Source organism: Drosophila willistoni (genome assembly GCF_018902025.1).
Source record: "Drosophila willistoni isolate 14030-0811.24 chromosome XR unlocalized genomic scaffold, UCI_dwil_1.1 Seg106, whole genome shotgun sequence".
Taxonomy (NCBI): domain Eukaryota; kingdom Metazoa; phylum Arthropoda; class Insecta; order Diptera; family Drosophilidae; genus Drosophila; species Drosophila willistoni.
Genome location: NW_025814055.1, coordinates 2,572,729 through 2,716,907, shown reverse-complemented (window position 1 = coordinate 2,716,907; position 144,179 = coordinate 2,572,729). Strand labels below are relative to the sequence as shown.

The 144,179-nt window shown below is 36.8% G+C and overlaps 4 protein-coding genes and 2 long non-coding RNA genes across 8 annotated transcripts; 4 read left to right on the top strand and 2 right to left on the bottom strand.

The window, feature by feature from the left end:
* The first annotated feature begins 41,451 nt into the window (after positions 1-41,451).
* LOC6651961 (ecdysone 20-monooxygenase) lies at positions 41,452-53,975 on the top strand. The gene is made up of 7 exons (XM_002074380.3): positions 41,452-42,009; positions 51,598-51,880; positions 51,942-52,536; positions 52,725-52,902; positions 52,997-53,236; positions 53,302-53,517; positions 53,578-53,975. Exons 2-7 carry the CDS (start codon positions 51,604-51,606, stop codon positions 53,680-53,682), a joined length of 1,611 nt encoding a protein of 536 aa, XP_002074416.2. The 5' UTR covers positions 41,452-42,009; positions 51,598-51,603; the 3' UTR covers positions 53,683-53,975.
* Positions 53,976-65,586: 11,611 nt separating this feature from the next.
* On the top strand, positions 65,587-72,771 carry LOC6651960. Of its 2 annotated transcripts, none has more exons than XM_015176594.3 (4): positions 65,587-65,794; positions 71,770-71,876; positions 71,936-72,096; positions 72,157-72,771. In XM_015176594.3, exons 2-4 carry the CDS (start codon positions 71,787-71,789, stop codon positions 72,392-72,394), a joined length of 489 nt encoding a protein of 162 aa, XP_015032080.1. In that variant the 5' UTR covers positions 65,587-65,794; positions 71,770-71,786; the 3' UTR covers positions 72,395-72,771. The 2 variants fall into 2 exon arrangements, with proteins under 2 accessions (XP_015032080.1, XP_002074415.1); XM_002074379.4 differs by lacking the exon at positions 65,587-65,794 and adding an exon at positions 71,575-71,636.
* Positions 72,772-75,869: 3,098 nt separating this feature from the next.
* On the bottom strand, positions 75,870-79,468 carry LOC6651959 (ATP-dependent DNA helicase Q5). 2 transcript variants are annotated; one of them, XM_047011771.1, is made up of 5 exons: positions 79,274-79,468; positions 77,765-79,072; positions 77,264-77,706; positions 76,208-77,204; positions 75,870-76,145 (listed from the first exon to the last, which is right to left on the bottom strand). In XM_047011771.1, exons 1-5 carry the CDS (start codon positions 79,374-79,376, stop codon positions 76,036-76,038), a joined length of 2,961 nt encoding a protein of 986 aa, XP_046867727.1. In that variant the 5' UTR covers positions 79,377-79,468; the 3' UTR covers positions 75,870-76,035. The 2 variants fall into 2 exon arrangements, with proteins under 2 accessions (XP_046867727.1, XP_002074414.1); XM_002074378.4 differs by having other exon boundaries at positions 77,765-79,063.
* A 764-nt stretch (positions 79,469-80,232) lies between these two features.
* Positions 80,233-80,694, top strand: LOC124460605. Its single transcript, XR_006954509.1, has 2 exons — positions 80,233-80,503; positions 80,576-80,694. It is a non-coding gene; the product is annotated as an uncharacterized LOC124460605 (long non-coding RNA).
* A 5,889-nt stretch (positions 80,695-86,583) lies between these two features.
* LOC6651957 (glypican-6) lies at positions 86,584-143,856 on the top strand. Its single transcript, XM_002074377.4, has 8 exons — positions 86,584-87,482; positions 138,275-138,439; positions 138,746-138,980; positions 140,635-140,791; positions 140,854-141,120; positions 142,373-142,965; positions 143,041-143,210; positions 143,276-143,856. The coding sequence occupies exons 1-8, from the start codon at positions 87,095-87,097 to the stop codon at positions 143,692-143,694; spliced, it is 2,394 nt and encodes a 797-aa protein (XP_002074413.3). The 5' UTR covers positions 86,584-87,094; the 3' UTR covers positions 143,695-143,856.
* Positions 137,202-138,171, bottom strand: LOC111519571. Its single transcript, XR_002724401.2, has 2 exons — positions 138,056-138,171; positions 137,202-137,990 (listed from the first exon to the last, which is right to left on the bottom strand). It is a non-coding gene; the product is annotated as an uncharacterized LOC111519571 (long non-coding RNA).
* Positions 143,857-144,179: the final 323 nt, after the last annotated feature.

Below are 144,179 nucleotides of genomic sequence, written 5' to 3'. Positions count from 1 at the left end.
GAATGGGTTATGGTTCATAGTTCTCGCTCAACCTAGTTAACATCTAACAGCCCCGAGGTGTTAGTGGACATAGTTCTTTTTACAAGAACTTCATTTCAGAAGTAGAGGCACTAAGGTTGGGGATAAGCCGGACCCTCCGAAAGCGTTATGCTTCGTTGCGCTCATTAGTTGTTGAATTGACAAAATGATTGAACCACCAGTGTGATCAGGTTCGAGGGTGCGCATTCTTGCTATGCTCGGGTCTAGCTCGTCGGATTGGTCGGGGTTCTTTCTCCCCTTTTTACACTCACTATCATTAATAAATTTAATGCGCGTTATGAAAACTAAACTAACTACTAAAAGTTAAAGGTGATGTTACTATTATTACTATTGCTAAGGTGCCAATTCACCACAACCTAAAGAAAGAAGACAAACATGAATGTAAATAAAGAATGTGAGAGAACATAGTTGTGATGAGTCTCTCTTCTTTACCCACCCGACCATGACAACTGTTCTAATTCAAAGGTTGTCCCAAAACAATGTAGTTTTATTTCTTACATGACATCTTATGAAAGTTCAGCAAGGATACTTGACAGACCATATTAAAGTTACTCAATTCATTATTTCTGTTTCAAACATAATTTTGGGTTTCTCTACTTATTTCCCAACAAGTTTGGCAAAATTTCATATTTTTGACTTCATTCTTTCAAATCCAAAAGTGACTTAAATTACTAATATCTTAAATATATAAAAGAAGGAAACGGTTGTGCTAGACCAAACCATATGTGGATATTTCAAATATAATATATATATATAAAAATTTTATAGGATTAACACTTTACTCACGACTTTGGCTTACTTCACAGTTTTTTTGTTGTAATCGTTGGGCCCAAGATGACGTTGAATTTGCTGTGGTGTGGTTTTTAAAGAAGTTTTAGATTAATTATATAAATGACAAAGAAATATACTCCATAGGTTACCTTACGCATATCGCTTCATTAGAACAAAAAATTAAAGTAGGATTCTTAACTAGAGATTACTTAAATACTATAAAAAAAAAAGTTTTAAAGCTCGTAATGAGCGAAATGAACTAAATTTAAATTGTTCGGTATATATAAGGAACCGTTAGGTCATGATTGATTCCAATCGAATGACAAAGTGTGAATCTTTATAGATTATGAGAGAGGCTGACTTAATTTAACACTCTCTTTAAACACATTGGGGTTTATTTTTCCAGACGATTTTCATATTTTCGTTTGGCCTACGAGCGACATGTGTGAGGTAGGGTATTTACGTGACTATATGAAAACGACTAATTTTCAGCAGTCTAGGCAGCTCCCTCTCAAGACGGTGTATGTGGATTTTAGGTTTTTGGCCTAATTCATGGCCTTCCTTCAGCGCGTTACGTCACTGTATGTGAACCATGGGGCGTTCGTCGCCTCGAATTTGGAAACTTCAGCCACGAAATCCCGAGGCCTAGGCTTTCTCTTAGCGCTAGTACGGATATTCGGTACCTTGTTACGGCTGGGACTGTGAAAACATGAATTTAGTTTACCGGGTCAGGGAATCATAACCTCACTTAAATATAAAAAAAAATATCACCTTTTAACTCTTTCACTTTTAATAAACTAACCGAACGGTTAGGTTTGGCACTGACTGGTCTTCAACTTTTGCACCGATATTGGCTAATTAGCCTGGTAATTAATTTTTTTATTTTTTTGTTTGTCCACCACCACGTGGTATTACGACTTGAAATTTCTTTAAGTAAAAATCACTATATAATTTATGCAACTTATCGCTTAGGCAGAACAGAATAGAATAAATTTTGAGCTTAAGCACGCGTCTTATGCAAAAGAATTTGCGAACAGAGCTTTCTAACGGGTCTTTTCCCAAATGTTGCGACGTGGCGTCATTTCATTTGGCGATGAGTGTAACTGTACTCAAAGCTAAAACTCAACCCTGCAATTAAGTTGACCATGATCGTATCAGTGTAACCGTTCTGTTATTTGCTCTTCCCTACACTACCGACATTAAATTTGTTATGTAAGCTAGCCTAATAGACGCGCAGACATTGACTATTTAAAAATTTTGCCACGCCCATTTGACCATCGCAATCCAATTTGGCAGACTAATTATTCTTATATATTTCTACCAAACTACCAAATTTTATTGAAATCGGACTAGAAACATGCAAAATATGCGTATGAACGTATTTTGCTACGCGATCCATAAGGACAGAATTGGCCGTTGGCTAGTGGCGCGCTAGAGTGCTCGTGTGTTTGTAGAGTGAGCGAGAGAGCATATGATATGAGATATGTTAAAACAATTTAATAAACATACATTTGGTTTTCGAAATTTTAAATATTTGTTTCACCTGGTGTATGGTATACCCAAGTCGGCGAGTCGACTTACTTACTTCATTAACATTATACACTATACTTTTCAATGCCGAGTATGCAGGCAGAATCAGCGTACCTGAATTCGTTAAGAACACCTCTTAAGTTAACGTCACCAAAAATGATGTATGTCAACCTGTGTAAGCATTGTATGGACAGGCGGAGAGACGAACATGACTAGATCGACTTTCCTGACGATGCTGATCAAAAATATATACGATACTTCCTTTTGCCACGCCCCTTTAAGCCCCCGCAATTTAAAAAAAACGTTTTTCTCAAAAACTATTCCAGCTAGAGACACCATATTTAGTATGTATATTTGCTTAGTAAAAAAAGCGCACATTTTGTATGTGTAAAGATTTTGTCACGCCCCTTTCCGCTCTCGTAATTTCAAAAAACTCGATTATCTCCCGTAATTTGTCACTTAAATTTGATACTAATATCAAGCAAAACACCAAATTTGATCAAAATCGGACTAGTTATGCATATAAACGTTTTTCCATAAGGCCGGAGTTGGCCGTTGGCTGCTGGCGGCGCTAGTGTGCTCATATGCTTGGGTGAGCGAGATAGTGAGATATGCTTGTAAAAAGCATGTGCATTTTTTTTTAAATACGTAAATTTCATGGAAATCATTGACAATTCATTTTTGGAACTATTTTCGGACTTACTGGTACCGATTGGAAATTATCTGAAACGATTAAATTTCACAGTCGTTTTTAGATGTAATTAACCCACTAATAAGAAATTTCATGATAACAGCTCAGAAAATAACAAAGTTATTGAGAAAAGTCACTGTTAGTGACCTTGCATGGGGGGTATATGATACATAATCCTACATGCAAAATTTCAATTCTGTAGCTCTTACGGTCTAGCAGGAGCTCGCGTTGATACAGACGGACTATAAGGTGACTGACTATGTCATATGAACTCGTCTCGTCATGCTGATCAAGAATATATACATATACCATATATATTATATGGTCGGAGATGCTTCCTTCTATGCGTTGCTCACTTCTGATCCAAATTAAAATACCCTTTTTGCAAGGGTATAATAACCCTGTTGTAGAAGCGATATCAACGATGGGACATCGATTACATTTAAAAGAGGCAACTCTGATACCCCTTCCTATCTGAAAAGCTCGCTGCGGACTGAGGTGTATTTTAAACACGGATAATAACGGATAATTGAGATTTTATATTAAAACCACGAAGATAATAAACTATTTTACCTCTTCCAGTTTTTTTTTTATTTGCTTATTGTTTTTTTGAACATGTTTTTTCCAATTTAATCTTCTGTCTATCGTGACGCCCAAATATGTGGCATTGCTGGCAGTTAACACAGACAAGCAGCGTCTTGACATGACATTCGCCACATGAAGACTCGACTGTCCTCCGGTCAGTCTTCATGGGACGCTTCTCCCGAGCGTGGACTCGGTCAGGTATCTGGGCCTCACTCTGGACAGGCGACTGAATTGGAAGGCGCACCTTAAAGCCAAGCGTACTCAAATCAACCTTAAGCTGGCTAGGATGCAGTGGCTCATCGGCAGCAAGTCACAGCTCAGCATTCGCAACAAGGTGCTGCTGTACAAGGCCATCATCAAGCCGGTGTAGACTTATGGCATTCAGCTCTGGGGCACGGCTTCAGACTCGAACGTAAACATCATAAAGCGCTCCCAGAGAAAGCTGCTCCGAAGAATACTTAAAGCGCCTGCTTTTATTCGCAACTCAGTCGTTCACACAGATCTGAACGTTCCATCAGTTAGCAGCGAAATAAAGAGATACGGCACTCGGCACTGCTCTAAGTTGGAGATGCATGGCAATATTCTGGCCCTCGCTCTGCTAGATAACGGCACTCGAATAAGGCGTCTCAAAAGATGTCACCCCCTGGACCTTCCCTTCAGGCAAGACCAGGACTGGTGAGCACTGGATATGAATTTAAAATTTTGAAACTTTTCCCATAACAAAATAATACCTTCTATCATTGTATTTTTCTAGCTCTTTCCCTTCCATATACATATGTTTCCATTTACACCCCACGTTATTGTTAACCTCTTATACAATTTGCTTATTGGCTTACTAGGACAAATAAATGTAGAACAAAAAAAAAAAAATTGCTGGCAGTCGGAACTGTTTCATCGTTGAATATTAGTGCAGGGCAGGTTAATCTTCTGAGGGCAAATGGTTTGAATTGACTCGGTGGTATTTATAGAGATGCACCATCGTTTGGTCATGCATGGAAGTCGTGTAGATATGTTTGAAGGGCTTCCATCGCATCTTGTCTTTCGTATGCACTAGAGAGAATAGCCGTCGTGCGTAGGAGTTGGCATATCGCATGTGAACAATGTGTATAAAACGGGGCGGAGTACGCTACCTTGTGGAACTCCTGCGCAGATAGGTTTTAAGGATGTGAATGCGTCTCTAATAACCACATTAAATATCCTTTCTCGAAGATATGATGCAAAAAGATCATAAAAGGGTGGTGGTAAAATAAAATGCGAAATCAACAGCAATGGGGTTTCTCGTGGTGTCCCGTGCAAAGAATGTTTGACCTCCAGAACCCAATACGTAAAATTTAGTATTAATTGTAGCATCAAAAAACTACTTACCACGGGCGTTGTTTTGTGAATCACCCCATAAGAGTGTCTGTCATTCGAATCACCTCCAATTAAGGTTTTAGGTGATCCGTCATTAAGTATCTCCTCAAGATCCTGTTGGGAAATGTTTGTTTTTGGGGGAAGATAGATGGCGCCAATTTAAATTGAGCCTATATTGGAGTTTACAACAATGCTTGCAAGATGCACTTCAGGACAAGAAGATGGCGGCAAGGGTGTATATCGGATGTCTGATATAACCCCTCCGTGAGCATTGTAATGCTCGTAGCCAAACATTTTTAACTGAGCGCAATCAAAAGTCTCTGATTTTAGCATTATATGTATATCTCGTAGTTTAAGGAAAACAGTTAATTCTGGTAATTCAGTTAATTCTTCCAAAGGCCATTTGCGTTCCAAATACATATTCTAAAAGATATTACATTTTATAAAATTTTGAAATGGTATTCACCAGGACTGTAATCTTGTGGGATTGCTCTTTTACCAGAGCACTTTTGCTGGTTTTCGATCTGTTTTTTCTGATTGTGTAGCATAGTTTCCCACCAGTTGCTCGGACTGCTGTCCTAGGTGGTATGCCTCTTGTTGCCTGGGCATACTTGGTCTGTTGAAGGGGCTTCGGTTTGATATGTGTAGATGCTTTTTTGAAATCCTGCCAATTGGGTTATGAATATTGTCGTTCCTGTTGCAGCTTTCTGACTGAGGAGATTCCAGTGCACACAATCGATGGTGGTTCATTGTTCTTTTCAGGCGTAGATTGAGTCTTGTTCTGGGATATGCGCTTTTGCCAGTCCACTGGAGCAGTCCCATTTTCTTTAACGTATCGTTGAATGGTGTCAGTGTTAACACTGTCTATGTCGGAATCAGCAATGTCATTGTCATCTTGTAGTTCGGCAAGCCTATTTCTTAAGCCAAAAGAGCAATGATGAAGCTCTTTTGGCTTGTCGAAGGTCGGGGCTTGGTCACTTGGAAAGACGGTACAAATATGGTGTCCTTTGCCATGTTGTTCAAATCTACATCATTCATATTAATACGTCACGGCTTTATCTGGGCTGGGTATAAGTAACAACAGGTTCCGTTGTCAGTAGAAATTGTTTCAGAACTCGCTTAGCGCAGTAGTTAGGCACAATGGAGCACGAGAGTGAAGCTTGATGTTGTATTGAATTTCTTATTCGGTTTTGATAAAGTACAATTTTTGAAGTGAAAACTTCTTTAGAATCGTTGGGAGTGATTTCAGACTCGATGAAACGAAAAAGCGACCATAAACAGAGACACATATAGATCTTATAGTATTTAGCCTGCGAGAGAATGAGATGCAAATATATAAAAAGCATTATGAATAAAAAGCATTACGAAAAACTTCGACCAAGCTGGGAGTCGAACCCCGGCCGCCCGATCGCCAAGCGAGCACACTAACAACAGAGCCACGTCGACACTTTGTAAATTGCCGTCGAGTTCTGTAGTTAGTGTGCTCGCTGCGAGAGAATGAGATGCAAATATTTTTATTCATAATGCTTTTTATATATTTTTTTGTGATACATTTTTATTTACTTTTTATACCCTTGCAGAGGGTATTGTAAAATTGGTCAGATGTTCGTAACGCACAGAAGGAGGCGTTTACGACCCCATAAAGTATATAAATTCTTGATCAGCATGAGAAGCTGAGTTGATATAGCCATGTCCGCAAAATGTTTTCTTCTAGACCTATATGATATAGTGGTCCGATCCTAAGGATTTTCATACTTTATCTTACCCGGGTAATAAAAAACCCCAAAAAAAGATTTCATCCCGATAGCTCTTAAGACGGCTGAGTAAAACGCATACGCACAGACGGACGGACAGATGGACATGGCTATATCAACTCAGCTTCTCAGGTCGTAAACTCCTCCTTCTGTGCGTTACGAACATCTGACCAATTTTACAATACCCTCTGCAAGGGTATAAAAAGTAAATAAAAATGTATCATAAAATATATAATGAATGAATGCACGGCAACTAGAATCACTGTCTGTTCAGCTCTCTAAAGTGGGAGAAATATGTGCATGCGAAACCAGATTGAGCAATGGAAAAACAGTTTTAATTGTGGCAATTTATATTTCACCGAATCAATCAATAAATAGCATCACGGAATTCATTCATGAAAATTAAATAAAGTATACACCAGGAGTATCGCGGATACTTAGAAAAGATTACGATAAAGTTCCAATGATTTTAAGTGGCGATTTTAATGTAAATTTTGCATTGGACACAGCGGTTCCTTTAATTGACTTTCTCAATACAACATTCAGTTTAAAAATGTGTAACAATCGCACTGAATCATCAACACGATCAAAAACAATAATTGACGCGGTATTTCAAAGATATGTTGACAACATCGAAACCAAAGCATTTGTATCATATTTTAGCTATCATAAGCCAACTCGTATCATTTGTTGAAATTGAAAACATTGAGGATGAATATTTGTCTAGATTTCGACCTTATTGAAGTTAATCAAAAATTTGTTTGAGCAGGCTTCAAGTCAATCTTACTGATTTATTGTAAGACTTTAAATCATAGGCAGCACAAAAGGTGAGCAGGTTGTCTGTATAGCTATTTCAAGAACCACCAAGTTCTATCATCAGCAGACTTCGCTAAAGAATCCACAATTGTAATGGCCATACCATATCTTCAACACTAAAACTAGTTGGGAATTACATTGCCAACTAAATGAAGCGAAAAAAGAGAACGGCAAAGCTTGCAACTGCAGATTCCACCTTTTTTGTGTGCATACCCATGGGCGCCAGCTGAATTAGTGTAAAGGGCTTCGCCTTAACCAACTAATCGTCGCGCCCAAATATTTTGTAATAGTATATTGTACTATATGCAAAAAAGAGGGTTTTTACAGCAAGTGTAAAACGGCGGGCCTTCCGTTTTTGGTATTTGTCTAGATTTCGACCTTATTGAAGTTAATCAAAAATTTGTTTGAGCAGGCTTCAGGTCAATCTTACTGATTTATTGTAAGACTTTAAATCATAGGCAGCACAAAAGGTGAGCAGGTTGTCTGTATAGCTATTTCAAGAACCACCAAGTTCTATCATCAGCAGACTTCGCTAAAGAATCCACAATTGTAATGGCCATACCATATCTTCAACACTAAAACTAGTTGGGAATTACATTGCCAACTAAATGAAGCGAAAAAAGAGAACGGCAAAGCTTGCAACTGCAGATTCCACCTTTTTTGTGTGCATACCCATGGGCGCCAGCTGAATTAGTGTAAAGGGCTTCGCCTTAACCAACTAATCGTCGCGCCCAAATATTTTGTAATAGTATATTGTACTATATGCAAAAAAGAGGGTTTTTACAGCAAGTGTAAAACGGCGCACATAGGTAGATTTTGCAAAAGTAGGCGGCCAAAAGTCAAAAAAAAAAAATCATTTTAAGAACAAACTATTGATGCACATTGTTAGGAGATACTTCCGAGAAACTAACCTCATCATTCCCACCTTTCAAAATAGCGCCCGCGCCGAATTACAGGTAGTCAAACTTCGATTATCATTCACAGTGTTCATATTTAATTCTCGCCTTTTTCAGTGATACATTTTTTCAAAGTCAATATTTATTTTTGCAAAGTTACTATCAAAGTAATTGTGATGGATATCAATAGTCCAGATATGTATCTTTATGTGTTATGTAGTACTCACCAATTTTAACAATGTTTTGCATACACTAGCATTGTTATAAAAGACCACATCTTTTGAGACAGATTTTTCTAAAAATAAAAATTTCAAAGGGGCTTATAACTACTTTCCCTGTCCGTCCCTGTAATATTTCTTCATTTAATAATTTTTGCATAGTTTCAATAATTATAAATAGTTATAGTTGGCCACCTATAGCCACCTATTCACGAAATATACTTATTCAAAGTTTTTGCGCGCCGATAAAAAAAAAAAATTCGAGACCCTGTGTACAGTGGTTGTGGCCGTAGCCTAAAAATCAAAATATCAATCAATCACAATATTTTGCCGAAATGTACACAAATTGTATAACAACCTTGATGGCAAACCGTATTTTTCTGGAAATCTAACGGGACTTGCGTAAAATTCCATTGAAAACATGAACACGTGTTTTTAAGGGAAACCATAAATATGCTCATTCCTGCTGAGCCAAATGATAGTGCTGAGCATCACGATTTGGACTCAGAAGCAGAATAAACATATTCGTTTTTTTTAAAAATAATAATATAATCTAATAGATAAAGCCAACTTTTGTAATGTTTCATTTAAAGTTAACCCATATTCAATAGAAAACCTTGCTATTTTAGTATTAGGTTAAAAAAAATTAATGTATTTTAATAGAAAATTAATGTATTTTAATAGGAAGTTAATGTATTTTAATAGGAAACAATAATATTTAATTATTTTTTCCATTTAAAGTGTATTTTATTGAACAAATGTTTTTGGCCGCCTAATTTTGCAAAATCTACCTATGTGCGGCGGGCCTTCCGTTTTTGGTATTTGTCTAGATTTCGACCTTATTGAAGTTAATCAAAAATTTGTTTGAGCAGGCTTCAGGTCAATCTTACTGATTTATTGTAAGACTTTAAATCATAGGCAGCACAAAAGGTGAGCAGGTTGTCTGTATAGCTATTTCAAGAACCACCAAGTTCTATCATCAGCAGACTTCGCTAAAGAATCCACAATTGTAATGGCCATACCATATCTTCAACACTAAAACTAGTTGGGAATTACATTGCCAACTAAATGAAGCGAAAAAAGAGAACGGCAAAGCTTGCAACTGCAGATTCCACCTTTTTTGTGTGCATACCCATGGGCGCCAGCTGAATTAGTGTAAAGGGCTTCGCCTTAACCAACTAATCGTCGCGCCCAAATATTTTGTAATAGTATATTGTACTATATGCAAAAAAGAGGGTTTTTACAGCAAGTGTAAAACGGCGCACATAGGTAGATTTTGCAAAAGTAGGCGGCCAAAAGTCAAAAAAAAAAAATCATTTTAAGAACAAACTATTGATGCACATTGTTAGGAGATACTTCCGAGAAACTAACCTCATCATTCCCACCTTTCAAAATAGCGCCCGCGCCGAATTACAGGTAGTCAAACTTCGATTATCATTCACAGTGTTCATATTTAATTCTCGCCTTTTTCAGTGATACATTTTTTCAAAGTCAATATTTATTTTTGCAAAGTTACTATCAAAGTAATTGTGATGGATATCAATAGTCCAGATATGTATCTTTATGTGTTATGTAGTACTCACCAATTTTAACAATGTTTTGCATACACTAGCATTGTTATAAAAGACCACATCTTTTGAGACAGATTTTTCTAAAAATAAAAATTTCAAAGGGGCTTATAACTACTTTCCCTGTCCGTCCCTGTAATATTTCTTCATTTAATAATTTTTGCATAGTTTCAATAATTATAAATAGTTATAGTTGGCCACCTATAGCCACCTATTCACGAAATATACTTATTCAAAGTTTTTGCGCGCCGATAAAAAAAAAAAATTCGAGACCCTGTGTACAGTGGTTGTGGCCGTAGCCTAAAAATCAAAATATCAATCAATCACAATATTTTGCCGAAATGTACACAAATTGTATAACAACCTTGATGGCAAACCGTATTTTTCTGGAAATCTAACGGGACTTGCGTAAAATTCCATTGAAAACATGAACACGTGTTTTTAAGGGAAACCATAAATATGCTCATTCCTGCTGAGCCAAATGATAGTGCTGAGCATCACGATTTGGACTCAGAAGCAGAATAAACATATTCGTTTTTTTTAAAAATAATAATATAATCTAATAGATAAAGCCAACTTTTGTAATGTTTCATTTAAAGTTAACCCATATTCAATAGAAAACCTTGCTATTTTAGTATTAGGTTAAAAAAAATTAATGTATTTTAATAGAAAATTAATGTATTTTAATAGGAAGTTAATGTATTTTAATAGGAAACAATAATATTTAATTATTTTTTCCATTTAAAGTGTATTTTATTGAACAAATGTTTTTGGCCGCCTAATTTTGCAAAATCTACCTATGTGCGGCGGGCCTTCCGTTTTTGGTATTTGTCTAGATTTCGACCTTATTGAAGTTAATCAAAAATTTGTTTGAGCAGGCTTCAGGTCAATCTTACTGATTTATTGTAAGACTTTAAATCATAGGCAGCACAAAAGGTGAGCAGGTTGTCTGTATAGCTATTTCAAGAACCACCAAGTTCTATCATCAGCAGACTTCGCTAAAGAATCCACAATTGTAATGGCCATACCATATCTTCAACACTAAAACTAGTTGGGAATTACATTGCCAACTAAATGAAGCGAAAAAAGAGAACGGCAAAGCTTGCAACTGCAGATTCCACCTTTTTTGTGTGCATACCCATGGGCGCCAGCTGAATTAGTGTAAAGGGCTTCGCCTTAACCAACTAATCGTCGCGCCCAAATATTTTGTAATAGTATATTGTACTATATGCAAAAAAGAGGGTTTTTACAGCAAGTGTAAAACGGCGGGCCTTCCGTTTTTGGTATTTGTCTAGATTTCGACCTTATTGAAGTTAATCAAAAATTTGTTTGAGCAGGCTTCAGGTCAATCTTACTGATTTATTGTAAGACTTTAAATCATAGGCAGCACAAAAGGTGAGCAGGTTGTCTGTATAGCTATTTCAAGAACCACCAAGTTCTATCATCAGCAGACTTCGCTAAAGAATCCACAATTGTAATGGCCATACCATATCTTCAACACTAAAACTAGTTGGGAATTACATTGCCAACTAAATGAAGCGAAAAAGAGAACGGCAAAGCTTGCAACTGCAGATTCCACCTTTTTTGTGTGCATACCCATGGGCGCCAGCTGAATTAGTGTAAAGGGCTTCGCCTTAACCAACTAATCGTCGCGCCCAAATATTTTGTAATAGTATATTGTACTATATGCAAAAAAGAGGGTTTTTACAGCAAGTGTAAAACGGCGGGCCTTCCGTTTTTGGTATTTGTCTAGATTTCGACCTTATTGAAGTTAATCAAAAATTTGTTTGAGCAGGCTTCAGGTCAATCTTACTGATTTATTGTAAGACTTTAAATCATAGGCAGCACAAAAGGTGAGCAGGTTGTCTGTATAGCTATTTCAAGAACCACCAAGTTCTATCATCAGCAGACTTCGCTAAAGAATCCACAATTGTAATGGCCATACCATATCTTCAACACTAAAACTAGTTGGGAATTACATTGCCAACTAAATGAAGCGAAAAAAGAGAACGGCAAAGCTTGCAACTGCAGATTCCACCTTTTTTGTGTGCATACCCATGGGCGCCAGCTGAATTAGTGTAAAGGGCTTCGCCTTAACCAACTAATCGTCGCGCCCAAATATTTTGTAATAGTATATTGTACTATATGCAAAAAAGAGGGTTTTTACAGCAAGTGTAAAACGGCGGGCCTTCCGTTTTTGGTATTTGTCTAGATTTCGACCTTATTGAAGTTAATCAAAAATTTGTTTGAGCAGGCTTCAGGTCAATCTTACTGATTTATTGTAAGACTTTAAATCATAGGCAGCACAAAAGGTGAGCAGGTTGTCTGTATAGCTATTTCAAGAACCACCAAGTTCTATCATCAGCAGACTTCGCTAAAGAATCCACAATTGTAATGGCCATACCATATCTTCAACACTAAAACTAGTTGGGAATTACATTGCCAACTAAATGAAGCGAAAAAAGAGAACGGCAAAGCTTGCAACTGCAGATTCCACCTTTTTTGTGTGCATACCCATGGGCGCCAGCTGAATTAGTGTAAAGGGCTTCGCCTTAACCAACTAATCGTCGCGCCCAAATATTTTGTAATAGTATATTGTACTATATGCAAAAAAGAGGGTTTTTACAGCAAGTGTAAAACGGCGGGCCTTCCGTTTTTGGTATTTGTCTAGATTTCGACCTTATTGAAGTTAATCAAAAATTTGTTTGAGCAGGCTTCAGGTCAATCTTACTGATTTATTGTAAGACTTTAAATCATAGGCAGCACAAAAGGTGAGCAGGTTGTCTGTATAGCTATTTCAAGAACCACCAAGTTCTATCATCAGCAGACTTCGCTAAAGAATCCACAATTGTAATGGCCATACCATATCTTCAACACTAAAACTAGTTGGGAATTACATTGCCAACTAAATGAAGCGAAAAAAGAGAACGGCAAAGCTTGCAACTGCAGATTCCACCTTTTTTGTGTGCATACCCATGGGCGCCAGCTGAATTAGTGTAAAGGGCTTCGCCTTAACCAACTAATCGTCGCGCCCAAATATTTTGTAATAGTATATTGTACTATATGCAAAAAAGAGGGTTTTTACAGCAAGTGTAAAACGGCGGGCCTTCCGTTTTTGGTATTTGTCTAGATTTCGACCTTATTGAAGTTAATCAAAAATTTGTTTGAGCAGGCTTCAGGTCAATCTTACTGATTTATTGTAAGACTTTAAATCATAGGCAGCACAAAAGGTGAGCAGGTTGTCTGTATAGCTATTTCAAGAACCACCAAGTTCTATCATCAGCAGACTTCGCTAAAGAATCCACAATTGTAATGGCCATACGCCCATGGGTATGCACACAAAAAAGGTGGAATCTGCAGTTGCAAGCTTTGCCGTTCTCTTTTTTCGCTTCATTTAGTTGGCAATGTAATTCCCAACTAGTTTTAGTGTTGAAGATATGGTATGGCCATTACAATTGTGGATTCTTTAGCGAAGTCTGCTGATGATAGAACTTGGTGGTTCTTGAAATAGCTATACAGACAACCTGCTCACCTTTTGTGCTGCCTATGATTTAAAGTCTTACAATAAATCAGTAAGATTGACCTGAAGCCTGCTCAAACAAATTTTTGATTGAGGATGAATAATAATAAAATGAAGAAAATAAAACATGACCTTTATAGCAATATTATAATGAACCTATAATTATCCCGCTCCTAATGCTGCTTTCGTCTCATTCTCTCTCAGTTTGTTTTACGGAAGGTTTCACTTCTATCGTGTCTAGCCGTTAGACGCCCTCTTTTTTTTTTTTTTTGATATAGAATTCAAAGTGAACTCCACGAGAGACTATGAAATATCCACCTCTAACAGTATGGTATCACAGATATTCGACAGTTTAAAAAACTCTCTGCTTTTCCTCCAACAATTTGATAATATTCCGCTTGTATCAAAATGTGAATCGAATAAAGTACCTACTGTTGAATTAGACTTTGATAACTTTTGAAACGAAACGCATTTAAGCAATCGCTTAACATGTTTATTCTTATTATACCATGCACACATAGGGTGAGAAGCTTCTTCGACCCCATAAAGTATACATGTTGTGGGAACCAGCACCAAGATGCTAAGCGGCAATCGACGCCTACAACTCTAACTCTCTCTCTCTCTATCTATGATCCATTATTACCTCTCTCTCTTGGTTCTAATTAGTATTTATGTATTTAGTATATTTGTGACAATCAAATGGGCCGCATCGAAGCGGGAGAATATACCTGTGTTTATGAATTTGGAAGTAACGTGTTTTATTGGAAAGTACCGGGTTATTACATTGGCGACGAGGTAAAAAAAAAAAACAATTAATTAAAAACAATATAGCGAACTAGCAAATAAAATAGTTAAATAGTGAAATGGGAAAAAAAGGAAAAGAGAAACATTAGCAATATATAAATGCAGCGTGGCTGTACCAGTGCAAGTCCAATGCCTTGCTACGATCCGTTAGTTTTTTTTTATTTCTTTTCGTTTTGCGTTCTCTGTGCTTACGAGTTCAAAGAGAAAAACAGAAGGAGAAATTGTTTTTTTTAAGAGAAACCCTAAAACGGTGTAATCATAGTAGGCATAAAGCACATACATACGTACGCGTATGCATGGACAAAAAAAAAAGTCAAATGCATTTTTCACTCATAATAAAAAAAAAAGAGATGAAAGCGAAAAGAAATCTGACAAATGTCAGAGGCGAAATGCCGATTAATTATTAAGCAAATGTTTAATAAAGAAGTATCTGACAAAGGTCAGAGGTGGAAACCGATAAGATATTAAACAAATGTTTAATAAGAAGAACTATCTGACAAAGGTCAGGGGCGAAAAGCCGATAAGGTGTTAAACAGATGTTTAATAACAAAAACTATCTGGCAAAGGCTGGCAAGAGGCTAAAAGCCGATAAGAGATTAAACAAATGTAAAAAAAAAAAAAAGTCAAGATATTATCTGACAGTGGTCAGTGGCAGTCTGCCGATGAAAAATTAATAGAACAAATGTTTTGGGAATATTCGATAAAACGCAACTTGCTCGATAGATGCATTTAATGAATGGGTGATTTTTGTTTTCAGACAAAACATCTATACTTATTCGCAATGACCGAAAGCGTCATAAAACCTTTTCTGTGTGAAAGTTTGGGGAACGCAATGCTCCAAAATGAATGGGAAAAGTGGATGCGCGCTTTTAAGATTTATCTGGAAGTGGAAGAAGTCAAATCTGTAATTCAGAAAAGAACAAAATTGTTACATTTGGGTGGTATCCAATTGCAGACGGTTGCATACGCATTGCCGGGTGCCATAGTAGAATTTAACGAGGCCGATCAAAATGATGTTTTTTCTGTGCTAGTCGATAAACTGACAGCTTACTTCTCACCCAAGCAAAACTCGACTTTTGAAAGACACCTTTTTAGGAAAATCTCTCCTGAAGAAGGTGAAACATTTGAGAAGTTTTTTTTGCGTTTGCGCCAACAAATCCAAAAGTGTAATTTCGGGTCTACGAAAGCCGAAATAGAAGAAATTTGTTTAAAAGATAAAATCATTGACATCTGGGCTAGTACGGAACTAAAAAAGAAATTATTGGAAAAAGAACAAACTTTAAGCGAAATCATCGAAGCCTGCGAAGTGGACGAGGAAATAAATAAGCAGTCGCAGCTTATGCACTCGAAGTCATTGCCAGAAATCATAAATAAAATCACTAATATAAAATCAAGGAAAATTAATCAGAGTGATTGTGGAAGGTGCGGACGGTCAGGACACAAGGAAGATAGTCAGATGTGCCCAGCACGCCAGATTAAATGCAACCGATGCTCTCGTGTGGGTCACTTTGCCCGCAGATGCAGAACAAACCTTAAACGCCCATACCCACAGTCAAATGACAAGGAAGCGATGGGAAATTCCAAACGCAAATGTGTGCACCGAATTGAAGAAGATAATCCAGTGGAAAATAAGACAATCCAACGGAATTGTTTTAAGATAGACAGTGACGAGGAGTATGAAGAGATGATACAATGCCGAATTGGAGGTGCAGATGTTTCCCTAGTAATTGATTCTGGATCCCGGTTTAACCTTATCTCGCAAGACGATTGGTTAACTCTTCAATTAAAGAAAGCAACAGTTTTTAACGTCCGCGGAAATTCACAAAGTCAATTTAGGGGATACGCCTCAGATAAAATCCTTAAAGTTATTTGTATTTTTCAGGCACCGATATCAATCAAGCAGAACCCCGAGCTGATTGCATCCTTCTTTGTAATTGAAAAAGGACGGCAGTCACTGCTGGGACGGGAAACAGCAACGAAGTTAAATGTTCTGCGAGTTGGACTACCGGTTAACAACATTGAGATTGTGCCACCATTTCCCAAGTGGAAAGGTATTAGTGTGAAACTAACAATAGACCCCTACGTTGATCCTGTGAAACAACCAATGAGGCGTATTCCTGTTGCGCTCGAAGAGAAAGTCAATGCTAAGTTGGAGGAAGCCTACAATCTGGACATTATTGAACCGGTCAGGGGTCACAGCCCGTGGATCTCTCCAGTGGTGATCGCGTTCAAAGAAAGTGGTGATATTCGAATATGTTTGAATATGAGGCAAGCCAACCGTGCGATTCTTCGTGAGAACTACCCTTTGCCGACATTTGAATCTTTTATGACTAAATTAAGAAATGCCAGAATCTTTTCACGACTTGACCTAAAGGACGCGTACCATCAATTGGAGTTAGATGAAACAAGTAGGCAGATAACAACTTTTATTACACCGAAGGGGTTATTTAGGTATAAGCGACTAATGTTTGGTATAAATGCGGCGCCGGAAATCTTCCAACGACGGATGGAAGAACTCTTAGCACCGTGCAACAACGTGATGAATTATATCGACGATGTAATAATTTTTGGAAGTAGCAAAGAAGAGCACGATAAGGCACTGGAAAAGGTTCGAAGCGTTTTCAATAATAATAATGTTCTTCTAAACAATGAGAAATGCATTTGGGAGACAAATAGAATTAAATTTTTGGGACACATTTTAACAGACAAAGAAATTGAAGTAGATCCTGATAAATTGAATCTATTAGATTATTTCGGCCACCCAAAAACAAGGAAGAAACTCGTAGTTTCCTAGGACTAGTTACCTATGTGGGCAAGTTCATTGCAGACCTAGCGGACCAAACAGAGCCTTTACGTGAGCTTTTAAAGAAAGATCGGAAGTTTATTTGGGAACCAGCTGAAGAAAATGGGTTTCAAAAGCTAAAGTTAGCTTTAACTAAAATCCCAAGTCTCTCATATTTTAACCCTAAAAATAGAACGCGACTAATCGCTGATGCTAGTCCGGTTGCTCTAGGTGCAGTACTGTTGCAATTTAACGATGAGGGCGAGCCCAATATAATTGCATTTGCTAGTAGGAGCTTAACGAATATAGAAAAGCGATACTCCCAAACGGAAAAGGAGAGTTTAGCTTTGGTCTGGGCGGTAGAGAAATACTATTTTTATCTGATAGGTCTAGAGTTCGAATTAGTGACTGACCACAAACCACTAGAAACCATTTTCAAGCCAACATCAAAGCCTCCAGCGCGTATCGAAAGATGGCTTCTGCGTCTTCAAGCGTATAAGTTTAAAGTCATTTACAAATCAGGAAAGGAAAACATAGTAATAGCCAACCAGTTCTTACGACATCAAGGGTGAGCATAGCATATTGCGAATTATTGAAATCGCTACACCAATATCAATATCGATATCTGAAATAGCTGAAAACAGCACACAGGATGAGGAAATATTAGACGCAATGGTGTGCCTTGAGCAAGGTTCTTGGGATTCGGCAATGTCAAATAAATTATACCCATTTCGACATGAACTGTCAACTATTGGAACAATCATGCTAAGAGGAGTTCGGATTGTTATTCCGGCAACATTGAGACAGAAAGTGTTGGTGCTGGCACATGAGGGACATCCTGGCGAATCAGCCATGAAGCGAAGATTGAGGTCCAAAGTCTGATGGCTCCAAATTAACAGAAATACCGAGAAATTTGTAAAGAATTGTTTTGATTGTATTTTAGTATCCCAAGCGACAAATCCACCGCCTATGAAGAGAACAGAATTTCCGAATGGGCCATGGATTTCGGTCGCTACAGATCTTTTAGGGCCACTACCAAACAATGAATATATTTTAGTCTTAATAGACTATTACTCTAGATACATGGAGTTTAAATTCCTTCGCTCCATTAGATCGGAATCACTAATTGGGGCGTGTGGGGAAATTTTCAGTAGGCTTGGTTACCCGAAAGAGTTACGAACCGATAATGGCCGACAATATGTAAGCCTTGAATTCAGAAACTATTGTAAATCATGCGGCATCGAGCAAATAACAACACCCCCTTATTGGCCACAGGCTAACGGCGAGGTCGAGAATATGAACAAGGCATTAGTCAAGCGGTTGAAGATAGCTCATCAAAACAAGAAAAATCTTAAGGATGAAATTCAAGCTTTCACACTGATGTATAATGTAACCCCTCATGGGACCACAGGCTCCGCTCCTACAGAGCTGATGTTCAATCGAGTCATTAGGGATAAAATCCCGGGAATACAAGATTTAGTGGGAGTGTTTACAGACTCAGCGGAAAGGGATAATGACTGCATCAATAAACAAAAGGGAAAGGAAACTGCAGATAAAAGGAGAGGAGCAAAGGAAGTAAATATCAATGTAGGAGATAAGGTGGTTCTTAAGAATGTAGTGTTTCCCCACAAACTAACACCAAATGTTGACACTACTGAATACGAAGTCTTGAATAAAGAAGGGAATATAGTACAAGTATGTGAGGGAGGCAAAACGCTCATAAGAAATGCAAATCACCTTAAAAGGGTCCCTGGTGAAACGGAATCGTCCGATGCTACCAACACAAAATCGTTTCCAATACCTGCCACAAACCAAACTCCACAGCCAGACGCACAACTCGAGGAGCAAGCACCAGAAGAGGATTACGAAAACTTCACCGAGGGATTAAAGCTTAAGCTCGTGAGAAAAGGAGGGATGTGGAAACCAGCACCAAGATGCTAAGCGGCAATCGACGCCTACAACTCTAACTCTCTCTCTCTCTATCTATGATCCATTATTACCTCTCTCTCTTGGATCTAATTAGTATATATGTATTTAGTATATTTGTGACAATCAAAGCGGCCGCATCGAAGCGGGAGAATATACCTGTGTTTATGAATTTGGAAGTAACGTGTTTTATTGCAAAGTACCGGGTTATTACACATGTATATTCTTGATCACGATCAACAGCCCAGTCGATCAAACCATGTCCGTCTGTATGAACACCTAGATCTCGGAGACTGTAAGAGCTAGAGCCACCAAATTCGGTATGTAGACTCGTATAGTATGTATGTAAATGTATAGATAATTGGAACTTCGGCCACGCTCCCTTACGCCCCCAACATTTTCATAAAACTGTTTTTCTTAAAAACTACAATCGATACAGACGTTAACTTTGGATATATATTCGCTTAGTTAGCGCGCAGAAACAAATTGTTCAAACTTATGGCCACGACCCCTTCGGCACTGGAATTTATATAAAACAGATTTCCTTAAAAACTATAACAGCTAGAGACATTAAATTTAGTATGTATGTAAAGTTTATTATAATGATTATGTTGATTAACAATAGTTTATTATTATTAAAGTATAGGATATAGTTATAAACTATCAACCTAACTATATTTTACAAGCACTGGCAACTAAGGCCCTCGGCTTAGACGAAAACTACATCCATACACTAGCCTGGGATTCGAACCCGGATCCTCGTTGTTCAGTTTACTAAATGACTGGGCCACTTAGACAACTCATCTACCGAGGACTGCTGATTAACAATAGTATTATGAATGATTCTGAGTGGTTAGGTTACAGTACATTGGTTATACAAAAGACAACTGAGAACAATTTGATTGAGCTTCGCGACGACTTTCGACTGACAACTGACGACTACGACTTTCAACTCTCAACTGCAACTGACTACTGACGATTCTCGCTCCAATTCGCTCTCTCAATTACCAGGGACGGGCATAACCATTCTGATCTGTACAACACCTCTTCACATTCGGCCCTCCTGATCATCATCATCTGTTCCAGATAATTCCGGATCGTCATTGTCAACAACATACCTCCACAGCTTCATATTGTCGGAACTTGTGCTCGTCTGATTTGGTCCTTTCACTTGGGCAGCTTTGCGTACATCATAGCGACCGTTCCTCTTTATTTTAGTTACCTCACAAGGGCCAAGAAAACAACTGGCCAGACCGGCCTGCGACACCCAACAAGTACCCATGATCCTGCTTGCGTCCTGTGTCAAAGTTGCGTTTGTAAGTCATCGGTACTTCTAGGATATTCTTCTTGGCTTCGTCACGTAAACTCTCACGCTCATTTTCGTTCCAAACATCAGCTCGAATGGTGAATCTTTTGTAGATGGGTGGACCTGTGAGTTAAGAGCCTTTTAAACCTGTGGGACATATTTGTGCCATTTACTTGACTCTTCAGCAGACAGCTTCGATATGACGGCCAGTATGGATCGATTCACGCGTTCTATTTGCCCGTTGCCTCGAGCAACTTCAATGGTTGTAAGGATGTGTTCGTCTTTATTCTCGGCGACAAATTCTGCAAATGCGTTCGACAAAAAGACAGAACCTCGGTCACTTATAATACGTTTCGGGAAACCAAATATGTGAGACCATTCTGTCAGCTTTTGTATGACTTCATCGTGGCCTGTTGACTTCATGGTAAAGAGTCACACAAATTTCCCAAATACGTCTACCATGGCAAGGATATATTTGTACGACTTAGACGTGGCATCCATCGGCCCCAAATGATCGATATGCAGAGTACGCAACGGGGTGTCACCTTTGTCAATCAAATGCATCTGACCTTCTTGCTTGCCAAGTTTTTTGCTGTGAATTAAACAACGGATACAATTATGAAAAAAAAATGAAGTAAGTAAGTCGTCTCGCCGACTTTGGTATACCATACACCAGTAAAGCAAATATTTCAACTTTATTAAATTAATGCATTTTCACATGCATTTTACAAGCATATCTTAGTATCTCGCTCACTCAATCATACGAGCACCCTAGCGCCCCCACCAGCCAACGGCCAACTCCGGCCTTATGGAAAAACGTTTATATGCATAACTCGACTGTTTTTTGTCCGATTGATAAAATTTGGTATTTTGCTAGATATTAGTATCAAATTTAAGTGTGCCAAATTTGATTGCATAAGGTAAAAAAATACGGGAGATAATCAAGTTTTTCAAATTACGGGGGCGGAAAAGGGCGTGGCAAAATTTTTACGCATACAAAATGTGCGTGTTTACTAAACAAATATACATACCAAATATGGTGTCTCTAGCTGTAATAGTTTTTGAGATAAACGCTTTTTTTAAATTGCGTGGGCGGAAAGGGGCGTGGCAAAAATTTGAAATAAACTTGATCACTCTACATACTACACGAGTCTACATACCAAGTTTGGTGGCTCTAGCTTTTACAGTCTCCGAGATCTAGGTGTTCATACGGACAGACGGACAGACGGACGGACAGACGGACAAGGCTTGATCGACTCGGCTGTTGATCCTGATCAAGAATATATATACTTTATGGGGTCGGAGAAGCTTCCTTCTGCCTGTTACATACATTTTGGCAACTTTAATATACCATTTCACCCTATGGGTGTATGGTATAATAAAATTAGACACCTTACGCTCTAAATGAGGGATCCAATACTGCTGACAAATCGCACGCTTTGTGTTTCGGGTAGCAAAATGGCCAATTTCGTGGGCTTCACGAATTATTTCACTCTCCATCTGTTTTGGCACCGCGATTAAAACATTTCCATCTATTGCTTTGTACAGTAACCCGCCTTTGATCTTGTAATTTTCGCCTTTTTGATGTGTACCGATACCTCCGTTGATATATTATAAATTGATTGTGGATAGCGGCTCAGATGATCCACGTGCTGCATACTTTTTCCTGGTTTGTGAATAATATCACAGGTGAAATCTTGCAAATACAGTACATACTATGTCACCTCTCTTGGCACGACTTCCTTCTTTGTCGTCTGCTTGAACGCTAAACAGTCCGTCACTAATTTAAAGTGAAACCCAATCAGGTAGTGCCGGAACTTTCGTAGAGCCAGATACATAGCCTTGTCTTCTATTATGTATCTGTGACGTTGAGCTTCGGATTCGGTCCTTTTTTTTACTTTAAAAATACACCGGGTAGAGTTTATCGCTAAAACTTTGGAGTACCATCGCTCCAAAACCATACTTTGATGCGTCTGTGTGCAACTCGGTGGGAGCATCTCTCGAGTATAGATGCAACAGCGGTTCGCTCGTTAGCAACTCCTTTAACTTCCGCAAAGATCGTTCAGCTGCACCTATATAAAATTTTACATCCTTTCGAAGTAAATTTTTTAATGGTCTTGCGATTTGAGACAAATGCTGTTAGGTACTTACTTACTCCACCGGCACGTTGAAAAAAACCATTTTTGAAATCCAAAACTGAAAAGAATGTGGCCGTTTGAAGCTTTTCCAGAATTTCTTCTATCAATGGGACCGAAGAGCGGTCAGACAGGGTCATACTATTGAGTTGTCGATAATCAATGCAAATCCTTGGTGTACCATCTTTCTTTTGAACAACAACTACCCGGTTAGCCACACTCGAAGTTGATTTTCGTACTATTCCCTGACCCAAGTCAGCCATTGATTTTTGATTTGAGTTGATTTTTGACTGCTTCTCGCAGGCAGACAATCTTGATGGCGACTGGTGAAACGACTTCATTGTTGTTGCATTCGGAATAATTTGAAGTTTGACTGGGCATTCCTTCTGGTTTTGTTTCGGCTGCTCTTGTATGCTTTCTGTTAATTCGCGAACTACTTTTTGATAGATTGTTGGTGCTTCATCAGGGCCACCAAGAGGGAGGGGGTGACGGGTGGGTTCCCCCGGGCCCGCAGTTTTTAGAAGGGCCCGCGATACATCACAGTCGAAAATAGCGAATTTATTTGAAGAGGATTAGGTAGCCCGAGCATGGTTACCCCCGGGCCCTAATTTCTCTCTGCGGCCCTGTGCTTCATATACACTGTCAACCTCAAAGACTTTGTATGAGCCAGCAATGCACTCCTCTTTGAGTCTCCACCGGTATCGCCCTTTGAAAAAGTGTATTCCCCATCGGCGTATGTGATGGTGAACTTTTCAACGAAGTCGAATCCAATTAAGGCATTGCACTCAACTGCCTCATCAGGCACTATGATAAATTTCTGAGTTGTATGCAGATCGTCAACAACAACATCGGCCACAAAGGCTCCTGTCGGTTTTGTTTATTTTTTGTCTAGACCAGTCAACGTTGATTCGTTCCTATGCACTTTGATGTTTGGCAACTGTTTCGCAATGCTTTCCGAGAAGATTGACACATCCGATCCCGTGTCTACAAGCAAGACAATCAAAACACCATTTACGGACATCTTTTTAACTCGTCGACGATTAACTATATTGCGGACTTTAAAATCTCCACTTAAAACATTTCGTTTCGCCCAAGCAATCTTTTATTTTGTGTTCAGCTAATCCGCATTTAAAACAAAACTGCCTTTTGGGAAGCTGCGTCTTTGCTACATCTGTTGTGGTTTTTAAAATACTCCTTGGATCGTTCTTGGCCAGTTTATCCACGATTTCATAGGCTTCCCTTAGCTTCTTAAAGGTTTTACATGCATATAGACCAACTTTGAATTCGTTCTTAAGAAACAGATTGTCGACGATGTATCGCAAAACAGCTGACTCTTCTACATCCCCATCAGAGGCGATCTTTCTCATACTAAGAATATACTCATGAATCGACGCCTATTTACGCTTTTTACGTTCTCTCAACAGTTGGTGGACTTCAGCGCTATTTAATTCACACTCAAATTCTTCGATTAGACAGCTTTTCAAATTGGCATAATTGTTAACACTTACTGATTCGAAAAACAGTTTGGCAGCACCTTTCATCTTGCCTCCCGCCTGTGCGTACATTTGCTTTTTGTTAAGCTCAAATGCATCTGCATTGTACTCTAAAACTTCGATGCCATATGGACTTGACTTTCTCGCTACTCATCGACTTGTATTTTAAGCGTCAGTAATTGCATCATCTGTTGCAATTGACTTTGCTTTTCCACGACGTTAGCCATCGCTTGTTCCGTTTCCACTGTTTCAATTTTGTTTATTAGTAGAAGCCTAATCCAACTCGGAATTGGACGAGCCACCAAATTTAGTATGTATGCTGGATTAGTATGCGCGCAGAATATAAATATTTAAATTTGTTTGCCACGCCCACTTCCACCTCCATAATTTAGCAAAAACCGATTGCCTCTTAAAATTTTTTGACTATCATAATCAAATTCGGCAGACTATTTAAATATTTCTACCAAACTTCCCAATTTTATTAAAATCCGACTAGAAATATGCTAAATATACCTATGAACGAATTTAACTAGGCGGTCCATAAAGGCAGAATTGTCCGTTGCCTAGTGGCGGCGCTAGAGTGATCGGATGTTTGAAAAGAGAGCGAGATGACATATGTACATACATTTGCTATGAGGCTTTTCTAAATTTGAAAATTTTTTTACTTGGTATGCATGGTATACACAAGTCGCCTAGACGACTTACTTACTTCATGCTCAATTTATTGTTTTACGAAAACGCCATTGAAAAAATTAAACAGCGTTCGTTTTTGCTCAAAGCGATCCTACCAACCTGCTGGAACTAGTACGTTACTATAGAAAAAATGAAGCATGTTGACAACTCTGTACTGATATTGGCCCGCCAAAAAAAGAAGAAGCATAAACAGCTGAGAAAAGTTAAATATTATGCCCCCCTAATTACACAGTCCGACATTTTTTTCCAAAATGACCTTATTTGCAATATTTTATGGTACAATATAGTAAAATTATTATACTGAAAACATTATTATTTTAGGTATGATTTAAAAGCAATTTACAACATGTCAAAGATGTGTTTCTTTGTTATAGTGGATAATATCATTCCATTCGAATTTTAACCAAAAAGTATGCTTTAGAGATTCAAAGAATTTGCTTTTTTTTTTTAATTTTAAAGAGTTATTGGAATCTTATGCATCTTACAAATTGTTTATTAGTAATGTTTACAAAAAAGAACTATTTACCTTGAACAGGATATTCTAAAATTATTTTGAACTTTATATAGTACACTTTTGAATGCCTATTTTTCAACCTCAGATCACCTGATTTCACAAAATCTTCATGTGATGTCAGGTTCGTAAGACCAACAAAAAATTTTAGTTTTTTTTTTGTTTTGCAATGCGACCATTAATTTCTCGTAATTTGTAGAAAAGTGTAAAATTTGACCAAGTTGCAAACTTTTAGGCGCATTATTAATTATTCGATAAGTCGATTTTATTTTCTATTACACAGGCCGATATGATTTTTGGTGACGTTAACCTGAGAGGTGTTTTTCACTAATTCGGGTACGCTGATTCTGACTGCACCCAAATGTATACTATATAAAGTTAAAAATGGTTTTTCTACATTTTTAACGAATTGTAGAATTTCTTGTTTAAGAAAAATAGCTGTTGTTTGCCAACATTACTTATAAACAATTTGTTAGATGCATAAAATTACAATAATTTTTTTAAAATTAACAAGTTGCAAATTCTTTGAATCCCTATACAATACTTTTTGGTTCGAATTTTACTCATTTTGGAACCATATCCAAAATGCATGATAACAAAGAAACGAATACCTAATATATTAATAGGTTAAAATAATAACGTTTTGAGTATAATAACTTGTTTATATTATACTAGAAAATATTGAAAATTAGGCCATTTTGAATAATTCCAACGCATTTTTTTCGAAATCCTGATGTGATGGGCAAAAACTAAGTACAGGGCCGTGATCAGCAACCCCAAATTACTATAAAAGACCTATTGAACTTGGAACACTTTTTCATGACCTCGAAAATGTCGGCCTGTGTTATTATTACTGTGCATTAAATGAATAAAAGACGAACTAAAACTAATCCACTTTACCCAAAACTTTTTAGTATAATCTAAAAAATTTTAAATTTTGGCAAAAACCGGAAAATTACAAGCCAAAACTCTAGCATTTTAGCACAATTCTAATCGAACGTTCCTCTATATTACCAAGATGTGTGAAAAGGGGGACGAACGGGGATGAGTTTTTGATTTGTGGCTAAAGACAACACTCCAAGTACAAACTGGACCAATAAGTTGCTTTCAGCATGGAACAGCACATTAGGTATATTCCACGATACACGGAAAACGCATGTTAATTTTCTAAAAAAAATACATATAAATTGGACATTACTCAACACTAAATAACTGGAAGTCCACATAATATAACATTATACATTTGATAGTGCATACCTTGAAGATTACTTTCCATAATTTAGATAAATTTTCTAAACCAATTTGAAGAATGTGGCACAACATAAAGCAACTAAATATTTTGGCCCCAATTTCTATTGCAAAATCATCAGATCGCTAACTCACTTTTAAAAACTTTCTTAAAGCTTTGTTGGCGCTTTTCAAATTTTTTATTACAATTTTTATAATGTATGATGAGTTTATTTTATGATTAAAATAAAAAACCAACGATTTATTAACATCAAAAAATCGACTTTATGCCAAAATTTTTGGCATCTGGACCATAGTGCAGCGTATTAGCTAAAAACATCTCTCAAGTTAACGTCACCAAAACTCATGTCGGCCTGTGTTATTCAACTATATAATTATTAAGTAATATAAGTATTATATTACAATTACAATTGTATTCATCAGTATTTTGTGCGTAGTGTGTCCACTTTCTCTATTAAAAATTGTGACTTTATGCCGCAAAACTCGAACTTGGGACCAGAAAACTTATGTATGCAAAAAATTTCTCAACGCAACGTTTTAGATTAAAAAAAAATAAATATTAAGTTAAAGCAATGTACATTGTACAAAGTACAATGTAACATTATCAGCGACTCAAAAAAAAAATAACCTTGTACATAAAAAGCATGTATGGGTTAATAATAAAATTTTAAAAATTAAATTGCATCAATTAAAAGTCTAATTGTAAGTATGAGAAAGGGAAAGCAGCTTGGTAGGCACTCAAATTAAAATATATGATAAAAATGCTATTAAAAATGGCGACTTTATTATACCATTTTACTCCAATGCACATTGGGCCAGATTCACTTTTTTTTGGCATAAACTACATTTCAAATGCTAGAAAGCTAAAATTTGGCACGCACATAAGTCAGATCAAAATAGAATTTTTTTTTTTTTTTTTGAATATACCACGTTTTTACCGTTATCCGCCCAAAATTGTAAAAATTACCCCATTTGCATACTTTTAGGCTTTATTTTTAAAAAATTTTAAGCCTTTTTTAGTAAACAGCATGTATAAAATAATTAAAGGATGTCTACACAATTTATTTTTTTTCAAGCAACTCTTCAAATCTTCAGACGTAAAGCTGAAAATGCCCCAATAACCAATAACTGCGCATTTTAGAATGGAAAATTTTTTATTATATTTAAGTATAAACACACAAAATAGTATAATATACCATTAAGTTAGATGAAAAACATGAACATTAATCTGAGCATTCGACCTGCATATCCAGGGAAACGTCACTGTTTTCGTGATCCGTATCCAAGTCGCTATCGTCGCTGCTTGAGAAATTTTCACATTGCGATGTGTTACGTATAAGTATAAGACCAAGTATGAAAATGCATACTTTTAGGCTGTACGATAATTTAAACCATTTTCGACGTCCGCTTAGCAAGGCAAACGATTTTCGTTGAATGTCAACCATTTAAATGACTTATACATAGTTAGATTTCCGAAATAACCTTAGTTTTATAAGTCCAGTGTGTAGTGTATTTATTCGATTATATGCGAAAATACCTCAGTATTTATATGGACATCGGAATTACAGCTTGTAAAATGATCGGAATAGTTTCTTCCTAAACTTTCGCAACCAAATCAATTTTATTTCATATGAAATTTGCATTTTTGTATACAAATATGTTTGTATCTGACATGGTAAGTCTTGTGTCACTCTTTCCCTACCTATAGCCGTCAAAAAGGAAAATCTAAACTCTGTAGCTCTTATGGTCTAGGAGGAATTTGCATCGGACGGTCTGACAGACGGACATGGCTATTTGAACTGGTCTCTTAGTGCTGATCAAGTATATATATACTTAATATGGTCGGAGATGCTGTCTTCTGTCCGATGCACACTTCTGACCAAAATTAATATACCCTTTTTGCAAGGGTATAAAAATTGCACTCTCTTGTTGAAGCAAATCGGCAAAATAGCAAAAATGCTAAAAAACTATAGTCAGTAACAAACTTGGAAACTGCATTTCCGCATTGTATGTACAAACAGTCGTATGTACATTTGTATATTCAACTTACATTGAGCTAAACATTTAAGCTCCCGCCGTACCAGTACCCGCTCTCATTGCCCCACCGATCGCACACTGTACGTGAGTGATGTTTTGTTCTACCTCATTCCAGACTAGAAGAGACCTAGGCTTTGACTTTGGCTTTGATTTATGCCTGTCTGGCATATTCACTCACTAGTTGACACATTTTTCCCTTTCTTCGCACTTTCCCAGACTTTTTCCTAGGTCGACAAAAAAGAGCTTGCGACGTAGTATTATCCACTCGTACATGGATTTCATATTGCATAGGTCAAATAATGTGATACACACATACATACATATATATGAATAAATATTCTCATAACTCAACTATGGCGCTACTCACATAACTGTTTGTCTGATTGTTTTGAATTTCATTTATGTTACTTGCTATTTGCCAGTTTTACAATTTCGCTTTGCCTTTTTTGTTGTCTTTTGACGAAATTTTGTGTATTCTAAATTTCAATAATTCCATTTATGTGTGTAGATAGTGCTATTAATTCATATGGAAATATAAATGGCTCTTAAGTTGCGCAATAAGCTCTTAGGTTGTTCAATGGTGTCCCACAGTGCATATGCTTAATTACAACTTTAAGAAATTAACGGTATGGTAACTTGTTGATGCATGAACTCGATTGCAATACAAATTGAAAGATTTTTGCATATGCTGATCAATGTAAAGCACATATTTGGCTGTCCTCAAAATTATAATATCGTTGTCGTTGCTTCTTCGCTATACCGAGTATCGAGTGAAAAGTCTGGCTTAAGGGGTTACGCCACCCCTGAAAAAAATAAAAAACCATTTTTTTTTTTTGGCTCAAAAAATCCTCTATAGTTTTAAGAATCTTTTACACTTTACATCATATCGGTATTCGAATTAGTTCCGAAGTTACAGCGTTTAGAAGTGAGCGCGGCCGAGTCGGCCCCGACGCGGTAAATTTTTTTCTTTTGCGTTTTTCTCGAAACTACTTTTTTGAACCGGGGTGTCAAATATCTCCGAATCTACTAAACCGATTTGGCTTAAATTTTTACCACATATTCTTTACAGTGTTGGGTATCCGCCCACGTAGGATTTTTTTGATTTAAGGTCCTGTTTGGAAGTTATGAATTTTTGTAGCCAAAAATGTTCTCCGAAAAAGAGCGTTTTTTGTTCAAACAACCGCCATTTTGCCAAAAAAAATTAAAAAAAAAAAATCCTACGTGGGCGGATAGCCATAGCCTTCCTGAATAGCAAGATTTTTTTTTGGATTTTTCGGGTGATGTTTAGCCGAGAAATTTGACACCCCACCTGCAAGGATTTAGAAATCATGGTGGCACTTGCCGGCCCATATCTCCGCCATTTTGTTTAAAAATTTTTTTTTTTTTTTTTTTAATATTCTTTAAAGTACCCTCAATCTGTGTATAATAAAAGTTTTTTCCTAAATTGTATACTGGCCGCACAGCAATAATTCATTTTTTCACCTGTTTTTTGGACCTCAGGGGTGGCGTAACCCCTTAAATTTATAAAACCAAACAACCATTTAAATGCCTATGCTTATAGTCAGCAAAAAAAGTTTAAGTAAACTGCTTAAATTAATTTTATTTCTATTAGTACCCGTTCCATAATGGGAAAATTATTAAATTATGATTATTTTACATTAGGACATTTATTTATTAACGAATGGAGTGAAAAAGAACCGAGTTCCTTTTTTTATTTTCTTTCTACGCACCAAAAACCAAACCAAATGACGAAAAGCACGCCAAAAAAGTTTAAGTATGTTTCGTCTGTCCCGTTTACCGTTGGGTGTTTCTCGGAAATTGCAACGGTAAACTGCTTTTTTCCTTTACTTTACTTCAAATTCTTGAGTTATTATGCAATGGAATTTCATTTGTGTCAGTTTTGTGTGCGTAAATGGGTCATAATGGGTCGTGGCAAGCAAATACCTTTAGAAACGCGACAAATGATAATAAAACTGTACTTAGAGGGTAAAGGTGTATCCGAAATTGGCAGAGTGATTGGCCGACCACCCACTAGTGTTCAATCAATTCTAAAATCTTATGGGCAAACAGCTAGCCTTGAGGTTCAGCCCAGATCAGGCCGACCTTCAAAATTAAGTGCCAGAGATAAGCGACAAATTCTGAGTACTATAAAGAGTGATCCAAAAAAGTCGGCACCAAAAATACAGGAGGACCTATTTCTCACCTCTGGAGTTAGCGTTCATCCGCAAACTGTGCGAAATGTGCTCCACAAGGAAGGGTACAACGCACGAACTCCTCGTAGGAAGCCGTTAATTTCTGAGGTCAATAAGAAAAAACGACTAGAATTCGCTGAAAAGTATGTAAATGAGCCGGATTCTTTTTGGGACTCTGTTATTTGGAGTGATGAGTCCAAATTTGGACATTTTTGGGTCGGATGGAGCTCAAAAAGTGTGGCGAAAGCCAAATACTGCTTTACAGCTGAAAAATTTGACTCCAACTGTGAAGCATGGCGGCGGAAATGTCATGGTTTGGGGATGTGTCGCCACGAGTGGTGCTGGAAAATTAGTATTTATAGATACTAAAATGGACAAACATCATTATCTAGGAATTTTGAAGGCCAATCTCAAGGAGAGCGCGACTCAGCTCCATTTAAGTGAGGGTGCATATTATTTTCAGCAAGATAATGACCCCAAACATACGTCGTATCTTGTAAAGGAATGGTTGCTTTACAATACCAAGCAATTGCACACTCCCCCACAATCACCAGACCTCAATCCTATTGAGCATATCTGGAATTTGTTGGATAAGAGGATACGAAAGCACCAAATATCCTCCAAAGCTACCCTTTCGTCGGTTTTGCGTTCCGAGTGGGAGAAAATTGTCGAAAATGACACCAAACCGTTAGTACGGAGTATGCATCGACGTCTGCTAGCAGTAATTGCTGCAAAAGGAGGCCCAACTAAGTATTAAGATATATTAAGCTACGTTTTTTTAAGTTTACTTAAACTTTTTTGGTTCGATTTTTTTGTTTATTTTTATGAATTTGCTTTTTTTTTTTGTTCTGTATGTTAAAATGGATTAACCTCAAGACTTTTATGTTGCCAAATATTGAATAAATTATATCTTAGCACATTCATTTTCATTTCATTTCAATTACTTTTGTTTTAGCCCTATTTCATCAAAATTTGTCAAAAAATCTTCTTTTACTTAAACTTTTTTTGCTGACTGTATGCTTCGTAGCAAGCATTTGCTATCTCTTACTAGCTTACCCGAGCACTTTGGCGCCGCCACCACAACGGCCTACTTTGCCCTAATGAAAATTCATTAGTTATCACTTCAACTTCGCTATTATTACTTCGATTTTTGATACATTTCGGTATGTTGCTAGACATTTTCAACATATGTATATTAGTATGCCAAATTTAATTACATTGGTAAATAAATCGCGGGAGACAATCGGTTTCTATAAAGCTACACGAGTCTACATTCAAAATTTCGTAGCTCCAGCTTTAATAGACTCCGAGATCTGGGTGTTTATTTAGACAGATAAACGGACGAACGAACAGTCGGATATATCTAGATCGACTCGGCTATGTGTACCAAATGTCGGCGGGGAGAAAATCGCCACATATTCCGAGACAATAACGTCGGCAGAAAAAAATTCTGCCAGCGTATTTCATGCTCCGAACGATCTAATGTCGTCATCAGAACCCGATGGGCTGCCGAAAAGCAACAAAATTTGTTATTTCACATAAAAAAAAAAAAAAAACAGAGGGGCGGGGCTAACGCCGACCGCGTAAAAGTTTGTATACCCTTGCAAGTTTTTTGTTACTTTTTATACCCTTGCAGAGGGTATTATAAAATTGGTCAGATGTTTGTAACGCACAGAAGGAGACGTTTCCGACCCCATAAAGTATATATATTCTTGATCAGCATGAGAAGCTAAGTCGATATAGCCATGTCCGTCTGTCCGTCTGACCGTCTGTCCGTCGGTGCGTACGCGTTTTACTCAGCCATCTTAAGAGCTATCGGGATGAAATTTTTTTTGGGAGCTTTTTTTTACCCGGGTGAGATAAAGTATGAAAATCTTTGGGATCGGACCACTATATCATATAGCTCTAGAAGAAACATTTTTGCAAAAATTGGAGTATCCCCATGAAATTTACCAATATGATAGTAATAGATATAAAATCTCAGATCCCAAAATTTGAATCTGATCCGATAAATAGAACACAAGTTACAGTCAATATAAATCGGTTCAAACGCTGCCGGCAGCGCTGCTTGCTGCCTACTACTGCCATCATCAAATCAACAGAGCACACGCATACACACACAGACGCAACGCTACATGAACTGTATGTGTATGCGTGCCGTGCTTTGCTTAGAAAATGATGGAAGAAGAAAAACTTGTGGTAAAAAGAGAAATAATATTTTGTTTGTGTATTGATGAATTGAGTTGCAGGGAAAGAAATTTCAAAAAGGAAAAATATTATTGCCAAGTATACTGCAAGGGTATATAAACTTCGGCATAGCCGAAGTTAGCTTCTTTGATATTTATATATGTAGGTTGCCGAACCTATAGCCGCAAAAGTCTAATGTTTGCGAAACGACGGCCTACCATCTTAGCTTAGCAAATAACGATATTAGGGATCAAAGTCACTGTTTTGCACCGATCGTTCCTATATGATATAGGAACCCGATTTTGATCGAATTCGGTGTAATAAACTCACCAATATTAAATTTCCCGTCAATAGCTCATCAAATGACAAAGTTATGAGAAAAGTCACTGTTCGTGACTTTTGCCATTTGTATGATATAGTGTTAATGAATTCTCGAAAAAAGAAAATGAAATTTTTTAGTTATTCCGATAACAAATAATACAATTAATTAAGAGTGGATGTTCTATTAATATATACATACAGATAACTAAAAATGAGAAACTCTTCCGAATTGGATTAAAATGTGAGAGTACACGACCGCATAGGTGAACTGTTTATAATTTGTTATTTCTTTTGTATTATTTTTTGAAACCCATAAACCATTTCCGTTACTCATTATATAATAATTGATACTGCAATAAAAATAAGCATATACGGAGGCGTACCATACAGAGTTTGCGTTTTTGCGAATACAATCTAAAGAGACCCACCTTATCAAATCAACAATAAGCGAACAAGCTGAGCATCAAAAACAAACATTTGGGTTGCGAATGCAAGAAAAGCGGCAGAATTGTGACTGAATTTAGATAAAGTCTGTGCGGCAAACCCTTCACCAGAAAATCACTCTTTTAAAACTACCACAGCAACTCAAATGCAACAACTCCATTTATAAATTGTACCATACACTTGTATAATAAAAAGCCTTTTCTTCATCTCCATGTTGAGTCAAGTTCAAGGACAAGCAACAATATACGAGCAGCCAGCTACGAGCAGAATGCAATGAATGGGAAACAACAGTTTGAGGGTGTGAAAGATGTGAGACAGAGGCTGAATCTGGAATTTAATTTCCATTTCAATATGGATATGTCATTTTCTGAATATGACACTTGTGAACCGATCCGAGCCGAGCTGGTTTGCCTGATTGATTTTAATTTTGCTTATCATAGACCGCGCCCTTTGTAGATCATTGGGTCACGTTCAGTGGAGCGTCAAGTAGACCCTCGATATCATTTCACTGCTTACGACAGACACAAAAAAGGCAAGGAAAAAAGAAAGGAAAATGGAAAAGAAAAAAAATGAAGTAAGTAAGTCGTCTCGCCGACTTAGGTATACCATACACCAGTAAAGCAAACCTTTCAACTTTATTAAACAAATGCATTTTCACATGCTTCTTACAAGCATATCTTAGTATCTCGCTCACTCAATCATACGAGCACCCTAGCGCCCCCACCAGCCAACGGCCAACTCCGGCCTTATGGAAAAACGTTTATATGCATAACTCGACTGTCTTTTCCGATTTTGATCAAATTTGGTATTTTGCTAGATATTAGTATTAAATTTAAGTGTGCCAAATTTGATTCAATAAGGTAAAAAAATACGGGAGATAATCAATTTTTTCAAATTACGGGGGCGGAAAAGGTCGTGGCAAAATTTTTATACATACAAAATGTGTGCATTTACTAAGCGAATATACATACCAAATATGGTGTCTCTAGCTGTAATAGTTTTTGAGATAAACGCTTTTTTTAAATTGCGGGGGCGGAAAGGGGCGTGGCAAAAATTTGAAATAAACTTGATCACTCTACATACTACACGAGTCTACATACCAAATTTGGTGACTCTAGCTCTTACAGTCTCCGAGATCTAGGTGTTCATACGGACAGACGGACGGACGGACAGACGGACATGGCTAGATCGACTCGGTTGTTGATCCTGATGAAGAATATATATACTTTGTGGGGTCGGAGATGCTTCCTTCTGCCTGTTACATACATTTTGGCGACTTTAATATACCATTTCACCCTATGGGTGTATGGTATAAAAACAGAAAAATAATAAAAAACCAGAGCGCCGGTGCTAACTTTGACCGCGTCAAAGTTTGTATACCCTTGAAGGTTTTTGTGTAAAAGGTCTAGTGTTTGCCAAAGAACGGCTTAGAAAATAACGAAGATATTAATCAAAGTCACTGTTCACCACCGATTGTTCATATGGGAGCTATATGATATAGTCGCCCAATTTTGATCAAATTTGGCACAGTCGGTTGTTAGTGTAATAAATTCATAAATATTTAATTTTACGACAATAGCTCAGAAAACAACGAAGTTATTGAGAATAGTCACTGTTCGTGGCTGAATCTGAGATATACAAACTGTGCAGTATATACAAGCCTACATGGAGAAGATCGCGTCGATCCACACGGACGGATATGGCTATTTGAACTAGTCTCGTCGTGCTGATTAAGAATATATATACTTTATATGGTCGGAGATGCTTCCTTCTATGCGTTGCACACGTCTGACCAAAATTAATATTCCGTTTTTGCAAGGGTATAAAAGGAAGAAAATAATCAGAGGTCTGGGCTATATTCTATCTTGTCGAAGCCTGTATATCCTTACAAGTTAGACTTGTTTAAACTAAAAAGTCGATTTTTTAAAAAAGAATGGTCCAGATACTTAATCTAAAGTAAGCTCACATATTATGCAATTATTACATGATAAATTCATTCCTCTTTGACCTAAATTAAATTCTGGCCGATGATACATACTCCCGCTCTTGATGAATTGACTAACAAATGTTAAATGTTGTCAAGATCGATTGGAGGATAACAAAGTTATTGTCATGCCTATATGAGCTACACAGTTTATTTATGCTGATCCAGAACAAATTTACTTTGCATTGATGCTTTCTACTATGCGTTGCACACTGGTGATCAAAATAAATATTCTCTTTCTGCAAGGGTATACAAAGAATGAGAAATAAATGACACTACAAACTGCAAGCTCTGACAAAAGAGAATCAAGCCGATCTTTTTCTGCTCAGTAGTCGTCCAGCGTGGCAAAATGAATTTGCTGTTTGTTGGTAATCAACAAGTGGGATACTCACACTAAGATACTCAATGCAACACTCATGAATATGAATTGCATTGTACACTCAGACAGCATGGAGCTAGAGTTGGCTGCTGCTGCATCTGATTGTGATTATCCAGTTACACCCTTACACAGTTGTAAGCAAAATAGGGCTCTCTACTCTCGTTCTCTCTCGGCAGATGCCACTGAAAAATTTAAATCTATTGGCAATCGTCCATCAATTTAATCAAATATTAACGTGCTAGCTCAAGACTTTCACTAAATTATTGAAATTATTATAATTGTATAGAGCATCTGAAGATCCGGATTGACCTAATCTACATCCTACATCTCTCTTGGCTCTCTTTTACTTTGTTGTTATCAATTTGTTGTTGAGCTGTCTCCTGTTATGTCGTTATTGTATTTAAGCGCAGCTTGTTAATGCTCATTAACAAGGGAAACGCTCAACACACACGAACGCATTTTGAAGCTCAAAAGGCTCCACGAGGCGTACTGCAGCACGCAGAGCTCCCCCTGTCCAGTGGAAGGCGGCTTTTAGTCTTATAAAAAGAGGCAAGGCAGAAACTTACGACAGCGGATCTTTGCCTAAAGAAGAAAATCGGTCGCGATTGATTTTTATAAACAGACAGACTCTTACGCATGTGCTGACATATGCACGAGTACGGAATCGGAGGAAACCCTTCCATGGATTTTAACCGAAATGAAAAAAGTGAAAAAGTTCTTAAAATGAAAATGAAGAAAACTTGTCGTAAAAATGAAAAATCAAAGAACCAAATCTCCATCCGATGACGCCGCTGCTGCTGCTTCATCTGTAACAAAATAAACCAACGGACCGGACTATCTTCGGCCGTGCCGAAGTTTTTATACCCTTGCTTGTTTTTTGTTGCTTTTCCTTCTTTAGCTACGAAAAGCGAAAAAGCGTTTGATCTAAAGAGTCGAAGTTTCAGCAGCTTTATCCGATTTTCTTTCAATTTTGTACAGTAATGGATTTTTATGAGCCTTTGTTAATTACTCAATGTTGATTACTCCGTTTGGTTACAATTAAATGAGATATAAAGTTTTACCGAATTATCGACCGATTTCTACTGAATGATAAAGTCATTTGATCTTATGTAAATTTTCAAGTCATTGCATCATTTTATTATTCCAATTTTCAAGACATTAGCTTGCAACATATCGAAAAAACTCTCTTTGACCGATCGTTTCTTTTGGAGTTATGTCATATAGTGGTAAAATTAAAAAAAAAAACCAGAGGGCCGGGCTAACTTCGACCACGTCAAAGTTTGTATACCCTTGCAACTTTTTTGGAAACTTTTTCCTTACTTATAGCTATCAAAGTGGAAACACGTTTTATCTAAAAAGGATAATGTTTGCGAAAGAACGGCCAACAATCTTTGCATAGGAAATAACAAAGATATTGATCAAAGTCACTATTCTCCACCGATCGTTCCTATGGGAGCTATATGATATAGTAACCCGATATTTATCAAATTCGGCACAGTCATTAACAGATATACTAAACTAACAAATATTTAATTTGAAAGCAATCGCGTCAAAAGTAACGAAATTATTGAAGAAAGTCACTGTTTTCGACCGATCGTTCCAATGGGAGCTATATGATATAGTAACCCGATCTTGATCAAATTTTGTACAGTCGTTTATATGTATAAAAAACTCACCAATATTAAATTTCACGACAATAGCTCAGAAAATAACTAAGTTATTGAGAAAAGTCACTGTTCGTGACTTTGCGGTTTGTATGGGAGCTATATGATATAGTGGTCCGATCCGGCTGAATCCGAGATATACAACGCCTGCAGTATATACAAGCCTACATGCAAAAGCTCTGTAGCTCCAACGGTCTAGGAGGAGTTTGCGTTGATCCAGACGGACGGACAGACGGACGGACGGACATGGCTATATGAACTCGTCTCGTCATGCTGATCAAGAATATATATACTTTATATGGTCGGAGATGCTTCCTTCTATGCGTTGCACACTTCTGACCAAAATTAATATACCCTTTTTGCAAGGGTATAATGAAGTAAGTAAGTCGTCTCGCCGACTTAGGTATACCATACACCAGTAAAGCAAGTATTTCAACTTTATTAAACAAATGCATTTTCACATGCTTCTTACAAGCATATCTTAGTATATCGCTCACTCAATCATACGAGCACCCTAGCGCCCCCACCAGCCAACGGCCAACTCCGGCCTTATGGAAAAACGTTTATATGCATAACTCGACTGTTTTTTGTCCGATTTTGATCAAATTTGGTATTTTGCTAGATATTAGTATTAAATTTAAGTGTTCCAAATTTGATTGCATAAGGTAAAAAAAATACGGGAGATAATCAAAAGATTTTCAAATTACGGTGGCGGAGAAGGGCGTGGCAAAATTTTTATACATACAAAATGTGTGCATTTACTAAGCGAATATACATACCAAATATGGTTTCTCTAGCTGGAACAGTTTTTGAGATAAACGCTTTTTTTAAATTGCGGAGGCGGAAAGGGGCGTGGCAAAAATTTGAAATAAACTTGATCACTCTACATACTACACGAGTCTACATACCAAATTTGGTGGCTCTAGCTCTTACAGTCTCCGAGATCTAGGTGTTCATACGGACAGACGGACAAACGGACGGACGGACAGACGGACATGGCTAGATCGACTCGGTTGTTGATCCTGATCAAGAATATATATACTTTGTGGGGTCGGAGATGCTTCCTTCTGCCTGTTACATACATTTTGGCGACTTTAATATACCATTTCACCCTATGGGTGTATGGTATAAAAACTGTAACTTTAAAGGGGTTTGAGCAATCGCTTTTTTTAATTTGCGGGGGCGGAAAGGGGCGTGGCAAAAATTTGAAATAAACTTGATCACTCTACATACTACACGAGTCTACATACCAAATTTGGTGGCTCTAGCTCTTACAGTCTCCGAGATCTAGGTGTTCATACGGACAGACGGACAGACGGACATGGCTAGATCGACTCGGTTGTTGATCCTGATCAAGAATATATATACTTTGTGGGGTCGGAGATGCTTCCTTCTGCCTGTTACATACAGTTTGGCGACTTTAATATACCATTTCACCCTATGGGTGTATGGTATAAAAACTGTAACTTTAAAGGAGTTTGAGTAATGTTCTAATGTCTATTCATGCTGGCCAAGAATATAGACATACCCACATTAAATGGTCGGACATGCTTTCTTCTATGCGTTCTTATTTGTGACTGAAATTGACATACCCTTTTTGCAAGGGTATAAAAACCTGTTCGCTGAAAGGGACTTAATGATGTTGTTGTTGTTGTTGTCTGAAGCTAATTGAAAAGAAGTATTAACATCGTTGGCTTTTGTTTTTATGCCTTTTGATTGAGTCTGACTGGCCGACCGACCAAAGAAGTTTAAGTCGATGACTAGAAGGAGTGTGGTCGGGATGGCGGTGGGCCCTGAGGAAGACTGAAACCTGTGCTGCTACTGTTGCTGAAGGGGAGCGGGGAGCGGGAATAGCAGGCAGGCATGCAGTCTGGTATGGCATAATTGTGGGATCGAAAAGAAGAGGAAGAAGCAAAAGAACACACAAAGTTAATAAATAATGCAGAGCCTAGGCCGAGTCAGCCGTTTGCTTAGAAATTCTATTCAATTTTGCCTCGCAAGAGCATGTGAAGCTATTTAGAAGTCGATCAGTAGACGTAGATAGACAGATCGAGATATCTACATCCTACAAACTCATACATACACACATATGTACATACGAAGGATGCGATTTTAAAATGACAGCTGGGCACAGAAGGCGATACCCAAGGTAGGAAAAAACTTCCTCTTTCAGTTGTAGCAGATAAAAAACGTTATTAGGACAGGTAGATTAGGGGTTGAATCTAGAAATGGGATAGATTAAAAAGATGATTTCTCCTTTTACACTTATTGTAAAATCAAGATTTGTAGGAAATGATTTTTAATTGCCCAATATTAGTTTTCACAGAGATTGATCAGGCTTAACTGATTCGTTTGTGTGGTGGATGACAAATTTGGTAAGCAAACTAAAAAGCTTTAATTTATTTTGACATTATTTATCAATGATGTGCATTTTAGTGCCCTTACAGAAAGGGATTTTAATACTTGGATCCAAATTGTCTAACAAATCCCGTAATGTTTTGTGCAATGAATACAGATACAGATCCGTATAAATTAAGCTATTCAAATTGAATAATTCCAATCTATTTAGTTTACATATTCCAGGACAGACAGCTGATAAGAGAATTTATTGCTTAAGAAGATACTAGCTGAGCATTCATATGTTAGTGATTCAACTTTCAATGAGTGGCATCTATTCTGAACTAAAACGTGTTCCCCATTCCTCCTCTATTGTAGTGTTTTGTTATTATGCCATACTACAGTGTGCCAAGTAAAACAACGAGATGGCCCTACAGCGGCAACTCTAATTCGCATTAATTTAAAACTCAATCAAGGCAATTAGCGCGCACACTGATGCGACACTCTTAGCAGATCGCTCCCTATCCATCTCTCTCTCTCTCGCTCTCTGCCAAGTGCACTGGAATCACAGCCAGTGTCAACATTGTAGTTGCAGGTCAGACAGTTAGACATCCCGACAGCAACAGCAAGAGCAGCAGTCCGGGCCAGGCCACAGCTGATTCGCTTCTGAGAACCAGTTGTGCAGTTGTAACCTACCTCACGCCAAGCTGACAAAAACACACACACACGCATTCAAACACACATAGAAATACACAATCACACACATGCGTCTGCCATATTCCTGTCTCTCACCTCCACCCTCATAATGTTGTGTTGCACAAATATCTGCTCCAAGTAAATACTTTAATCATAAACCAAACTTTCCTTGGATTCCATTGTTTTTTTATACTCAAAAAACATTCATTGAGCTCTTATATGGAATAAAATTAATAACACAATAAATAAAACAAAATTTTTTTTGTAAAACAGAAAAAAAGGGAAGCCTGCGTAGTCTTCTTATCAGCGGGAGAGCTCAGCCCAGAGAGAGCGAGAGTGATGTTGCCGGGAGACCCCACATACACATAGCAAGCGCGCGCGAACGCACACTTGCACTTAGATACGCTCGCAGACAGCACACATTGACTCACACAGACAAATGAATCAAAAGATTCGAACAGCTGCTCGAGATCGGAATCGGAATCATCGGAGTCGTAGTGTAGTCGGCAGGCACTTGTTGCTTCGCGATCGTTTCGTGGTCTCACCCATTCATGTTCACTTCAATTCAGTTTCAGTCTTTGACTAAGCGTCGCACTTGCCGCACAACTCAGGGACCCCCACCAAGAGGAAAGACTCGAATCAATTCCAAAACGGAATGCGGGGTTTGGTGTTTCCAAAGTTACACTTTCTATAATTTTAACAAACGGAATCGGTTTTCGATTACACAAACCAGTACCAACATTCACATTCATTGTCACACCCATCCAAACAATCCTACGCCCACACGATACCAAGGAGAGTGCAAAAGTACAATGTCTGGTTGTGATTACAAAAATCTATTGTTTTTCGGAGTGATTGTTGTTTTTCGGCGAGTTTGAAATATTCCAAGCAAGATCTTTATAAATGTTCGATAAGTGTAAGAATCGCATAATTTTTTTTTTTTTTTTGGTTCAAACTTATTTTTTATGTCAAGTGGTCGAATTCTAGTGATAATCATTCGTGAATATTGGTAACAATTTAGTTTATGAATCCTGATATGCCCACCCATAGCCTTCTGCCCTAGCTCATCAGGATATAAAAAATCTATATATTGGATTTAAAACTGCAAAACAAACAAGCTTCTTAACAAGTAAGTAACTGACTCACAACTCTACAAAAGAATTAAATATTTCGAAACATTCATATTTTCGAGTTTAAAAATGTATGCTGGTAAATATCAAATTAACAATTGGAAGAATATGATTATGGAAGGAGTTTAATCATTAGTAACCAACATATTAAATTAATTACATACATACTTCGTGATTCTTCTTAAAATCAGACAAGCTTCTCATCATCAGACTATACATCTCATATAAAATGTATGTATATACATACATATGTACATAATAATGTCGTGTTGTATTGTACAACCTCAATCAATAAATATTTGCCAGGGAGTTATTGATAAACTGCAACAGATACAAATGAAATTGAATTCAGAAACTGAATAATCTTGGAAAACTTATACACACACGTACACATATGCATTCATACATATGTATATACCTGTACAAACAAACGCATTAAATTGCAATTCAACTTTTCCGTCATCTCCTCCTTCATCTATACATATCTTCGGCTGCAGCTCAAACTCTTCTTCATGGTTTGCCCTTATTCAGTTTTTATTCATTTATTAATATTTTTTCCTCATTATTTTTACACATACATATTATTAATCAGGCTCAGGCTGAAGCTGGGGCACAGTAGCACAAGCGTTTCATGTGTAAAAAAAAAAAAATCGCCTGCTCTTTATTATTATTTTCTTTTGTTATCAATTATGTGCGCCTCAAGTTCATTATCATCATTAAAAAGCGCCCATCAGCTGTGGAAACATGTGCACACACACACACGTGCTCACACACACACTGACACGCATACACGACATCACACTCATTGCGTAATTGAATCTGTTTTTTTTTTTTTTTTTTGCCAAGTGTCTTATTCTTATGTCAATATGATAAAAACGAATTAAACGAGTGTAAGCCACAAATAAATCGAATTGATAATTTATTAAGCAATTTCAAAGTGAATGCCAATTGATTTTTTCCCTCTTTTTTGGGTCTTTTGTTGTTGTTTTTCTTGGTTTTGGCACAAATTGTAAGGTATAACGATCATTGACCTACAGAGTTTGATGTGATACGAGTTAAACACACTGTATAATTGTGGTGGGTTCGACCACTGTAGTCCACGGTCAAGATTGATGAATGTGCCACAAGAACGGAATTTGACCATCTGCAAATACCTAAAACACATGATAAGTAGACATTCCCCACTTTTACTTTTTGTATTCTTTTTTATTGTAAGTTTATTGGGGAATTGTAATTCAATGGACAAAATTCATTATATCTTTTCTATCTTTGCTGAAGATTAACCAAGCTCAGATAAACTAAAAAACTTTATTATAGAAAGCAGTAATTATGATTACTAATTTAATTGTTAATCAATACATGATATTTGATACTTAGTGGAAATGAGATACATATGCTGGACTGTGTTTTACTTTATTCGCTAACAAAATCAATGTTTCCCAAAAGATTTCACAGGAATTCCTTGCTTATTATCCTCGACTAATACGATTGAGCGGTTCATCATTGATCTGGTCAAAGTCAATAAAGCCATTCCATTCAGCATATTAGAAATTATTATTCACATTTTTTTGTTCTTTAATTTTTTGTTTCTAAAATCTGTGAACGCAATTTTCAGAGCATTTTACCTTGTTGAATTCTCATTTTTCCACATTTTTTCGGTTAAATTTTGAGCTTTACTTCAGAAAAGCAAAACGAATGAAGAAGTGGCGTCGCCGACTGCACCAAGTCAAAGAACTATTTTTTTATAAGATCAAATGAGTGTATATTCTGTTTACTTGCTGCGAGCAAGGATGTGGTTTGCTTAGGATATTTAAAAAATTGTGGAAGGCAATTGATTTTTTTTCGAATTAAGAGTGTTGAAATGGACATGGCAAAACATATAGACAAGCAAGATATATACCAATTAAATCTCCAGTTGTTATAGTCTTCAAGTCTTCGAGATAAATTAGTTTATAGGAACTGACAAAAGGACATAGCTGGATCGACTTGGCTGTTGTTGCTGATCAAGAATATGTGTATATACTTCGGAAATCATTTCATCTGCCTGTTACATACAATTTGGTGACTTCAATATACCATTTCACCCTATGGGTGCATAGTATAAAAAATGAAGTAAGTAAGTCTTCTCGCCGACTTAGGTATACCATACACCAGTAAAGCAAGTATTTCAACTTTATTAAACAAATGCATTTTCACATGCTTCTTACAAGCATATCTTAGTATCTCGCTCACTCAATCATACGAGCTCCCTAGCGCCCCCACCAGCCAACGGCCAACTCCGGCCTTGTGGAAAAACGTTTATATGCATAACTCGACTGTTTTTTGTCCGATTTTGATCAATATTATTATTGATATTGGTATTTTGCTAGATATTAGTATTAAATTTAAGTGTGCCAAATTTGATTGCATAAGGTAAAAAAATACGGGAGATAATCAAGTTTTTCAAATTACGGGGGCGGAAAAGGGCGTGGCAAAATTTTTATACATACAAAATGTGTGCATTTACTAAGCGAATATACATACCAAATATGGTTTCTCTAGCTGGAACAGTTTTTGAGATAAACGCTTTTTTTAAATTGCGGAGGCGGAAAGGGGCGTGGCAAAAATTTGAAATAAACTTGATCACTCTACATACTACACGAGTCTACATACCAAATTTGGTGGCTCTAGCTCTTACAGTCTCCGAGAGTGTTCATACGGACAGACGGACAGACGGACGGACGGACAGACGGACATGGCTAGATCGACTCGGTTGTTAATCCTGATCAAGAATATATATACTTTGTGGGGTCGGAGATGCTTCCTTCTGCTTATTACATACATTTTGGCGACTTTAATATACCATTTCACCCTATGGGTGTATGGTATAACAACAGAAGATATAATTGATCAGCAAATTAACCAAAACAAAAGCCCACAATTCCTGTGGCGTCAGGCAGTCCAAATTAAAATTTTGTTGACACTTACAAAACGAACAATAAAACATAAAGCTATACGAATACACTATATCCCATATAAGCTGGCTACTTAAACGAATTAAAACGTAAGTGCGACTTGTCCCTAAGGTGTGAGAGTATGCTAACGTTGTCAAAAAAAAAGATTGGTGTTCACATAGATACCTACATACATACATACTTATACATATTTATATGAATGTATACCTACCTATATACAAATTATAAGTATGTATGTATATATAAATTGGTTCTATCAAACTCTTTTCTGTTTGTTGTTGCTGTTTAATTTGCGAAATAAACAAGTTTGTGTTTTCATCAGAATTTACATTTATTTCGGATTTCTGATTATATTCGTGGCTATTTTTATTGGCACATTTTTAACATTTATGCAAATCAAGACCAATGGATTTGCTGCGCAGTTACAGAAGACTTACTGACTTGCCAACTGACTGACTGGCGGACTGAGTGAATGACTGAGTCGTTAAGTGAATGAGCGAGTTGAGGTCGTAGCATCAGCAGATTATGTCACTTATGGCCAAAGAAAAAGAATTGCACACGCCATTTCAAGCTATGTTTTACGATCCGAACACTTCACAGCTCTTCATGGTCATGGCCATCGACCAACAAGTGACAAAAGGCGCACAGCATATTCATCAGCTGTTCGCTCAAGAGAAAGACAGAGAGAAAGAAAGACCAAACCCAAACCAAAAACCACATCATCCATTATCTTCAGCCCAAGTTCAATGTACGGCCAGCGACGCGCAAAATACAATATATAGGTACACATACATACATATGTATGTATGTACGTACGTACATGCTTAGGCCATATAAGCTCTGCGCATTGGCAATAGAAATAGAGAAATTTTGCGCATTAGATTTTTGCAGAAAACCCCTCTCGCAGCAATCCGCAGTCCCCTTGCCCCATTTCGTATTCGCCAAGTCCCAAGCTTCATGCCGACTAGCGTCTCCAGAAACTTGCTTTTGGCTGGCTTCGGCAACTTGTCAGGCCCCAGTCGGAGTAAGAATTAGAATTTGTGAGCTGTAAAGAAAAGTGAAAGAACTTTCGAAAGAAGAAATAGCTATAGTAAGAAGAACGATGAAATTACTAAAACTCGAAGAATCCGGAAATGAATGAGCATGACTAAGTCAGCGAAGACAGCCGAATGATGTCAGAAAGATAGCAAATAAAAGGCTTATTTTTGAAAGTCCTGATTGAGATAAGCCCTACATGAAGTTTTCATATTTGAAATAACTTAAATTCAAATTGGCGTTACGAACATATTTCCATACATTCAAAAAACCACATTGAACCAACTTGGCAAACTAAACAGATGCTTAATTCGGGAATAGTCAATACGAATTAATGTGAACTCTTATTTTATAGACTCCTTCTCTCTTCCTATGTAAGATTGACAATCATTTAGCTTATCCGCACGAGTCCCACGGGGATCCACTCCTGCGAAATATTATGTATGATGGAATCCTAAGAATTGGCACGGCGCATGGGCTTAAGGATATCGGATATGCAAATGAGATGAGCAATGCTGAAGCTGCTGGTTCGCTTAACAGACACTGTGAAATCTAAGCCATTCTAACTACGAGAGGAGCCAAATGATTGTCAATGGAAGCCAACCATCACAAACACCAAGACCCTAGAAACAGGAAAAAGGAGGCTCGTGTGGAGAACAAAAATGAAAGCCAATCACTTTGGCAATTTTGTTGGGACCAGCGATGAAACGACGCACCGCATCATCCCCAATATAAGACAATTGACAGCCCGGTAGTATGCCGAGGTTAAGAAAGGCAACAATTATTTTCAATTCTTGAAGGACGGTCAGTTTCACCAAAGAGATGAGGGCTAGTCCAAAAAATTGGAGGGCCGTCAATGCTGCCTATGCGTCAATCCGCAAAGAATAACTCCTTTCAGGTGGATGGTTTGCATGGTTTTCCGTTACTCTTTCCTTACCTTTAGGCGTCAAAGCGGAAAAACGTTTTATCTATAATCTCGAATTGATCAAGAACATATGCACTTCCTACATGTGGTAGGAAATGCTTTCTCTATGCTTCCCACACTTTTCACCAAAATGAATATACCTTTTTTGCAAGGGTATGAGAAAACACATAGTCACCCAAATAAGAGACACCTCACAATGACGATGAAGAACAAGCTGTAGTAAACATATACATACATGCATAAGTAATATGTGTGTGGCGACAATAAATACATTTATTTGCAAAGAAATTTAGATGACAGCTTTGGTACTCAGGTAATATGTGCCATAGTATCTACATATATGTACATACATTCATGCGGTACGCAACGCCATTTAATTTTGTCGCCCTTGAATGGTCATGTGATGATTCCGAAATTGTTTAGATTTAGACACTGTTATGCAAAACCATAGGCTCGATTGATGATCAGAGTATCCATCCATTTTCCTATGCTTATATTCTGGGCTAAAAATATTTATTTTAAAATCGCTTTAAGCACTTCCTTAATGGCTTTTAATAACTTCCTCATCTCTCTATTTCTTTCAAAAATCATAGATGGAAGCGTTGTGCGCCGTTCTTGGCGATTCTCACTTTTTTATACCATGCACCCATAGGGTGAAATGGTATATTAAAGTCGCCAAAATGTATGAAGCTTCTTCGACCCTACAAAGTATATATATTTTAGATCAGGATCAACAGTCGAGTCGATCTAGCCATGTCCGTCTGTCCGTCCGCCCGTTCCTCCGTTTGTCTATATGAAAACGCTGATCTCGGAGACGAGCTAGTAGTATGTAAATGTATAGAGTTAATTGGAATTTTGGCCACGCCCCCTTACGTCCCCAGAATTTAGGGGAGACGGCCCAGTTATGACCCGGGTTTTGAAAAACCTCGAAATTTTTTCTTCAGTTCCGGAAAATTAAAAATTAAGAAGTTTAACATTTAAATATTAACCAAACGCAACTTTTTTCCAAGGAATGTATGTTTATTTGAGTTACTCAAAAAATTTTGGAACAGATTTAATTTGGATAACTTTTTTTAGGCCGAAAAAAAAGTGGCCCAGTTATGACAGAATTTCACTGAAAATAAGAAAATATGAAAGGAATGTCACACCAATTGTTGTAATTTTATGATTTATTTATTATGCCTAGGCCTTCAATGGCAAAAACCATGAAAAAATCCATGTCACTTTCCCAGTTTTTGCAAGTGAAATAACTTGCTTGCATATTTGCGCACTTCGAATGAACATTACCGATCGAGATCTTCCAGAATATTCTTGGACAAACTGGTCTCAATATGTAAATTTTTATTCCTTGTTGTTAAACAACAACCAAAATGTTGGAATTTGACAATTTTACATAATCCAAGTGCAAAAAAAAATGGGACATAACTGGGCACCCCAGCTAAGTCATAACCGGGCCTTTTTATAGTTTAAAGTTTATATCTATATTTTTTATAGACACTACATAATCACATAAATTTTTATAGAATCACAAAATATACGGCAAATACAATACTTTGATGCATTGCACTCACCTTTTCACTGTTGATTTCACAAAATTTCGGTACTTTGAAAAAAATGGAAAAAAAACTTTTTCGCACGATTTTCAACACGATGTTTGGTACGCGTATATTCAATACGATTATTAACGTTGGGGTCTGTCCAAAAACTGCAGAACGTCTAACAAACATGATTTACAGGGCTCAAACTGTCATTCAATACCGCATTTCAAAAATGTTTGAGAATGTCACAACTGGGCCCTCTCCCCTAAAAACTATTTTTCTTAAACTATACTAGCTAGAGACATCAAATTTGGTATAATATACTCGTTTAGTTAGCGCGCACAAACTAATTGTTCAAACTTTTTGCCAAGCCCCCTTCCGCCCCCGGAATTTCTATAAAACAGGTTTTCTTAAAAACTATGGCAGCTACCGACATTAAATTTGGTATGTAAACTAGCTATTAAAAAATATTGCCGCGCCCACTTCCGCCTCCAAAATTTAGAAAAAAAACGACTTCCAACTTAAAAATTTCCAACCAAATTTGGCAGACTAATTAATCCTATATATTTCTACCAAATTTTGTTTAAATCGGACTAAAAACATGCAAAATATGCGTATGAATGTATTTTACTCGCGGTCCATAAGGGCAGAATTGGCCATTGGCTGGTGGCGGCGGTGAGCGGGATAGCATGTGGTAGGCGGCTTGTAAAAATAATTTAATAGATATATGTACATATGTATGTACATTTGGTTTTCGAAATATATGTTTCACTTGGTGCATGGTATACCCAAGTCGGCAAGACGACTTACTTACTTCATTTTTATTATAAACTCGCTTTTTAATAAGAATTCTTGTGAATTCTTCTCTCTACAGTTGGCGGTTGGCTTCGGCTCTGTCTCTGTCTATCTATGCTAATATGTAGATGGATCGGTTCGGCTCCACTCAGCTCAACTCGACTCCGCTCGTCGCGGCTTGTTCTTTGGCGTTAGAGTTGCGTTAGAAAAAACCGGCTTAGCAAACCAGACCCAGACCTCAAGAAGTAGAAGAAAGCTAACTTAACACTTGTAGAAAGCATATTATGTAACATAGTTATTCTGTTTTTCCATTATATAAACCGAATGAACTGGAATAGCATTGGTATTGGGGCAGCGAATCAGAAAGGGAATATCTTATCAGTGAGTTCGTTTTATATTTTAAATTTTTTTTCGGCCATTTCACAATTTGTGTAAATGTTTTTGTTAACCACCAACCCAAAATGTTCTTAAGACGCAAATAAAAATTCTGCTTTCATTAGGAATTATCAAAGGTGTATAAATATATGTATACAAAGTTTATGGTTTCTCATTCCAAATACAGCTCTTTATGATGGAGCCGTAGAGTTTGAAAAGAACCAGATATAAGTATATAAAGGCAATCAATATCGGATATTGATAGAATTGATATTCTGTTAAATATTATACATATGTATGTATATACATCTATAGTTCAAAAATGTTTTTCTTAGATGTTTATAGTGTGAAAAACAAGCGGAAAATATCTATAGTGAATTTTCATAATTAATATCTTTTGTTACTTTCGAATAGAATTAAATCCAAATTCGTTTCGAAACGGATGTTTAAAATAAAAGTTTGTTTTTTTTTTGTTATTTAGACCTCTAATAAGAAACTATAAAGTTCAGCAACCTCAAGTTCATGTTCTTGAACTTAAACACATCAATTTTTGCCTGCTTAATTATTTTATTCTTAACCTTCAACTGTATCGTTCTTGACATTATCTTATCACACCTTTAACATACCCTATAAATAAAAATATACCAATTAAAACCAGAGGGCTGGGCTAACTTCGATCGTGCCAAAGTTTCTATACCCTTTCAAGTTTTTCTGAAATAATAAAGTTATATCTGAAAAGTCGAATTACTGCTAAGAGCAAAGAGCGAAAAAGTTTATCCGACTAAAATTATCTTTTCATTGATCGTTTCTATAGGAGCTGTTTAATGTATTTAGTTTTATTAAAATTTTAGCACAGTCATTAATAAGTACAAATATTAAAATGACAAATGTTAATTTTTACGACAATCGCTTTGAAAATAACTAATTCTGGTAAAAGTCACGGATTTCGAGAGATCATTCCCATGGGACCTTTATGATATCGATCCTAATCAAATTTGTCATAGTCATTAAAATGTATATTTAACCGACATATATTTGTGTGAGAATTGCTTGAAAAATAATAAAGTTATTGATTAGTATAAAAATGAGAAGAACAAGCAGCTAGTTTCGGTAATGCCAAAGTGTGTATAACATTGAAAGATTTCGTTTCAGTTAAACTACAGGCGCGAAAATGAAAATCCCGTTTATGTAAAATAACCAATAATCCAACTAAAGCCGGACTACGTTTTAAAGATGTTTATATTATTGTAAAAGTTAAAATTTAAAGACTAAATTTCCCAGAATAAAAGAGTATTAGAAGATAAAAATAAATTTAAGTGTAAATTCACAGTGATTTATTTTGGCAAGTTTTTGTATGGGACCTTAGGAAATAAGTGTCATTTTGTTTTTTCCTCAATATAAACATGTTATAAGGCCTTTGTAGCCACTAAGCTAAGTTTACTTTTAATTTTACATTATAAGTAAACCGTATATAATAATAATAATAAGTGTCATTTTGAGCCGCTAAGACCAGTAGAAATACTTTAAAGAGTCGCTTTTCCAGCTCTCTCTCATTCACATTGGTCGCCAGGAATTTGGACGCAGTCCTATTCCATTTTGGCGGGAGATGCCTCCTTTTGGGCGTTGCATACTTGAGCCCAATATTACTGTACCCATTTTAAAATGTTATGCACATACATATATGTATGTATGTATGTATTTTTATATACACAGAATCTTATCTGGTCAATTATAATGCAAAATCAATGGTCAGGTGGTAAGAAATTTGTATATAAAGGCCACAATTATAGTTAATTTGCTTAAGTGTAATGTGGACCGGTTCAGCTTTAATAAAAAAAATATATATACATATATATAAAAACTAATACAACTAAAAAACACAAAATTAGCATAAACAAATATTTTGAAAACTTTTAAAATCGACCAGTGAACCTCCTTCTAATCACCTTCCTCCCCCTAATCTAGCGCCTGATGGTAATGGCCGTGATACTGTTGCTTGCCCTGGCACTTGTATTCGGTTGCTATTGCGCCATTTATAGGCGAAAGATTGTAGCGATATATTTGAAGCCGCTGCTAAAGAATACCCCACTGGATGACTGTTATCATGCCACGATAGTTGCACCGCACAGGCGTCGAAGCATTTGGGATATTCCAGGACCCCAACGCATACCGTTTTTGGGCACAAAATGGATATTTTTGATTTTCTTTCGCCGATACAAAGTGACGAAGCTACATGAGGTCTACGCAGGTGATGGATATACAAATGATCGTAGGCCTTCGACTAAATGCTCTCCATTTGATTTTTATAGATTTTAACCGGGAGTACGGTGACATTGTTCTAGAAGTGATGCCCTCAAATGTACCGATTGTCCATCTTTATAAACGGGAGGATTTGGAGAAGGTTTTGAAATATCCAAGCAAATATCCGTTTCGCCCACCAACGGAGATAATTGTAATGTACCGGCAGTCTAGGCCGGATCGATACGCCAGTGTTGGCATTGTAAACGAACAGGGTCCCATGTGGCAGAGGCTCCGCTCGAACTTAACATCTAGCATTACGTCACCGAGGATTTTACAAAACTTTTTGCCAGCGCTAAATGCGGTGTGTGATGATTTTGTTGAGTTGTTGAGGGCCCGAAGAGATCCTCATACACATGTAGTGCCTAACTTTGAAGAGCTGGCCAATCTAATGGGTCTGGAAGCAGTGTGTACATTGATGTTAGGTCGACGCATGGGCTTTCTAGCAGCGAATACCAAACAACCTGAGAAAATTAGTCAGCTGGCATCGGCTGTCAAACAGCTCTTCATCTCACAAAGGGACTCATACTATGGCTTGGGCCTATGGAAATATTTTCCAACAAAAACATACCGGGAGTTTGCCCGTGCAGAGGACTTGATCTATGAGTAGGTATACGTCCACTAAAATTCGTTTCTTTCTGACAATGAGATTCTTATTGGTATCGCTAAGGAAACCCATTGGAAAATCTTGAAATTTCATGTTCGAATTTTAAAGGGTTTGCTTTCGATCGACTTGGTTTATAACCAGCTTGAGAAGTATGGTCAATAACCTATACAAACGCTTTAACTTTTAGTGTGATTTCGGAGATCATCGATAATGAGCTGGAGGAGCACAAAAACTCCGCTGATTGTGATGATGAAGATTCTGCCGGCCTACGCAGTGTCTTTCTCAATATACTAGAACTCAAAGACTTAGATATACGTGACAAAAAATCCGCTATTATAGACTTCATAGCTGCTGGCATTGAAACGGTGAGTAAAGGGAAAGAGGACTTTCACTGCTATGAGTCCATAGCTTCATAGTGATCACCTATCACCATCTCTGTTGTCTGTGTGTCGCCCATAGCTAGCCAACACGCTGCTCTTTGTGCTCAGTTCGGTGACTGGAGAACCTTCGGCTATGCCACGTATATTTAGAGAGTTCTGTGAGTATCGAGATACGAATATACTGCAAGACGCCCTCACAAATGCTACATATACAAAGGCGTGTATCCAAGAGTCATATCGTTTGAGGCCAACGGCATTTTGTTTGGCAAGAATATTGGAGGAGGACATGGAACTGTCAGGATATTTTCTAAAGGCAGGAGTAAGTGGAGTGTAAGGAAGTCAAAACACAAAACAATCACATTACATTTTATAATTTTACTCCAGACCGTCGTTCTCTGCCAAAATATGATCGCCTGTCACAAGGACAGTAATTTCCAACAGGCAAACAAATTTACGCCCGAACGATGGATAGATTCAGTAACAGATAACTTCACAGTGAATGTGGACAGTGCTAGCATTGTAGTGCCCTTTGGCGTGGGGCGACGCACATGTCCTGGTAAAAGATTTGTGGAAATGGAAGTGGTGCTGCTTCTAGCCAAGGTAAATTCCTACAACTGTCGACCGTCGAACGATCAAGTGTATTAACCAGTATATTTTCAGCTCGTTCTGGCTTTCGAAGTGAGTTTTGTGAAGCCATTGGAAACCGAGTTTGAATTTCTCTTGGCGCCGAAAACTCCGCTGAGTTTAAAGCTCTGCGATCGTTGATATTGTAAGGCATACTTACAGGCGCCTGTATTAAATACGCGAACAATTTCTGTTCGGGGTACTGAAATTTAGTGTGAAGATAAAATTGTAAATATCTATGTCGCTTTTGTCGTTGTTATACATGTAGATAGTTAGTTATTGGTAATTATTGCCGTAGTCTTTAGATAGCGGAAATTGTGTTTTATGTACGTTCTGTAAACGGAAAGACTGTGTTTAAGTTTTGTTGTTTTAACAATTTGTGTAATATTATGCTTATAACTTAATAATACTGCTTTTGACTACTTTTGTACATACGATATATTGTATATTATTTTATTATACCAATTTTTGTCCATAAATCTGGGAACTGTGTAGGTATGTATTGTATATACATATCTTACATACTCATACAAATACCTACACATGTACATATGTAAGTATATCTAAATATTTGTCGAACGGAACACTGCTGTCTCCAAAATTCTCCTCTGTCAGTAGGAAAGTGTGGTCCACTCTATTGGGTCCTCAAGGGAAAGTTATAGATTCATAATCACCCACACCATAAAGAGTAAAATACAAAATTTAATCATAATCCAACCACCTTTATAAACAAAGCGATATTTTGGCTACGTCATGGTGACTGTTTGTGGCCAATATATGTATGTATGTTATCACCTCATTCAATTCTATTGATAATATTTATATTTGTAGTCTTTATTATTTAATAGTCTTATCACTGGAAATACAATACATTCGAAATAAAAAAAACATTTTTTATGTACCAGGCGTTATTATTTTATATTCATGAAAATTACCTTGTAAAGCAATTTACGAAAAAATTAAGTAAGTAAGTAAGTCATCTCGCCGAATTCGGTATACCATGCGCCAAGTGAACAAATGTTTCAAATTTAAAAAACCACATGGAATTGTTTTTACATGCCTCATAGCTCACGCTAAAAGCACACGGAATTGGCCATTGGCCACTATGGTCCAGATGCCAAGCTTTGGCAAAAAGTCGATTTTTTGATGTTAATAAATCGTTGTTTTTTTATTTCAATCATAAAATAAACTCATCATACATTATACAAATTGTAATAAAAAATTTGAAAAGCGCCAACAAAGATTTAAGAAAAATTTTAAAAGTGAGTTAGCGATCTGATGATTTTGCAATAGAAATTGGGGTCAAAATATTTAGTTGCTTTATGTTGTGCCACATTTTTCAAATTGCTTCAGAAAATTTAACTAAATTATGGAAAGTAATCTTCAAGGTATGCACTATCAAATGTATAATGTTATTTTATGTGTACTTCCAGTTATTTAGTGTTGGGTAATGTCCAATTTATATGTATTTTTTTTAGAAAATTAACATGCGTTTTCCGTGTATCGTGAAATATACCTAATGTGCTGTTCCATGCTGAAAGCAACTTATTGGTCCAGTTTGTACTTGGAGTGTTGTCTTTAGCCACAAATCAAAAACTCATCCCCGTTCGTCCCCCTTTTCGCACATTTTGGTAATATAGAGGAACTTTCGATTAGAATTGTGCTAAAATGCTAGAGTTTTGGCTTGTACTTTTCCGGTTTTTGCCAAAATTTAAAATGTTTTAGATTATACTAAAGAGTTTTGGGTAAAGTGGATTAATTTTAGTCTTTTATCCATTTAATGCATCGTAATAATAACACAGGCCGACATGATTTTTGGTGACGTTAACCTGAGAAGTGTTTTTAACTAATTCGGGTACGCTGATTTTGACTGCATACTCAGTTTTTGTTCATCACTTCCAGATTTTGTGAAATTAGGGGATCTAGGGTTGGAAAATAGGCACCCAAAAGTATACTATATAAAGTTGAAAATTGTTTTTCTACATTTTTAACGAATTGTAGAATTTCTTGTTTAAGAAAAATAGCTGTTATTTGCCAACATTACTTATAAACAATTTGTTAGATGCATAAAATTACAATAATTCTTTAAAATTAACAAGTTGCAAATTCTTTGAATCCCTATACAATACTTTTTGGTTCGAATTTTACTCATTTTGGAACCATATCCAAAGTGTATGATAATATGCATGATAACAAAGAAACGCCTCTTTGATTTTGTGTAAATTGCGTTTAAATCATACCTAATATATTAATAGGTTAAAATAATAAAGTTTTGAGTATAATAACTTGTTTATATTACACTAGAAAATATTGAAAATTAGGCCATTTTGAATAATTCCAACGCATTTTTTTCGAAATCCTGATGTGATGGGTAAAAACTAAGTACAGGGCCGTGATCAGCACCCCCAAATTACTATAAAAGACCTATTGAACTTGGAACACTTTTTCATGACCTCGAAAATGTCGGCCTGTGTAATGGAAAATTAAATTGACTTTTCGAATAATTAATAACGCGCCTAAAAGTATGCAACTTGGTCAAATTTTACACTTTTCTACAAATTTTAAGAAATTAATGGTCGCATTGCAAAAAAAAAATTTTCAATACGCTAGCATTAAAATTGTAGCTTATGCCAAATTTAATTAATAACGCGCCTAAAAGTATGCAACTTGGTCAAATTTTACACTTTTCTACAAATTTCGAGAAATTAATGGTCGCATTGCAAAAAAAAATTTTCAATACGCTAGCATAAAAATTGTAGTTTATGCCAAATTTTTCGACATCTGGACCACAGTGCATTGGCTAGTGGCGGCGCACAGTTGGGCCTCTGCTAGGATAGCTTTGCAAAAATCAGTTTTTTCATGATCGCGTTTGGCAAAAATGATATATAGAATCGATAGGGAATTCAGAGATTATGAATGCAGAAAATTGTTGAAATCGGTTGAGATTCATGGGTGCTAGACACGCCCAAAGTTAAGACATTTTTAGTTAATGGGAATAAATGATAATTTTTACAAAAAAACGCAACTTTAAAACTGAATATTGGGCGATTTCAACAATCGATCTAAGATTTTTTAGTTTTATCTGAAAAGTATGTTCTTTATTTATATCATGTTTCATAAATATTAATAATTACTTAAATCGTTATTGAACTAGAAGCGTTTAAAAAATACACCAAATATTGACGTTTTTTAACTTTGGTGGAATACAACTAACAAAGATCAACTACTATCACAACCGGACTACATACACTAGGTAGGTGAAATACCTATCAGATGTATATGGTCCCATTATGCGGAGCCCTGCGGCACCGATGCAGAAGCCATTAAACTAAGGTAACCTCGCCTAAAAATGCGTTGCAAGGTATAAGGAAGAAGAAGAGCGCATGCGTATTTGCCTATAGCTTCATTGTATTTAAATGATAACATTGCGTAATGCTGTTTTGCAAATACTACCTTTTTATACATATGCCTTTCTACAATGTTAGATTGCTAATTACCTGCGTTGGAAAAACTGACAAGGCAGGTAAATGTTATTTAAGTTGATAAAAAATTGGTCCTAGTTGTAGGTTGGTCCTTTTTAGTTCCGTTTGCCTAATTTGATGTAAATATTTAGTTTTTTACTTAATTAATACAAATTATTTACACCAAGAGTTGAGAAACATTTACACTTTCGATAAAAAAGTCTTGAGCGAAATTAAAAAACACCTCTCAACACCTGATGTGTCCAATTTGCGAAAAAACTCTAAAAGAATGAGGAGACGAATATGGAATTTCTCAGTTGCATTGCAGAATAAAGTATATGAATTTTATTCTAAAGCTAGCTTACACTTTTCCTCGGCCAGGACAAATAAAAACGGATAATACACCTCGTAAGGATATTCAGAGCAGGAAGGAGAATATACAAGTTGAATTCTCTCGGAAGCTCGTACTAAAAGTTGACTGCCCAAATCACGGATACGGAAACACGAATGGAAATACTTCAAGGAGATTTTTTGAAAATGATGAAATGCGATCTTTAATAACAGGTGTTAGTCATGAGATCATTAAAAGGTTGGCTGTTATCTTGAATGTTATAAATTGCAAGCAAATGGTAAATGGTAAAAAATTTGCTTTAAAAAACTTAAAAAACTGCTCAACTTTTGACTGAATTGCATCCGCAAAAAAACTTTCCCCAACGATACATAGGATTTTGGCTCATCTATCCGAAGAAGCACAGGAATTTAAAAACAAGGACTACAAAAGGTTCAGATACACTAATACATTAAAAACTTCTCGTGTTAGACAAAATGAAGACCTTTTTAAAATGCTGGCAGCCTCTTTGGACTCACTTATTGCATCACTGATTGTGAGACACGTGCGATCACGAAAGGATTTGGAAAATAGCAAATAAAGTCCCGAAATGTTGAGTTTATTAGATATTGGTGTAAATATTGAAAATTAATTTGAAAAAAATCGGCCATCAATAGCAAATTTTCAAAATTAACCTAAAAAAAATCTTAACAATTTTTTTTTCTTACTTTTTCGCCGATAAGGCTTAGAAGCTATGATTTTTGCAATGTAAAATGCCAAAAGTCCCCACTGTGCGGCGCTAGAGTGCTCGTTTGCTTGTAGAGTGAGCGAGATAGCATTTACTATGACATATGTATGTATGTATATACATTTGGTTTTCGAAATTAAAAATATTTATGTTCACTTCACCTAAGTCGGCGTGTCTTCTTACTTCATTTCTTTTTACAATTTTCATTAATTTTTGTTATTAGTAGAAAAGTGTAAATTTTGACCCAATTGCATACTTTTAGTCTTTTTTAACTTGTTCGATAAGTCATTTTAATTATAATAGCTATTATTATGATGTTTTAAAATTTAAATGAATAATAGACTATCTAAAATTAACTAACTCTAACTAAAATTCTTTAGTATAGTCTAAATTTGTCAGAAATTACGGAAATACAAGCCAAAACACTAGCATTTTAGCATGATTTAACATGTTCCTTGAATAAAGTGGATTAATAAAGAGCATTTTCACAAAAAAATTGATTGCTTCACACCAAAAGTGGATTATAGGAAATCTTAGAGCCTTCTGACAAACACATAAAATATTTTAATCAAAACATGTATAAATTTTTGTAAAACATGTACATAAATCAATATGTATAATTTAAACAATGTAATTTGCTTTCTAAAACGACAATTGAAATTAATAACAACGAAGTACAATACAGTTAATTTAAAAATTTAATGGTTTATTAATTATACCATACACCCATAGGGTGAAATGGTATATTAAAGTCGCCAAAATGTATGTAATAGGCAGAAGGAAGCATCTCCGACCCCACAAAGTATATATATTCTCGATCAGGATCAACAACTGAGTCGATCTAGCCATGTCCGTCTGTCCGTCCGTCCGTTCGTCTGTCCGTTTGTCCGTATGAACACCTAGATCTCGGAGACTGTAAGAGCTAGAGCCACCAAATTTGGTATGTAGACTCGTTTAGTATGTAGAGTGAGTTTATTTCAATTTTTTGCCACGCCCCTTTCCGACCCCGCAATTTAAAAAAAGCGTTTATCTCAAAAATTATTCCAGCTAGAGACACCATATTTGGTATGTATATTCGCTTAGTAAATGCACACATTTTGTATGTATAAAAATTTTGCCACGCCCTTTTCCGCCCCCGTAATTGGAAAATTTTGATTATCTCCCGTATTTTTTTACCTTATGCAATCAAATTTGGCACACTTAAATTTAATACTAATATCTAGCAAAATACCAATATCAATAATAATATTGATCAAAATCGGACAAAAAACAGTCGAGTTATGCATATAAACGTTTTTCCATAAGGCCGGAGTCGTCTGTTGGCTGGTGGGGGCGCTAGGGTGCTCGTATGATTGAGTGAGCGAGTTACTAAGATATGCTTGTAAAAAGCATGTGAAAGTGCATTCGTTTAATAAAGTTGAAATATTTGCTTTACTGGTGTATGGTATACCTAAGTCGGCGAGACGACTTACTTCATTTTTTTTTATTGTTTTTAAGCTTTAAAAAATAGTACGTAGATCTACGTATTTCAGCAAAATTGTGCTACGTAAAAATACGTAGATTTTAGAGCCTGGCTACGTATTTCTCAAATTTTGACTTGGCATCGCTGCTCTACAAACACACGAGCACTCCAGCGCCACCACTAGCCAACGGCCAATTCTGCCCTTATGGATCGCGTAGCAAAATACGTTCATACGTATATTTTGCATGTTTCTAGTCCGATTTAAATCAAATTTAGTAGTTTGATAGAAATATATGAGATTTATTAGTCTGCCAAATATGATCGCGATGGTCAAAAAATTGCACGAGCCAATCGATTTTTTCTAAATTATGGAGGCGGAAGTGGGCATAGCAACATATTAAAATATATACATATATTCTGCGCGCATCCTAAGCCAGTACACATAAGAAATTTTGTGATTTTAGCTATGTTAGTTTTCGAGAAAATCAGTTTTGTTTAATTTTCGGGCGCGGAAATGGGCGTGGCAACAGTTTTAAATATTCAATATCTGCGCGTATTTTAAGCTAGCTTACATACCAAATTTAATGTCCGTAGCTGTCATAGTTTTTAAGAAAATTTGTTTTTTGTAAATTCCGGGGGCGGAAGGGGGAGTGGCAAAAAGTTGGAACAATTATTTTCTGCGCGCTAACTAAACGAGTATATAAACCAAATTTGATGTCTCTTTCTGCTATACTTTTTAAGAAAAAACAGTTTTATGTAAATTCTGGGGGCGTAAGGGGGCGTGGCCAAAATTCCAATTAACTCTATACATTTACACACGAGTCTACATACCAAAGTTGGTGGCTCTAGCTCTTATAGTCTCCGAGATCTGCGTGTTCATACAGACGGACGGACAGACGAACATGGCTAGATCGACTCGGTTGTTGATCCTGATCAAGAATATATATACTTTATGGGGTCGGAGAAGCTTCCTTCTGCCTGTTACATACATTTTGGCGACTTTAATATACCATTTCACCCTATGGGTGTACGGTATAAAAAAATCGACCCTCTATTGCATACTTTTTGGTGCAGATTTTACACATTTTAGAACTTTGATATTATGTAAATTGCGCTTAAATTATTTCGTTAAGATACCTAATATATTAACATGTTAACATAATAAAGTTTTTAAGGCACTATTGAGCCTCAAAAATTATGGCCTTTATAATTTAATTGTATGCCGCCCATTGCAAAGAGAATTTTAATCAAATAAAATTTAATATGACAACATAAATTATAAACGATTGAATTACCCAATTCGATCCAAAATTAGTTAAGTTTCTCAGTACTTTATTAATTTGGGAAAAAAAAAGGAGAAATAAACATTTTCCATGCTAATTTTGGTATCACGAAAATTCAATTTTGTAAACGCCCCATCAGGTGTGTCACAGAAATGTCTAGAGATTTTGTGGCAGATTGTTTTTAAAATCTACCAAATGAAATGTCAGTGTAACAGAAATCACGGCGATTTCATTTTTGGTCACCCTTTTACACTGTTACTGCTAGAAATATCAGCTATCACGATAAACGTTAGTTGATATTTGGATTGTTGATGAGTCAAGTAGTGTTGTATATGTGATTTTTGAAACTTAATTAAAAATAAATAAATCCAATGAAAAGCAATAAAAATGAACTTTTTTCGAAGAGCTCAAAAAAAAAAATTAATTAAAAACAAAAATTTTAAAATTTTGGCAGCCGAATATTGTATTCTGGTCAAATATGTTCTCTAAAATCAAGAAATAATGTAAACTCAAATATATTTTCGTTTGTTGAGAATAGTACGAACAAAAGTATCAAAAAGCCCGCGTAGTTGAGTATCCGAAATTTGGCATCTGGCAACAATATCCCAAAATTTGACAGCTTCTTTTAGCCGGAAATAGCTACTTTTAGCTACAATACCGCTAAAAATATGATTTTTCTTTTGTTAAGTACACAAAAACTGCAAAATAAATCGCCAAGGCGCACCTGAGGTCGTGCTTCGCTTTCGTTTGATACTTAATTTTAATTAACTTAAGTAAATATTTACCCGTTTTTTTAAAGTCAAAAACTGTGATTTTTTTTAATTTCTAGCAGGTTGGCAGGTTCAGTTAAAGTTGTTTTAGGCCCCCTCTGTTTAATTTTTTCAATGGGGTGTGCGAATTAAATTAAATATGAAAACAATAACTTTTAGCGATCGCTTAAATGCAGATCTATGCAAAAATAATGAAAGTTTATTTCGGCAATGTTTTATTTTATATCACCATCGCAACAACTGCAATATTATCCAAATGTTGGAGGAAAATCTAAGAGATTTTCAAACTGACAAACATTTGCTCTTAGGTTGGTTTTAAGTTGTTATCAATTTTTGTGACACACCTGAATATGTTTCAATTTAAACTAATAAAAGAAACTAACATAAAATGAATTAAAACTTTTAAAGAACTTGGATAACACAGGCCGACATTTTTGAGGTCATGAAAAAGTGTTCTAAGTTCAATAGGTCTTTTATAGTAATTTGGGGGTGCTGATCACGGCCCTATACTTAGTTTTTGCCTATCACGTCAGGATTTCGAAAAAAATGCGTTGGAATTATAGAAAATGGCCTCATTTTCAATATTTTCTAGTATAATATAAACAAGTTATTATACTCAAAACGTTATTTTTTTAACCTATTAATATATTAGGTATGATTAAAACGCAATTTACACAAAATCAAAGAGGCGTATCTTTGTTATTATGCATATTATCATACACTTTGGATATGGTTCCAAAATGAGTAAAATTCGAACCAAAAAGTATGCTATAGGGATTTAAAGAATTTGTAACTTGTTAAATTTAAAGAATTATTGTAATTTTATGCATCTAAAAAATTGTTTATAAGTAATGTTCGCAAACAACAGCTTTTTTTCTTAAACGAGAAATTCTACAATTCGTTAAAAATGTAGAAAAACAATTTGTAACTTTATATAGTATACTCTTAGGTGCCTATTTTCCAACCCTAGATCCCCTAATTTTACAAAATCTGGACGTAATGAACAAAAACTGAGTATGCAATCAGAATCAGCGTACCCAAATTAGTTAAGAACACCTCTCAGGTTAACGTCACCAAAAATCATGTCGGCCTGTGTAATTCACCAATATGGTGGCGGCAAAAATATGAGACATAATTTTTTGGACATAAAATTCTGATTTCATACGATTTTATATAACGTTATTTAAAAGTTTTGATGTCTTAATTAGTTGTTCTATTGAAATGATGTACCAAAAATTTTGTGGGCGTATCTAAAACTGTTGAAATAACTCTCTCTCAACTCAATGCATGCATGATCACACACATATGAATATATATATGTAACTTTGTATACTCTCTCACGAGATGCGTTAAAGAGAACAATGACTCGATGAGAGACAAATAGAAGTTAGTCGCGAATAAACTGCACAACCAACCACACGCATTCTGTTTTATTATAACAATGAAAACTGTGAATGTTTAAATAAATTTTGATAAAAAAAAAACCCCCCAAAATTTAAACCTGGAAAATAAGACACATTTTTAAATATCTTAAAGTTGACCTTCGGACCCTAAGAAAAGGTTTTAGTTCTATTAAAACAAATATACTGAACTGTAAATATAAATTTAAATTTATAAATAAATTTTTAATTAGGCCCCAGGTTCCAATTCGGAGCCAATTGAAAAACTCAATTTCGTTTGTATTGTTTTTTTTGGTTTCTCTGCTTGCATTATTGTTCGCCACTAATTGATTCTTAAGTATAACTACACTTGAACTAAGGACGATAGTAAATCAAAATTTCCCATAGAATGAGATATTGTTCATTAAAATCTGATATAAAATATATGGATTTTTTGCCTCGCAAAAAGGTACTTATACCTGTTGGTCCGTTTTTATCTAAGCAGCGGTATTTTCCATGGGAAAAAATGAGAGGAAAATACATAGTTCGGCTGTTTTGCTAAATATGATACACTGTGCGCCACTTGAATAGGACAACTCAAAAGTCGATTTTCTATACTTAATTTCTTCTAAGCCAAGCCAACTATGAATATAATTTTTGTTTTCTTAAAAAGTTTAATTTATTATAGTAATTTGACAAAAATTTCAAAGTTTTCCAAAAGTTGTAACTATACAAAAAACAGTGTTAACCAAAAAGTAACAAAATGTGGAGTCTTAAATGTGCACCACTTGAATAGGACACTTTAACTTAAAATTGTTTAAGAATATATCAATTCTCTTCAAATAAAAACATTACTTAAAATATAAATTATTAACATCTTTTTAAACAAGCCACCTTGAGCCACCTTTCATCTCCAAAACCTCACACTTTCCGTTTGGAATTTTTCCAAAAAATTCAAGAAAATCGAGCCCCATGCTAATTTGATAGCTGCAATTAGAATATTGCTGAGCTGATCCATATACATATTTGACGTGTTAGCCATCCCCACACATTCTCAATAATATTCAAGTCCGGTTAATAGGGTGGTCAGTTTAATAGCTCTACGTTTTGGCTCGCTAGATACGATTTAACAATCCGGGCCGTATGTATAGGGGCATTATCATGTTGATAAATCCATTTTAGATTGGCAAAAAGAGTTTGGATGTGTGGAAAGGCCTCTTTTAATATACCATTATAACACGAGTGACAAATTATTTGCACAGGGCCGCAGAGAGAAAATCAGGGCCCGGGGATTACCATGTTCGGGCCCCCTACTTCCCTTTAAATAAATCTGCTATTTTCGACTGTGATGTATCGCGGGCCCTTCTGAAAACTGCGGGCCCGGGGGAAACCCACCACACCCTAAGTCACATGTGCGCAAGCGAACTTATGGCGTTGCAACTTCCGAACCGTGTTAATGGATGGCTCCTTCTTCATTTTTAGTCTCTTCAGGTGTGGAGCATCATTAATAACACGTCGCATGTATATGTATATGTATATGTATATGTATATGTATATGTATATGTATATGTATATGTATATGTATATGTATATGTATATGTATATGTATATGTATATGTATATGTATATGTATATGTATATGTATATGTATATGTATATGTATATGTATATGTATATGTATATGTATATGTATATGTATATGTATATGTATATGTATATGTATATGTATATGTATATGTATATGTATATGTATATGTATATGTATATGTATATGTATATGTATATGTATATGTATGTATATGTATACATATGTTATCGTTTGATGAATTAAGTTACAGAACAAGAATTTTGAACATGTAAAAATATTATTGCCAAGGACTGCAACGCTATTTAAACTTCGCCATAGCCAAGTTAGCCTCTTTGATATTTTTTATTAAAAGAAAGTAAAATGAAAACGTACACCATTTGTAAAATTTTTGAATTTTAATTGGAAAAGATGTGGAAACTGCATGCAAAATAATACTAAAACGGACACACTGAACACACTAAAATGTGTACTCGGGTTTTTTTCCGTTTTCACCTCTTTCATTGGTCGTTAACCTAAACATTTTTTCCAAAAAAAAAATGTGATTGTCATGCGAAATTTTAGTTAACCAAGGGTCCACTGTAATTGCATGATCCTGCTGACGATATTTACGCCCTCGAATAAAAAAATCTGCAGCGAACTACAGTAGCGTGTCCATATATTAGTCCCGCCTATAGTTAACCGTCAATTTTGTACTAGAAGACAGCAAAACTGAAATTGGCTTGTGATACATACATATGTAGATTGGCCAGGTGCTGATTCGTACATATTTGGATACATATTTCCATTTACATTATATACAATATTTATTCAACATTAATTAATTTAGCTTTTGAAATATCCAAAACTGATTCGCCTTTGCCCGCTTTTTACTGACTGCTTTTCAGCACGTTCTCTGGGCGTGTGAGAGAAGCCACGAGAGAGAGAGAGAAACTATAATCGCTCTCTTTTAAGTTGGCCCCGTTTGGCGGGCTGAGAATGAAACTGGGACTGAGACTTTAAACAAATTGAGTTTGTGGCAGTTACAACAGTTGACGTTGTCGTGCCGTCGGATTCAGTGCGTTTCGAAAATAATTGTTCGGCTCAAGACGGATATTGGAAACTGAAGCTACTGTCGCATTTTAAATTTAAGCTGCGTGCCTTTTCCTGTGTTTGAGTGTGTTTTTGTGTGTCAAGTATACTAAATCAGCACCTTTATATTGCACCTCTAAACCATTTCATTTGGAAAATCGAAAATGTATGCTATAGACCAGACACATTATTATAATATAACTAAAAAACCAGTTTTGTCTTTCTCTGTTTGTCGTTTGCTCAACAACTACTATCAAATAATACAATAATAAAATTTAAATTGTAGTAACTAATATGGATATGTATGTATGTTTGTTGTCAAATGCATTTTCTAGTTCATTGTAGATCATTACGTTGTTCTTTACCACTCTGACCCATCATCCAAAAAAGAGTCTGAAGCCAAGTCTGCGTCTTCATCTCGTGTTTGAGCCCCACCCAAACCTAATTACTCAAATGGATGAGATTCAGTACAGTAAACAACAACAAAAAGAGCATAGTATTTTAACGTTGTTATTGATAAACATGCTAATTGTGCACAAATTTACAAAAACACTAGCTAACAAATTTCAGTAATCTATTTATTTGTTTAATTCCTATTCCCTTTCGGTGACTTATTAATTAGAAATTTGTCATGAGATGTGAATATATGTACATATACATATATAGATAGAAGATACCTAATAGTTTCGAAAACAAATTTGACTAAAATATATAAATATAAAACTTAGAGGAGCACTTTTTGATAGATATAGATGGATCTATAGAACTGCATCCAGATGTACATAATTATCTACTTTTAACTTCTTTGGAAAAGTCTTGCAGTTAATCTTCGCTAAATCCACATCTCTAGACTTTCAATCAAGGAACTAAGCGAATAAAGTACCCTAAACAACCTTGCCCAAGTGCTTTGGCATTGAATTTGTCAACCCTTGCGAATGGGCTGCCTAGGCAACAGACCCAACAACCGCCCCTCCACCTTACCCAACCCCGAACTACACTCAGAGAAAGTGCAATCAATCCGTTTGAAGGTTTAAGTAAAAAACTACATTCAACTCATCAAATTGATCATTATTTTTAAATTTTCCTTAGATTTTATATTACATGTACAAAATTTGAAAGTTTTTTTTAAATCTTTGTAATCATTGGAATTATCAATATAAATATAATTCTCTATTCAAATCCATAGCTATAATCATTAATACATAGTTCAAGGTATGTTTTAGAATGCAAAAAATAGAATTCAAAGATCCCAATCTCTCGAAGTGTACAATCAATTACATGCCCACCAGGCTAAAACTAAATGCCTAGCACATGTGGGAAATTCACTTGTACCTTGGTATATGGGAGATAGAATTGGAATGAGAACCACTGATTTAGGTATGGGTGCAAATAAGGTCAACAACGCTAAGCAAAGAAATTGCGAAAACTTTGACCGAAATTGCATTTAAAGTAGGCGTCGAGGAATGCCAAAGTACAGTAGGTACCTTAACACATATGTATGAACATACATATACACATAGGTACCTTCCCACTGTTTGGTTATTACACCACCCCCTCCCCATCCCACAACGATTCACCGATTGTTGTCTAATAACCAGTTTGCCATTTGTACATATCAATGGCTTATATGTATAGTAGAATAGGGGGATGTCGTGTGTACGCGGGAGTGCGAATAATAAAACAAGTTGCTTAAGAATTGCAATAAAAATCGAGATGGTGGTCTATCCCTGATTCTTTATGCCAAAAACATGGCAAGAGAATTCTAATTAAGCAAACTAAGTAGTCAAGAGTTTATCACTCAAAGTGGCCAAGAACGAATGTAAAGAATCAAAACAAAAATGGACAAACAAAATATTTCACAAGTCATTGACCCAGACTTCACCAGACCACTTATAGGGCTGCCCTCCAAATGGTAATTGAGATCCTGAACGCGAAACGAGGTTAATTCACACTGCACTCTAAAAAGTTAGTCACATTTTTTACATTGTATGCACGCGAGTGGAAAAGAGGTGTGGCTGACGGAGAGCGAATGAAATAGAGAGAATAAGAGGCAAGAGAAAGAGATGTGGAATAAGAGAGAGAGAGAGATGAGAGACTATTTCCCTCCAAACTAGTTTGACTAGCTTCGGCCGTTTTGTTTACATTTTTTTTCGTGGCTGTTGCATGTGTTTTGGCTCTTTTGTCAATCTCTTTTGAATAGAAAAGGGGAGAGGGAGAAATATCGTCTTGCAAGCGGCGCCAATTGAACCTGTTTTCAATGGTGTTAGGGGTGTTCAACCAAACGCGAGAGTTTCGTTAGTGGCAACTCGCAAACGGTGATACTGTTGCATATGGCGACCTGTGCAGTTGCAACCGTAAAAGTGAAAATTAGCCAACAGCAATTTCAGTTTAGGTCTGTTAGAAAATAGAAATAAGTCGGCAATAGATATTATAAGAAACGTGCTAGGAAACGTGTATACACAGAAGTGAAACAGAAATCTCTAAAGATTTTGAGGCAGTTTGTTTTCAAAATATACCAAATGAATTGTAGGTTAATGGAAATACCCGATATTGCATTTGTATACCCTTGTAGAGGATATTATAAAATTGGTCAGATGTTTGTAACACACCGAAGGAGGCGTTTCCGACCTCATAAAGTATATAACATATTCTTGACCAGCATGAGAAGCTGAGTCGACATAGCCATGTCCGTCTGTGCAAATCATCAAGAGCCATTGGGATGAAACTTGATATTTGAGCTATTTATAACCGGGTAAGATAAAGTATGAAAATTGTCATGACCACGACCAGGACCACTAAATCATATATGTAGTTATATAGGAAAAATAGGTGAATAAGTTGGAGTATCCTTATAAAATTTACTAATATAATAGTTTTGCATATAAAACATCAGATCCCAAAATTTCAATCAGATCTGATAAATGGAACACAAGTTGCTCAAACGCTGCTGACATAGTGCAGCATACTATGTCATTGCTCGAATCAACAGAGCACACGCATACACACATAGACGCAACGATACATAAACAATAAGTGTATGCATGCCAATCGCAGCATGCATGTACAATGGGAAGGGGGAAAAGAAGAAAAGGAAATAATAAAATTGGTATATTTTGTCTGTGCATTGATGAATTGAGTTACAGAAAAAGAGTTTGGAACATGTGAAAATATTATAGCCAAAATCTACAAGGGTATATGTACATATAAACTTCGGCAAGGCCAAAGATAGCTTCTTTGATATTTTTGGACTCACTGGTACCGATTGCCAAGTCAGCAATATTTCCATAGTCGTTGGATTGACAACCCTATTGTTGACATTTCAAATTGAATTAAAATTGAAAATTGTAATTAAAAACAAATTTGTTACTCCGTTCAGGCATTTGTTTAAGCAATATTGGCTTGCTAAGTATTTTGAGTCACACTAATTTGATCATTATTTCATCAAGAATTTTCAATTTTTTAAGTAAGGGCGCCTCTCTACTGCCGTTCCCACTTGTTTGCACTCTCATAATCCAATGGAACGGGACACTTTTTTGCCAGTGTCATCGATTTATAAGATCACGTCAGAAAAAAAGCATTTCTGCGAATAAACATGTCAAACGAATGTTCTTCCCTTCTTCTTCTTCATGTAGGTGTATTGTCATACATACATACATATGTATGTACATACATGTAGGAGAGAGTTGTGACCCGGGTTTTGAAAAACCTCAACATTTTTTCCTCAGTTCCGGGAAATGAAAAATTAAGAAGTTTAACATTTAAATTTTAACCAAACACAACTTTTTTCCAAAGAAAGTATGTTTATTTGATTTACTCAAAAAATTTTGGAACAGATTTAATCTGGATAACTTTTTTTAGGCCGAGTTATGACTCACCTTAAGAAATTTACTGAAAATTAAGTAAGTAAGTCGTCTCGCCGACTTAGGTATACCATACACCAGTAAAGCAAATATTTCAACTTTATTAAACAAATGTATTTTCACATGCTTTTTACAAGCATATCTTAGTATCTCGCTCACTCAATCATACGAGCACCCTAGCGCCCCCACCAGCCAACGGCCAACTCCGGCCTTATGGAAAAACGTTTATATGCATAACTCGACTGTTTTTTGTCCGATTTTGATATTTTGATTTGGTATTTTGCTAGATATTAGTATCAAATTTAAGTGTGCCAAATTTGATTGCATTAGTAAAAAAATACGGGAGATAATCAAGTTTTTCAAATTACGGGGGCGGAAAAGGGCGTGGAAAAATCTTTATACATACAAAATGTGTGCATTTACTAAGCGAATATACATACCAAATATGGTTTCTCTAGCTAGAACAGTTTTTGAGATAAACGCTTTTTTTAAATTGCGGAGGCGGAAAGGGGCGTGGCAAAAATTTGAAATAAACTTGATCACTCTACATACTACACGAGTCTACATACCAAATTTGGTGGCTCTAGCTCTTACAGTCTCCGAGATCTAGGTGTTCATACGGACAGACGGACATGGCTAGATCGACTCGGTTGTTGATCCTGATCAAGAATATATATACTTTATAGGGTCGGAGAAGCTGTCTTCTGCCTGTTACATACATTTTGGCGACTTTAATATACCATTTCACCCTATGGGTGTATGGTATAATAAGAAAATATGAAAGGAATGTCACACCAACTGTTGTGATTTAATGGTTTATTTATTATAAAGGCCTTCAATGGCAAAACAATGAAAAGAAAATGGCCATAAATGAAAACGCGTTCAAAGCTTCAAAGTTGTCTCACATGACCGGAACATTGCCTCACAAAAAACATCATATCTCCTAAAGGAATTTGAATTTAAAATCGTTGTTTCACTTGGTGCGTGGTAAAAATTGATGTAGATTCCGCCATGCCATTTCTTAAAAATTGGTTTTGATCTTTTATCAATTTCAATTTCGCACTCAATAAGCTGAGGCATTCCAATATTTCCAAAGATATGCTCTCTAGTCTTGTTTTGTAAACAAATAGACCAGAACAATGTATCAAATCTTTCCACAGCAGATTATGCTTTATCGTCCTTCAATGGGCTTTGACACCTATTGTACCTATTGAAATTTTTGTAAAGGTATTTTAAAGGTCGACTTGAGAGTGGTCTCACTTACCATCTGTCCTCTTTTCCGCGATGAATTTGAATTGTTGCTTATGAAGTTATGCTTAGAATTCAGGTCGTGGTTAGGCGGGTTAACGACTCATCCCTCGGTGTCTGACAACAACGCTTGATTATTGTATTGTAAATGCCCTTTTTGGGTTATTTGTTGCTTTTTTTATATATACACATTTAATGCAATTAGCTTCAATCAATGTGGGGGAAACGAGCGACCCAAATGGAGTTAATTGTTTGCTACGATGTGCTCCAGCACATATGTAAGTTCGTTCATATACTAAAATGAATGGATTGACAAAGGCAGTTGTAGAACAAAGACGGTGTTATTAGGAAAGGTGGCGTATTGTATACATAGTTTGCAGCTCGAACTATAATGGGTAAACGAATGTCTTAGGGAAATTGGTAGAAATTTTCTGATTTGGTTAATTTCCACATATTACTATGGATATGTATACTATATACTTATATGGTTATTTAAATCGAATGTTAAATTAATGCGTCACAGGGATTGGTATGCAGTTGCTATATTTCTAGCTAAAAATTGAACCGCACCCAAACACCAAGGTTTGGTGACTTATGACATCACTGAGCATTAGGAATCATCGATGTTAATATACCCTGGAAAATTCAACTCCATTGGGAAATCTATTTTAAGTGTTATGAGTGGGAGACCGATACCAATTGACATAAATTCACAAAAAACACGTAGAATAAAAAAAAATATTGCCTTTTGTGCGCTCCACTAAGCACTGAGTTAACAAAGCAATCACAAGTTAACCTAGACAAAGCCCAAACATGAACAATGCCAATTAACTGAAGTCTGCTTCGGAATATTGTAGGTTTAAATCGAGAACAACGAAATGAGCTACTTGCGATCCATAGGTACATACAAACATACTTAACATTTACATATTGGTCTGATATCTGATCTTAGACCGGTAGAGCAAGAGGCAAATTTGCCGAAATTGTGTTTCCATCGCTAACAAATTTGTCCATTTCCCTAAAACCAACTCAGAAATATCCCGTGTAGAAATGTCGCCGCCAGATGATAATTCCTTTGCCACAACCAGTGGCAATAAAAAGGCAACATACACCTTAATATGTGTCAAAGTGGTAGAGCTGGTGAGTAAAAAATGCAACTTGGTTTTCCAAAGCATGAAAAACGAACATTTTAATTACAGTGTTTGCTTATATGCTGCCTGGGCCTGATTGATGAGCCGGCCACTAATTCCCATTTGAGGGTATTCATCACACCTCGCGTAATGGCATTGTCCTATGTAACCTTTGGAGCTTTGACCATCTATACGGCCATTTATCTGATCATGGCACTCTTTGGGGATTTGTGAGTAGCATACGGAAATAAAAGAATGCCTTAACTTATTTCTCTTATCTCCCACCTAAGACCTCCATGGCGCACATCCGTTTTGTGGGCCCTCGTGGGATTCGTTCTTTATATCGCTGTAACCGCTCTGCTCTTCCGCGATTGGGCCACCACAAAGGATCGTAACTATTGGCATCCAAATATGCATCGTCTGGACTTGGTAATGGCTTCCGCTTCTATTTCTCTGGTCACTGCCTTAGTCTACCTTCTGGACGTTCTGCTAACCATTCGCTTTGGCATCCATGGCGATCAGGATTGACAGGGAGATATCTTTACCGTTATTGCCTAGCGCGTTTGGAATGTAATATTTACAGTGTTCCAGTGTAGTCCATAACCTTAATTCCCGTGCCGCTTTCCTCCGTGCAAAAAGTACCACACGAACGAATTCTGTATCATAAAAATCAAAAATTACATCACAATTTTCATCATAAAAAGTACAAAAGAATCTAAAGAAATCGAACATAAAAAAGAAATCAAGCAAGATTTGAAGCTTATAGCCTTGTTTTGTTTTATTACAATTTTTTTTTTAGCGATCTATATTTTAAAGTCATGTGTTTTTTTTTTCTAATCCTCTTAACATAAGTTTTACACAAATAAAATGTTTATAAAGATAAATGAATAAATAATAAAAATCAATGTTGTAGACATTTTTTACAAAACCAGAGGGCCGGGGCTTACTTCGACCACGTCAAAGTTTGTATACCCTTGCAACTTTTTTGGTAACTTTTTCCTTACCTATAGCCATCAAAGTGGAAAAACGTTTAAGCTAAAAGGGCTAATGTGTCCGAAAGAACGGCCTACAATCTTAGCATAGGAAATAACGAAGATATATCAAAGTCACTGTTTTCCACCGATCGTTCCTATGGGAGCTATATGATATAGCTACCCGATCTTGATCAAATTTGGCACAGTCGTTTATATGTGTAATTAACTCATTAATATTGAATTTCATGACAATAGCTCAGAAAATAACCAAGGTTTTAAGAAAAGTCACTGTTAGTGACTTTGTCGTTTGTATGGGAGCTATATGATATAGTGATCCGATCCGGATGAATCCAAGATATACGACCCCTGCAGTATATACAAGCCTACATGCAAAATTTCAGCTCTGTAGCTCCAACGGTCTAGGAGGAGTTTGCGTTGATCCAGACGGACGGACGGACATGGCTATTTGAACTCGTCTCGTCGTGCTGATCAAGAATATATATACTTTATATGGTTGGAGATGCTTCCTTCTATGCGTTGCACACTTTTGACCAAAATTAATATACCCTTTTTGCAAGGGTATAAAAACAAGTGTATGGCTTTTTCCAACCCGCTTTTAATACAGAAGATATAAATATGAAATTAATGTATCAAGTTTAATTGCGATCGTTCGAATTTGGTCGAGTATAGTCTCCGAAACATAAATACAAATGTGTATTAAAATATTTGTTTTACTTGGTGCATGGTATATCAAAGTCGGCGAGATGACTGACGTGCTTTATTTTAATTCAAAAAAATCATATTCCCTTTGGCGGCAACAAGAGACTGGCTGCCTGGGTGTAGCGTCTTTTAAATATGTGCATATGTATGTACAAGAATATTTTTTCGATTATCGTTTAGCACATCGTTAACAATAGGAAAACCGACTTTTGAATTAATAAATGATAGAAAAAGATGGCCATTTGGGCACTATGTTTTAGCCGATCTAACAAACGTCATGGTGGTATCTCGCACCTAACTGACAGGATGTTAAGGTTGAGCTACGCCCATAAGGAGGAGCTGCAACAGTTCTGCGTAAGAGCTTGTTTTGAAATCTTTCTGTACCCCAGGGCTGAATGCCATAAGTCCATACCCTGTATGGACGGCCAGAAAGGCCTTGTAGAGCAGTTTAAATTTATTCTATCCTACAAAATACATATAAGCACATGCCAGAATTGCCAAAATAAGGCGGTAACAAAAATAGCATTATTGCAATCACGATGGCGAAAACAAAAATTATCTTAAAAATGTAAAACAAAAGTGTGTAGTTTGATTTCAAAACTATGGTATGTACTGTTTTAGTATTTCGCTTGGTATCATTAATTGGCAATTACAGCCGCACAACGCATTGGCATGGAATCCATTAATCCTGGCATCTAGTAATGGGAATCCTCTCTTAGCTTCCTTTTACAACCATCCAAAGTGCTTCATTAGATGTTGAATTGCAAGTGTGGTATAAATCTGTTTATACCATAGGGTGAAATGGTATATTAAAGTCGCCAAAATGTATGTAACAGGCAGAAGGAAGCTTTTCCGACCCCATAAAGTATATATATTCTTGATCAGCCGAGATGATCTAGCCATGTCCGTCCGTATGTAGTCTCGTGTAGTATGTACAGTTATCGAGTTTGTTTCAAATTTTTGCCACGCCCCCACCGCAAATTAAATAAAGCCGATTTTCTCAAACACCATACTAACTAGATATACCGAATTTGGTATTTATATTTGCTTAATAAATGCGCACAGTTTGTATGTGTAAAGATTTTACCACGCCCCTTTCCGCCCCCATAATTTCAAAAAATCGATAATCTCCCGTAATTTTCTACCTTGCACTTAATCATTTGGCACACTTAAATTTGAAACTAATATCTAGCAAAATACCACATTTAAGTACCTTAAGGCCGGAGTTGGCCGTTGGCTGGTGGCGGCGCTAGGGTGCTCGTATGCTTGAGTATACGTACATACATATATATAAATTTGAAATATTTGTTTTACTGGTATATGGTAAACTTAGGTAGTCGGCGTGACGATTTACTTACTTCATTTTTTGTGTTTTTAAATCGAAGATTCTGTCAGAAACTAAAAACACAAAAAATTGCCACCCTAAACCCTTTTAGTCAAGTTTTACTATATAATAGAATGACACGCTTGTTTTGGTGATATTTTTTTCACTGGCACTGTATATTTCTCAAAACATAAAGGTCATTTTTTAAATACTCATAATTTAATTGTGAACAGTATTGCCACTAATTCTATCTGGAGATTTCAATGTAAATTTTGCGCCCATAAAAAACTTAAACCGTAAATGAATAATAACCGAAGTGACCCAACCACGACGCACGGAATACCATTGGATGTTGTGTTATTCGTTTTTGTTATATGTATATTTGTTAAATTTTTAAAATATACCAACCAAATATGCACACGGGATTAAGAGTATCCAGTTTCTTAGTGTTGGAACTTAAGCTGATGTAAACACAAAGATTTTATGTAAACATGCAATCGCCGCTGTGGCCACCACTGAAATTACGTTTTGATTAATAATAAAGGTTACCAGCAATTTTTCGGTAAGAGCTCGTTTTTTTCGGAAATTTTTTTTTTATTGAATTTGTATTTTCCAAAATTCTGCTTGTTTTTAATATCATAGAAACAAGAGTAAATTCAGAAAACCAAGTTTATATTCGGAATCAGCCACCCCTAACTATTTAAAAAAAGAAAAACGATGAAAGTCCAGAATATAAAATAACTTTTTCATATTCTATGAACATAAATGAGATAGCGTATCATGCATCTCTGTCTAAAACGTGTGAAGCAAATGGGAAACAGACCATTCTGCAGTTAAAAATGGGTTTACCGCGAGACTTAAAATATGTAAATACATACATACATACATGCATATGCATATGTAGTATGTATGTAAAAAATAGCATTTTAATGCGTTTTTTTTTTTAATTTTAAAGCCTTTTTATAGAACAAACTCAGAAATGTGATTCCGATGTAAGAATCTTAAAAAGCTTCATTAAGTAGAGTTCAGATGGCTTAAGTAAATAGATTGTTAACTGGATATTAATGTAATATAACGATAACGACAAAACAAAAAGTACTTTAAGTGTCTAGCATTTGGAATTCTATCAAGTCTCTTTTGTGTTAGGTTTCCTACTTAATGGGAGGATTGGCAAAGTATTTATCAATATCATGATCATTCGAAATCATTTGTAGACCACGAAAGGTTTCCCGTATATAACTTTTGCCTTCATCTCCGTTTCCTGAAAGCAAACGAATTGTTAATCAATTTGCCTTGAATGGGTAGTGGATTACAAAGACTTACCCAAAGTGCCTTCGCAGATGCGCTCTGTCAGAAGTTTGGCCAAAGCTTTGAATAGCTCCTTTGTGGCTATTTTACGCTTATAGTACGGATTAAGCCATTGCACCACTGACTTACTTATATTGATTTTATCCTGAGTTAAGGCCACCTTTTTTTTCTCCTTATTGAAGTTCTTCGTTTTCTGTTCCTTTTCGTCTACTTTTGCTTCCATTTGATTTTCTAGCATTTGTCGAGCTGTGATGAAACTATTTCCAGGACTTTTGCCCACCTCTGTTTCAGATACATCACCTTTATCGTTCTTAGAGGCTAGCATTTGACGAGCAGTTATGAAACCATTGCAAACTGCCTCTGTTTTATTCTCCGCTTTGGTTTCAAAAACGATACGTTGAGTTGATTTTGTTGAATCCTTTATCTCTTCTTGTTTTTCTACGAGCTCTAGATGAGATATGCGTTTTCTACGATGGGTATCAAAGCTGCCATCTGAATTAGATAAAAGCTTGTACTTTCTTTGTCCTACAGCGGAATCGAGCTCGAATTTATCTATCGCGCATAGTTCTGTATTGTCGATTTTGGTGGGAGTTGGCTCGTCAACTCCTTCATTCTCTAGTTTATGCAAACTATTTTCTTTACTCACGGCTTTTTCTTCCAAATCTGAATCAGTTACTTTGTATTCCGGCTCATCTTTCACCTTCGCTAATGGCCGTTCTTCCACTTTCTCCTCATTCTTGATTTTCTCCTTTTTTACATCCTTCCTAAAAAAGCTAGCGATTGTCATTTGTTTGCTTTGATCCTGTTTAAAGCCCTTCTTGTCCCGCAAAGCTTTTGGCGGATCTTTAAGGGCCTGTGGTTTATGTTCTTCCAGCTTCTTCAGCTTACGTTCAAAGTAAGCGACACTTCCACCTGTCCAGACACCCTTAGCGCTGGTCTCGGCCTTGGGCACATAATCAGCAATCAAAGGCATTAGCTTTGTCTTCGTTGTCAATTGTTTTATGGCAGAAATCTGCGATAAATTGGTTAACAGAATCGGATCAGAAAATTATATGGTATATGCTAGGTCACCTGTTTAGCCAATGCATGGCGATACATATTGGCCACTTTTTGCTGGCGAAACACTTCGTATTCCAGGTCCACAGCCATGGCTTCGAAATCATTGTAGTTGAGGGAACTCCTAGACTGCTGGTCCTCATCAGCCTTGCATTTTTCCACATTCGCTTTAAGGTTGTTTATAATGGCAGTCAGATATTTTTCTCGATGGCTATGCTGTAATCCGTGAATCTTTGTATCGGTAGACTGGGCGTGTTTTACTCGGGCAATCTGGGCGGGCGACTCCTGTTCCATTTGCCGCGCGGCTGAGATTTGCTTTCGTAACTTGAATTGCTTTCGTATAAAATCCTCGGCATCCTTTTTGGCACGTTTAGCCATGGAGGAGTGGCTTTCACCATCAGAATTGGATTCTCCGTCGACATACTCCTGCGCCGCTCGCTTGGTTCCAGCTCTTCCACCTGATTTAATGAAAAAAGTTAATGATGCGCTTATGGGGGTTGGTCTATAAATAACGACCTTCATACAAATCTGCGCAATCCTGTAGGGAAATCTGAGACTTAAACTGATTATCCATGCACAACCGATGGAACATTTCCAAAGCCTTTTCAACCCGCTTCGGGCGCTTGCAAACATCACATTGACCATTGCATTGCGGCGGCGGATCACCAAAGAAATCGGCAAATAGTCGATGGCGACAGCTAACCCTTTCACAGAAGTCCACAATTTTTTCGAATTGCTTTAATGCTCGCTCAGTGAGTAGCTCTCGATCGCCTCGACCGCGCGCTCTTTGGGAATCCTGCTGCAGGAGAAATCGTATGCTTTTCACATCCTCCCTGCCATAATACAGCCGGCAATATGACTGCAAGCCATCACGTCCAGCTCTACCTGACTCCTGATAATAGGCGGCAATGTTTTGTGGACAGTCCCAGTGGATGACAAACCGAACACTTGGCTTATCTACGCCCATGCCAAAGCTATTTGTTGCACAGATGATTGGATGCACGCCCTCCATCCAGCTTTCCTGGACCTGCGTGCGTTCTGCTGTCTTCAGACCTGCATGATAGGCGACTGCACCTACACCCTGCTTGCTCACCCCTACAGCAACACGCTCCACCTGGTCTCTGGTCCTGCAGTAGATGATTCCACAGCCACGCTGAGACTTGGGAGTCCCTTTAAATTCTTTTGGATCTCCCAAACAATGATGGGCAAATTCGGCCAAATGTTGGAAATCATCTTCGATGGAGTTCTTGTAAACGATATCGTAGAAAAGATTCCTGCGAAAACTTGGAGTGGAAAATTGAGCCACCGGCGTCTGCAAACGCAGTTGCTTGTAGATATCTTCCCGTACCTCCTTTGAGGCAGTCGCCGTCAGAGCTAGCCAAACAACATCCTTGTACTTGATTCGCAGGTCACCTAGCTTTAGATAGTCTGGGCGAAAGTCATGCCCCCACTGACTAACACAGTGCGCTTCATCCACCGCAAAATAGGCCAGCTTGTTGTGCTTATAGAGCAATTGCAGCAGATCTTGGAAAAACTTAGTGGCCGCCTGCTCTGGAGTAATATAAAGAAACTTTATGTTTGTCTTTACCGCCTTCAGATCCATAATAACGCGATCCCGCTCCTTGACTGTCATCTTTGAGTTAAGCGAGTCGGCCTGGATTTTTAGCTTCGTTAGATGGTCGATCTGATCCTTGATGAGAGCTAGCAGAGGTGAGAATACTATGGTCAGCTGGTTTTCCCGCATGAGTCCGGGCAACTGAAAACATAGCGACTTTCCGGATCCAGTGGGCATAGAGACGTAAACATCCTGTTTCCCTATAGAAACTAATATATCAGTAACAAGCACATCAAAGAAATGCGGATATAATGGATGCTGCGAAAATGCAAGGGGCAGAACCAGGTAATTTAAAAGTTGACAAAATTATCTGTGATCTGTTAGGATGGAGTTAGGTGATTGAGAACTTTTGCGCTATAATCCTTTTGCCAGATAAAATATGATGCGGCGTCAAATAATCATTAACTTACTTTTTACTGCAGCATTTACCGCCTTTTCCTGAAGCTGCGACTTGAATTTCGTGTGTCCAAAGTGCCGATAAAGAGCCTCCACAGTGGAGTTATTTTCTGGCATTCTAGTCCGTTGGCATTAAAGAATTTTGCTAAATAATAAGAAACACCCGCCTGATTTTAGGGCTCAGCAGTATTTTTTTTGTTAGGGAAATTTTTGACTTTCTGGTATTTTTTCAGTGCATAACAGGGCTCGCAATCAAAATGTTAAATAGACATCAAATGTTAAAATAGATTACGTCCATCTGCTATCTGGTTTTAATTTTTCAGAGAAATCCTTTTGGATTTGGGCAGATCGGTTTTTAAATACCTCACATTAAACGTTGGCGTCATCAAACTCAAATTCATTATTGCTACTATTTTTGGACTTACTGGACGATTAACAAGTCCACAGAATCGATTACCATAGCACCTATGTATATCGATAGTTGCTGAGCACAATAGCAATTGTCTAATCGGACCTAAGGCTAAAACTAAATAAATCTGTTTTTGGGTTTCATATATTACATTACATATATTACATAACACTAAATTTTCAAATATCATTTGTATTAACAGCCCTATTGTTGATGTTTGCAATAAGAAAAACATTAAATTCTATGTCAGAGCAATGTCTACTAATATTATTTATCACATAGCTCAAAATGTCGATGTTAGAGAGATTCAGATGCGGAAGTTTTGTTGACTTTTTGAACATTTCTTTGCATTTTGTCCAGTGTTGCCGTTTTGTCCTTTTTCCGGACAGATCTGTCCTATTTTTGACTGCGACAGCCGGAAAAATTTTGAAACGTTAATTTTCTGAGTCTCATATATAATTTGTTATTTTCAACTGCATGTCATCGCTTTGATCATGATTTTGCGAGCTAACAAACAATCGATAGTAGAAATTTTGGAGATCTTTGATAAAAAAGGCGAAGAAATTGAAAAAATTGTTTGTCAATACAATACAATTCATCTTCAGCGATTGGAAAACCAAGAGAACACGGTAGCGTTTTGGGCAGAAGTGAAAACGTTTATGGATTCTGCTGGCAACAGACAGTTTCAAGATTTGGCAGTATTTGCCTTAAATTTGTTGTCGCTGCCATGGTCGAATGCGGAAGTGGAGCGCGTGTTCAGCCAAGTTAACTTGGTGAAAACAAAGTTAAGGAACAGGCTTCACATCGAAGCGCTAAATTCGATTTTGGCAGTTAGGTAAGTTGTTATTTTTAAAAAAATACTTACGTACAACATATTTCAAAAAAATTAAATTTCCTTCTTATTCAGATTTGGATTACGCCTGAAAAATTTTTGCGCCAAATCGGCACAAACATGAATGTTTTAGAATCTGAAAATGAAACACTCGACGAAGTGTTAATAAATTTGCATGAAAATGTATAAATTTACTTAAACTTTTTGTTTTATTGAAGAAAAATTTTTTAGTCCTATTTTTTGTCATATTAAAAAAAATCTGTCCGTTTTTTGTCCTATTTTCTGGGTCAATCTGTCCTATTTTTTCGCCAAGCCAGCGGCAACACTGATTTTGTCATTCATTTTTATGTCCGTCAAGTTACCGACACTGTTAAACTCGAGTTAGCGACGGTCCTCTGTTAACCCTCTATTAATTTTTTTGTATTTTTATTTTTTAATTTTTCAGCTATTTATTAACTTTTTTGAAACAAATAAAGCCTTAAATTATAAAAAATAGATGAAATTTTCGTTTTAATTCAGTTTTGGGGGTTTTTGAGCATTCCATGTATTGACAATTTCTCCTCGAAAAAGTCCTTTTTTCGCTTTCGTGTATATCCTTTCCAAAAACATTGCTCAATGAAGATTAAATGCCAGATTATCCCTCAGTTATTCATCTATATCCCCACCAAGTTTCATTATGTGGTTTCATACAGTTTTCGAGAAAATTGCATTTTTATGAACCAACCATGATTTTCCCCATACAAAATGTGCCAAAAAATAGATAGATTTCAACGGGCAAAAACTAGCTTCAAACAACACGGCGTAAGGTTTTCGAGAAAATTGTCAAAATGTGAGGGTACCTTTTGCCCGCAAATTTTGTTCAAAGCCAATTCGCTCAGCCATATGAACCAATTCGCCACTCGGTATATGGTCACAAAATGTATAAAAAAATGGGCTGACTTTGTTGGGCAAAAACTAGCTTCAAACAACATGGCTCAATGAAGATTGAATGCCAAAATCATGGGAGTTCTTTATTCAATATGTTTGTCATAGTCCCAATACCCAATAGCGTAACGTTTTCGAGAAAAATTACAATATGTGAGGGTACCTACAGCGGGAAAATATGTTTCCAACATTTCGCCGCTTAAGCTCGCTGAAATAGGGGGATCAGGCAAATACAGGTTCGCTTAAATAGGGGGTTTGTTATAGTGGTACTACTGCACCAATAAATTCTGATTTTTTTAATAAAAATTTTTGAGAAACAAGATTCAAGATATAATATATACTTATGTAGAGTTTCCTTAAAAATTTGAATAAAGTTAATGAAATAGATAATTGTTAAATCTGGTTTTATGTATACATTTGTATATATGTATGTATGTACATATGGTCTTGCAATTGCAAACATATTTGCTGCAAACAAATATGGCTTGCACCAATGTATGCCCATTTCTATCACCATTGTTTTTTCGTAGTTTATTTCTTTTATTATTAAGACACATTCTTTTACACTATTACAAAAAAAGCTCTCTCTAATACGAGAAAGAAATTAGATGCAAAAAAAGAAATTCTTATACCAAAAAAAAATTTATCCTTCGCTAGGGTTCGAGCCCCGACATATTTTATATGTAAAATCGTATACATGCGGGGACCCATACATTTTTTTTGGATCAATACAATTTTTTCCTTTCTTTTAAATTTGCTAAAAAGGCATATACATATGTAAATGTTATTAATGTCACTAATTGACTTATGTCCTAAAAGAAAAAAAAAAAAAATTCATAAAAATGCAATTTTCTCGAAAACTGTATGAAACCACATAATGAAACTTGGTGGGGATATAGATGAATAACTGAGGGATAATCTGGCATTTAATCTTCATTGAGCCATGTTTTTGGAAAGGATATACACGAAAGAGAAAAAAGGACTTTTTCGAGGAGAAATTGTCAATACATGGAATGCTTAAAAACCCCCAAAACTGAATTAAATTTCATCTATTTTTTATAATTTAAGGCTTTATTTGTTTCAAAAAAATTAATAAATAGCTGAAAAATTAAAAAATAAAAATACAAAAAAATTAACAGAGGGTTAACAGAGGACCGTCGCTAACTCGAGTTTAACAGTGTCGGTAACTTGACGGACATTTCATTTTTTACGATGTGCGTAAAGTTAGCCACACTGTTAATGCCGAGTTATCCACAACCCTCTGTTAACCCACTGTTAAGTTTTTTGCATTTTTGATTTTCAATTTTTCAGCTATTTAGTAACTATTTTAAATGAAATAAAGTTTAATATGCTAAAAAATATATCAATCTATTGTTTTTATTCACTTTTGGAGGATTTTGAGCATTCTATATATTTACAATTTGTCCATGAAAATGGGCATTTTACGTATTCGTTCAGCACAGCTCCAAAGGCACAGCTCAATGACAATGAAATGCCAGAATTTTCCCCAATTATTCATTATAATCCCCAAGAAATTTCAATGAAAACGTGTGAACGGTTTTCGAGAAAATTGCATTTTTGTTGACCACCCATGTTTTTCCCCATACAAAATATGCCAGAAATATGCGCCGACTTTGGCGGGAATGCACACTTTTCCAAGAACACAGCTCAATGGACATTGAATGCCAGAATGATCAGTGGACTTTCAGGAATATGTGCATAGAATTTTATTCAGAATGTGTGAAAGGTTTTCAAGAAATATGTAAAAATATATGGGTACCTCAATGAAATAAATATTTTTTGTGCAAAGCCAATTCGCCTCAATTTTCTTCTTCTTCCCCTTTTTATATCCCATACAAAATATGTCAAAAATTGCGCCGACTTTGGCGAGAATGCACACTTTTCCAAGAACACAGCTCAATGGACATTGAATGCCAGAATGATCAATGGACTTTAAGGAATATGTGCATAGAATTTTATTGGGAATGTGTGAAAGGTTTTCGAGAAATATGCATAAATATATAGGCGCCTCGAAGAAATAAATTTCGCTTCAGCAATGGCAATTCGCCGCTCTGTTTTCATGCTCGCGGCTCATTTGAGACTCGCGGCTCATTTTGAGACTCGCGGCTCATTTTGAGACTCGCGGCTCATTTTGAGACTCGCGGCTCAATTTGATATTCGCCGCTCAGCTCTCTTCTTCTTCCCTCTTATTATATCGCCATACAAAATATGCCAGAAATATGCGCCGACTTTGGCGAGAATGCACACTTTTCCAAGAACACAGCTCAATGGACATTGAATGCCAGAATGATCAATGGACTTTCAGAAATATGTGCATAGAATTTTATTCAGAACGTGTGAAAGGTTTTCGAGAAATATGCATAAAGGTAAGGGTATATATTTGTTCAGCAAAGGCAGGTTGCCGTACAGTTTTGAATTTCGCCTTTCCATAGGGTGGAATAGGGGGTATCAGGCACAATTACAATAAGAAAAAATCAAAATGTTTTTATTACCACACGTGTACCACAGTGCAAAACCCAATATTTCATCGGCACCATATGTGCCTGATACCCCCTATTCCACCCTATGGAAAGGCGAAATTCAAAACTGAACGGCAACCTGCCTTTGCTGAACAAATATATATCCTTACCTTTATGCATATTTCTCGAAAACCTTTCACACGTTCTGAATAAAATTCTATGCACATATTTCTGAAAGTCCATTGATCATTCTGGCATTCAATGTCCATTGAGCTGTGTTCTTGGAAAAGTGTGCATTCTCGCCAAAGTCGGCGCATATTTCTGGCATATTTTGTATGGGGAAAAACATGGGTGGTCAACAAAAATGAAATTTCCTAAAAACCGTTCACACGTTTTCATTGAAATTTCTTGGGGATTATAATGAATAATTGGGGAAAATTCTGGCATTTCATTGTCATTGAGCTGTGCCTTTGGAGCTGTGCTGAACGAATACGTAAAATGCCCATTTTCATAGACAAATTGTAAATATATAGAATGCTCAAAATCCTCCAAAAGTGAATGAAAACAATAGATTGATATATTTTTTAGCATATTAAACTTTATTTCATTTAAAATAGTTACTAAATAGCTGAAAAATTGAAAATCAAAAATGCAAAAAACTTAACAGTGGGTTAACAGAGGGTTGTGGATAACTCGGCATTAACAGTGTGGCTAACTTTACGCACATTCAGTTTTTTCTTCTTCCCTCATTCCGTAAGCAAACCACGACACACATACACATAGAGTTTACGTAGCGGGCAGAAAGCAGCGCTGCCGGCAGTGCTGCCAACATTTCGTTGTATCAAAACGCTAAATCAGCCTTTGGAAAAAGCTATAAATAGCTAGAAATATTTCTTCGTAGCTAAAAAAAAGAAAATATTTGTTTTTTTTTTTGGTTTTTTTCAATAGTTTGGATGATTTCATCAATGACTTTCCCCTCTTTCCCTATCTCTCTCTCACATGATGCTGGTAGTTTGTAATCGTGGCAGCATTTTTCTTGTAATTAACAATTTTGTAAAGTATTAGTTTTACAAAAGCTTTTCCTTATATGTAAAATGACGTTCAAAGTTGTATTAGCCGTACTATTTCTTTGCTTCGTTTTGACAATATTCATTTGACTAAAAACCCTCTGCGTTCGACCATGTCAAGTGAACGCAAGTTTTCAATGAGATTGAAGAAATAAATGGTAGTTTGTTAGGCTGTGCAAAAGCCGCTGAAGTTGACTTGTGTTTAGCAGTCTTGGCATGTGCATGGAAGTCTGAAAGCTTGGCATTAATGCTGGATTTGCAATAACATTTGCCCGCATCAGCTGCATTTAAAGTCAGCCAATCTTTAAATGCAGGGTCTTGCATACATATACCACGCGGTTTTTGATTGTTAATTTTTCGCATTTTCAACTTTTGCTCGCGCTTTAAAAACTGTGAAACAATTAGTAAACTTCACAGAAAACGATAAGACTCAATACTCGTTTCGCTTATTGATGTTTTATTGCCACTCAAATGAAAAAATACTATTTGTATGAAAATGTGGCATCATAGAGCATAAAAATACAAGAAGTTACTGGATGTTTCAAAATATAAAGAAAAGCTAGTTTTTCTTGAAAAATAGCTATAATTCCCGCTAGCCGCTATTTCACAATTTATACCGCATTTCCTTGTTGCAACCCACTAGATCTAGTGGGAAAATAGCTAAATTGGCAGCACTGGCTGCCGGCAGCGCTTGAGCAGAGCCGATTTATATTGACTGTAACTTGTCTTTTATTTATCGAATGAGATTTAAATATTGGGATCTGATGTTCTATATCCAATACAATCACATGAGTAAATTTCATAGTGATACTCAAACTGCTTCACCTACTTTTCAACCGCCCTGGCAGCCAAATAATTTACTCTGAATTATTAAATTAGGGAATACTCGACTGCTCTGGCAGAAATAATGTAAACTCAACAATATTTTCGTTTGTTGAGAATAGTGCGAAAAAAAGTTTCAAAAAGCCCGCGTTTTCGAGTATCCGAAATTTGGCATCTGGCAACACTATCTCAAAATTTGACAACTTCTTTTAGCCGGAAATATCTACTTTTAGCTATAGTCCCGCTAAAAACATAATTTTTCTTTTGTTAATTACACAAATACTACATAATAAATCGCCAAGGCGCACCTGAGGTCGTGCTCGTGGAATTTTTCTCTTTCGTTTGATACCAAATTTATGTAATTTAAGCGCGTTTTGGGCCCGAGTAACTTAAGTAAATATTTACCCACAAAAACTACATAATAAATCGCCAAGGCGAGGTCGTACTTGTGGAATTTTTCTTTTTCGTTTGATACCAAATTTATGTAGTTTAAGCGTGTTTTGGGCCCGAGTGACTTAAGTAAATATTTGCCAAAATATATGACGAGATTGGCGACATCAAGCAAGTTTTGCTATAGATGGCAAACCATCAATGAAATCGAAGACATCGATGAAGCTTCCATCGCTAGCAAGAAGTAACAAATTCGATGTTGCCAAGCAGTTTAACAGAACCCTGTATTTGATCCCGTATTTTAACAGAGGTTTCGTGTGTCTGGAACTAAGGGTCGAGCGATTAAAACAAAGTCGATATATAGCAATTCCATAGATGCTATCGATGGTCTCCCATCTGCAGTATAAGGAAAGAGACGAACGTGAGTGGATGTGCTGGGCGAGTTGCGTTGATCTGGTTTTTTTTTACGTGGTTTTTGGTCGTTTGTGTGGCTGTTCGTGTGTGCTGCTTTTTGTTATTTTTTTTTTATTTTTGACGCCCATATATACAAAAACCAAAGAGTCGTAAAAATGCATTGTAATGAACAACCAGTACAAAGCAGCGGCAAGTACCGGTAAAGACAACAAAATGCAATAGCTTGTGCAAGTGTGTGCGGGTGTCTCTCGCAAGGAAACAGGAATAAATTCACAAAATAATACCAAAATAAATGAATTTAATAGTCAAGTAGCAGCAACAGCAACAACAATAACGCCGTTAATAACAACAACAAAAATAGCTGGTGCCGCTTTTTATCTGTTCATCTTTGTGTTGCTGCCTCCCCTCCTCCCCCTAACCTCACTAATACCTCTCTGTTTGCTTCAGCGCCGTGAAAAGCCGCTAGGAAAGGTAATCATAATTTCGTGAAACAGAAAATGTTGATTTATCAACCAAGCAGAAGCGCCGGCAGCAGAAGAAGCGGCATTCACAATTGCAACAGCAACATGTTGCCGGAAAAGCCAGGAACTCTATTTATTCCTCGCTGTAGAACTACAAATGTGATATTTTTGGGACTCTTTCTCACCCTACTACTAATTCTACCCAGCACAACGCTGGCAGAAGATGCCAGTCTTGGCAGCTCTTCCAGAACACCGCCACAAGTTGCGGCGTTGGCTGCACCCCATCCCAATCCAAATCCCGTACCAGGATTAGGTGCCGGTCCGTCCATACTGGAGCAATTCAGCCCCAATTGTAGTGCTGTGACCCAAATCTTTCAGGCCAGAGGCATCAATGCCAATGAAATACCACAAAGGCCCAGTAATGGTAAGTTGTAAATAATCTAACATCTTTCACATTAATCGATGATCTGCCACGGATGGTATTCGATGATGGAATTTCTACTATCAAATGTATACCTACTCACCATACTTTTATATCCCAGAAAGTGTTATAGGGAAAGTGTTAATTGGAATTACCAAGCAACTATTGCCGTATTTAAAAATTCGTGTTTTCCTTTGTTTGTTATTGTGCAAAATTGCACATTTCTTTTACTGCTCTTGAAATGTTTTGAATGCATGGAAGTTAACTTTTCGTGTAGGCATTTTCTATTTTGCCTTTTGGCACCAGACGGTCCAGTGCATTGGATGCTATGGGCCTTACCAATATTTTTACTTTGATAAGTGAAACAGCTTTTATCAGTACAGCAGCAGCCTCTATGCGAAATTTAATCAAATGCTGCCGCTTATCAGACGACTAAAGAAGGCATTAGCGAACGAACGAATGGAGGTAGGCAAAACCAAGAAGAAGGAGGAAGAGTTGAAGAAGAAGAAGACGCGTACAATTTATGACTCACCTTAATGGACACACATAAAAAGAGACCAAGAAAGACAGACAGAAACAGAAGGAAAGGCGAGGGAGAAAGAAACGAAATGCCGACAGATAGAGAATAAAATCCTGAACTGCATAATTTAAACGATTTCAATGACACCTTGATTAATATTAAAGACAACATGAATTGAGAACTGACCCGGAGATTTGGTGTGGTAGTGAGTTTACCTGTTTCAACTATCTCCTCTTCCCTTTGCTTCCCATCATATTCCACACTACCACTCCATGAGTCTGTCCATGTCCACCATGCATTTTAACTGAAATTATGAACGAACAGTGCATTTACCCAAAAGATAAAGAAGAGTAAAGAAGGAGAGGAGGGCGAAAAATAACCAATCAAGCTACATTGAAAACCAAAAATAAACAAAAGCAAAGACTCAGGTAAAGGAAAAGGGAAAGGGCAACAACAAGGGGTCGGCAGTACGAATAAGAAAAAAAGCAGAGGCTGAAGCATTTTACCTGGTCAACAAATCAAACAAAAGACTAAGGGCAAGAAACATAAAGAAATGGAAGGGGTCGAGAATGTTATAGAAAGTAAGAGAGAGCGAGATAAATAGGGTTAGGGGAGAAAGAGAAAAAGATCTTTCGCAACTTATGTCAATTAAGCGTTTTTAATTCGGACTTTATACAAATTAACCTAAAACCAAGCACAAGGCACTTCCACTTCCACTTCGAGTGCCGAGCAGTGTCCTCTGTGTCTGTGTGCGTGTGTGTATGTGTGTGCAAAAGCGGTGTGACAACATTCTTCTCGAAATCAGTTCTTTCTTTTTTTCTCAGACTGTCCTGTACCTCTGAAATATGTTTTAAAAAGAGTTTATACCTTTTATAAAGAGGTAAATTTGATATTACATATGTCCCGGATCTTAGAAAACCTTTAGATGGCACCTTACATTATAGTTTTTATTACGGTTCTTGTGTTCCCAAAAGAAGTTCTCAAGATTTATTCGCCTACTGCTTCTTCTTTGGACTGGACTGGACTAGTGGATTGGCAAATGGACACTAGTACCTTGAGAAATTTTTTTCGCTTTTAATACCCTTGCGAAAAGCGTATCAATTTTTTTTTGGGTCAGATGTATTTAACATTTTTCATTTAGAATTCTATTTATAAAAAGCACTGCATATATCGAATTCAAAGCAAACGGACACTCATTACCAAAACTGGTTAATTACCAGTATCATATGATATGTTATGATGTTACCAATTTTATGGTTTTTCACATTACAACAATGTTACAACCTAGGGTATACAAACTTCGGCTAGTCCAAAGTTCGCGTGAACTCCTGTTTTTTTTTTTTTTTGGGTGGACTTCCAATAGAGGTGTATGTGTATATGTATATATACCTTTATATTTGTGTATGTGTGTGTCTGTTGGGGGCTGGTTGAAAGAGGGGGAATATCAACAAGTAGTCAAGGTATGCGCCATTTAGGATACCAATCTACCTTGATAATGGTCTGCATAGACATGCCGACTTCAGGTTGTACTCTTTTCGGTTAGAAAGAGAAAGAGACAGATATAGGGTTTTTCTTTTCCGTTTTCAAGTTGATTCGCGTGGCATTGTTATTCGTTTTCGCTTTATTTTGTCATCAATTGAGACTCGTTGGAGGGCAGGATAAATATGAATCATTGATCATCTTTCATTTTCTGCGATTTACTCAACATATATACATACAAATACACAAAAAGTAAGTATGTATGCATTTTTAGTTATACTTTAAGGCTATAAAGCATTAAATAATGCCCAAAATGTCTTCATTCGGCCATGCAAAAGAAAACAACAACAACTGACAGTTTAGACGCTTCATTAAAGATGCACTTCCTGTTGAGCAAAATCATCTATATATATTGGCATGAGGAAGGCAGCCATTGGACCCAATGAAAATTGCATGCACAATGTAAGCAATGCACTAATACCACTAATAAAGTCGATGAATCAGCTCAGTTTTTTTTTTATCGCCAAACGTGGTTTTTGATCCAGTTTAGTTCATACAACTCTAGTTTACCCAGAGCAAGGCAAACCATATGCTTATTAATCATTTTCCAGTAACCAAAAGTACATGAACCTCTTCTTTTCCCTTTCCTCTCTTCTTCTTTGTATTTTAGTTGGACCTTTTTCTTGCTTTGTTAAATTTTATGAAATCTCTTATTTTCATTTCATCTCTAGAGACACTTTACACTCCGATGGATTTCGCAATCTTTGCACATTTGATTGCTAACTCAAATATTTATAAAGAGAACAACAAACGATTGGAGTATGAAATAGCTCACATTTAAACAAACAAAGCAAGCATCAGCGAAATGCTTACAAATGAATTGTGCCGACAGTCCAGACTTAGGAATCTAAACGCTGGATATAGAGATATCGAAACTGAAACCGAAACAAACCGAACTGAAACGAAACTAAAGCGACCTTGCACTGATTTGAAGGGATATCAATTAATTACCAGTATTGTGCAAGTGACGAGCATCCGAAAAACTAGGTAGAGACGCCGTCGTCGTACTTACGACTAGAATATTTATCTGGTCCTTCTCCTTCCCTTCTCCTACTCGTTTCTCAAGGGCCCGCTCGACTCATTCAAATGAAAGAAGAAAAAAAGGTCAAGCATGGCAACTTTTTTCTCTTGTCCATATTGACGATGGTGCCCCTGTGTGGTCTTTCTCTGTTTCTCCCTTCATCCGTCCCTCTTCTGGTCTCTGACTCTGGTAGCCTGGTACCATGGTGCATCGTGAAACATTTTGTGTTTGGCTCCTTAAACAAGTTCTCTCATGTTGTTGTAGCTTGGTAAGTTGCGGCAGCATTCCAATTCCTGACCAAGTTGAAGCAGTGCCTTTCATACATAAGGGGCATACATATACGGCAAGAGTCGTCATGCTTGCTGTAACAGGAGCATGGAGAGAAGAGATAGACGAAGACAACCACTGGACCAAGGGTTTCTTTCTCTTGTGGTTTCGCTTAACCATTTTTAGGAGTTTTGTCTGCCTTTAACACTTTTTCGAGCATGTTTTGTTAAAGTTCCGAACGCATATCAAATTGTTTTCATTTTAACATTTTCTCACGCTCTGATTGGAGATTACGCAATGAAAAACAACAAATCCTATACTGAATAACAATTACATTTTAGTGTACATATCTATTACGATTTCAAACACCACATACACAACATAATTAAGCAGTTAAAGACTGCTTAAGGCGTTTCCTTCCTCTCCTTCACTTTGGCCTAAACCGAAAAGTACTTCTCCTCCTTCGTCTCGTTGGCAAATGAAGCATTAAATCGTGCAAACATACAAAGTACCAACAACAACAAAGTACCCAGAACATACAAGTTATAATTTCGACTCCCCAACTCCAACCCCAAAGCTTCTCCTAAGATGCTAATGATTATACAACTACGTAAAATGTGCAAAAGAAGTGCTGGGATAGGGTGAGCGGTTAACGGTATGTTATAGGCCAACTTGAGACTCAAACCAAATTATGTGCGATACAATTACAATTACAATAGTAAAAAATACAAAAGGAAGTATTAAAGCGATCAGCGATCAATTTTAATGCTGTCCAGTCGAGCTGAAGTAATCCCTAAACCATTATTTGACAGATTTTGGGTCCCAGGGTTAAGTGGTAAAGAATTTTTGCATGAAATACCAACTGTAAGCATTAGGAAACACTAAACAATTAGCAAAGAAAATTAAATGCAAAGCCCAGAAAGCAGGCAATTGCATTTCAGTTGTAGATGTAGTTGTAAAGATCAGGCTTAAGGCTAGAGCGACCTTTGATGTTGAGTCGGTGTCGGTGTCGAGGTCTGGAGTTGGGATCCGGGTAGGAATAGTATTTTGTCGAGGTTTTTTTTAAAAGATCATTAAATCTTTTAGCCTAAAAGTTTTAGGCACGCACTTAGCCTGACATTAATTACAACCCAAGTTTGTGAAAGAGAGAAAAAGAGAGAGAGAAGGACAGACGAAAATAGAGGTCAGTGTAATGCCATGGAACTTGTGCTTATCTGTAAACATGCCATCAATGTATAGTTGGCGTAAATTAACAAATCTTGCCATATGACCCAATTAAGAAAACAACAAAAGCACCGTTAAACAGCGAAAGAGAGAAGAGAAAAGGAGTCAATAGAAATGAAAAAGGAATGCTATGGGATGGGAGGCGTTCTCCTTGAAGATACTGATTTATGCGGCAATTTAACATTCGTCATGCTTAAAGGCAAAATGAACAAAAAAATCAAAATGTAGCTAAAGTCCAGAAATATTTGTGTAGGGGCACAAAACTACAGTGCTTATCATAATGATAAGACACGTCGTTTTTCACACATATTTTCTAAAACACTTTAGTTTATCAAAATTTTTTTTTAGAAATATATTCAAAATTAGAATGCGAATAAGATTAATGTCATTTTTCAATAATATTTTTCATATATATATATTTTTTTTAAGAAAACAAAAAAAATAGGGTTATCAACCATATCAAAATTATAAGACATATTTCAATTTAAGCTTAAAAATAAAAAACAAGTAGAAATTTCCTTAATATTTTTTAAATTAATAATTAATTGCATTTCCCTGCGCTCTTCCGACTTCAAAAATACGCTTTTTCATCGAATCCGAAAGAGTTTTTAATAACTGATCCTCTAGAAGACCCCATTCTCTGATAATTGCTTCCTTAAGGTCGGTTATGTTGCCGTAAACCTAGTTTTCTTTATAAACACGTCTTGCTAAAATACCCCAAATGTTCTCAATTGGATTTAGATCCGGAGAGCATGCTGGCCAGTCCATTAAATTGACCGAACAGTCTTGCAAAAACGCCTTTGTTAAAAATGGCAGCAGGCTACTCTCTAGTACTTGGATGTAGTCGGAACTATTCATCCTTGAGCTTGTAAACTGCATTGTCGTGAAGTCAAATGGGGTATCTTCTTAAGCACACCTCGTACAATATTTTTTGATTTATTTAAAGTGCGCCAAACAGTCATTGCCGACACTTTCTTGCCGGAAATCGAAGCAAGTTGGGCACATGATATTGTCGAGTTGCTTGCTTTATTAAGAATGTACCGTTTTTCACGGTCACCAAGAATCGGCATTCGACCTGTACTCCGCCTTTTACCGTAACTTTCCGGATTTTTAAAAAAATTGGCGATTGCGGTTCGACTACGGCCAATTTCACGGGAAATTCGGGCAATAGTCCAACCTGACTTGGAAAATGCTAAAATAGAGCCCTTTTCTTCAGGACAAAGCAGTGTAGATCGCCCCATTTTGTTTTAAATAAAAATTCTAGAGGTAAATCAATAATAAACACCAACAAAAAGTCTATCCTATCTCTTTCACTTCAGTTTTTGTAATGTGTCTTATAATTGTGATACGCTTGCAAGCAAGCAAATATCATACATATTTCTGGAAAAGTAAAGGTACATTGCAGGCAGATGCTGGGAATAAAAACCAACGGTACTTTTCCAAAGCTGTTGCTTTGATCTTTCATTCGGTATATTGCTTTTCGCTAAATTCTTAAAAATAACTGTTTAGCTAGAAAAACAAAACAAATTTTTAATGTGTCTTATCATTGTGTTAAGCACTGTAGTTTCAAATATCGCTGCTCATCGATAGCGTCAGTTGAGCTCGCTTTTTATACCATACACCCATAAGGTGAAATGGTATATTAAAGTCGCCAAAATGAATGCAACAGAAGGAAGCATTTCCGACCCCATAAACCCGGACCCCGAGTCAATCTAGCCTTGTTCGTCTGTCCGAATGAACACCTAGATCTTGGGGACTATACATAGAGCCACCAAATTTGGTGTGTAGGCTCGTGTAGTATGTAAAGTGATCAAGTTTATTTCAAATTTTTGCCACACGCCGTTGCTCCCCCACAATTTAAACAAAAGTGATTTCAAAAACTATTCTAGCTAGAGACACAACATTTGGTATGTATATTTGCTTAGTAAAGGCGCAGATTTTGTACGTGTACAAATTCCACTTCCTGTTCCGCCCCGCTCCCATCGTTCCTATGGGAGCTATATGATATAGTCACCCGATCTTGATCAAATTTGGCATAGTCGTGCAAAATGGGTATATTAATTTTGGTCAGAAGTGTGCAACGCATAGAAGGAAGCATCTCCAACCATATAAAGTATATATATTCTTGATCAGCACGACGAGACGAGTTCAAATAGCCATGTCCGTCCGTCCGTCCGTCCGTCTGGATCAACGCAAACTCCTCCTAGACCGTTGGAGCTACAGAGCTGAAATTTTGCATGTAAGCTTGTATATACTGCAGGCGTTGTATATATCGGATTCAGCCGGATCGGATCACTATATCGTATAGCTCCCATACAAATGGCAAGTCACGAACAGTGACTTTTCTTAATAACTTCGTTATTTTCTGAGCTATTGTCATGATATTTAATATTTGTTGAGTGAATTACACATATAAACGACTGTGCTTTGATCATGATCGGGTGACTATATCATATAGCTCCCATAGGAACGATCTTTCGAAAACAGTGACTTATGTCAATAACTTGGTTACTTTTGACGCGATTGCTTTCAAATTAAACATTTGTTAGTTTAATATATCTGTTAATGACTGTGCCGAATTTGATAAAGATCGGGTTACTATATCATATAGCTCCCATAGGAACGATCGGTGGAAAACCGTGACTTTGATCAATATCTTATTGTTAGTTTTTTCCTATGCTAAGATTGTAGGCCGTTCTTTCGCAAACATTAACCTTTTTAGCTTGAACGCCATTTTTATGGCTATAGGTAGGGAAAGAGTTACCATAAAAGTTGCAAGGGTATACAAACATTGACGCGATCAAAGTTAGCCCCGACCCTCTGGTTTTTGTTTTGTTTTTTCTCTCTTACCTTGCGCTTGTCAAAATTGTTTTCTTTTTTTTTTATTTTATTTTGATTATTGAGGTTGAAGTTTAGGTTTAAGCTAGTGTGTGGATGTCGCTGAAGGAAAGACGGGGTTCCGGTAGCTTTTTGGTCCATAAATCCACAGATTTATTGCCTCTGACTCGCTCTCTTGACATTCTTTGTACATATTTGAAATAAATTAATTTTTAAAATCTTGTTTTGTATTTTATATGAATTTAATGTGCTAGTCAAAGGTTGGGCATAATACCGATTCATTGACGTATCGATCGATTGATTCCCAAATTTTATGGTCTTACATTTTAATTTCTAAACAATCATATTATTTTGTTTATTTTATGATGGGATTTTTGGATGTGTGTGTGTTTGAAAAAATTTATGATTATTGTTCTCCTATCACGATAAAATTAAAAGACGAAGGGGTCTCTTCACTTTCTGTACCCATTTGTCCTGATAGTCCTGATTTCACTTACCAAAATCTCAGACGGTTGCAAGTGAAAAAAAAAATCAGAAGATTGTACTGGGCCACAATTCAGGCCAAGCATTTAAGGTAAGTCGCTTGAACATGGCATTCACCAGGCATCACTGATGCCGGCACTCCAAAAACGGGAACATTACATTATCATTACATTTTAAGCACTCGCCTTCTTTTTTTTTGCTGCCTCTTAATGACCTCAAAACACGCGCCTCATAACGGTATTAATGAAATATATAAATTCGAATCTGGAGACCTTTATCGACCGGTGTGAGCAGTGAACCAAAGCATTTTTTGATATATGTATGTACATAAATGCTCTGGATTTTTGTAAACATTTTCGCACTAAAAAGCATCTCCGGGCACAAAAAGTATGTTTCGGAAATTTTGATCAAATGAATCACTCACGCGATGTCACTCACACAACATTTTTCCACACGACATGCAGCTACATTTTTATTTGAGCTTAGAATGAAAGCCAAAATAAGAAAGAAATATCCATAATGCAAATAATTAATTAAAACGACGAATTTAAACTAAATAAGATAATGAAATGTACAACGTATACGTTTTCTCCAATCTATTTCTACATTAAGGTATCAAATTTAAGTATTGGCTATTTTTTGTCCGATTTTGATCAAACTTTCTGGACATTAATATTAAATTTAGGTATGACAAATTTTATTGTATAACCAGAGGGCCGGGGCTAACTTCGACCGCGTCAAAGTTTGTATACCCTTGCAACTTTTTTGGTAACTCTTTCCTTACCTATAGCCATCAAAATGGAAAAACGTTTTTTCTAAAAAGGCTAAAGTTTGCGAAAGAACGGCCTACAATCTTAGCATAGGAAAGATATTGATCAAAGTCACTGTTTTCCACCGATCGTTCCTATGGGAGCTATATGATATAGTAACCCGATCTTTATCAAATTCAGCACAGTCATTAACAGATATATTAAACTAACAAATGTTTAATTTAAAAGCGTAAAGTAACGAAGTTATTGACAAAAGTCACTGTTTTCGAAAGATCGTTCCTATGGGAGCTATATGATATAGTCACCCGATCTTGATCAAATTTGGCACAGTCGTTTATATGTATAATTAATTCACCAATATGAAATTTCATGACAATAGCTCAGAAAATAACAAAGTTATTGAGAAAAGTCACTGTTCGTGACCCTTTTTGCAAGGGTATAAAAAAGAAAATAAAGCGAGATACTCGAGTTTTTTAAATTACGAGGGTGGAACAGGGCGTGGCGAAATTTTTACACCTACAAAATCTGCGCCTTCACTAAGCAAGTATATACCAAATTTTGTGTCTCTAGCTAGTATTGTCTTTGAAAAAATCACTTATGTTTAAATTGCGGCAGCAGAAGGGGGCGTGGCAAAAATTTAAAATAAACTTGATCACTTTTCATGCTAATCGAGTCTATAATCCAAATTTGGTGGCTCTAGCTTTTATAGAGATCTAGGTGTTCATACGGACTTACGGACGGACTTGGCTATATGAACTCTCGTCGTCCTGATCAAGAAAATATATATATCTTATATGGTCGGAGATGCTTCCTTCTATGACCATTTTCCTTCTATGACCATTCTGACCAAATTTAATATACCCTTTTGAAAGGGTATAAATATAAACATCTAGTGCTCTCTTTTATGGCCCGTTGTTCAAAATGAAAAAATAATTATGACGGTAATCAATAATATATATAGTTCTTTTTGCCTGTAACATACATTTTGGAGCCTTTAATGTACCGCTCCACTCTATAAGTGTATGCTACAAAAATATTATTATTATGATTAAAGCATAGGATATAGTTATAAACTATCAACCTAACTATATTTTATAAGCACTGGCAACTTAGGCCTTTGGCTTAGACGAAAACTACATCCATACACAAGCCTGGGATTCGAACCCGGATCCTCGTTGTTCAGTTGACTAAATGACTGGGCCACTTAGACAACTCATCTACCGAGGCCTGCATACAAAAATAAACATAAAATTTTTGCCCGAGAATAAGATTGTTCCCTTCTCTAGCAGGTTGATGGCCTTGTGCCTTCCGAACTTTTGCAATGTCGGAATTGTAAGTCCTTTTTGTTTTGCGATGAATGAAATGAGTGGTAGTGAGCTAGCCAAACAAACAAAGCGACGATGGATAGGTGATGGCGGCAAAAGATGTAAGTCTCTGTGCCTGTAAAGATACAACTCTGAAACAGGTAGAGCGCACGAGCGCGAGTGCGAGACAGGATACAGACTGTCGGCAAAACTAAAAAGAATCACGGCGAGTCGAGTCGACGTGTGTTGAGCTACGATGAGTTAAGGCAAAAGACAAGATTTCAATGAACTTCTATTCACATAGAATACTTCATATTGTTCACAAAACATACAGTGTAAACAGCTGATAAAATGCAATTGGTATCTAAGGAGATCAGAAAGGAAACGAGACAAACAAATTATTAGACGACCGATACCTTCCGCACAAACGGAAAAACAGGAAACAATTTTCCTTTCTTTTCGTTTTCCCATTCTGGGGCTATTTGGCATTAAAATTGAAACCCATTGTCAGCAACTTTTTTGTGGTTGATTCTCCACTACATTCTCTTCTACTGTCACCGTCAATTCGAATCGCAATACTAATGCTAAGGTTGCAGCTTTCCAATTGACAGAAATGTCTTTATTTGTTCTTAGTTGTATGGGGGAATAAAAATATTAATATTTTTTACGTGCGGGGCATTTTTTTTTATTTTTAGTCTAAAAAAAATCTCAAAAAAATTTGGCGCCGATCAGCTAAAGTTTAATGGGCGCGGAACTCACCTAAAGTTTGCAGTGTGATGCTCCCATATAAGCATACATAGCACCACACAAATATCATAAGAGTGAGCGAGATTGCATGCTATGCAATAAAATGTTTGTACATTGTGAACACTTTTGATGTTATATTACAAAAAGAAAAGAAAGAATAGTATCAAATGTTTCTTAATTAATGGGTTTAACTTAAATTTCTATTATGATCACTAACTAGATCATTTTTTGTGGCAGTTTAAACGCATCGCCGTAACAGAGTCATACGCAATAGCCAGGAAGCGTATCACAAAGATTGCACGATTACAACGCACGGTGTGGGGATGTATGTCTGGAAATGGTGTAGGAGAGCTCCACTTCATAAATAGCACTATGAATGCAGAAAAATACAATGATATTTTGCAAATGTTCCTCATTCCATCAATACCAAAGCTTTCTGACTGTGGGGAATATACCTTCCAACAAGATGGTGCAGCTTCGCATACCGCAAAATCCACCAAAAATTTGCTTCAGGTGAATGACATTAATGTCTTAGACTGGCCATCATCAAGCCCAGATCTGAGCCCAATAGAAAATATTTGAGGTTTGATGAAAAAACCTGGATCAACGCAAACTCCTCCTAGACCGTTAGAGCTACATAGTTGAAATTTTGCATGTAGGCTTGTATATACTCGGTTCAGCCGGATCGGACCACTATATCATATAGCTCCCATACAAACGCCAAAGTCACGAACAGTGACTTTTCTCAATAACTGCGTTATTTTCTGAGCTGTTGTCGTGAAATTTAAACTCCTCCTAGACCGTAAGAGCTACAGAGTTGAAATGTTGCATGTATATACTGCAGGGGTTGTATATCTCGGATTCAGCCGGATCGGACCACTACCATAGGAAGGATCTTTCGAAAACGGTGACTTTGTTGAATAACTTCGTTACTTTTGATGCGATTGCTTTCAAATTAAACATTTGTTAGTTTAATATATCTGTTAATGACTGTGCCAAATTTGATAAGGATCGGGTAGCTATATCATATAGCTCCCATAGGAACGATCGGTGGAAAACAGTGACTTTGATCAATATCTCCGTTATTTCCTATGTAGGCCGTTCTTTCGCAAACATTAGCCTTTTTAGCTTAAACGTTTTTCCACTTTGATGGCTATAGGTAAGGAAAGAGTTACCAAAAAAGTTGCAAGGGTATACAAACTTTGACTCGGTCGAAGTTAGCCCCGGCCCTCTGGTTCTGAATAACTTCGTTATTTTTGGATCTATTGTCGTGATTTAATATTGGTAAGTTTATTACACATATAAACGACTGTGCCAAATTTGATCAAGATCGGGTGACTATCATATAGCTTCCATAGGAACGATCGGTCGAAAACAGTGGCTTTTGAGATGCATCTTACGCTTATGGCTCAAACAGAAGCCGCATTTTGTTAATTGATGGCACTACGTAGCATAGTGATGGGGAACTGCAGAGTTGTAGCTTTTAAATATTACTTCGAAATCACTGTTTAATTCAACTAACTGCTGAAGCGTTGATATATTTATAACCAACAGTCTTCTTCTCTTTTAGAATGTCGGTAATATTATACCAATTATCGACAATGGACTTAAACATTGCGAAGTTTGAGTTCCATCGTGCCGGGCAATGGTTTTTCAACGAAGTTTTCAGTTAATGTTGCAAGTTTGCTTTTTATACCCTTGCAGAGGGTATTATAAAATTGGTCAGATGTTTGTAACGCACAGAAGGAGACGTTTCCGACCCCATAAAGTAAATATATTCTTGATCAGCGTGAGAAGCTGAGTCGATATAGCCATGTCTGTCTGTCCTTCTGACAGTCTGCCCGTCCGTGCGTATGCGTTTTACTCAGCCATCTTAAGAGCTATCGGACTGAAATTTTTTTCTGTTCTTTTTATTATCTGGAGCAGATCAAGTATGAAAATTTTCAGGATCGGACCATTATATCATATAGCTCTTGAGGAAACACTTTCATAAAAATTGGAGTATCCCCATGAAAATGACTAATGTGTAATAGTATTGGATATAAAACATCAGATCCCATAATTTGCATCTGATGGGATAAATAGAACACAAGTTACAGTCGATATAAATCGGTTCAAGCGCTGCCGGCAGCGCTGCTTGCTGACTTATACGTACGTCATCATCAAAACAACAAAGCACATACACACAAAGACGCAACGCTACGTAAGCTATATGTGTATGCGTGACGTGCTTTGCTTAGGGAATGATAGAAGTAGAAGAAAAAATTCGAGAGTAATAATGTTTTCTTTATGTATGAATATTGATGGTTTCAGGGAAAGAAATTTCAAAATGTAAAAATGTTATTGCTAAGGACTGCAAGGGTATATAAACTTCGGCATTGCCGATGTTAGCTTCTTTGATATTTTAAAATAGCGAGTTGTCAGACCACAAATCAATAGTAGCAGTTGCTCCACCATTGTAGGCTAATTCACCTTTTATTTGATGTTTTTTGTCGTCCGCGATCTTGTGTGTTGTTTGAGACAACATTGTTGCATCAGACAGCATGTTATCAATGTCCACATCTTCTCCATAATTTGCACCAATATGGATTAAAAATCTTGCAAGTTTTTTAAATCCAAGTCCATTGATTGCTGAAAAGGGTTGGCAATCTTCAGTAACCTATGCTACACAAGCATCTGTAGCTTTTTTCCTCCGCCGTTACAGTTTTTAACACTTAATTTTCTTTTATCGACTTGCCGCATTTATGTCGCGTTTAATTAGACGACTGTTTTGCCGAATATTTTAAGACATTACTGCACGATCGACAGTACAAAAATCCATGTAAAACAGTGCCATCCTCCTTCAAAATCTCTGCTAAAATATTCCACACAAAGCTTCTTCCCTTGTCGGGCCGCCAATGTGCTCCATAGCGACGAAATGACAAAATTACACTAATTGTGCTCAATTCAACCTACAGTCGTAAACTTTCTCAAAAACAAAAAGAAACAGTGAAAACAAAAACATAACGGTAATGCATCTAAACGAGTTCAGTGGCTTCGGCAGCATGAACTGATTTTCATTCAACGCTGATTTTCACTCAACGCTGATTTTCATTCAGTGATGTGAATTGAGTAAGAATTTGGGCGTATAAGTAAATCAAGGAAAAACCAGAGGGCCGGGGCTAACTTCGACCGAGTCAAAGTTTGTATACCCTTGCAAATTTTTTGGTAACTCTTTCCTTACCTACATATAGCCAGCAAAGTGGAAAAACGTTTTATCTAAAAAGGCTAAAGTTTGCGAAAGAATGGCCTACAATCTTAGCACAGGAAATAACGAAGTTATTGGACAAAGTCACTGTTTTCCACCAATCGTTCCTATGGGAGCTACATATATGATATATTTACCCGACCTTTATCAAATTCGGCACAGTCATTAACAGATATATTAAACTAACAAATGTTTAATTTGAAGGCAATCGCGTTAAAAGTAACGAAGTTATTTACAAAAGTGGTCCGATATGGCTAAATCCGATATATATGTACAACCCCTGCAGTATATACAAGACTACATGTAAAATTTCAACTCTGTAGCTCCAACGGTCTAGGAGGAGTTTGCGTTGACCCAGACGGACGGACGGACATGGCTATTTGAACTCGTCTCGTCATGCTGATCAAGAATATATATACTTTATATGGTCGGAATTCCTTCCTTCTATGCGTTGCTCACCTTTGACCAAAATTAATATACCCTTTGTGCAAGGGTATAAATATCAAAGAAGCTAACTTAGGCAGTGCCGAAGTTTTTATACCCTTGCAGTCATTGGCAATAATATTTTTGCTTTTTGAAATTTCTTTCCCTGCAACTCAATTCATCAATACACAAACAAAACATTATTTCTGTTTTTACTACAAATTTTCCTTCTTCCATCATTCCCTAAGCAAAGCACGGCACGCATACACCTACAGTTCATGTAGCGTTGTGTCTGTGTGTGTATGCATGTGCTCTGTTGATTTGATGATGATGTAGTCGGCAGCTATTTATGTTGACTGTAACTTGTGTTCTATTTATCCGATCGGATTCAAATTTTGGGATCTGAGGTTTTATATCCAATACTATCATAGTAGTAAATTTCATGGGGATACTCCAATATCTGCAAAAATGTTTCTTCTAGAACTATATGATATAGTAGTCCGATCCTGACGATTTTCATACTTTATCCGGGTAATAAAAGGCCCCAAAAAAAATATTCAATCCGATAGCTCTTAAGATACCCTAGATTGACTCGGCTGTTGATGCTGTTCAAGAATATATATACTTTATGGGGAAATGCTTCATTCAGCCTGTAACATACGTTTTGGCGACTTTAATATACCATTTCATCCTATGGGTGTATGGTAATTTAAGTCAACAGTGAGTTCGTGTACATAATGTTGGTCGGTTGTGCCGAATGACACGATTATTTGGCTATTTTTGTGTGCCATCACGCCATGCCGTTCTTTGATACCTATGTATATACAGCTGTGTTCACGAAAATAGCAGTGCACCTAAGCTTTGACTTCAAAATTGTTAAATCATATTAAAAAGACCATAAATGCACCAATATTTTTTAAATTCGTAATCTATATTTACACATATTTTAATTACTACCATTTTGGACAGAACAAAGAGTCCCCTATTTTCAGACACGAGCAAGATACTGGAAAAGGGTATTTTGAGCTGTTCATTAAAATAGCAATGACAACTAAGAATTAAAATCTGTCGATTCCAAATTATTTGAAACTTTAAATTCAAGTCACATTTGGTTCTTGAGACTTAATACTTCGTCCTGAACCAATTACACTGTGATAGTCGAAAAAAAAGACATGGCAAAATTCGATGGTTTCACCCTATTTCGGGTCCTGCGAATAGATAGGTCTGGTGTTTTTTCTGCTGCCATTGAGCATAGTAAATTCTCACATTAATATCCAGATTCGAATGGAAAATTTTCAATAAGGTACGTTTCATAATTATAACGCCACCCATATATTTCAAATATTGGTCTAACGGTACAATTCTCGATGTTACAATGTTCTACCGAAATACTTGTTGGGGCACAACAACAACATACACCAGTTTTGGGATCAATAGGAATAACGGTACTTTTCTATTTACGCAATTTGGGTTTTGAGCTTGTTTCATAATTATAACGCCACTTTCAATAAATGCGTTTTTTTACTACAAATGTCAACAGTTAACAATTTTTTTTTTTATTGAACAATTAAAATTTGCTTTCCATTTTTAGAAATGACATCCTTAATGGCATCCTTAAAACTAAATTTTTAATTACATCTGGCTCAAACATCCATCCAAGCCCCGTCTATCGCATCTTTCAGTTCTTGAACTGTGTTAAACTGCCGATTTTCCCTGGAAACCTTACATACTAAGATGCTCCAGAGATTCTCAATCGGATTGAGGTCTGGGGATCCTGCTGTCCAGTTCATAACTGGGATTTCCTTGGAACAAAACAATGACTTCGTCTCCCTGCTCCCTGGAAAGTCCAGTCTCTACTATTATTTTCATTGAAAAATGGGATGAGACAGTTTTCCAACACCTGGATGTAATCTGCACTCTTCATTCGGGAAGATTAAAACTGTAGTTTCTAACATCCAGCCTAGGAAAAAGCTCCTCCAAATCATGCCACATTGCTTAACCGTTTTAACGTGTCGTTTGGGTTGTATTCCGTATATTCTGGGCGACGTACCTTCTGTTTAGATCCTGCACCACAAAACAAGACTACTTTGCGGACGTGTGGCCCGAGATTATTACGCTACTTTGCAATGGAAAGATTCATATGAAATTTCGTCGAGAGTACTGACAGATTTGTAAACTTTTTTTTCGCAACTAAACGAAACACTGCTATTTTTGTAAACAGGCAAATTTGTGGGGTTAAGCACAAAAATGTGAAAAACAACCCAAAAATTAGTAAAATTAACGGAATTTTTTCTGTTTTACAATGCCTATATACCATTTTTCAAAACCAAAGTCAAAAAACTGAATGTATAAAAAGAAATATTTGAAAAATGGTTGAATTTTTGTTAGCATCTACTGCACTGCTATTTTCGTGAACACAGCTGTACATACTTATGTATAATATGATATTTACTCACAAGTGATAAATTTACTTACAACAAATATTTTAAGTTACAACAAATATTTTAAGTGGAAATGGCAAATCGGTAAATGGAAGTTTTTCCATAATCAATTAGACACGAAGGCTGCTATATTTCGAGAATTGGCAATACTAATTTTTAGGCACAAATTTTTTTTTCTAATTTTAATCAATTATTCTAATGAGCAGGTGCGGGGTTATTTTGGAAACAAACAAAAAAATGAGCAGGTTTTCTGTATAGCGCTATTTCAAAAATAACCAAGTTCTCTCATCAGCAGTCTTTGCTAGCCTTCTATAATTGTAAGGCCATTCCATTACTTTAACCTAAAACCAGTTGAGAATTGTAAATGGATGAAGCGAAAAAAGGCAAGCATAGCTTACAACCCCAAACTTCATTTGGAGTATTTCGTTATAATATTTTTATACCATACACCCATAGGATGAAATGGTATATTAAACCAGGGCACAAAAAAAGCCAGCGCAAACTGTCAATGTATGTGTGTGCTTTACACTTCGAAAAATAAAAAGTGAATAAAATATGGCTGAATCGGTCAAACCAACGCAACCGATGATCTGATGCAAGAAAATGAATGAAAAAACAACCCCTAAATAAATTTGTTCATGTGCATTTTGCGAGCAAAGCGACATAGACGTTCTCAAGTGCACTTCGGGTTGACTTCGGTATGCACACAGATTGCAAAACGATCAAATGCCAAAGAAAAGTGCCCGCACGGGCTATGGGTGCCTACGCCTGTATTAAAGTCGCCAAAATGTATGTAACAGGCAGAAGGAAGCTTTTCCGACCCCATAAAGTATATATACCCTTGATCAGCATTAACAGCCTAGACGATCTAGTCATGTCCGTCCGTCCGTTCGTATGAACACCTAGATCTCGGAGACTACTTATAGTCTCTTAAGCTCTTAAGCTAGAGCCACCAAATTTGGTATGTAGTCTCGTGTAGTATGTACAGTTATCGAGTATATTTCAAATTTTTGCAACGCCCCATGCCGCCCCCGCGAATCAAATAAAGCCGATTTTCTCAAACACTATACTAACTAGAGACACCATATTTGGTATGTATGTATATTCGCTTAGTAAATGCGCACATTTTGTATGTGTAAAGATTTTCCCACGACCTTTTCCGGCCCCGTGATTTGAAAAAACTCGATAATCTCCCATAATTTTCTACCTTGTGCAATGAAACTTGGCACACTTAAATTTGGCAAATTAAATTAATATCCAGCAAAATACAAAATTTGATCAAAATCGGACATTTAAATGAAGTATCATTAGATTTTAATGATATTTGTACATTTTTTGAAATTCGTGAAATCGCCATAACTTAATATTGTTTCAATGAGCATTAAATTGTTTTTTACAAATTTAGGAAAATGTTTTCCAATTAAATTTCAATTAAAGTAAAGTTTTGGAACAATGCAAATAATTCACTAAAAACTGTTCTATTTTCGCTTTCTGGAAAAAACGTGTACTTTTTAAATTAATAAGCCTTACTTTGGTTTTATAATCACCCACACCAAGAAAAAGTATCGATCGAAAGAGAACGATTACGGCAACTGAAAAACTGAAAAGAAAAGAAGCAAAGTGTTCTACTCAGATCGAAATCTAAAGTCTAAATTTCCCGACTGTCCTTTTTATTTGCTCTGTTTAATAGTTTTCACGCCTCACTACTGATTCTTATGTCAACACGTAAAATCTGGCAACGCCACAACAAAAAATATAATGTACAATTGATGTTTATTAATATGGTGTATACTATATGTTCTGCAAACATTTACAAGGAATGTTATCCCGTCCCAACGGTACCGATTCAAAGCGTGTCGTTGTAGGTCCAATATAATAATGACGCCTGTTTTATTTTTATGCTTGTCACACATTTTAAACTTGAACACAATTTACTGGCTTCCTCTATTAGTAGTAACCACCTTCTTCTCTGCTTGCAAGTATCCAGGGTTCCCTTCTTCAGTTTCAGCGGCTTTTACAGAGACGGGAGCTGTGTGTAGTTATTTTGTTTCGGGCAAACAGGTAAGCACATATGTGTGTATGTACATATTTAGGTTTGTGGGCAAACACAAACATGGTTACGTGTTTTCATGTAAATTCTTCTCAAAAGCAAGTCAGAGTCGCTGTTGGAGAATCAATTGACGCTTTGTTTTATAGCTTCCAACTCGTAAAATAATGAACAACAAGTCTCGCTTATTCTTTCCATTTCCCATACTTATACTTAAACCCATACCTATACTCATTTTCCCCATTCCGAGTGGCACCTTCACCAAGGGACAAAAAAAAAAAACGGAGGTCCGGAGCTACCTTTGGCCGTGCCGAAGTTCGTATACCCTTGCGAATTTCTCTGGAAGCTTGCGCATTTCCTTCAAAACACAGCGGACAAAATCGAGCTAGAGCATCATATTAATATATATTGGTATCCGATTTTGATCAGAATTCTGGCAATTATAAATGAATATGGCGAAATTACATTTCGACCGATTGTTTCTACGGGAGCTATATGGTATTCTGGATCGATACGGAAGAATATGAGATATACAATATATTTAACCGTCCAGAAGAAGTTTGCGTTGGTCCCTACGGATAAGACGGGCGGACATGGCTACATGAGGTCGTCTCGTTTTGGTAATCAAGAATATACCCTTTTTGCAAGGGTACGTGAAAAAGAAGAGAAGAGAAGTTGAAAAGTTGGTGCCCAGGTTCACAAGGCGCCGACGGCGTGGAAGACTGGAAACACCAAAGGTGATGACTGCTGTAATTGTTGTTGTTTCTTGGTAAGAGGTGTTGCACACACACACACACATGTATATTTTCTTTCTTTCAACGAAACAAGACTGATACTGTCTTTGAATTTTCTGTTGAAGTTGGTTTTTGATTTTCAACATGCTGTCTTTTGGCGTCGAGAGACCAAGCATCCCAGATGCGGATAGGCTTTTAAGTTTGATTTTCATGTTTCGGCTATGGTTAGGGTTTTTATTCAATTTTAGTTAAGGTCGGTAGCAACGTTTTCGGCAACTAATCGTCCTAATTAATATTTTAAAAAATCTCAGAGCTTGATAAAATGTGCTGGAACTATTGATATTTACTAAATATATATGTATGTATAAAAACAAATTTCACATTTAAAATGAGAAATATAAATTTTGATAACAAGACACCTTTCGAACTTGTAAGAATTGTTTATTCAAGCTTCCAATTTTAATCTTTCGCAGGCCTTTGGGCCAATATGTCAAATAATCTTGATTTTTACCGTTACAGCAATGCAGTATTAATCATATCTTTATAGCTTGTAGGTGAAGGTTTTAATAGATATGTACATGTGAGCTTAAGATTTTATTGGAAAGTGTTTGAACTTTGTAATACATTACTTAAATCACCACTTTATACTAAAGTTACCTTCTTCTCATCTTTGCGTGTTTAGATACCATTCCCATTTTAAGATTAAAAATAATAATAAATATAAATTCCTTTTCATAAAAGATATCTAAAACAATTTTCCACCCATCTTTCTGTACACGTATTGTGCCGCACAGCGTTAGTCCGCAGTGCCTTGGAATCCAGAATTCTCTCATTTAAAGTAAGTCTTGGCCATTTCCTGTCCTCTATTAGTAAATCAAATAAATATTATTGTGGCTTGCGGTTAAAAGAGTTTTTTTTTATTTCTTATCTCTTGTCTTTGTCTCCCCTTGAAGTATCTCATCGCTTACGGTTGTTGGAATCTGCAAATTAACAACACTCAATACTGAAAATAACACGATCAGGCCAAATTTGGAAATAAACCTACCGTACAAAAATTAGCGGTAATAATTAAAAATGGAGGTCTCCAAACAAAGTCCCTTCAACAGAAAAATATCTACAATTATCGCACGCCAACGTCAACTTCTTCGACTTGCCTATAAATCATTTGTTGTTTTGTCTTATGTCAAGTACATAAAAATCATAAATTGTAAAAAAATTTTGACAGGTGCGCAAGTTGCTCTTTTTTTTTACTTATGTTTCCTTTTCTTTCATATTTTCGGCCCCTCTCTCTTGCACCATACCACTAGTGTAGAATGCTACACCTACTTGGTTGCGGTCGACAACAGTGAAATCACTTGGCTCTGTCTAAAAAGTTAATCTTGTTCACTTGTTGCATGCCACGCCACAAACGTCGCTTAATTATAAAGGTCAGACAGAGCATGAGGGGATGATGCGCAGTGAAGGGAGAGACCTAGGCAGAGTGCGATGATCTAGCAGTAAACAAGGAAATATAATCATAGTCAAGTTTTTTTTTCTTCGTAATATTTATGAGTTCCTTCTACATTTTTATACCCATGCAGAGGGTATTTAAAAAATTGGTCAGCCGTTTATAGTACAGAAAAAATATATACATATAAAGTCGATATACCCAAAGCACTTTTTAGCGGAGTTTGTACCTCAACCAAATTGTAGGAAGAGCAAATAAAAATATGTTTTTATTATATACACGATAATAATTATATAAACGAAATAAATTATTATTAGCAAAACACCCACTGAAAGCACATTTTTTAATTAGAAGATCTCTAGATAACATAAGATGATTATTCTAAGAGCAAGGGCTTAATTTTAGGAGCAAAGTTTTCCTCATTAAGTCTGGCTCGTAACCTGTACACAGTTAAGCCTAATTGCAATAAAAGTTCACAAATGCTCCCAATTGTTTATTTACACTCAAAGTTTATATCATTTATGAGAATTCGGCTCGATGCGTCTTTAGTATTTTAAATTTACATTATTATTATCAGCGCCCCACCAGCCAACGGTCAACTCCGGCCATATGGAAAAATGTTTATATGCATAACTTCGCTATTTTTAGTCCGTTGTTGATCCAATTTGGTATTTTGCTGGATATTAGTAAGGGAGTGGGCCCAGTTATAACCCGGGTTTTGAAAAACCTCGAAATTTTTTCTTCAGGTTCGGAAAATTAAAAATTAAGAAGTTTAACATTTAAATATTAACCAAACCCAACTTTTTTGCAATGAATGTATGTTTTTTTGAGTTACTCAAAAAATTTTGGAACAGATTTAATTTGGATAACTTTTTTAGGTCGAAATTGAGTTATGACTCACCTTACACCAATTTTTGTAATTTTATGGTTTATTTAATATGTAGGCCTTCAATGGCAAAAGCAATGAAAAAAAAACAAAAGAAAATGGACATAAATGACAACGATTTTTATTCATCGGAGTCCATGTCACTTTCGCAGTTGTTGCATGTGAAATAACTTTCTTGCATGTAAGCGCACTTCGAATGAACATTCCCGATCGAGATCTTCCAGAATATTCTCGGACAAACAAAATTCCTTTCCTTATTTTTAAACAACAACAAAAATGTTGGAGTTTGACAATTTTACATGATCCTATTGCAAAAAAAAAAATGTGGCATAACTGGGCATCCCAGCTAAGTCATAACCGGGCCTTTTTATAGTTTAAAGTTTATACATATGTATATTTCTTATAGACACTATCTAATCACATAAATTTTTATAGAATCACAAAATATACGGCAAATACAATATTTTCATGCATTACACTCACCTTTTCAATGTTAATTTCACAAAATTTTGGTACTTTAAAAAACTTTCAAATTACGGGGGCGGAAAGGGGCGTGGCAAAATCTTTACAAATACAAAATGTGCGCATTTCTATTTATGATAGTGTTTGATCGGTTTTATTTAATTAACATACTACACAAGACTACATGCCAAATTTGGTGGCTCTAGCTCTTATCTGAGATCCGAGAGATCTGAGTGTTCATACGGACGGACGGACATGGCTAGATCGTCTCGGCTGTTGAAGCTGATCAAGAATATATATACTCTATGGCGTCGGAAGAGCCTCCTTCTGCCGTTTACTTAATTTAATATACCATTTCACCCTATGGGTGTATGGTATAAATATCAAAGAAGCTAACATCGGCTATGCCGAAGTTTATAAACCCTTGCAGTCCTTGGTAATAATAATTTTACATGTTCAAAATGTGTTTTCTGCAACTCAATTCATCAATATACAAACAAAACAATTTTACTCTCTATTTTACAATTTGTTCTTCTTCTTCCCTCATTCCCAAAGCAAAGCAACGCACGCATATACATACAGTTTATGTAGCGTTGCGTCTGTGTGTGTATGCATGTACTCTGTTGATGACGAAAGACGTAGTAGACAGCAAGCAGCGCTGCCGGCAGAGCTGGGAGCAGAGCCGATTATTATATGGACTGTAACTTTTGGTATATTTATCCGATCGCATTCAAATTTTGGGATCTGGGGTTTTATATCCAATATTGTCACAAATTTCATAGCGATACACCAATTTTTATGAAAATGTTTCTTCTAGAGCTATATGATATATTGGTCCGATCCTGACAAATTTCATACTTTATCTTACCCGGGTATAAAAAGCCCCAAAAAAAAATTTCATCGTGATATCTCCTAAGATGGCTGAGTAAAACGCATACGCACAGACGGACGGACAGACGGACATGGTTCAGCTTCTCATGCTGATCAAGAATATATATAATTTATGGGGTCGGAAACGTCTCCTTCTTTGCGTTACAAACATTTGACCAAGGGTATAAAACCGTTAGAAATACGCCCACGAAATTTACAGAACATCATCTCAATAGAATGACCTATTGAACGCTATAAATTAACACATTAAATAAAAATTAAATAAAAATCGAATGAAATCAGAATTTAAGTTAAAAAAAAGAATGTTTTAAATTTTCTGACTGAATGAATGATAATGTTGCCTGCTTATCTCATTCTCGTGGAGCGCCGTGAATGAAGCAGAAGCACACGGCGTATTAGCAATTTTCTTTTTGGGATTTCTTTGTTTTTTTTTTTAACTTTTTCTTGCACGTGACAACATAATTTGTGGGTTTGGCCCTGGCTTTTACCCTCCTATTGATGATTATTAATTATCATTGTCTCATTTATATCTCTCACTCGTGTATGTGTATTTGAAAAGTTTTGCCTAGTCAGCATATTTAATCAGGTGGATTTAGGCAAATGAACAGAAAACTAATAATATGACGGCTTTATTTGACATTTTATGGTCATTTAATGTTTGAAATTGATTATTTAATAAGACAGAGAGACAGCGAGAGAGAAGGAAAGAGGGAGACCTTGCCTTATCTATATTTAACATTCCATAAAATACAACATACACATAATCACTATTTATAGGGGTTGCAGCAGTTCCCCACAATTAAACATACATATATTTAGATATAGCTGCCCAAGCTGGGGTGTCTAAGTGTCTCACAGCCACCACTTATTGGCATAAAAAGTATAAGGAAATATGTTGTCTCAATGGCTTAATGTAAAATTAGATAAATAACGGTCTTTTGTTTTATCCAACGTATGTAGATGGGGATTGCATTATGGGTGTTGCATTATTTCAATACAAAGTTTAAACGATTTATGACGTGTTCAAAGGGTTAAATATATAGTACCGGGCATTGACTCATCTTTGGTTAAGACAGGTGCTGGACTGAAGGGTCAGACAATTTGACAAGTAAGGAAATTTGTGAATTTATGATAATCAATTTCTAAATCTAGCTAATGTCGACAAGCAAAGCTGGCGACATCTTTAATGAGAAAGACAAACGTATAATTGGAAAAATATACATCATTTATGACAAAGGGGCAATATACTTAACTTTGCGGCAAATGAAATTACTTTCGCAGTATATTTTGATATGTATGTATGTACGAGTGATTAGGCATGAACGTCATTTAGATTCTAGTGCAGTTTGATAAAACAACGAACAACAATCACGACAACTTTAATTTATTCATTTCACTCCTCGTCATGTGCTCTAGACGCAACATCATCCAATTTCAATTAATTGCCATTGATTGACATCAACAAAAGATTGTCTGATGTCAACTATTGAGCTGTTTTCCGTTTTCATACCAAAGGGAGGAGATATTAAACTCGCGAACAAGTATGTTACAATCAGAAAGCAGCATTGAAAGATAAATATTCTTGATCAATAGCTGATACCTTATTGCGAACTTTGTGTTTATATTTAAGATTTTCAAAGCCCTCATAATTAAAATGAAGTAAGTAAGTCGTCTTGCCGATTTAGGTATACCATGCATCACGTCATCTAACCGTTTTAAATTTATAAGACCCAAGTTCGCTCGCGGAAGGGCAAAAATTTGAAATAAACTTCCACACTTTAAGAGTCTACCGAATTTGGTGGCTCTAGATTTCATACATATATACATTACTGCCTGAAATTACATAATGTTCCAACTAAAATTAGCCAAATTGGGCCTAGCGACCGTCCGTCTAGTTGGCTGTTATTTGCAATAGAGCACTTAAAAAGAATTTAAACTTATGAATTTATGTAATTGTTAACTTGTTGCATGGCATGCCAAAATCATGACTTCCTTTATTATCGTCTGAGGCTGAGCTAAAGACTACTTACTAATCAAACAACTGCTATTTAAGCCTAAGCGCTGGCAATTTCATCATGATAGTACCCCATAAGAAGAAGATGCACTGTGTTCTTTCTGTTAAATGGCTAAACAAGACAACAATTTAGCAGCAATAAATTTGCCTGTCAGAGAGCAGCTTTCACTTAATGCGATTTAATAAAAAAAAAAAGTGCGTCTAACTGAGAAGACACGATAGAAGTGAAACCTTCCGTAAAACAAACTGAGAGAGAATGAGACGAAAGCAGCATTAGGAGCGGGATAATTATAGGTTCATTATAATATTGCTATAAAGGTCATATTTTATTTTCTTCACTTTATTATTATTCATCCCCAATGTTTTCAATTTCAACAAATGATACGAGTGGCTTATGATAGCTAAAATATGATACAAATGCTTTGGTTTCGATGTTGTCAACATATCTTTGAAATACCGCGCCAATTGTTGTTTTTGATCGTGTTGTTGATTCAGTGCGATTGTTACACGTTTTTAAACTGAATGTTGTATTGAGAAAGTCAATTAAAGGAACCGCTGTGTCCAATGCAAAATTTACGTTAAAATCGCCACTTAAAATCATTGGAACTTTATCGTAATCTTTTCTAAGTATCCGCGATACTTCTGGTGTATACTTTATTAAATTTTCATGAATGAATTCCGTGATGCTATTTATTGATTGATTCGGTGAAATATAAATTGCCACAATTAAAACTGTTTTTCCATTGCTCAATCTGGTTTCGCATGCACATATTTCTCCCACTTTAGAGAGCTGAACAGACAGTGATTCTAGTTGCTGTGCATTCATTCATTATATATTTTGTGATACATTTTTATTTACTTTTTATACCCTTGCAGAGGGTATTGTAAAATTGGTCAGATGTTCGTAACGCACAGAAGGAGGCGTTTACGACCTGAGAAGCTGAGTTGATATAGCCATGTCCATCTGTCCGTCCGTCTGTGCGTATGCGTTTTACTCAGCCGTCTTAAGAGCTATCGGGATGAAATCTTTTTTTGGGGTTTTTTATTACCCGGGTAAGATAAAGTATGAAAATCCTTAGGATCGGACCACTATATCATATAGCTCTAGAAGAAAAAATTTTGCGGACATGGCTATATCAACTCAGCTTCTCATGCTGATCAAGAATTTATATACTTTATGGGGTCGTTTATACGTGTATTATCCATGTTTCTAGTTCGACTTAATAAAATTTGGTAGATATTAATAGGGCTCATTAGTGTACTGAATTTGGTCTCGATATTCAAAAATTGCAGGGGCCAATCAGTTTTCCTAGATTCTGGAGACGAAAGTAGGCGTGGTAAAAATATTAAACATTAATAGTGCATATTATTATACTATTAGATACTAAACAAATCTACATACTATAGCGAGTAAAACACGTCTGACTTTGGTGAGCTCTCCATCACTAAACTGGACTCATTCATTTTTAGTTGATTCTCTCTGTTCTTTTTGTAATAAGTGAGACAGCACACTTCTCGTACTGTACCACTGCATAACGAAGGTAAGAGTAAGATATAACTTAAAACTATACTATTACATATTGCTACAATACCAAATTTGGTGGTTCTGGCATTGTTAGTCAAAAACAACCCTTATTTTTACTTGTCCCTCACTCCCTCTGCCCACAAGTTGCGAGCTCGAGATCGCGACCCTTTTCCCCTCCCCGCAAAATTCGGGACTTGTCCGTCTCTCTGCCCACAAGTTGCAAGCTCGAGATCGCGACCTTTTTCCCCCTCCCCGCCAAATTCGGGACTTGTCCGTCTCTCTGCCTACAAGTTCGACGACGATCGCTCGCTCGACCCAAAAAAGGTCGTTTTATGACCCGCCATAAAACTCGAGGCACACAAATTTTTGTGTGCGTCGACTCGCAAAAGTGACCTTTTTCTCTGCCCAGCCTCTGCCGGTAAAGAGCCGGCTCCCAAGTTAAATTTCCGTGGCCACCCTTGCCATAAAGTATATATATATATCTCGGAGACCGTAAGAGCTAGAGCCACCAAATTTGGTATGTAGACTCGTGTAGTATGTAGTGATAAAGTTTATTTCAAATTTTTGCCACGCCCCTTTCCGCCCCCACAATTTAAAAAAAGCGTTTATCTCAAAAACTATTCCAGCTAGAGACACCATATTTGGTATGTATATTCGCTTAGTAAATGCACACATTTTGTATGTATAAAGATTTTTCCACGCCCTTTTCCGCCCCCGTAATTTGAAAAACTTGATTATCTCCCGTATTTTTTTACCTAATACAATCAAATTTGGCACAGTTAAATTTGATACTAATATCTAGCAAAATACCAAATTTCATCAAAAGCGGACAAAAACAGTCGAATTATGCATATAAACGTTTTTCCATGAGGCCGGAGTTGGCCGTTGGCTGGTGGCGGCGCTAGGGTGCTCGTATGATTGAGTGAGCGAGATACTAAGATATGCTTGTAAAAAGCATGTGAAAATGCATTTGTTTAATAAAGTTGAAATATTTGCTTTACTGGTGTATGGTATACCTAAGTCGTCGAGACGACTTACTTACTTCATTTGTAATAACTTTAATTGTTTAAAATTTTTTTCCTCGCTTGGAGTTAACTTTCGGTCCTCTAAATTATGGCATACTTACATTTTTAATTTTTAGAGCAAAAAGCCGAATTATGCCAAAATCGAAGGTGTATGTTGACTTTTTTCCTTTCCTGTATGTATATACGTCTGAACATATCAAATTCTACGTGAAATAAGACGTTGAAGCACATGGCAAACTACGGCAAAATGGTCCACCTAGTGGAAAACGCTCTACATGCCTTGCGAGATACATGCATGCATGCCCCGGCGGTACGTCCCTAGGAGAATTGCTTCGCCAGGGTTATGGCCTCTTATATGTTGAGTTAACTCTTTCCCGCTCAAGTCTCCTACTACTGTGGCAGAAAGTAAGGTGAATTTGATTGTGAAATGAAAAATCTTTATTTATTGTTGTAAATCAATTTCATCCGCTTCAAAGTAAAATACCCGATAAAATACACTTATGCCAACGTTTTTTCCAATCCTCCAAACATGCCAAATAGTCCCTTTCCGGCATAGCCATCAGCGCCCTTTTCGATTCAGCTTTTATCTCCTCAATCGACTCGTAACGCGTTCCCCGGAGTGGTCTCTTGAGTTTTGAGAATAAGCAGAATCATGCATTTGAGCTTTTCGATAGTCAGCAAGCATTGATTCACACACATCAACGCGAAGACTTTTTTTTGTAAGAAATTGAGTGTTTTCGGTACCAAACGAGGTTTGACTTTTCGTAGGCCCAAATGGTCTTTCAAAATGGTTTTCACAGATCCTCCGGATATCCAGATCATATCAGTAAGGTTCTTAACAGTAAACCGACGATTTTTGAGCACTAGTTCCTTCACTTCATTGATGTGTTGGTCATCTGTTGACGTCGATGGTCGTCCGGATCACTCCAAGTCATCAACAAGTTCTCTACCCTCTTTGCAGTCTTTGTACCACTTATAAACATTTTTCCGCGACATGATAGTGGGGGGGGGCGTCTGCTGGCAACAGTGCATTTATGTATGTGTTTTAAATGTCAACAAATCCTATCAATTACATATTCTACAGAAGTTTTGAGAAAAGGAGCGGTTAGTCGGGTAGGCGATAAGTAAGGATTGAGAACAAAAGGGACAAAGACAAAGATTATGTGATCATTTTCTTTTTTTTGGTTTGTTCTGTTTTTTCTCGAACGGAAGGCAGAAATCAAGATGAACGAAAAGCAGAAGGCACTTGACAGAACTTAATAATGATTGTGGGGAGGAATTGTCGTTTCTCATCATTCCCGCAAATAAACAAACAAAAAATCTTAAATTGAAGTGGGGGCAGAATTTGATTATGAGAAGAGGTTCTCATTAATTAATTGAGAGAATTAATGAAGGAAGTAAGTCGTCTCCCCGACTTAGGTACACCATGCGCCAGTAAAGCAAATATTTCAAATTTATTAAACACAAATTCAAATTTATTTTTCACATGCTTTTTACAAGCATATCATAGTATCTCGCTCACTTAAGCATACTAGCGCCGCCACCAGCCAACGGCCTTATGGAAAAACGTTAATATACATAACTCGACTGTTTTTTGTCCAATTTTGATCAAATTTGGAATTTTGCTGGATATTAGTATCAAATTTGATTGCATAAGGTAGGAAAATACGGGAGATAAGCGATTTTTTTCAAATTACGGGGGCGAAAAGGAGCGTGGAAAAAACTTGACCACTTAAATACTACACGAGTCTATATACATACCAAATTTGGTGGCTGTAGCTTTTGCAGTCTCCGAGATCTAGGTGTTCATACGGACGGACGGACGGACAGACGGACATGGCTAGATCGACTCGGTTTTTGATCCTGATCAAGAATATATATACTTTGTGGGGTCGGAGATGCTTCCTTCTGCCTGTTACATACATTTTGCCGACTTTAATATACCATTTCACCCTATGGGTGTATGGTATAAAAAGTTAATTTTTAATGTGTAACATGTCGAAAAATTAATATAAATGGTGTAAGGTGCACCGCTACTATGTTTTCAAATGCTGTATATAATAAAGTTATCCAATTTTAATGAAATTCGGCACATTCATCACGTTGCACACTTTTCTAATCAGCTAATCGCTGATTTAAAATATTTCTGCAAAAGTAACTGTCGTTTTCATACCCTTGCAGAGGATAATATACAATTGGTCAATTTAGGGATGTCCGTCTGTCAGTTTGTCCGTCGTAGCGTATGCGTTGTACTCATTTTAAAAGCTATCGGGATAAAATTTTTTTTTTTTTGGCTTTTTATTACCCTCGTGAGATTAAGTATGAAAATCGCCCGGATCGGACCACTATATCATATAGTTATATAAGAGAAATAGGTGAAGGAGTTGAAGTATCCCTATAAAATTCACTCATGTGATAGTTTTAGATACAAACCATCAGTTACATTTACAGCCGACACCGCTGCCGCCAGCCTACTACGTCATAGCTCGGTATGAGCCGCACACGCAGACGCAACTTTTCATAAACTGTATATGCATGCGTGCCGAAAGCTGACGTTGTTTGACTCTAATTTTTTTTTCTAAATGAAAAATACTTTGATTCTGTTTGCAAATTGAAAATTTGGTTGGTCAAAATAAACATAATGTAAAAACAGAATCAAAGTTTTTAATTTAGAAAAAATGAGAGTCAAACAACATCGGATGACTTCTTTTGGCCCGGATGACTTCTTTTGCGCCACCTTGTACATATATGAATACAGACATACAATAGGTCTTGCAAATGGCATGGGGAAAGAAAAGGATTTTGAAGGTTTTGTTTTATCGTATTGATGAATTGAGTTACAGAAAATTTTGAGAATGAAAAAATATTATTGCCAAGGAGTGCAAGGGTGTTTAAACTTCGGCATAGCCGAAGTTAGCCATGTCCGTCTGTCCGTCCGTCGATGCGTATGCGTTTTACTCAGTCATTTTAAGAGCTATAGCGATGATCGGACCACTATATCATATAGCTCTAGAGGAAACATTTTCATAGAAATTGGAGTATCCCCATAATACTAATTTACTAATATCATAGTATTGGATATAAAATCTCAGATCCAAAATTTGAAGCTGATCGGATATATAGAACACGTGTTACAGTCAATATAAATGGGCTCAAGCGCTGCCTGCTGCCTACTACATTATCATCAAATCAACAATGCATACACACACAGACACAATGCTAAATGAACTGTATGTGGATGCGTGCCGTGCTTTGCTTAGGGATGGAAGAAGAAGAAAACTTGTAGTAAAAAGTAAAAATAATGTTTTGTTTTGTGTATTGATGAATTGTGGTGCAGGGAAAGAAATTTGAAAATGTACAAATATTATTCCCAGGGACTGCAAGGGTATATAAACTTCGGCATAGCCAATGTTAGCTTCTCTGATATTTGACATTCTTTTTGGGGCTATAATAATACCTATTGAACTTTTCTATTAAAGGTTCAGTTACCAAAGTCTTATGGTTTTCTTATTCCAGTGGCTGGAAGTGTAAATACCTATCAGATCCTCATAATAAGCTATAATTATGTTAAATTTTATCAATATTGGATGACGGACCTGTCATGAAATGCTACTTTGAAATTAACTTTATAGAAATGAGCCCGGCCCTTTAATTGATACATTACTGTTTAATTTAATTAAAGCACCTTATTAGCCATAGGCTGTAAAACAGTTTATAGAATACTGACTTGCAAATCTTATATTTCTCTCTCTAACTCATGAGTTCTGTCTTCCTCGTCGGTATTCTGGCTCTTGTTCGGGGCAGATTTGATTTTCAGAATTCTCTCAAACGAGAAAAAAAATTGTCTACAGGAAGCTGCCATTAAAAAACAATCTAGCAACAGGCACAGCAGCACCGGGGGGCTGACGCAACAAACTGGAACTCCAACTCGTTCTAGACCAAAAATAGCAGACGCAAGAGCAGGCAAGAGCGCATTCCTCGAAGTTCGCATCAAGTAATTTTATGAATCGTTCCGGCTTGAATCTGTTCTGAGTCTGTTCTTCTGTGTCTGTGTTCTGCCTTCTGTGCTCTACGCTCTGCGCTTGAGGTGTCTGCACACACGATATTTCTCTTTCGGGGTGTTTTGGGTCTGTTTTCTGGTTGGCTGCTAGTCGCAATCTGGAATCCGGCGTTTCATGGGCGTTTACAACGCTTTGGTATCTTGTATTTATTTAATTGACGTTTGAACGTGTTGGAATTACAAAATGGCCAAGACTACGATCAAACCAGAGGGCCGGGGCTAACTTCGCTAATGTTTGCGAAAGAACGGCCGGCCAACAATCTTAGCATAGGAAAAAAGTAAGATATTGATCAAAGTCACTGTTTTCCACCGATCGTTCCTATGGGAGCTATATGATATAGTAACCCGATCTTTATCAAATTCGGCACAGTCATTAACAGATATATTAAACTAACAAATGTTTAATTTGAAAGCAATCGCGTCAAAAGTAACGAAGTTATTGACAAAAGTCACTGTTTTCGAAAGATCGTTCCTATGGGAGCTATATGATATAGTCACCCGATGTTGATCAAATTTGGCACAGACGTTTATAGGCGTAATAAACTCTCTAATATTAAGTAGCTCTGAAAATAACGAAGTTATTGAGAAAAGTCACTGTTAGTGGCTTTGGCGTTTGTATGGGAGCTATATGATATAGTGGCTGAATCCGAGGTATACAACCCCTGCAGTATATACAAGCCTAAATGCAAAATTTCAACTCTGTAGCTCTAACGGTCTAGGAGGAGTTTGCGTTGATCCAGACGGACGGACAGACGGACAGACGGACGGACGGACGGACTATATAAACTCGTCTCGTCATGCTGATCAAGAATATATATACTTTATATGGTCGGAAATGCTTCCTTCTATGCGTTGCACACTTCTGACCAAAATTAATATACCCTTTTTGCAAGGGTATAAAAATGCTGTAGGTGGAGGCACAGGTCCAAGGCAGAGTTTGGGTCAATTATGACAGTATTTGAGGCGTTGCTGGACATACATGTGGGGGCAATAGATCGCTCAGCAATCGTGTCTTTGACTTGAAGTACGTGCTGGCAGGCTAATTAGGCTCTCTGCGACTAAACTTAGGCTACGTAGGCAAAGGCCACTAGTACTAGGCGGCCTGCCGCTCTCTCTCCAATCCCTTTGTAATTTTAAGTGTTAGTTTATTAAGACTTAAGTGGGCTTTAATAGGCTGAAAAATGTACAGTAGTTTGGCACGGTTGGAAGTTGTTTGTGAACGACACATAAATGTACATATATACGCAGTGTATACTGGTATAAAAGGGATTCGTCTTCAATTACAATTAATCACAGTCTGGATCTCGTTTATCTTAATCACATACATACATTTTGTACTGAACGAAATTAAAACGTACAGATAAAGTTCCGCCCCCAATTTGATCGAATCTAAAGTAAAGTGAAGTAAGTGAGTCGTCTTACCGACTTTGTTATGCCAAGCACAAAGTGAAACAACTGCATATTTTGAACATTATTTGCCGCCATTGGCAAACGGATAACTCCGCACCATTACTAAGCTCTATGTTTACTATTTATGGCTAAGTATTTACATTAACCTCTCAATAAAGGAATAGAGCTCTTTGACAGGATATATTGTGGATGTCGGGAATATTTCTAGTAGACAATTTCTAAAATACATTCTTTCAATATCCGCTAAAAAGCATAGCTCGCAAATAACTGTTGACACTTTTCCATTGTCTGCAAATAAGTGTCTTTTACTGACACAATTAAAAAGACTCAGACAGAAACTGTTTTTGTCGCGACTGACTTAGCTCGCTCGCGCTCTGATCGAGACAGTTATTTCTGTTTTCGTTTCGCTCAAGTCAAACACTGATCGATTTCTTGAGTTAAATGAAGCAAATTGTCTTTTGCGTATGTATGGGTACGCACACGCGATTGATGCGTTCTTTTTCTTTGCAAGATACATATGTATGTACATGTTAATTGCGTTTGTGAAGTCAGTGTGTGCGGAGCATTATAGTTTTTGCAAAATGGGAAAAGACGAAATTAAAAAAGTTCATCATTTTTTTAGATTCATTGCCGAAGAAAATAAATCTATGTGTAATGTTTGCGGTTTTAAAATGTCTGGGACATAATATTAATTAAAAATTAATATTATAAAAAACAAAATAAAATTATTGTTCCTTAAAAAACAAAACAAAACATTGTTTTTTTATTATTTTCATTCTTATTTACATTTATGTATATGTGTGTATGTATTTACATGCACACGATAGGCAAAGATCATTTCTGTTGAGTTTTTTAGTCAAACTGTCTTTTGTTGAGACTCTTTGTGTGAGCGAAAATCGTATTACTCTTTACGCGACGCTCATTTGAGAGCGTCACACGAATGAGTCAATGCAAAGCGCTTGACAAAAACCAATTCAAAACAAAACAAAGAGAGCCGCTCAGAGCGAGATCGTTTCTGGACAATCTTTTCGGTTATGATACGAAGCAGATCAAATAAGAAAAAACGATCAACTGTCATTTGCGAGCTATGCTAAAAAGTATTAATTTATTTATTAAATGGGACACTCAGTGTAATTAATCAATAAGAAAAATTTTGTTACCCCTTAACCGAAAAGCCATTACAATCGAAAATCAACGGCAACAATGAGCGACTTTGGCCTAGAACCTACGTAGCGGACGTAATTGAATGATATACAATTATTTTATGTATGGCACCTAATCAATGAGTATTGAATGAGTTTGGTCCCAAAGAGTCGGAAGAGAAATTAAGTTGTAGACCCACACATACACACAGTACCGTCCACCCCTCCCCCTCCCCCATTCCCCTCCCCCACCATTTGATAAGATCTAATAGCTTCCAATAATATCGACCAGGCAGAGTGATATGACATGGCAAATTTCTTTATTATTAACACGAAGTAGAATCGCCTCCGACCACACCCCGTGTCTGTATCCTCGAATATCTTTCAAATCCGATTAAAACCATTAAGAAATTTTGTTGCTCCTCTCTCCCTTCTTCTCGACCCCTACTTTATTCTTCCTCTCTATGTGTCTCACCGCCTTTGTCGGTCTATAGACAATTTAGAAAGACCCACAGAGCTGGGCTAATACTGGGCGTACCCAAGATTTTATACTGTGTCCCAAGCTGAAAAAACGATGCTGTTAAATTTGAATGGTTCTTTATCCAGACTTTAGTCCTGGCATCGACTGGAACTATCAGATCCTTGAAAGTGCCGCAGGAAACTAGAATATCTATAAAGTCCGACGAAAGGTAAAGCCTGCCGTTAAAGTTTTAGTAATGTTTTACCATATTACATACACCAATAGGGTGAAATGGTACATTAAAGTCGCCAAAATGTATGTAACAGGCAGAAGGAAGCATTTCCGACCCCATAAATATTCTTGATCAGGATCAACAACCGAGTCGATCTAGCCATGTCCGTCTGTCCGTCCGTCTGTATGAACACGCAGATCTCGGAGACTATAAGAGCTAGAGCCACCAAATTTGGTACTTAGACTCCTGTAATACCTACGATGTTCAAGTTTATTTCAACTTTTTGCCACGTCCCCGCAAATTACATAAATCTGATTTTTTTGAAGACTATAATAGCTATAGACACCAAATTTTGTTTTCCGTCCCTGAAGATTAAATAAAACTCAGTTTTTCAAAAACCAACACAGCTTGAACCACTTTATTTGGTATGAAGATTTGTTAAGTATGTGTGCAGATTAATAATATTAAAAACGCTTACTTTCGCCTTCATAATCTAGCAAAAATTGATTGCCTGTCTCAATTTTTGGACTATCGAACCCAATATCAGCACAATTAGCCCTTTTAATATCTACCAACCTACTAAATTTTATTTAATTCGGAGTAGAAACATGGAAAATATACGTATAAACGAGTTTTGCTAGGCAGTCCATAAGGGCGGAATTGGCCGGTAAGCCAGTGGCGGCGCTAGAGTGCTCGTTTGTTTTTGTGAGAGAGACCTAGGTATACCATATACCATATACATAAAACAAATATTTCAAATTTATAATAACAAATGCATTTAGGTATTTTTAAAAAATTCTGTTCACATGCTTTTTACAAGCATATCTTAGTATCTCGCTCACTCAATCATACGAGCACCCTAGCGCCCTCACCAGCCAACGGCCAACTCCGACCTTATGAAAAACGTTTATATGCATAACTTGGCTATTTTTTGTCCAATTTTGATCATTTGGTATTTTGCGGGATATTAATATCAAATTTAAGTGTGCCAAATTTGATTGCACAAGGTAGAAAATTACGGTATATAATCAAGTACATACATACCACACAAGACTACATACCAAATTTTATAGTCTCCGAGATCTAGGCGTTCATTCGGGCGGACGCACGGACGGACATGGCTAGATCGACTCGGCTGTTGATGCTGATAAAGAATATATATATACTTTATGGGGTCGGAGAAGCTTCCTTCTGCCTGTTACATACATTTGGGCGACTTTAATATACCATATCACCCTATAGGTGCATGGTATAATAAAAGGTAGATGCCACTAGACAGTGGATTGTCAGTTCAATTTCCATCAAATTTACATTTATCAAAGTTATTTAAATCGCAACGCTTTGATTCAAACAAAAAAAAAGGACTTACATATGTCCGTTCTTTGCCTCCTGAAAAAGAAAAAAATGGTATAAAATTCTTTTTTCAACCATATTAACCGGCGCTTTCATTTGTAGGTTTCTAAGTCCAATCATCCAATATGAAGTCTTCCGACCGGGGGCAGGTGATGGCCCTATTGTGAAAGACAAAAGCAATCGGTGTGTGCGACTCAGCGCTTTTAATCGATAAAAAAAAAGGAACAGAGTTTGGGTTACCAAAGTAAAACGTCACCAAAATCGTATCAATAGGTGAATGCTAGAAAAGATAATGCGTGAAGCGAAATAATTTGGTATGGAGAGTGGGAAAACAAAGAATATCGACAATGAATGTGCTTATTGTGTCAGCCTCAATATGAAACTATAAATTTTGGTGTGCTGCAGTGCGTCGAAGTGCCAGTAAGAACTCAAAAAAACTTCCAACTCCGTTTACCGTGGAAACGGAAAATGTGTCAGTTTTCAGTAATCTAATCTGAGTACACAAATTCCAATGAATTACCAACACGTTTTCCTTGTTTTTACCAATTTCTTTTTGAAGTGAAAACTTCTTTAGAATCGTTGGGAGTGATTTGAGACTCGATGAAACGAAAAAGCGACACTAAAAAGAGACATACATATAGATCTTATAGTATATAGCCTGCGAGAGAATGAGATGCGAAAATGAGATGCGTGCTTAACTACAGAACTCGACGGCAACTTACAAAGTGTCGACGTGGCTCTGTTGTTAGTGTGCTCGCTTGGCGATCGGGCGGCCGGGGTTCGACTCCCAGCTTGGTCGAAGTTTTTCATAATGCTTTTTATATATTTTGTGATACATTTTTATTTACTTTTTATACCCTTGCAGAGGGTATTGTAAAATTGGTCAGATGTTCGTAACGCACAGAAGGAGGCGTTTACGACCCCATAAAGTATATAAATTCTTGATCAGCATGAGAAGCTGAGTTGATATAGCCATGTCCGCAAAATTTTTTCTTCTAGAGCTATATAATATAGTGGTCCGATCCTAAGGATTTTCATACTTTATCTTACCCGGGTAATAAAAAACCCCAAAAAAAGATTTCATCCCGATAGCTCTTAAGACGGCTGAGTAAAACGCATACGCACAGACGGACAGACAGATGGACATGGCTATATCAACTCAGCTTCTCAGGTCGTAAACGCCTCCTTCGGTGCGTTACGAACATCTGACCAATTTTACAATTCCCTCTGCAAGGGTATAAAAAGTAAATAAAAATGTATCACAAAATATATAATGAATCAATGCACAGCAACTAGAATCACTGTCTGTTCAGCTCTCTAAAGTGGGAGAAATATGTGCATGCGAAACCAGATTGAGCAATGGAAAAACAGTTTTAATTGTAGCAATTTATATTTCACCGAATCAATCAATAAATAGCATCACGGAATTCATTCATGAAAATTTAATAAAGTATACACCAGAAGTATCGCGGATACTTAGAAAAGATTACGATAAAGTTCCAATGATTTGAAGTGGCGATTTTAACGTAAATTTTGCATTGGACACAGCGGTTCCTTTAATTGACTTTCTCAATACAACATGCAGTTTAAAAATGTGTAACAATCGCACTGAATCAACAACACGATCAAAAACAACAATTGGCGCGGTATTTCAAAGATATGTTGACAACATCGAAACCAAAGCATTTGTATCATTTTTTAGCTATCATAAGCCACTCGTATCATTTGTTGAAATTGAAAACATTGAGGATGAATAATAATAAAATGAAGAAAATAAAATATGACCTTTATAGCAATATTATAATGAACCTATAATTATCCCGCTCCTAATGCTGCTTTCGTCTCATTCTCTCTCAGTTTGTTTTACGGAAGGTTTCACTTCTATCGTGTCTAACCGTTAGACGCACTTTTTTTTTGTTGTTGTCGCACGTTGTTATTGTTGTGTCAGAGTTGTGGTGTTTCAAATTTAATCAATTATTTTATTATTTATATTGTTTATTTATAATTTACATATATTGTTATCGACGTTTGCTTGGCTTGACATTCTGTTTCTACAAATCGATCAAATGCTACAAATATTTGGTAAGAGTGATCCGCACGCCCCTCTTTCCCTTCCTTTTGCATATATACCAGCTATGCGCAATGATCAACTTACGGGTTCCTAGTATGTTTTATCGTTCAAAATAATCCAAACTCTATTGGGCAATATCACTCTTTGAAAAAACCTCAATTATTGTTATCCATTCAAATGATTTGGGAAAAAACTCCAACCTTGTCAAAATTCTTATGCCCTTGCACTGTACAGTCAAATTAAGTTTCTGCTGTTGAGAAAATCAAGAATATATAGCTTATATGGTCGGAGTTGCCTCCTTCTATGCGTTGAATATTTGATAATACTATTTTAAAGTAATGTCAAAGTGTCGTCAAATTAATATTAGTCTGTTTGCTGTACTCTAATAAATTATTAATTAAAAGAGTTCTTAACTTGTAGTCAAAGTCCTTCGAGTCTTATAAATATGAAGCACGCTGTACAATACTTGCGGCGGTAATAAAAACGACATTTTTTTCTGTATGCAAAAAAGACAAGTGCTTAAAACGACATTCATTAAAAATACTGCTACCTGTCATCATCGCCATACTACACCAAGACCCTCTTCCCATTTCATGGCGATGATTCATCACTGTGTCGGCATCAAAGCTTTGATTTCAACAGGGCTCATCTCGCTGTGCCCAAGTATTGTTGTAGTTGCTTTTACTGTTTTGTATCCTACAGCTACCAATTAAGTCTAAAATGCACTGCACAGACGACACATATATATTCTCTCACACACACACAACATCAACAGAGAGCAGAGTGTTTAAAAATCCAAATAGAAACTTCACAACCATTATGCATAGAATCGTAGACATGAGAAAGTCATATGTGTCGGACGACAAGTAACCAAAGTGTGTTGTGCAGTGTAAAAATGTATTGGTGTTGTCAAAACCCAAGGCAAAGGTAAGAGCGGAGGCTGCTGAGGCAATTCATATACAATGCGTTTTTAATTTGCAGATGTGCATAAAAATGCGGCGCAGCTTTACCCCGATCCGCTCCCCGTCGTTCCCCTGTCGTTGCTACCGTAAGGAAATTATTCGCAAGTACAAAAGGTACGCCATACACTAGGGCGGAGCTGGAGCTGCAAAATGGAGATGGAGATACATATTTGTATGTTGGTAGGCAGCCGGCATATAGCTGGCGACCACCTGTCTCTGGGATTATAAAACCCACACGCGTAGATATGGCAAGTTGATAGCAAGCTGCAAAAACAACGTTAACGAAAGAAAATATACAATGAAAACGACACTGACATTAAGATAAGCTATGACTTCATCAACGAATAATATAGACCCTTTGTCTATTCAAATTGTAACCAATATAGGCGATCAATTCGATGAGAATATATACAGTATAACCGCGTCAGTTTCGTATTCTGGAACATCGCATTTCAAAGATAACCTGAGCAGTATCGTAGTTTGCGTCGGAGTTGAGTCTTGTCTAGACTACCTTAACATGCTAACACAAAAGCCCACAACAGCATCAACAGCTTTCCGATCCCGGGGTTCAGTCTTGGACCCCTTCGCCCACAGAACTCTATCCCATGCGTTGAATGAGCTGTGGGTATTGAAATATTGCCTTGCGCCAGCGCTTCATTCCTTCTTCCTTCAGCCTTCTTTAAAAATATGCAAATGTTTGGCGCTGACAACTGCTTCTGCAGCATTCTGAGCCTACCATTTGCTTGTGTAGGTTGACAAACAAACATGCAAGTGCATAAAACAAGAACAAGAAACGACAACGACGACGAGGCAAAGTCAAACGGCTACGAAAAGCCCTTGAATCCGTCTCCTCTCTTTTTGTCCTGCACTAGAAACATTCCTGTTTGCTGGTTGCTTGGCCATGTCTGCTGGATACTCTTTCTGTTTCCTTTTTTTTTTAAATCTCCTCTCTTTTTTCAAGAAATTACTGTTACGAAATCACATCCACGTTTTGGATTTATATCTATTTATACTCAAATGCTTAAAGAAGTGAAGGAGAAACAAGGCAGCTGCATCAAAAGGAAGTAAGATAAAAATCATCTCCTTTTTATCTAAGACAAATTCCCTGTACCCTTTGTTTTCAATTTATATCTTGTCGATATAAAAATATCAATTGATTCCTTAATCTTTGTTAACAGTTTCATACTCAATCAAACTGCAAAGACAATCGCATATAAAGAATTGGTTGTAATAGTTTTAATTTTGATACTTTGCCAAACCTTCCCGAGACTCGATCAATCCGGTCTCACCTTAAGAAAGAGTATCAAATAAATAGCTGCTATGCCAATGTACTTGAGTAGCAGCGAACGACGCCATCGCCGACGTGTGATACCATTTAGCCCTTGTCTTGCTATTACTCTTAGTTTTCGTCTTGGTCTTGCTCATGCTCTTGGACACAATCTGGCTAAAATTGTTGCCAACTGCCTCCGACACCGCATTCCAATGATTCAGTGATTGATGTTGCTTCTGATCTGAAATAGCGTGAGAAAGCAAAATATTGATTCAGTTTGGTAAGGCCTGTGCGGAGCTGCAAAATGGAAAACAGTAGAATTCTTGACTCTCAGCAAACAAAAATTTTATTAAAACCAGAGGGCCGGGGTTAACTTCGACCGCGTCAAAGTTTGTATACCCTTGCAACTTTTTTGGTAACTTTTTCCTTACCTATAGCCATCATCGTTTTATCTAAAAAGGCTAATGTGTGCGAAAGAACGGCCCACAATATTAACATAGTAAATAAGAAAGATATTGATCAAAGTCACTGTTTTTCACCGATTGTTCCAATGGGAGCTATATGATATAGTAACCCGATATTTATCAAATTCAGCACAGTCATTAACAGATAAAGATTAAAGCAATCGCGTCAAAAGTAAGAAAGATATTGATCAAAGTCACTGTTTTTCACCGATTGTTCCAATGGGAGCTATATGATATAGTCACCCGATCTTGATCAAATTTGGCATAGTCGTTTATATGTGTAATTAACTCACCAATATTAAATTTCACAATAGCTCAGAAAATAACGAAGTTATTGAGAAAAGTCACTGTTCGTGACTTTGCGGTTTGTATGGGAGCTATATGATATAGTGGTCCAATCCGGCTGAATCCGAGATATACAACGCCTGCAGTATATACAAGCCTACGTGCAAAATTTCAGCTCTGTAGCTCCAACTGTCTAGGAGGAGTTTGCGTTGATCCAGACGGACGGACGGACGGACGGACGGACGGACGGACATGGCTATATGAACTCGTCTCGTCATGCTGATCAAGAATATATATACTTTATATGGTCGGAGATGCTTTCTTCTATGCGTTGCACACTTCTGACCAAAATTAATATACCCTTTTTGCAAGGGTATAAGAATGTAGTAAGTAAGTCGTCTCGACGACTTAGGTATACCATACACGAGTAAAGCAAATATTTCAAATTTATTAAACAAATGCATTTTCACATGCATTTTACAAGCATATTTTAATATCCCGCTCACTCAATCATACGAGCACCCTAGCGCCCCCACCAGCAAACGGCCAACTCTGAAAAAACGTTTATATGCATAACTTGGCTCTTTTTTGTCCGATTTGAGTCAAATTTGGTATTTTGGTGGGTAGTAGTATCAATTTAATTGCGCCAAATTTGATTGCACACGGTAGATAATCCAGTTTTTCAAATTACGGGGGAGGAAAGGGGCGTGGCGAAAAATTTATACATACAAAACGTGCGCATTTACTAAACAAATACCAAATATGGTGTCTCTAGCTAGAATAGTTTTTGAGATAAGCTTTTTTTTTAAATTGCGGGGGCGGAAAGGGGCGTGTCAAAAATTGGAAATAAACTTGATCACTCTACATACTACATGAGTCTACATACCTACGTCTACGAGATCTAGGTGTTCATACGGACAGACGGCCAGACGGACGGATGGACAGACGGACATGGCTGACGGACATCTGTAGATGCTGATCAAGAATATATATACTTTATGGGGTCGGAGAAGCCTCCTTCTGCCTGTTACATACATTTTGGCGTCTTTAATATACCATTTCTCCCTATCGGTGTATGGTATAAATATCAAAGAAATTAACTTTATGTCCGAGGTTTATTTTCCCCCGCAGTTTTTTAAAAGGGTGATAGCAAGACTATGTGTAAGTTTTTTAGAACAAGATTTTTCTTAGTTCTAAATAATTAAAGTAAAAGTGTTTGTGTAACATACTGAATGTATATTTTCATACCGATGTGTCTCGTGGTATTTTCGAATGTCTTTTATACGATGCAAAGTGATGGTAATGCATTTTTTGCATTGAAATTGTCATTCAAAATAATAGGGGATAGGGAGGAGGAGGAGTAATGTCATCAGCCATTGCAGTATTGGCCACAGACAGCTTGGCAACTGCAGCAACAAAACAAATGAAAAACACATGTGGCAACAACAAAGTCGGAGTAAAAATCCTCACTTCTTCACGCAAAAAGCCCTCGACTTGAACCAGGAAGACTTCTTCAAACTCTGTTTACACGGAGCGTATTTGCAACATAAGCATTTGCTCCCCGCCGTTATCCTGTCGCCACCTAACAACAAGTTTACGTTTTACTCAAAGTCGAATAATTTTAATAACGACTAAAAGAACCGCGCGTATACGCAGAACACAAGACAGAAAAAAATTCTCCTTTAACTCCATCCCATTTAGTTTCTCTTATCTTTTATTTTCACTGTGTACTTGTATACTGTGGAATCGTATATATGTACATACATATATTAAAGTTGCTAAATGCTAAATGTGTCAAACAACAGAAGGAAGAAGCATTTCCATAAAGTACATACCTCTGTATGTACCTATTATATATTATTAATCAGCCATATAGAAGCAAAACTATCATTACTATACCTGTCCGCCCATTTATCTGTTAAGTGTTAGTTAAGCGATTTAAAAAAAAATTGTTTTGAACTATTAGTTATATTGTACAAATGTTAATAGTTTTTTTTTTCTTTTTATGCGATTTCGGTTAGGTGATTAACTTAACACATAATAATATGTAATCGGATTACTACATCATAAACATGAAATTTAATATTGGAAAGTTTCTTACACCTATAAAAGACTGTGCCAAATTTGATCAAAATCAGACAAAATAGCTCCCATAGAAACGATCGGATGAAAACAGTGACTTTGATCAATAACTTTGTTATTTCCTATGCTAAGATTGTAGGCCGTTCTTTGGCAAACATACGACTTTTTAAATAAAAAAGGTTTTCCCGTTTTGACGGCTATAGGTAAGGAAACAGTAACCAAAAACTTGCAAGGGTATACAAACTTTGACGCGGTCGAAGTTAGTCCCGGCCCTCTGGTTTTTTTTTTTCGTTTTAAGACTCTTTTTTGTCGGCCTAGGTATTCAAAAAGTGTCCAAAGCAGAAGTACTTACATTACTTCTGAAAAGTAGATAAGGACGAGAAACAAGACGGTAGTCAAAAAACTTCAACCAAATTAAATATTGAAAACTTATTTTCCGTCTTTGACTGTCACATAGGGAATCTGCTTGAAACTCTTCAGCTTTCAGCTTGCTCCGGGCCAAACGTTGTAGCAATCAATGAATCTACGTTAAATTAATTAAGTGCGATGTGACGAAGAGAATGTAAACCAGAGGGCCGGGGCTAACTTCGACCGCGTCAAAGTTTGTATACCCTTGCAACTTTTATGGTAACTCTTTCCTTACCTATAGCCATCAAAGTGGAAAAATGTTTAAGCTAAAAAGGCTAATGTTTGCGAAAGAACGGCTAACAATCTTAGCATAGGAAAAAAGTAAGATATTGATCAAAGTCACTGTTTTCCACCGATCATTCCTATGGGAGCTATATGATATAGTAACCCGATTTTTATCAAATTCGGCACAGTCATTAACAGATATATTAAACTAACAAATGTTTAATTTGAAAGCAATCGCGTCAAAAGTGACGAAGTTATTGACAAAAGTCACTGTTTTCGAAAGATCGTTCCTATGGGAGCTATATGATATAGTCACCCGATCTTAATCAAATTTGGCATCCGGCTGAATCCGAGATATACAACGCCTGCAGTATATACAAGCCTACGTGCAAAATTTCAGCTCTGTAGCTCCAACTGTCTAGGAGGAGTTTGCGTTGATCCAGACGGACGGACGGACGGACGGACGGACGGACGGAACTCGTCTCGTCATGCTGATCAAGAATATATATACTTTATATGGTCGGAAATGCTTCCTTCTATGCGTTGCACACTTCTGACCAAAATTAATATACCCTTTTTGCAAGGGTATAAAAAGTAGACTGAGTAGAACTGCCCAATATTTTAACAAATTTTTTTGTGGCTTTTAGAGATACATAGGTACATGCCTGCTACTTCACAAGTTTTGCTTCGGCACCCCTGGTGGCAATTAAGTTATGTGTTGAAACTGGAATCTACATTTAGAATAGTTTTTCTGTTCGTCCCAAAATTTGTTTGTTTCGTTGTTTCTGATTAAGTTATGAGTCGAAAGCGCATAGAAGAAGCGCGATGAAGACTTAAGTGCAGTTTTTGTTTGTCTAAAACTAAAATAAATAACCTGCCACTGGAATACCTTGCCCATGCTGCGCCATGTGCCCCCATCCCTTCATCTCCCTATGCGCTGACCTATTTGTTTCATTCTATCTCATTAATGAGTTTCACGAACTTTGTGCACCAGGTGAAAAATATTTTAAACTTCGAACATCAAATGTACTATCCTACAACCAACTCTGGCCTTATGCACCACCTAGTAAAACTCGTTTATACGTATATTTTGCACGTTCCTAGTCTCATTTTAATTGAATAAAATTTGGTAGATATTAATGGGGCTCATTAATGTGCTGAATTTGTCAAAAAATTGCAGGAGGCAATCGGGTTTTTCCAGATTCTGGAGGCGAAAGTAGGCATGTTAAATAATTATAATCTGCACGCATACTAAACAAATCTACATACCAAATTTGATTGTTGGTTTTGTTGTTTTCGAGAAAATGAGTTTTATTTAAATTTTAAATTTTTAAAATACAAAATGTGCAGATTTACTAAGCAAACATACATACCAAATATGGTGTCTCTAGTTAGAATAGTTTTTAAGATAAAAGGTTTTTTTGAAATTGCGGGGGCGGAGTCCCGTGTCAAAAATTTTAAATGAACTTGATCACTTTACATACTACACGAGTCTACATACCAAATTTGGTGGCTCTAGCTTTTACAGTCTCCGAGATCTAGGTGTTCATACGGACAGACGGACATGGCTAGATCGACTCGGCTGCTGATCCTGATCAAGAATATATTTACTTTATGGGGTTGGAGAAGCTGCCTTCTGCATGTTACATACATTTTGGCGACTTTAATATACCATTTCACTCCATTGGTGTATGGTATAACTAAAACTTCTAACACAGCAGTCAACCCCCATAAGTAGAAAGCCAGCGGGAACACCTGCCATACTTTTCTCTATCGCTTCTTAATCATAGCTGTTATATTTTGCCTAGACGACATTTTGGTGTTGTTGTTTTTTCCTGTTTGTTGATACGATTGCTAAAATTTGCCACCCCTTTAGAACAATTCCTACTTAGGGGTGGTATTCTGATGCCTGGTCGCCGCAGGAGTTGTTCCTTCGATGATCGTTACAGTAAATCATCTGAAATGAATTTCACTCGACTTGCTTCACCCTATGCGTGCAGTCGTGTTGTGTTGATTGCTATTGCCAGCTTTCGAGAGATGGGAAAATTAAGTAAATTGCCCATGCAAAGAAAGCAGACGAAAACGAAAGCATATCACCCGATACGGGGTGGGTTACAACTTTCCATTGCTATACTGATAACATATATCGAACTGAACTCAACAAAAAGTGTCCGTCTATAATGAGTTACCAATCCAGAAAATTTTGTACAATTCAGATAAAAAGCGAATATCGTCATATTCGTCAGTCGTCGCCCTGACATTAAGTGTCTATACACTTTTCCAGCTAATTCTGTATTTTTATACCATACACCCATAGGGTGAAATGGTATATTAAAGTCGCCAAAATGTATGTAACAGGCAGAAGGAAGCATCTCCGACCCCACAAAGTATATATATTCTTGATCAGGATCAACAACCGAGTCGATCTAGCCATGTCCGTCTGTCCGTCCGTCCGTCCGTCTGTCCGTCTGTCCGTATGAACACCTAGATCTCGGAGACTATAAGAGCTAGAGCCACCAAATTTTGTATGTAGACTCGTGTAGTATGTAGAGTGAGCAAGTTTATTTCAAATTTTTGCCACGCGCCTTTCCGCCCCCGCAATTTAAAAAAAACGTTTATCTCAAAAACTATTCCAGCTAGAGACACCATATTTGGTATGTATATTCGCTTAGTAAATGCACACATTTTGTATGTATAAAAATTTTGCCACGCCCTTTTCCGCCCCTGTAATTTGAAAAACTTCATTATCTCCCGTATTTGGTACACTTAAATTTAATACTAATATCTAGCAAAATACCAAATTTGATCAAAATCGGACAAAAAACAGTCGAGTTATGCAAATAAACGTTTTTCCATAAGGCCGGAGTTGGCCGTTGGCTGGTGGGGGCGCTAGGGTGCTCGTATGATTGAGTGAGCGAGATACTAAGATATGCTTGTAAAAAGCATGTGAAAATGCATTTGTTGAATAAAGTTTAAATATCTGCTTTACTGGTGTATGTTATACCTAAGTCGGCGAGACGACTTACTTACTTCATTTTTATTATAAACGGCGAACTAAAAGCATGAAAAATAATAAAACAAAACAAAAATGACATATAGGTAAGTTAAGGTCATTTATTATTCTCATAATACCTTCCTTTCCTAGTCACATATCTATAAAAAGAAACTCCCTTTTTAGTCAGTTTTATGAAGAGCAATGGGCGGCAAAGTTTATAGCAACTGTTTATCGATCAATACTACAGAGCTGAAGAGGTGTTAAAAACACGGCTGATGGAAATGAGATTGCGGCTTAATGTTGTTGAAAACTCGAATAACTGTATCAAAATCACAAAAATATAATAATATAATCTTCTTTAATATCCTTGGGACTTATCTTGCCATTATCTTCTTCAGCAATCTCTCAACGCTTTGGTATTCTAACTACTACATTTCAATTATCCAACAAAAAGTATTTTCCAAACCAGAGAGCCGGGGCTAACTTCGACCGCGTCAACGTTTGTATGGGTACATGTCATAACGCCCAGTGTCATAAGGCCCATGGGCCTTATGACACACATTTTGCGACATAAAGCCCACGGGCGCAATGACACTTTTAAATGTGACATAAAGCACGCCGGACTTTATTTCACTTTTTTATGGGCGTTATGACACGATTAAAGGGCAAACAATTACATTTTTTAAATATTTTATTGAATATTCTTCAATTGTGTCGTAGCGCCCTCGGGCGCTATTTCGTTTTTGGAGTGGGCGCTAGTTCACATTTAAAAGTGTCTTAGCGCCCATGGGCGCTAAGACACACATTTTTGCGACATAAAGCCCATGGGCCTTATGACACTGGGCGTTATGACATGTACCCATTGATCAAAGTTCATGTTTTCCACCGATCGTTCCTATGGGAACTACATGGGGTACACGTCGTAACGCCCAGTGTCATAAGGCCCATGGGCGCTAAGACACACATTTTTGCGACATAAAGCCCACGGGCGCAAGGACACTTTTAAATGTGACATAAAGCACGCCGGACTTTATTTCACTTTTTTATGGGCGTTATGACACGATTAAAGGGCTTTAAAAAATAAAAAAACAAAACAATTACATTTTTTAAATATTTTATTGAATATTCTTCAATTGTGTCGTAGCGCCCTCGGGCGCTATTTCGTTTTTGGAGTGGGCGCTAGTTCACATTTAAAAGTGTCTTAGCGCCCATGGGCGCACATTTTTGCGACATAAAGCCCATGGGCCTTATGACACTGGGCGTTATGACATGTACCCATATGATATAGTGGTCAAACCCCTGCAGTATATACAAGCCTATATGCAAAATTTCAGCTCTGTAGCTCTTACGGTCTAGGAGGAGTTTGCGTTGATCCAGAGGGACGGACGGACATGGCTATTTGAATATATATACTTTTTATATGGTCGAAGATGCTTCCTTCTATGCGTTGCATACTTCTGACCAAAATTAATATACCCTTTTTGCAAGGGTATATAAATAAAAGTATTAGCCATGGCAGTCACAGAAGTTTTTGCCACCGTTGACTGTTTCTGCCAGACATTTAAACAGGAAACCCACTAACTGCTAGCCAATTTAGATAAGTCTTTGGAGCCCACGAATCATACTCCAAATGAACCAAGAGAGAAAGAGAATGAGTAACAGAGGGAGTGAGAAAGAGGAAGTAGGAAACGCTTCTTATTTTTGTGTTCGTTTTCTTTTAATATGCCACACTCAATTCATATCTCGTGCAACATAACAATTAGCCCAGTCCATAAAAAGCAAGGCACATCCATATCAAGTGCTCGAGTATGAACGGGGAGAAAATATGTAATGTAGGAAGGAACGTTTCTGTGAGTATGTGTTTTGTTTACAACGAGATTCTATGCACTAAAGTAGCTAAATTTATAATAGAAATAAACAAAATCACGTAGACGAAATAGCATAGAGAAAACTTCACTCTATATGTGTACCCACATACACAAATGCATACCTCCATATGCATACACACATATGATTTGTATATTTAACTGGGCCGTGAACATTTAAGAGCAGAGCTGAGCTGCAGTTCTCATTTTCATTCGTGCATTCCCCACGATTCCATGAGTCAAGGGACTGAGGAAAATGTAAATTTTCAATTACCAAAATTATTTTGAAAACTTGCAGCCTTGTCAATTAGTGCTGCAACTTTCGCGTTGCAAATACCCCACTCATTCTTCCACTATTTATGAGAATTATCTAAACAAACAAAAAAGGGAGCTATACAAACGATGCGCACACACAATATTCCCAAATACACAGATGAAGCGCCCTGCACATACCAAATGCATATTTTTTTGTCTCTCGTTTTCTACCTGAAAATGTGTTAAATGTTTGCGTAAATAAAATTGATATGTACATACATCTATATATGTATCTTTAGGAAGCGCAAGAATGAACCACTCCCGTATCAACGGTTCAGATTTTTTTCCTTTATTCTCTGCATGGTATTTGGTTGGTAGCTACTCTTTGTTTATTTTTCTATGAAATGTTATTGATTCGTTGCTTGCGATGTCAAGTGGGGAAGAAGTTCTTAGAATGTCGAGTGACTGAAATGCAGAAAATATTTTTGACTAGCCCTACCAATTTACCACTCCATTGTCATGTGTTAGGGGCTGAGGAGAGGTAGAAGACTATCGTCCGCCCGTCTGTATGAACACTTGGATCTTGGAGACTACAAAAGCGAGGGACTCAAATTTCGGGATTTAGGTTGCAACTCCGCCTCTGCAACTTAAATGAAATATTTGTTATTAATCTTTATCCGCCATATTTTCGGTCCAAAATGTTTTTGACTCTGTAAGCCCCAAAAACACAGCAGTGGCGGCGGAACAAACCTTTCATTTGGTACATGGAAGACCAAACTAGGCTAAACGACTTACTTCGTTTCAGTTCTAATAATCCAGTCTTGGTTTATATAAAAAACGAACTAAAATAATTCTCCTTCATCTTACAGTCGTTTAGATATAAATATACGCAATTTCGAGTTCCAGGACCATTGATAAATTTTGTCAATTTGGTGTGTGTCCGCCAGGAATATTGTACCCCGTCACCTGTTAGTTAAATTCTTAGCAAAACCTGCTAAAGCCTTCACAGCAATTGCAACAAGTTGATGAGGGGCAGCAATAGCTGCAGTCGATCAGGCAGCATTGCACGCAAGGAGTATCTCGATACCAACGACTTGGACAGCACATTGCTAGATTCCTATGGTCACATGAGAAGACAATTTAATTCTTTGGACCTTTCTGCCATAGCATAATGTTTCTTACCTGATTTTAATCGGGTTTTAGAGAAGGAAAATCTGAAAATTTTATTCTAATTTATCCCAGCCAAATGTCGAAGGGAAACTGAATAAACAAAAATTGTACGTACCTTATATAAAAAATTAAATAACAATGATCAAATCAAGGCCTGCCTGAATGTAAATCCGCAAATATTCATCCTACTTATGATCTTAGTAAACTTATTTTCGTTTTTTCTTCTTTCAGAACGTGTTCTTCGCTATTGTGAATCGCCCTCTGTGGGCACATGCTGTACCTACAACATGGAAACACGAATGGCCATGCAATCCCGTCACCAACTCGAATGGCATTTCAAAGAGCAGATAACCAAAATGTCCGGACTGTTGGGAAGCAAAGCAACCAAATTTAATGGTAAGGTTTGCGGCTACCGAAACAGAATCGTTTGTCAGTAAGCCACTTGAAACAGAAGGAATAGGAAACCAGAAACGGTTTTGGGGGAGCGGGAATCGAAAACATGCCAACATGCTGGCCTCAAGTTACAAATGTCAATTGACATGGGCTGCTGGGCAGAAGGCAGGCACTCGACAAGGACGACAGTGCGGTTGTTGAGATTAATTTAGAACGGAAGCGACTAGTTGCAAAGAAGCATGCGATCATTAAACATTTAAGCGGATGTGTAAATATTTTGTCGTACTCTTTTCTTTCTTTTTTCTTTAGATATTTTCCGTAGCCTGCTGCTGGAATCAAAGACTCAATTCCACATGATGTTTATGCGTACCTATGGAGTTATCTATCAAAAGAATTCGGACGTCTTTTCGGATCTGTTCAATGAACTGGAGAAATATTTTGCCCACGGCCGAGTTGATCTAATGGAGGTCATGGACAAATTCTTCAGCACTCTTTATCGAAAGATGTTCACAGTGCTCAATTCACAATATGCCTTTGACGAAAAGTAAGTACATATACGTAATTCGAACCCGAAACTCATCCCCACAACCCACTCCCCATTCAGCTTTGGAGGTAAACTACAGACGTGTGAAACCGCAAAGTATCACTGACTTACGAACACTAAGAGAGCAGTCTTTGGCAAGACTTTGACATCAGCCTCATTTAGGCGATTAAAGTCTGTTAGGCCCTTTTAGACAGTGCTTTAGTGAGAGTTGGCAGCACGGCTCAAATTATTAAAGCCAGTACAAATAGTAAATCAGATCGTTGTGCCGACTTTGCCGAACCAAGTGAACTTCAGTGGAACAAATTCAGATGATATTGCTTTCTTTTAATGCCTAGTGAAAACGTTTATTGCCTCGACTTTTGCAATTGACCAAAAATATTTATAGCACTATAGTTGTATCGGTTACATTTCCTTTTGTGGGTGTTTAATCGAATAAAAGAAGCGTTTTCCACACACCACTTAAATTGCTCTCACTACTTGCCCTTTTCGCCATTAGCTCAGCCCTATGGTTCGTGTTCATGGCGCTTCAATAATTAAGGTCAAAAACAAAAAAACTTAACTCGGGTAATCACATTTTTATACCCTTATAAAATTGGTCTGATGTTTGTAACGCACAGAAGGAGACGTTTCCGACCCCATAAAGTATATATATTTTTGATCAGCATAAGAAGCTGAGTCGATACAGCCATGTCCGTCTGTCCGTCGGTGCGTATGCGTTTTACTCAGCCATCTTAACAGCTATCAGTCTGAAATATTTGTGCTTTTTATTATCTGGGGCAGATGAATATCTTTAGGATCGGACCACTTTATCATAGTACTTATAGTTGTATACGAAAAGAAGATGAAGCAGTTGGATTATCGTTATGAAATTTATTAATGTGATAGTATTGGATATAATTCATCACACCCCAAAATTTTGCATGTTGCCTACTACGTCATTGGTCGAAATGAACAAAGCAACAGACCACACAAACACACACATAGACGCAACGATACGTAAACTCTATGTGTATGCGTGCCGTGGTTTGCTTAGGCAATGAGGAAAGAGGAAAAAACTTTAGTAAAAAGAGTAATAATTTGAAGGTTTTGTTTGTGAATTGAGTTGCAGAAAAAGAATTTTGACATGCAAAAATATTATTGCCAAGGACTGCATTGTATATAAATATCGGCATAGCCGAAGTTAGCTTCTTTGATATTTAGTCCGATTTATATGAAATTTGGTAGTTTGCTGGATAAGTAAGTGTGCCAAATTTGATTGCACAAGGTAGGAAATAACGGGAGATAATCGAGTTTTTTCAAATTTCGGGCGCGAAAAGGCAAATATACATACCACATTTGGTGTCTCTAGTTAGTATAGTGTTTGAGAAAATCGGTTTTATTTCATTTTTGGGAACTAGGGGGCGTGTCAAAAATTTGAAACAAACTCGATTTGGTAACTCATTGCTAACGTCTAGGAATTTGCATCAGACTTTAAGTGCAATGGATGTCATGCTTAGATGCAGCCATAAAGGAAGTGCACCGCCTGCAGAAAAACAATTTTTATGATTTTTCAAATAAAATGTTTCTTGCGAGGGCGTTGAGCCATGCCAATTACAAGATCTGATTTATTTATTTTTCTAACTCTCACATTTCTCGATCCTATACTTCCATTAAGATACATGCGTTGTGTGAGTGAGCACATGAAGGAACTGAAACCATTTGGCGATGTGCCCGATAAGCTTTCCGTTCAAATCAAACGATCTTTTGTGGCCACAAGAACCTATGGCCAGGCCCTGGCAACCGCCGCCGAAGTATCCAAGAAAATACTGAATGTAAGTAGCCCAACTAACATTAAACCCTGAACAGTTAATGGCATTCGGTTAATATCCTCTAGATACGACTTAATGCAGACTGTACTGGGGCACTGACTAAAATGCAACATTGTGGTGCTTGCAAAGGCTATATGGAAAAGCCTTGCACCAACTACTGTGTCAATGTGATAAAAGGATGTCTTCACTATCAGCACGAATTCGACGCCGAATGGGAGAACTTTGCCCTCGCCATGGACAAGGTTGCCGAACGTATGCTTGGCTCCTTCAATATTGTGATGGTTGTGGAACCCATCAACATTAAGATTTCAGAGGCCATCATGAATTTTCAGGTGTGTTTCCTTATTCGTATGTAATATATGTTTGTATGTATCTAGCGTTATATCTATTAATTTATTTGCTATCTGAAGTCAAATTCCTATTTGCATATCCTCCAATTTGTAACTTGTTTTGCAAACAGCTGCCGTTTTGATTTAATCTAAATAATTTATGCAAATTCAGATTTACTAAAACAACATAAAAAAATCAACAAAAAAAAAAAAATTGTTTAACTTTTTCGAATTTATCTTCGAAATCATTTGAAATTTGTCGTCCGTATTCCAGATCGATCATTTCAATAAAAGCTGTATAATATAGTTGCTCGATCTTGATTACATTTAGCACAGACTTAAATATAATATAAATTAAATATAATACACCCTATTTATAGACATAAAGGTAAGTTAAGGCCAGCCCCAAGATCAGTTTCAAGCGCAGTCCAGGTTACCACTGTTTATCGAAATGCTTAACCGAGGAAATACCCTACAGTTAATCTGAAGCTGTTGATAGTTTTTATTATACATGTTTTATTGCCTGGCAAAAGTCAACTGACTGTTATGCCGTTCAATTCCATATGATCCCTATCCGGCTGAGGTACAGCTAACAGTTCAAGATCCGTTAAAGGTCAGCCATAAATGCTTTTTCGTAAGCGATGAGATGACAATCAACCACAAATGCAAATTACATTAAGGAACTATTTCGCTAGCTGTTTCATGGGGCCGACAATTTGTGCAAAATGTCTTAAGAAGAAAGTAAGCAAAAACAAATATAAACACATTAAAAGCGGAGTGCCGCCACGCACCAACACCAGCAACAAGCATAGCAACGACAACAACATTAGAAAAGCCCAAAACAAAAACAAAAATCCAAACAGATTTTATAGAATTAAAAATGGAAATATAAATTAAATTCATATGGGAACCAAATGTTGGGCAATAAATTGTTGAAATGAACAAAACAAATTGAAATGCTGAACGAATAGCAGGTAGTAATAGAGGGCCGAGCAGAGCTCAAATATTATTGTAGTAATCAAAATTCAATATGATATGAGTATTCATGTGTAAATTTTTAAAAAGCATAAATTTAGAGGAATTCACGGAAAACACAAAAAGTTTTTGAGTATAATATGTAAAGCATCTCATTCATATCACAAATATGTACATACAAACAGATGTTGTTAAATATGTACCATATGTATAAATTATAGTATAATTGATTCTTTGACTGATCATTAAATACCGACATCATTATTGGCTTTCGTTACAGGATTCGGGGGCAGATATTACCAATCGAGTGTTTCAGGGTTGTGGCCGGCCAACATTAGGGCGAACCCAACGATCTGTACCTGCAAAGCTGAGAAGAAGCCTTGTCCAAGAACATCCTGTGAAGAATTCTTTAGAAGCGGATACCTTAGACATTGATGCCACATTGGATGAGGCCATTGTCTTACGTGAACGTCGTGCAGCCGATCCAGGGTCACAGGAACTGCCTCAACAATCTCAAGAGCAAGAGCAAAACAATGATGGCATTGGTGGGGGTGGAGGAGGAGCAGGCGGAAGCGGAAGTGCAGGGCGCCGACAGCATCAGCAACGCAGAAAGCAACAACAACAAAGGCGCAAGCAACAGAACAACAACCGTCGTGACAACGACGATGGTGAAAACAATGGTGGCGGCGGTGGCGGTGGCGGTGGAGGTGCACGTGAGCCCATTTTGGATAGGATTGTGCGAGATATACGGCAACGGGTAAAGGATTACAAGAAATTCTGGTCAAACTTGCCAAGCTCTACATGCAGTAATGAGGATATAGCAAGTAGCTCGGACGTAGATGGCATGTGTTGGAACGGACACACCATAGATAGGTGAGTTAGGCCATAAAAGAATTCAGTATTTGGTTTAATTAACTCGCGATCATTTCTGTATATGTCTTTTTGTAGATACATGCACTCTATTACCACAGAGCATGGATCGAATCCGGAGTTTAGTGGCAATCCAGCTAGTACTCGCCAGACGGCTCAAATGTCCTTGCAGCTCGCCCATCTAAAGAATGCCATTAACCACTTGCGTAATGCCTATAATGGTCAAGATGTGGACTGGAGTGAACATGGTAGGTTTTTGCTTAAGTGCGTTCTAAATAAGAATCCCTTTTTAAGCTGTAATGCTATATTGCAGAGGAACCTTATATGGGTAGTGGCCATGGCTCTGGATCAGGCTTTGAAGATGATGAGGATGACGACGAGGGTTCCGGCATAGGTCCCTTCGAACCCAGCCATAAGCCCGATGTGGTTGATCCTTCAGTGCGAGGAAACGATGACAATGACGACGATGAAGATGGTCCATCAATTATCACACAAACTTCCCGGCCCAATTTGGATGATAAGGATCCTTTGCTACACACTACACACATTACCAAAGATCGTAACGAGGTTGATGGGGACGAGGGTAATGGCGAAGATGATTCGACGGCCAACGATGGCACCCGGTCGACAGCCAGTTCACCCGAGAAAATAACGTTACGCCGTGCTCTAATGGTCTATTTATTGCCTCTTTATATGGCGTGGTTTGGTGGCGTTTGCGCCGATTTGCTGTGATTACTCAAATATGCATCCTCTTTCAAAAAGCAAAACAAAAAACCCCACACCTCTCAGTCATTCATCTATGAAACAAAAATATAAAAAGAAATGTTATTTTTATATATACTTATACAATGTATATATATAAATATATATATTCGCGTGGAGCGAGTCAAATAATCTAGGTCTTAAAGCGGACCGAATCAAATTTTTCGGTTGTCAAATGAAAGGTAATAGAAGGACATAATAAGATATCCAAACTAGTGTTTCGTATTTAAACATGGTTGGATTTTAATGGTTCTGAAGTTAGTTTTTAAAATTTACTATTGAAGCAAGGGTATTGCCAGTATTGGCCCCTGTGGAGGGAAAAACATTTTTAAGACGAACATTATTTAAATCGGTGCATGGGACTTTTTGATACAGCCCTATTTCGTTTGACAAAAAACAGGCCATATATACATTTATACATAATTATTTAAATGCAAAATGCAAGTCCAGAAACA

Bases quoted from the DNA above. Each gene is read 5' to 3' on its own strand.
- LOC6651960 (XM_002074379.4), top strand. From the start codon at position 71,615: ATGAGCTACTTGCGATCCATAG. The intron at 71,637-71,769 runs GTACATACAAAC...AAACCAACTCAG, and splicing joins GAGCTACTTGCGATCCATAG to AAATATCCCGTGTAGAAATG. The intron at 72,097-72,156 runs GTGAGTAGCATA...CTCCCACCTAAG, and splicing joins ATGGCACTCTTTGGGGATTT to ACCTCCATGGCGCACATCCG.
- LOC6651957 (XM_002074377.4), top strand. From the start codon at position 87,095: ATGTTGATTTATCAACCAAGCAGAAGCGCCGGCAGCAGAAGAAGCGGC. The intron at 138,440-138,745 runs GTAAGGTTTGCG...TTTTTTCTTTAG, and splicing joins CAAAGCAACCAAATTTAATG to ATATTTTCCGTAGCCTGCTG. The intron at 138,981-140,634 runs GTAAGTACATAT...ACTTCCATTAAG, and splicing joins CAATATGCCTTTGACGAAAA to ATACATGCGTTGTGTGAGTG.
- LOC6651961 (XM_002074380.3), top strand. From the start codon at position 51,604: ATGGTAATGGCCGTGATACTGTTGCTTGCCCTGGCACTTGTATTCGGT. The intron at 52,903-52,996 runs GTGAGTAAAGGG...TGTCGCCCATAG, and splicing joins TAGCTGCTGGCATTGAAACG to CTAGCCAACACGCTGCTCTT. The intron at 53,518-53,577 runs GTAAATTCCTAC...GTATATTTTCAG, and splicing joins TGGTGCTGCTTCTAGCCAAG to CTCGTTCTGGCTTTCGAAGT.
- LOC6651959 (XM_047011771.1), bottom strand. From the start codon at position 79,376: ATGCCAGAAAATAACTCCACTGTGGAGGCTCTTTATCGGCACTTTGGA. The intron at 79,073-79,273 runs GTAAGTTAATGA...CTGATATATTAG, and splicing joins GGTAAATGCTGCAGTAAAAA to TTTCTATAGGGAAACAGGAT. The intron at 77,205-77,263 runs GTGACCTAGCAT...AATTTATCGCAG, and splicing joins GCCATGCATTGGCTAAACAG to ATTTCTGCCATAAAACAATT.